The sequence below is a fragment of the Taudactylus pleione genome, unplaced genomic scaffold, assembly GCF_031769625.1.
Source record: "Taudactylus pleione unplaced genomic scaffold, aTauple2 ptg000103l, whole genome shotgun sequence".
In the NCBI taxonomy this organism is placed as follows: Eukaryota; Metazoa; Chordata; class Amphibia; order Anura; family Myobatrachidae; genus Taudactylus; species Taudactylus pleione.
In genome coordinates, this window is record NW_028284505.1 from 684,866 (window position 1) to 829,044 (window position 144,179).

General features: G+C 45.7%; 1 protein-coding gene and 1 long non-coding RNA gene across 3 annotated transcripts; one reads left to right on the plus strand and one right to left on the minus strand.

Annotated features, from left to right (window-relative positions):
- Positions 1 to 6,173: 6,173 nt before the first annotated feature.
- LHX8 (LIM homeobox 8) lies at positions 6,174 to 25,540 on the minus strand. 2 transcript variants are annotated; one of them, XM_088470781.1, is made up of 9 exons: positions 25,282 to 25,540; positions 20,498 to 20,575; positions 17,696 to 17,863; positions 13,848 to 13,969; positions 13,481 to 13,701; positions 13,278 to 13,381; positions 11,141 to 11,236; positions 9,621 to 9,804; positions 6,174 to 6,796 (listed from the first exon to the last, which is right to left on the minus strand). In XM_088470781.1, exons 1-9 carry the CDS (start codon positions 25,354 to 25,356, stop codon positions 6,720 to 6,722), a joined length of 1,125 nt encoding a protein of 374 aa, XP_088326907.1. In that variant the 5' UTR covers positions 25,357 to 25,540; the 3' UTR covers positions 6,174 to 6,719. The 2 variants fall into 2 exon arrangements, with proteins under 2 accessions (XP_088326907.1, XP_088326906.1); XM_088470780.1 differs by lacking the exon at positions 25,282 to 25,540 and adding an exon at positions 20,656 to 20,743.
- Positions 25,541 to 26,049: 509 nt separating this feature from the next.
- On the plus strand, positions 26,050 to 52,758 carry LOC148525589 (uncharacterized). The gene is made up of 3 exons (XR_015878263.1): positions 26,050 to 26,284; positions 40,171 to 40,229; positions 52,397 to 52,758. It is a non-coding gene; the product is annotated as an uncharacterized LOC148525589 (long non-coding RNA).
- Positions 52,759 to 144,179: the final 91,421 nt, after the last annotated feature.

Sequence of the window (144,179 nt, forward strand, 5' to 3'; positions counted from 1 at the left end):
TCAGCTAAAGAGTTTGCTTCAGATACATTCCCAGATTGAAAACCAGTAACCATCCGATTCATCCATGGCGCTGGCCAGAATTGGCCGCAGTGATACTCCTGACAAGGTAAATAAAGATTTTAGAACAGCCTCCTTCTTCCTATCCATAGAATCTTTTAAAGTTACAGACTGAGTAGTGGGGATAACAGTATTCCTGACCAACCTAGCAATAGGGGCATCCACCATGAGTGGTATCCTCTTCTGAAAAAGGATAAAGACACTTAAATTTTTTCAGAATACGGAATTTTGAATCCTGTTTTAACCAGGCTTCTTTTAATATTTCCTCGAAATGAGAAAATTCAGGGAAAACCGAAACAGGTTTTTTTGCTTACGTTTAAAAGAAACTGGACTAGTCTCTGGAATAGCTGCCTCCTGAAACTGCAGAGTTTCCCTGATCGCATCGATCAACATAGAAACCCCTGAATCTGACTGGGAGTCACCTTCCCAGTTTGAGGTGTCCTCCCAGTCATAAGCCAATTCCCCTTCTTGCTGTGAAGTAGCTGAAGTCTCTTCTCCAGGAAAATCTACAGAGCAATGTGACCGCATCTGAACGGCTGTAACCCCTACAGACGGTGCCAATTTATTTAGAGACGCTGCCACCTGAGCGAGCAATCGTCCCATATTTTGGGCCCATCTGGGCTCTATTGAGGGATCAGCCAGAGGAGGAGCTTGAGCACAGGGTAGCAATTTTCCTGAAAGTGATGTAATTCACCTACGGCATCCACCAAAGATCTGGCCCAATCAGGCACCACCAGCTGTTCAGGCAAACATCCTGGTGATGGATTTCCCTGTGAACAATCAGCACAGAGCGACCCTGAGTCCGTACCTTTTGACAATTCTCTCTCACACTTTGTACAAGTATAAACAATGATTTGTTTCTTAGAACCCTTGTCTGGCTTATCCATACTGAGAAAGACAGACAAGACTACTCCAAACAGATCGCTACCTAAATTCCCATAGAAAAGGTGTAGCCCTGAATGAATAGAAAAGACAGAGGTAAATGTAGACTCCCATTCACCCATTTGTTTTTAAATGCAAGTAGTTTACTCACTCTGACACATAGACTCCGGTGCTTGCCAATGACGCCACCCACCACGCGGCGCTTTATCGCTGCAGCCTGGAAACTACTTGTGGCCCCCGCCTGATGACATCACCGCTGTGCACCTGCACGTGTCAGCGGCGTCCTGGAACCAGCCAAGCCCCTCCCTCCTTTAAAAGCCGCAGCATGTTGCAGTTTCTGTAACCCTCAAACCGAATGGTTTGCGCTGAAGATTGAAGCAGTATTGTGCTGAACAGCCCATGGAGGTGCGAGACAACCTGGCTCTACAGGAGTTAAGTGTAATAACAAGTCCCTGCCGATCTGCTCAAAAGCAGCGCCGGGAAGCGCTAGAACGGCAACAAGATTTATACACATTGTAACAAATCTTATCTTTTTGCCTGCAGCCCCCTCAGAAGTGTGCCTGGCATGGAGAGAGACCCAGGGATAGGTTAGTCTGGTGACTCTCTCAGGGGCTGTCTTTATGGAGGATACAGGTTCACACAAACACTCTAATCCAGGAGGTTCTCAAACTCGGTCCTCAGGACCCCACAGAGGTCACATTTTCCAGGTCACCCAGCAGGTGCACAGGTGTACTCATTACTGGACGGACATTTTAAAAGATTCACAGGTGGAGCTAATTATTTCACATGCAATTCTGTGAGCAGGCATGGAAAACATGCACTGTTTGGGGTCCTGAGGACAGAGTTTGAGAACCTGTGCTCTAATCTATATAACTCCCACTCTGTTGGTGCTTGTCACCCGTCTCCAAGAACTAAGCACCCAAATCCAAAACATACAAAATAAAGAAATAAATCTGAACTAAAAGCTAGGACCTATCTAGATAGTGCCTTACTCCAAAGGCACTACAAACAAGACTGAGCTTACGGTAGAAAGGGTGGGGTTATAAAAAGGGGGTGGGAGCCAGTTTTCAACTTTTCTAGCTAGTGTCCGACTCCACTATACATAACCCAGATGTAAGGCATCCTCAAGATGGATGAAAAAAGGAAAAAAACAAAATCCAGAGTAGAACTTGTGTAGCTACTGCATAGATATTTACGAATATGGAATTTGGATTGTGACCTAGAAAGTGCCCAAATAGGCTTGGTGAAGGGGTTAAAATAACATTTCTACAGAGCCGTAATACTAATCAATTTTTTGTATAGGACGTACATAATCTGCATATTCCTCACCAACAGTCTCACCCCAGAGCAAACATTTATACACAATGGCACAATAAAAAGGGAGAATTATATGCAGGGCACATCTTTCTAGCATCCACTGAGTGATAAATAAGCCTATGCATAGCACATTATACAAAAAACATTTATTCAATGAACACTAAGCTATTATTTTGGGATAAAGAAGGCTTCTAACGAGAGTTCTTCCTTATTTAGGTAGAGTTAATTTATCCTTAACAGTTTGGCCACTGAGGGTGCTGTCAAATTGTGGTCTATGGCACACAGTACAATGGTCACTGAGGGTGCTGTCACATTGTGGTCTATGGCACACAGTACAATGGTCACTGAGGGTGCTGTCACATTGTGGTCTATGGCACACAGTACAATGGTCACTGAGGGTGCTGTCACATTGTGGTCTATGGCACACAGTACAATGGTAATTTCTACAAATGTTACAAAGCTGCTCACTTTGCAGATTGCAGTCAGCTGTTGGGTATTATAATTTATTTATATGGCGCCACAAGTGTTCCGCAGCGCCTTACAAAGTAAATAAACAAATAGGTGACTAGTGACTTACAGAATACAATACAATACAGGACAAGGACATGAATACACATTGCTACATTAGCAACATAACACCCACATAAGCAGCTGAGCATAAGCAACCAAGTGTAGGTGCCCTAGGTGGGGGAGTAAGAAGTAGATGAAAGTAAAGTAGGGAGAAGCACAAGAGGGTAGAGGGCCCTGCTCCTAAGAGCTTACATTCTAAGAGGGAGGGGCAGACAAACAGGGGTGAGACAGATTGGTTAGACGGGAAGGAAGGAGCATGTAGCAGCGAGTTAGGATAGCTGGAAGGCTTTGATGAAGTAGTGGGTCTTGAGAGCCCGTTTGAATGATTGTATAGAGGTGGAGAGAGGGAGAGAGTTCCAGAGGTGGGGAACAGTGCAGGCAAAATCTTGGAGGTGGGAGTGGGAGGAAGTAATCAGTTGGCATGAGAGGCAGCATGCATTAATTGAAGGAAGAGGGCGGACAGGAGAGTGAAGGGAGATGAGATAAGAGATATAAATGGGAGAAGATTGGGTGAGGACTGTAAGAGAGCGTGAGAACCTTAAATTGGGTTCTGAAAGGGAAGAGGAGCCAGTGGAGTGCTTGTAGGAGAGTGGAGGCAGATGTAGAGCGTTTGGAGAAGATGAGCCGAGCAGCAGCATTGAGGACAGACTGGAGAGGAGAGAGATAGGAATTGGGGAGGTCAGACAGGAGGTTACAGTAGTCCAATCAGGAGATGACCAGTAAGTGTATGAGGGTTTTAGTAGCACCCTGGGTGAGATAGGGTCTGATCTTGGAAATATTTTTGAGATGGAAATGACAGGACTGCGAGAGGTTCTGGATATGAGATTTGAAGGAGAGTGAGGAGTCCAGGATAACTTCAAGACAGCGCACTTTGGGGCTAGATGAGATCATTGTGCCACCAATTGATAAAGAAATCATGGGAAGTGGGATTATGTGGGAAGATGATCAGCTCAGTCTTAGACATACTAAGTTTAAGAAATCGCTGGGACATCCAGGAAGATATAGCAGAGAGAAAGTTGGAGATACAAGTCAGAAGATAGAGGGAGAGATCAGGGGAGGAAAGGTAGATTTGAGTATCAGCATACAGATGATAATGGAGGTCAAAAGAGCTGATGAGCTCACCTAGAGGGGACGTAGAAAGAGAATAGGAGAGATCCAAAGACAGAACCTTGGGGAACACCTACTGTAAGAGACTGCAGGGGGGGGGGGGGGGGGGGAAACAGTCAGGTAGGAGGGCAGCCAGGAGAGAGTGGTGTCACGTAGACCAAGGGAGTGAAGGATTAGCAGCAGGAGAGGATGGTCCACAGCGTCGAAAGCAACAGAGAGGTCAAGGAGAATGAGCAGAGAGTAGTGGCCCTTGGATTTGGCAGCAAGGAGGTCGTTGCATACTTTCGTGAGGGCCGTTTCAGTGGAGTGGAGAGAACGGAAGCCAGACTGAGAAGGGTCAAGGAGGGAGTGGGAGAAAAGAAAAGTGGTTGTAAACAATACGCTTAAGGAGTTTGGAGGCAAAAGGGAGGAGAGAGATGGGTCGGTAGTTGGAGAGAATGTTAGGATCAAGTGTAGGTTTTTTTTAAGAATGGGGGAGACAAGGGCATGCTTGAATGCAGAAGGGACAGTGCCTGATGATAGGGAGAGGTTATGGAGGTCGGCAAGATGGGAGCAGGCAGAACGAGGGAGGTAGCAGAGGAGACAGGAGGGCATAGGATCAAGGGGGGAGGTGGACCGGATGAGGGCCATGACTTCCTCTCCAGATACAGGGGAGAAGGATGATTGAGTTGGTAAAGTGGATGGGGAGGGGTGATCCAGAGAAAGGAGGAGGTGGAGAGCTTGGGGACTGGTTGGATAGGATGTCCTGACGTATGGAATCAATTTTATATGTAAAGTAGGTAGTAAAGTCAAGGACAGAGAGCAAGGCGAGAAGAGAAGGGGGAGAGAAGAGGAGGGGGTGGGCAGAGGAGGGAGTTGAAAGTGGTGAAGAGAAACTGGATTAGAGGACTAAGAGGAGATTAGGTTCTTAAAATATGACCATTTAGAGGGAAAGGGCAGCACTATAGGATGAGAGCATAAATTTGAAATGGAGAAAATCCCTAAATGATTATAATAGACAAGAAGCAATGTCCATAGGATGTACACCCGGGGCCTGGCTAAAAGGTGAAAACTAGAATATTGACAAACAGTGTTCTGCAATGGGAGCAAAATTGCATTTGTGTTCAACAAAAAATAATTCTGTCTGCAGGTAGCAAACAAATACCGGGAAAGTTTAAATTGAACATTGTGATTTAGAGTTTAACTACTGTAGTATTCGCTCAGGGCCTGAGTCAGAGATGTGCGCTAAGGCAGTCCCTGCTGGTCTGTGTACACAGACGCAGTGCGAAAATATGCAAAATGTTGCAGACGCCGGGAGATGTATTGAGCCGCCCACCGGCGTTCTTTGCCACCACTCCCCATTAGCTCCCACAAATGTGATCTCAGAGCCCACGTGGCAGCTAGTCCATCATTTAACAGTGTAATCTCACAAGTGGGGACCCTTCAGATTGCTGCTCTGGCAAAAAAAAATTGCATATCCTGATGAGACCGGAAGCCACTAGAAAGGCTGCCCACCACCACAAAGAAGAAGAAGAAAATAATAAATAAATAACCACCTCAGCTCACCCCCACAGTGTACTATGCAGTGGGAAATAGTGTAGATTAATACTTTGCAGATAAATTAAATAGAAAAATGACCTGAATAGTACAACACAGCTTTTGCTGTCACTTTGTGCAGGACGGAGCCCGATTAAAACCCAGTAGGGCCCTTGGCCAAGATACTGCTGTGGGCTACTTTCTGCATTTTTATTTGGCAAAATAAAACATAGAACCTACATAGAAATGGAAATGCCATATTATTAAGCTTGGCCCCATTGTGCAACCTCACACTACACATTACAGTCCCTGTCCGAAGATTTTGGGGATACCTCTTTAGATGCCAAGTCTATAGAAGTGTAGTGCAACTCTTTCCTCCATCACCCACTCCAGCATGAATATATAGGATTGTACTGTGTGCTGCATTTTACCACCCCTTTGGGTATTCGCTAAGCTCATTGAAGCTGTATCCTGCTTTACTGGGCAGCTACGCAACAGTTGCTACGTTTACAAACAAATGCATCTTGGGATTTAGCGGCTTGTTCGGTTATCCAACCATTCTGGTTTTGGGAAAGCCCCAAATCAGAAATACCGGATTTAACCGAGGACTTGCACCATATGAAACGTAGACGATATCCCATTTTGTATGAAAAGAGAAAAGTTAAAGAACAGAGCCTGGTTTCTGAATAGGAGAAATAAATAATTCCAGCCTGTACAAGGTGAGGTGTTTAGCAGGATGTAATCAAAACTTTATTCAGTTTGCTCAAAAAAGGAAAAAATTAAATTTTCAACTGCATTTGCCAGTTCACGGATAAAAAAACAAAATAAAAAAAAAATAAAAATTAAAGAACTGTTAAAGCAAAAAAACAAAATAAAAAAAATACATATGCACTTTTATAATAATAATTTACAGATACAAACGAATGAAAAATACAATTTCACAAAAAAATTGTAAACTTTTTTTTGCACACTTGTCAGTCCATTTTTTTGGCAAAGTGCTCTCCTGATGACAAATAAATTAACAAACAACTAAGTTTGGACTAATTCCAGACAGTACAAAAGACGGGCGAGTCAGAATTAGTTGGACACAATAATACTTACATTATGGGGGGCAGTGACACAGCCATCAGATGGTGTGTGTACAGAGACCCTTTTACCGAGTGACATCCGTATAGAAAGGAGTTATAAAAATAACTAACCATCTTCATTATATTTTATACACAATAAATGACTCAGTTTTACCCAAACATTTACATTCTTGGTGAAAAAAGTTATGCATGACTTATAGGTAGCTGCGCCATGGAGTGCGGCAGCAGAGACTGGAGTCCGAGCGCAGCCGGAGAATGAGCTGGGGAGAGAGGAAGGGGAAAAAAGGAGGCCATTAGTTCCTATAGCTAATAGAATCCCTAGATAAAATGAGATCAACTTCATCTGGTTCTATGAGAAAAACATAATCGATCCAAAAGGCAGGTTTTGTATATATAATCAATACCCCTTTCACACAGAAAGTCAAATTGCCGGGAAAAGCACTTTTACCCGGTAATTTGCAGATCACCAGGGTTGCATAAATTTGGATTTAAAAAAAAATAATAATAAAAAAAAGGATTTTTGATTTTTATTACTTTTTTTTTTTTTTTTTAAATAAAAGTTTTAAATTTTTAACAGTTTACTAATAAAAAAAAAAAAAAAACACCTTATAGAGAAAATCCTATTTAATTCCAAAAAAAAAAAAAATCTGGATTCAAAATCAAATAAATCAGTTTTTTTTTTTTAAATCCAATTTTCTGCAACCCTGCCTTCACCACAGGTTTTTTTTTTTTTGTGTGAATCTGCAAATTACCAGAAAAGTGCTTTATCCGACAATTTGATTTTCTGTGTGAATCGGCAAACTCACTCGGCACTGAAATGCCGGGTTAAAAACTGGTATTTCAGTGTGAAAGTGGTATAACTCAATGTTTGATCCATCCACTAGTAAAAATTCTCTATTTCCAGAGAGAAAAAATTTTTTGTGGGGGCAGGATCTCAGCAGTATTGCATATTTTAAAGCAGCAATCCATCATGCTAGCCTTATATTGGAATGCCGCTTTAGCCAAGCGGCAATCTCGCTGAAGTTCCGTGAAATCAGAACCCTTCACATAACCCCTTGTATGTGCTATACAATCCTGAAATCAATCTAAAGCATATGTTCTCAAACTTGGTCCTCAGGACCCCAAACAAATTACGTTGTCCAGGTCACCCAGCAGGAGCACAGGTGTATTCGTTACTCACTGACACATTTTTAAAGATCCACAGATGGAGCTAATTATTTCACTTGTGATGGTGTGAGGAGACCTGGAAAACATGCACTGTTTGGGGTCCCGAGGACAGAGTTTGAGAACCTATGATCTAAAGTTTGTGTGCTTGATGTCCTAGGCGCAAATATACAGAGATTACAGGTAAGTTTATACATATTAGCATTTCTATCTATTTCACAGCATGCCCAACTGACATGCAATGCTTTACAGTTGTATCTTTTTGCTCAAAATTTGCAACGCTTTTGGGATTAACGGTGTGAGGCTCACTAAAACAATTTTTGATTAGACCATTTTATTTCCTTAAAGTTCACCCACAAGAACTCTTAAAACTGCAGGAATTACACAACCCCTAAAATGGGCATACCCAATCAGCCTCATTTACCATCTTTGCTAAATCGAAGTCACTTCAATGAAGCCACATGGATCGAACTGATGGTCCCAGGGCCACAGCCTTGTTACCACCACGGCCCTATTACTTGCGGGTGACAAACTTTCAGTTAAGTTCATTCGGATTTGAAGCCCCTTAAATAGACTTGTCAGCAGGTTTACTTGCTTTGAATTTACAATCTGCCACCAATTCCCAGCCAACATAGGCCCTGATTCAGAGCCGGACGCAAGTGGCTGCTCGTTCGCTCCGAGCGATGTTTGCCCAACTGCGCATGCGTACGGATCGTTATACGCATGCGCGAACCACTCAGTGCGGCCGAAATTCATGTGCTCGCAAAATAGCGAATGCCTGCTATTTTGAGTGACAGAAAGAGGCGTATGTGGGTGGTAACAGGGGAAGGTGCTTAAAAACGGGGAGTGGAGATCCGATCGCAGGCGTGCTTAAAGGTCAAAACGGGCGTTTTATGGGTGTGCATATTTAAAACAGCAGCGTCATTGACCACGTCACTGGGTTCTTTTATAGCTAGAACTGCTCGCAAAATTGTGGTAGCAAACACCAACCACAAGAATAGCGAGCAGTTCATACGCTGGTCGATGTACTCGATTAATCTAATAAATAGCGGACATGACGTAGGATGCGAGCGGCCAGGGGGCATATTTTTCCAAAAAACGAACGCAAGTTTTGTTCGCTCGTTCAGACCTAGAGGCGTGAACAGACCGCAAACAGCGAACGGTTCATTTGAATAGCCACCCCTTGTTTTAGAACGAACGACCGCAAATAGCGAGTGGCTCTTATATTGTAAAACAAAACATTTTTTATAAGACAAGTTTATAAGACAAGTCTCCTCATCCAGGCAGAAATGGGGTGCCATAGTACGGTTTGCCAACAGCCAAAAAATGACATATTGTACGCCCAAATGCATACTGATACATAGGATAAGACGCTCAGTTTCAATTGGAAGCATTTACAGACTCCCCATAAAGAGTCACATGATTGCCAGGAATAATGCGACAACTGCCAACCATACATCATTTAGGCCCTCTCACAATGGGTATTAACCAGCTCCCGGGTAGCCGGACAGTTGACAATTTTCCATTCAAATGGTGAAAAAAAAATAAAAAAAAATCTCAAAAACGCAAAAACTGTCCCTATGGACTTCCCATTTATTTTTTTTTAGCAGCCATCTATATAGCGCACACATATTCCACAACGCTTCACAGAGAATATTTCGGTCATTCACATCAGTCCCTCTCCCACTGGAGCTTACAATCTAGATTAACCATCACATGGACACACACGGGTCAATTTTGTGTCATAATTCAATTAGCCTACCAGTACGTTTATTGGATTGTAGGAGGAAACTGGAGCAATCGGGAGGAAACCCTCACAAACGCCACACAGATCAATAAATTGTGAGAATTGAACCCAAGACTTCAGTGCTGTGACAGCAATGCTGCCCACTGTGCCGCCGCGATGCCCTGCCAACTTACCGTCCATGTAACTGTGCAGAGCAGTTAGCATGGGCCCATCTTGAGGTACATATGCAGAGTAGGTCATTTCCTCCATCATTGGCGGAGAAAGCCTTGAGGACTGTATGGCTGTAACGGGCGCGGTTGAGGAATGCGTCGGACTAACGTGCTTCTTGTGGCGCGCTCTGCAGTTCTGGAACCAGACCTGGTAGATGGAACATTGATTAAGTGACAAGTCACAGCTGGAAACGTATTATAAAACTGTTTATTTGGTGTGTATTTTATATGTTTCGATATTCTGGTAGATATTGGCTTGTGTGCAATGCGGTTGGTAAGATCAAGATTATACTGACCGCGTATCGAAATATTTTGCTTTGCCTCCTCAAAGTAATTTTGTTTTCAAGATTCAGGGGCCCGAATGGCACCTTCAGGTTTGTGTATACTCCTTTATGGTGTTGGGGGGGCACTAGTAGATCCTGTACTTATCGAATAAGCTTATTCGTTCTTTACACCGATGTAAAACCATTTATATGAAGCATATTACCTGTATTGCCTGCCATGTTTATATTTATTGTTCTTTTGTTTTTCTTTGGTTATATGCTAAAAGAGCATTAATAAAATGTTTTGAATTAAACTCTGCTCGGCAGCAAGGCGGCTCAGCCAAAGACGGGAGGACTTGGACATGGCAGAAAAGGATCACTCCAACCATAACTGGAAATTGTCTCAGAGGTCCCGGCAACAGAGTATTTCCTCAAACTATTGTCCACAATAAAAAAACAAATTCTATCAGGACCATACAAGATGGATCACTTATTAAATGTAGGGCAGGTAACAAAGACCAGTCTGATATCACAGATTAGTGCTAGCAAGAGTCAAGTCAATAACTCTGGATGAGGGAGAGACATTGACAGAAATATAGAAACACGCAACCTAGGAATTATATTCTAGGTAGACAGTTATTCGAAAATTGGAGGGGTCCATCACATGCTGGGAAAATGTAAGTGTGTTTAAAGCATTTTCCATTATGGTTTTGCCAATCCATTTGTTCTGATAGCACTTTCCACGAAGAAGTATACGGAACACTGTATTCTAAAAACTACATTTTAAACATGTTAACATTTTAGAAAGTTAATACTAACATTTGAAGGGAGAAATACAGTTAGCAGAACGTCAAAGTGCAGCTAGCAACATCGCACCGCAAAGTAGTGCATGGGCAAAGTAACGATGAGGCATCTACCGTAATGTTCAGTGGCACAAGTAATTACCATTTAATTATTTAAAAAAATAAAATAAAAATGAATAAAATGTAGACAAAAGTCATATAGACAAGGAGAGTCAAGCTAAATTTTTTGAATTTTTAGCAGCATTGTTATGCCACACCCAAAAAATACCACAATGCATAATTAAAGTTGAACCTAAATCGCAAAAATAAATACAAAAATTCTTCCCCATCACCACTGCACCTGGCGATAAATCTGCCACTTGTACTGTGAGAACTCAACAGTTTGCCACTAAACATTATTTGAAGTAGCGCTGCTTACCTGTATCACACGCCGGCTGAGACCCGTCCTTTCCGACAATTTCTGTAGAGTTTGTGCATCTGGGTTGTTGTCTTGCGCAAATTGTGCTTGCATAACCTGGAGAAGTGCAGAGAAAGGCATGCCTGGCGTGAGGATTGATGTAGCACAACTAAAGCGGGTGCTGTGTTTTCGGACAGTGGGCAGCAAGTACCAGTGGGGGAGGGGGTTTATTAGAGAAAAAAAAAAAATTGCAGCTTTTATCAACATGAGATGACCCAAAATAAAAAGTCTACTTAAAAAAAATAAAAATTATAAAATAAATTATAAAATGTATAAATATATACACATACACACACTGCATTTGTGTGTGTATGTATGCGCGTGTGTGTATATCTATCTATCTGGATTAATGGGGGATGAGGGTCGCCAGGGGCGGTTGTTCCTGGACCCCCATACGTAAAGGGCTCCCACACCCATCGGGGTTAAAGTGGGCCGAAGGAGACAACCAGTTCCGCCCCCTCTGGCCCACCTCAACCCAGCGCTGCAGGAAGGCTCCATTTGCCAGGCACCCGCTGAGATTTTGTAACCAGCGGGCGCCCGACTCCCTCCCCGCAGCTCACTCGTGAGGTCCGGCTTCCGGCTCCTGCAGTGCACTGTGGGAGAGATATCATGACGTCTCCCCCATAGTGCAGAGGAGCAGCCAAGCGGACTGGAAGGCAGCGTATGCGGGAGCGGGGTGTGGATATATATTATATATATATATATATATATTTTTTTTATTTTTTTTTTATTTCATTCTAGAACAATTATACAGGAATCGCCTACTGGATGGCCTGTTGCCCAATATTACAGAAAACCCCTGGATCATTAGAAGAAAAATAAAAAGAATTAAAACAAACGAGAACAGAACATTGGCCGCACTCCAATAGAAACTCCCATAAATCATAACTTCACAAAAATTAAAATAAATAAATAAAATAAAAACCAACACAAGGGGGACCCTGTTGAAATTGCATGCGGGAGCCAAATTCATGGTCTAGGAAGTCAATGGAAGACTTCAAAAGATCTTTATTCAGAGAAAGAGAATTTGGGCCTAACTTCCAGACAGGAGAGATGTACGAAACAATCTGACATTATTTCCACAGATCTCACCTTACTCCTCTATCGCATATAGGCAGCATTTGTTTTTGACTAGCCAACCTTAAATCCTGCTGTGAAAATTGCCAAAAACTGCAAAAAACTTGGTGGTTTGTAATAGTACTGTTCTGCAATAAGGTCCTTCCCAAGAGTAGCAACAGATCCACTTGTTTGGCAAACTGGCCAACTGACCAGACAAGATGTGCGGCATGGACCCTCCCCACAATCAGCATCAGGAGGAGACTAGTAGAGAAGCTCCAGGGAGACAATTATAGCTCATCCCCAACTAGTCTTCCATATAACAGCTCGTCTATTGTCATTTACCTATTCCATGCACCCAGTGCTGACCGGACAACAGACAGCGACTCCCTGATCCAGCCTGCATGGCAGCAGATTTATCAGGTCTACAGGACCTATGGCTGCTCCATAAGGTGTGGTCACATAGCATTATTATAGTGTCCCATAATGGTAGGAGAGCTGCACGGAGACCTGCCAAAACCATCGCCAAACAGACTAAGCATGGAGAGGAGCGATGTAAAGACATAACATACACCAGCCCAAAACAGTCAGAGAAATATAAAGATTCTTTGTAGCTGAGGGAGATTGCCAACAATTCTTGTCTGCAGTCGCCCATTAAATTTGACCAACCATTGAGTCTGTTGTTTTGGATAATAACTTAAGGTCTGCCTAACCTGTCCCGATTGGCCTGTATCCACAACATGGGTTCAGATCGGAAACTTATACATGAAAATAGCTCCACATTTCAATGGGAAAAAAAAAAAAAAAACACACTACAGACACGTAGCCCAGGTATGGAGAAAGCATTAATATATTATATATAAAATATTTGCACCGGAGTTACATTTTTGTTTTTTCAGAGCTTCGCTGTCACACAATGACTGATGCCTTTAAAACTTTCCTGCAATGATCACAAAATTTATAAACTTCTACATCTGCCAGCTCAAACCAAGGCACATTGACAGAAATCCGCTGGTCAGACGGGCTCGGAACAAGGACTTACTTGGAGCTGGTCTGCAGTGAAGCTAGTTCGAGCCCTTTTAGCTGGTTTAGGCTGATTAATATCTTGCTCAGTCAACAAAGCCCCTTCCACACTAACACGGTTCCCTGAAAGGAAAGAGGAGGGGGGTGAATAGCATCTGTAATTTACATTTTTGTTGCATGGCATAATGAGATTCTCCAGCGCGGCAGTGTGGAAGCACGCACCATTTTCCACTGCTCGCTTCAGGTTATCCAGCATGCAGTCGTAATGCACACGGCAGAGCACCTTCTCCTCCACCAGAGCAAATTCTTCTCCCGTGGAGAGCTGCCTCTTGCAGGAATAGCAGGCAAAGCACGCCAGGTGATAGACGTTGCCTTTCGCTCGCCTCACCCAGTCCGTGGAGTGGATGTGCCGGCCGCAGCGCGAGCACCGGGTTCCGTATCGCCTAGATAGACGGCAAGCAGCACAATTTGATCTGGGTCAGCGCTGGTACAAAACACTGGTTGGGAATATACATATATTCAAATTTTTTTTTCCCCCCTTTCGAAAAAACGGACAGGGGGCTATAGTGAATACATACATGAGTAGTACCTAAAATAATCGAGCTTGCAGAAAATGTCTTTGTCTTTGATGTAGCAGCTGGTATGCCTTCCCAGCGAAGTCCGGCACACGCTACAGGACAGGCAGCGGACGTGCCAACAGAGATCGTTCACCTACGGAAAATAAAAGGCGACAGTTACCCAACGCCTCTGATTTAGAGAAACCCAACATATAGTGTTTCCTAAGGTACGAGGCACAGCAGTTTTTTCTACTTAGAGCATCTTACTGCCAAGTGTTAGACATAATCCAGGACTGCACGTGAGTGGCATTAAATACATTATGGCTTAGTTATGCAAAATAAAAATACGTGCACAAAATTTGATCGGAGATGCAAATTAGAATCAATACACTTTATTATAAAGTCTCCAGAGGGGAAATTGCTGCTGGGAATTTAATCAGTACAAGGTTTGTAGGACAAACTGCATTATCAGTTTGTAAGAGTTAAGCCTAAAGGCGTGTGTGGTGGTATTAATAGGCCTTATTCTGGCCAGAGAATTGCTTTACAGAAGATGGCAGTTTTGTATGGCAAATGCTATTTAGGTTTTTAATGGGACAGTAGCGTGGCCAGTAAACTGCGGGGTAAGAAAGTAACAGACCCATCAAACTGCATCTTGCAAGGACCCTAAGAGAAGCATCATGTATTTTGGTCTGTAAAGATCATTAACATGTTATGTTTCAGAAACAAAAAAAAAAAAAAAATCAAATAACTATAAAAAACAAAAAATAGTTCTTTTTTTGGAGGTTAAGAGGATAGAAGATACCCGAATTATGAAAGGGAACTAGAGACTGAAACCCACAACTTCAATTAACCCACAGATCCCTAGATGTCTGTGGGAAAACTGCAGGGTGTGGGAAACCTGTATTTAATTTACAAAAGACCTTTAAGTGAATAAACTGCAAACTTTTTCCAGAGATAGTGCCATATCTTCCCAAATATTCGAATTATTTTTGGCGGTTATACAATTTGAAGGGGTAGGGGCAATGTACATAGGTTGAATCCTGCAGCATATTTATAGCAGAGGAGCAGCATCAAACTTAAGACAATTCTTGTACAAGCCGACAATTCAACTAAACCCCAAAATAAAAGTATAAAGTTGGAAGTTAGTCGCAAAAGTCCCCATTAAAACTAAACTCATTTACGTTCTCCACTAATCAGAACAAAATATTTTCATATTGTTAAACGCATGGCAAAGAAAACAAAATTAAAAACAAAAAAAAACCACCACAACCAAAATCATCACAAATGCACTCAGCAGTCTACACATGCAAGAGATAAACCTGCGGCTCTGATGCACACCGGAGGACAACACTCTAATGGGGAAAAATTTGAGATACTGGAAGACAAGCAATGTTCTTCTCCTAGTACTATACTGCAGTATTTTAGACCCGGCTTGAAGCCTCCAGTGGAAGCGGTTTGTTTATACGTAGCTGGAATGTAGCTATTTGGAGGCCAAAAAAAAAAAAAAAAAGAAGCAGATTCTAAAATTATTTGCAGTCTCTTTATCGAAGTGTGCGGTAAGTAACATTGGCGAGGACCTGTCCTTGTACCTAGTCAGTCGCCTAGCTAATACGAGACATGAAATGCCAGCAGGTTCCACTGTGCTGTAGAATTGGAGAAAGTGTAAAATATTCTAGGCACCAGAAAAATTAATGACTCCTGAATTTCATACGGATTTAGGGCAAGTTGGACGCAACATCTGCAGAATAAGCCATGAACTCTCCTGGGACCAATGATTGTCGGTGCCACAAGCGGTTTTCCAACATATAAATCCTGTTCTTGCTACAATTTACAAGTGATAGAAGTAGACCGTATTCCAAAGCATAAAGAAAATGCCTCATTCTGGGGGCGCCTCGTCTAAGCAGAGGAAGGACTAAAACTTTGTCAAGTTATCAGTAATGTTAGGAATTACAAATTGCTAACCATCAGGTGTGGACAGACATGCACTTTTTAGGCGGTTGTGTAGAATTTACCAGCAGTAACAAAATATATGTCCGTTCTGTTATATATTTGAACTCACAGTATCTATTACATCTTAATTACCAACAAATGATCCATTTGCAATTTGGATTACTCACAATAGCAAAAAAATAAATAAAAAAAAAAGGCATTTTATGCTTTTCACATGGTCAGCCAAACTATAAAAATAATGTAATATAAAATTACAGTTTTAGAACATAATAGAAATTATTTTATTTTCTCTTTGTGCTTTTCAGGCATAATGTCATATGTAGAGTGGATTAAAGGCATTTGGATGTGAATGAGCCCCATAATGCACAGGCATAATCTGCAAAACTACCCCAAACACAATATGTGCACATAGAAACATAACTAGAGCAGGGGAAGCACATGCCGATTATATCGTAGTATTTCTACACACGTGTTGGAGAACAGCTGCCAAAATCACACACGTAACCCTGTGCTTGGACAGATTAACCATTGATTGGATGGAAAGAGTTTGCACAGGGGGCACTATCACATGCACATACTTCAGTGAATTTTTTTCTTGGGAGCCAATTAACCTACCAGTAACTTTTTGGATTGTGGGAGGAAACCGGAGTACCCATGACCTCAGTGCCGTGAGGCTGTAATGCTAACCATTACACCCTTACAAAATTTAAATTCTGAAAAGATTACAAAAGTTGTACACCCATCTCACCAAATGAGGTTAAAACAAAAATATGCAAAAAAAAAATAAAAAATTATATATATATATATATATATATATATATATATATATATATATATATATATATATATATATATATATATATATATATATATATATATATATATATATATATATATATATATATATATATATATATATATTTTTTTTTTTTTATTTTTTTTTTCAAAAACAGACAAAGCAGCGATGATTCCAATTATTTGCACTCAGCCAGTAAAACCTTTTTACACAGAACGTGACGTCAGTTGTTTTTAGACGTACTCGCCACGGGATTTCCTATCAAATTTATATGTACACACAATTTTTTATTTTTTTTTGCAGGTGACCATCACACTGGTATATTGTGGCTTAGAGGGCTCATTTCAGTTAGGGCGTTATCTGGTTTGTATGCTTTTCGTGTGGGTTTCCTCATTAGTCCAAAAACTTGCAGGTAGGTTGACTATCTTTAGACGAAACAAATTGTAAAAAAAAAAAAAAAAATATGAAAAGGCCGTAGACTGCGCAATGGGGAAAATTAGACTCTAAACTCCTCAGCAACGGGCCCAGTCGCAAATGAGTGATCCATCTCCGATAGTACGGCTCTGCCGCATATTTTGGTGCTACATCATTTTGAAACTAAATGTTAAATAAAAGGCACTTCAGACATTCCATTTTGCTTTAATTACATTTACAAACTAAAAATTGAGCTCCAGAACAAGGTGACGCTGTTGCAGGGAAAAGGGGTATAGTAGGTAAAAATAAATAAATAAAATATGTAAACATGCCTATTTACTAAGCAGTGTTAGGAGACAGAGTGAAAAGTGATAAGGTGCCAGCCAATCAGCTCCTAACTGTCATTTTCAAACACAGCCTGTGAGATGGCAGTTAGGAGCGGATTGGCTGGCACCTTATTACTTTTCACTCTGTCTCCTAACACTGCTTAGTAAATAGACCCCTAAACCATGAACAATTAAGAAGGGCACAGAATAGATGGACAGAGTAGAACGCAGATAGCAGATTCTTACATGTAACATGATCAGAGACCATTCCAACACCCAGTCTCCCAGTTCCACCAGCACCACAGTTTCACCAACAACCAATGAGAGTAACCCCTGAATTCACCAGGCAAGTGTCTGATCACCTTGCATACGACACCCATCTAGTATGCCTCACCTTCAGCAGGTACTTGTCTACAATCTCCAAGCCGCAGCTGGTGCAGATGCTTTTCCCTTGCGGGAGGCCGGCGGTTGGCATGGAGTGAGGAGAGGATGATGACACTGGGGACAGGGGAGCCGAAGAGCACGAGTCCTCATCCAGCGCAGCCCCAGGACTTCCTTGGAGCTAGGGCGACAAGCCGCACAGAGAGGTCATTATCCCGTAAGAGGTTAAAAAATAAACAGTACCCTGACCTCAGAGCTCAACCTCTGCAGGCTGCTGTGCTCAACATCACCCAACTAATATGGAGGTACCCCCAGTGTAACACATTTCTATCCTCCCTTCCTAATGCACATTTATTTTCTTTCTATTTAGAATCCAAATAATGATATTTTGCTCTATACTGGTATCGAGACAAGAGCAGATTTGAATGAGCATAAGAGGACAAAAGGAAAACCTTGTACATCGAGAGGTTTTACGGGTTTCTATCAAGATAAAAGGACATTATATGCCGAAAATTGGCTAAAGAACATATCTATATCATTAATTCAAGCATACGCCACTTTATGGGGCGACCAGCAATACTGCAGTAGGGCTGACATTCCTAACTTCTCACTACAGCCGCCCCCCTTACCTGAACCGATCTTCCTGGCAAAGTGCTACTATTCAATATTAAATAAAGACCTCCAAGGCCCAGGTCATACATGCTTCATTTTGCTCCAAAACAGAAAACCCATCCATGTTGCCTGCGCTACTTACTGGGTACCGATACTCGCTACACACTGTATGCCCACTCTGCGTTACATCAATGCCTGCTCACGTACGGACCAACCCTAGATTACTATCCCTGCACGTCAGACATCACTGGCTTACTTATTAGTGTTACACAATAGGAGCATTGGCTCCAACTGAGTCATGACTGGTATGTTTATCTCCGTACTGTACCCGCAACAAGCACCCCACCAGGGACATGCAGACAGGGTAGGCAGAGCTTCCCCTGTCACACTCCAGAGTTTTGATCTAAAACTGTTTTTATACATGTGTGCCTCCCCAGCCATTGCCCTCACTGCACGACACCTCACAATCCCATTACTGGCCAGATATATTGTGTATAAGAGCCCCATAGACAGCAAACCCAGCAAGCTTAAAAAAATAACCCTACACGAACCCCAGTGTACCACCTGCATGCTCTAAAGTATGGTATAACAATTTACATACAGTAGGCCCATGTAATATATACCATAGGCTCGTGTAATATAGATCATAGATCAGTGTAACAAAATGTAACAGTCCCTGGATGTACAGAGTATGCAACTTCATATTATAGGAGGGGTCCATCACTAGAACACTGTACCTTTAGGTAGTGACAAATCCAGATAACCCACTAGGGTCACATAGCCAGTAGGGTCACTACTGAACCCCACATGTCACCTTACTGCGATACAGGGGGATAAAGTGCTCACAGGAAGCCAATCACTGGGCGTCTCACTAACATAAATACACTCATTTCTCACCCATTAGAAAACAAAATGTCTCTCCATGCTGCACCCCAAGCATCTCTCTACCCCCAGAACAGTGCACCCCACGCATCTCTCTACCCCCAGAACAGTGCACCCCACAAAAATATCTATATCTATCTAGTGTGTGGGGTGTATCCCAATCTAATAGGCCCACCTCACACACATACCTGTCCCCACCCCCCAGTGTGCATCCCCGCCACATACCTGTCCCCGTCCCTCAGTGTGCACCCCCGCCACATACCGGTCCCCATCCCTCAGTGTGCACCCCCGCCACATACCGGTCCCCATCCCTCAGTGTGCACCCCCGCCACATACCGGTCCCCATCCCTCAGTGTGCACCCCCGCCACATACATGTCCCCGTCCCTCAGTGTGCACCCCCGCCACATACATGTCCCCGTCCCTCAGTGTGCACCCCCGCCACATACATGTCCCCGTCCCTCAGTGTGCACCCCCGCCACATACATGTCCCCGTCCCTCAGTGTGCACCCCCACGTGTCCCCTTCCCTCAGTGTGCACCCCCGCCACATACCTGTCCCCGTCCCTCAGTGTGAACCCCCGCCACATACATGTCCCCGTCCCTCAGTGCGCACCCCCGCCACATAACAGTCCCCGTCCCTCAGTGCGCACCCCCGCCACATAACGGGCCCAGTCCCTCAGTGCGCACCCCCGCCACATACCTGTCCCCGTCCCTCAGTGCGCACCCCCGCCACATAACGGGCCCAGTCCCTCAGTGCGCACCCCCGCCACATACCTGTCCCCGTCCCTCAGTGTGCACCCCCGCCACATACCTGTCCCCGTCCCTCAGTGTGCACCTCCGCCACATACCTGTCCCCATCCCTCAGTGTGCATCCCCGCCACATACATGTCCCCGTCCCTCAGTGTGCACCCACGCCACATACATGTCCCCGTCCCTCCGTGTGCACCCCCTGCCACATACATGTCCCCGTCCCTCAGTGTGCACCCCCGCCACATACATGTCCCCGTCCCTCAGTGTGCACCCCCGCCACATACATGTCCCCATCCCTCAGTGTGCACCCCCGCCACATACATGTCCCCGTCCCTCCGTGTGCACCCCCTGCCACATACATGTCCCCGTCCCTCAGTGTGCATCCCCTGCCACATACATGTCCCCGTCCCTCAGTGTGCACCCCCTGCCACATACATGTCCCCGTCCCTCAGTGTGCACCCCCACGTGTCCCCTTCCCTCAGTGTGCACCCCCGCCACATAACAGTCCCCACCCCTCAGTGTGCACCCCCGCCACATAACGGTCCCCACCCCTCAGTGTGCACCCCACTTACCAGGCTCCCCTCGCTCTTCCGTCCCCTGCCCATACTCAGCGCTGCTCCCCCGCAGTCCTCGGACATAAGGGCCCTAAACTGTGAGAGAAGGAGGAGAGAGTGAGCCGGAGCCTTTGGCTGCCCCCGTCATCCCCGCCGTCCCCTGCCCTGTGTAATACCCCTGGCGTGCTGCGTCCCAGCGGGAGGGCGCCCTTGGCAGCTGCCTGGCGGGAGGGCGCACTCATCACACGCAGCATGGCCGGGCTCAGCTGCACAATGCAAATTAGCCCGAGCAGCCCCTCCCCCTCCCGCATTACACAGCGCCCAGCGCACCTGCGGGATAATTATTACACCCGGCGGCCCCCAGCCTGCTGCAACCGGGGACACCTGACATGTCCAAAGTGTTACACTATATGCATACACAGTGATACAATATTACCTTACTATACACACACTAGTGTTACACTATATACACACACACTGATACAATATTACCTTACTATACACACACTAGTGTTACACTATATACACACACACTGATACAATATTACCTTACTATACACACACTAGTGTTACACTATATACACACACACTAGTGTTACACTATATACACACACAGTGATACAATATTACCTTACTATACACACACTAGTGTTACACTATATACACACACACTGATACAATATTACCTTACTATACACACACTAGTGTTACACTATATACACACACACACTGATACAATATTACCTTACTATACACACACTAGTGTTACACTATATACACACACACACTGATACAATATTACCTTACTATACACACACTAGTGTTACACTATATACACACACACTGATACAATATTACCTTACTATACACACACTAGTGTTACACTATATACACACACACTGATACAATATTACCTTACTATACACACACTAGTGTTACACTATATACACACACACACTGATACAATATTACCTTACTATACACACACTAGTGTTACACTATATACACACACACACTGATACAATATTACCTTACTATACACACACTAGTGTTACACTATATACACACACACACTGATACAATATTACCTTACTATACACAGTAGTGTTACACTATATATACACACACACTGACAATATTACATACTATATACACACACACAATTACCTTACTATACGCACACACTAGTGTTACACTATATACACACACACACTGACAATATTACACTACACTCCTGACATCCAAAGTGTTACACTATATACACACACACACACACGTGTTACACCATATACACACTGACAATATTACCTTAATATATACACACACTGACATATCCAAAGTATTACACTATACACACACTAGTGTTACACTATATACACACACACACTGATACAATATTACCTTACTATACACAGTAGTGTTACACTATATATACACACACACACTGACATATCCAAAGTATTACACTATACACACACTGACACATCTAGTGTTACACTATACACACACTGACAAGATTACACTACACACACCTGATATATCTAATGTTACACTATATACACACACACCTGACATATCCAAAGTGTCAGTGTGTATAGTGTAACACTAGATATATCAGGTGTGTGCAGTGTAATATTGTGTCAGTGTGTGTGTACAGTGTAACACTTTGGATATGTGAGGTGTGTATAGTGTAATATTGTCAGTGTGTGTATATAGTGTAACACTAGTGTTTGCGTATAGTAAGGTGTATACACACACACTGACAATATTACACACCTGACATATCCAATGTAACACTATATACACGCTGACATATCCAGCGTTACACTATATACATTGACACATTACACTATCAAAATTTTATACTACACACATAACATATCCAGTGTTACACTATACATACACACCTGTGACCTGACATCTAGTGTTATATTATAAACATACTGACAAAATGACACTATACACACCTGATATATCTACTGTTACACTATACACACACACACCTGACATATCTAGTGTTATACTACACACACACCGAAACATACTATACACACTTACAAAGTTATACAGACATATACTGACAATGACGCAATGTCACACATACTGACCATGTAACATCGATAATGGCAATGTAACATTGACAAAGTTACAACACCCCCCGTGTCATATCCGTATTATACTATACAACACACTGATAGTGTTACACTATCACATACACACACAGATCAGAGAATCACCAGTATTATGTAGATTAAGGTTTTTCAAATGTCCTTAAAGCCCCTGAACAGGCCAGTCTTTAAGGATACCCATGTTTGAGCGCAGGTTGCAATTAGTATTTCAATCAATTTGTTTTAGCCATCTGTACAGTTATATTATACACAGACACACTGTTACACTATCCACACCCTGCACTTCTCAACGCATATCCAGTGATCTACTATATAATACACACACTGACACTACATACCGCATATGCTAGTATTTACTATACACACAAACGTTACACACTCATGCACAATGCTATACTGTACAATAATACACACAACGCAGCGTTACACTACACACGTTGTACATATTAATGGATCGTGTTATATCACACAAATGTTTTGTTATACGCACGTACAAAACTTTAGTTATATTTTATGTACAATTCTACAAACTGTATATATATATATATATATATATATATATATATATATATATACACATATACACACACACACATAAAATACACAATGTTATTCTAAACATATAATACGCACACAAACGTCACACTATACACACGCTGCACATATTAGTGTATACTACACCGCTAAAACCAGTTTTATACTGTACACAAACTGACAATGTTATATAATACACAAATGTTATACAATACGAATACTGCACATGCCAGCGGATACCCAATATTACCTTACACAGTAACTGAAACAATTATACCACACGCACACACAACATTATGCTATACACAAAAATATAAACGGATACCTAATTGTTATATTATGCACGTACTCACAATGATAATCCGTACACATTATTCTACACAAAATTACATTCTACACAGGTGACATATTGAACACACAGTGGCATATCATACACAATGCACGAACTGATATAAAACTTTTATGCACAATACCACAGTTATTGTGACGGCTTTTCTCACTGTTCAACACAAGAGGCCTGAAAATGCTACAATATATACATTAACTAATACACAAAAACACACATTTACACGACATACGTATCAACTGGTACATAACTTACTACCACAAACATTAACGGATAGTATATATGCGATTCAAAAAAAATAAAAAAATAAAAATAAAATTATATATATATACACACACACACACACACACACACACACACACACACACACACGATACATATATAGATATTTGTATTTAAAAAAAAATAATATATTATTATATTACACACACAAATTCTTTGCTGTAGATACCCATTAACTAATGAAACGATCATATACACAATACATACACAACACGTACACATTTATTATACATACAAATAGTAATACATCGCAGCAAATATTACATACACCCTCAAATATTCACCGAGACCCAAAAGGTAGCACATGTATTGTCTGCTACACAGTGCCCCCAGCACACTACACACGTATTATCTGCCCTGTACACTGCACACCGTTATTGTGACAGCAATTCCCACTGTACAACACAAGAGGTCTGCAAATAAATGGTTTTGTGGTGGACAAATATTGTCTGTTCACATGTAATTATGCGCCACTAAAAAAAAAAATGATATTAATAAATTATATATATACACACACACACACACACACACACACACACACACCCTGTCAAACTGAAACAGCCACAAATGAGGAAATTAGTTACACTTCTCTTTTATTAACCCTTGTAACAATATCAGTAGTGATACAATATTACCAGATTTGTAAACTAGCGAGTGCATTGTGTGTATGTGTTTAGTGCAAATATATTTCATCTGTATAACTAATGCGTCCAATAGATACAGGTTGTGTGATAATATAATAAACCACATGTGCAGCTTACTTCCAGCTAATGGAATAGTGTAACACAAAATATTACTTCCAGCTAATGGAATAGTGTAACACAAAATATTACTTCCAGCTAATGGAATAGTGTAACACGAAATATTACTTCCAGCTAATGGAATAGCGTAACACAAAATATTACTTCCAACTAATGGAATAGTGTAACACAAAATATTACTTCCAACTAATGGAATAGCGTAACACAAAATATTACTTCCAACTAATGGAATAGCGTAACACAAAATATTACTTCCAACTAATGGAATAGTGTAACACAAAATATTACTTCCAACTAATGGAATAGTGTAACACACAAAGTTACTTGTACTATCAAATCCAGGATGTTTAATACATTGAGGATGAATGAAATGATTGATATATCACACAAACACAGTATTAAGGCTTTTTTTACACTGTTCCAAACGCTAAGCCATGACTTTATGAGGCCACTAAAGTAACTGATAGTATAGAGGTGCTGACAGCTCGGGGGGTCCCCAGTCTGGGGGCAGTGTCAGGGGAAGAATTGGGAGAGGAGCCCGGGTGTATCTGGGACGCGCAGGTTGGGAATAGGCGCATTTAGCTGGAGGTACCGATATTAGCATTATAATATGTAGACATTTAGGTATATATTTTATTTTTAAATTAATATACATGTTACAGATCAACCCCCCCCCCCCTTACCCTGTGTGTGCTCTAGGTCTATAACATTACTGTACTGCACATGTAGGACTCCCAGCCCAGTCCCTACCTTGTCAGATGGCACCGCAGGATAGTCCTTCTTTTCCAGTTTACAAAGAAACATCTGATCACTCTTCCAATACATGGCACAGCCAGACCTGGTCACATCCCAACTCCAGAAGGGCCACAGCTCCAGTGACCAGGGGGAACCAGGGCCCTGCTCACCCCCAGCACCTCACACACTGGCAGCCTGCTCCTCTGCTGCCAGCCCTCCCAGAATAAAAGTTTTTGTTTGCAAGTGGGAGGACCCAGAGCCCAGGAGAAATGTTTTGCTTGGTGCATGGCCGCACCCCCAGTTCCAGAGCCCCCTCCCAGCACTGAAGAGGTCCTAATCAGGACAGGGGCAATAGCACCAGGATTGCTCCATAGGGGGGAAAGGGAGGAATTCCAGGCACACATGAAACAACTACCTTTGTCTATTACAGGGTCAGCAGCTGCTATAGAACTACACCTCCCAGCAGGCTCTAAGGCCCTACAAGTTGGAAAGCTAAATTGCATATATGTGCAAGTCTCTCCCCTCCTCTAAACTCCCCAGGAGCTAGGATACAGCACCCAGTAGGACGCAGGGTTGGCTCCTGTACCTATAGCGGGGGCTTATTGCCTCTGTTCCCCTGCAGAGACACCCCCCTCCTCCTCCCTGCACTGCTATCACTCTGCCAGCTCTGCAAACTGCTTATGAAAAACCTTTCTCATTAGGATAAAATGCAACATGTGAGTGACCCCAGATCATATGTGTGCCTGGTGATGACTTAGCTGGAAATCAGGCCTGCACCAAACAGTATGTTGCTAATTAGCATTAGTCTTCAAGCCTGACACAGGGTAAAAGCTAAATAATTGTGGCTGGTGTGCTGAGTTCTGTCTGGGACCATGGACTGAGAGCTCCTGCTCTGCTCTTCCTGTAGTACAGGGGGGGGGGGGGTCACTCTGTGATTATCCCCTGTGGTCCTCTCTCAGAAGCCACCCACCCATCCATCCAGGACAAGTCACACCATAGAGTGCAAGCTCTGCGGCAGGTGAGGAGGCAGGAGTCCAGGGTTAGGGATATTCTACACTTCTAGATATGACCAGTAATACGGAGTCCCCCAGTGTCACATTGTATCACAGCATTATACTGTTCTATATCCACTGCAGAACAGAATACACCAGAGCCCGGGGTCAGCCCCATGATGTCCGGGTGCCCTGTAGTTACACAATGTACACAGATGTGTCTGACTGTTTAGCATCGATGCTTTGTGTATACTTCAATATTTACTATAGGGTCAATGTAATATATTGCTGTGGAAGGTAATGTGCATGAAATGATGTATATTATTACTTTGTAAAATATACACTTCGACTATACACATAATTTAATATATATACACATAGGTATACGGCTGTGTGTATGTATAATATTCACACACACATATATATATAATATGTGTGTGTGTGTGCGCATATACACTGTACACGTGTATGTCAGTCTATATGCATGTATGTTGAATAAATGCATAAATCTACATGTTTACGTGTGTGTCTATGTATGTGTGTGTGTGTATGTATATGTGTATATATGTGTGTCTATGTATGTGTGTGTGTGTGTGTATGTATATGTGTATATATGTGTGTATGTATATATATATATATATATATATATATATAAACCAACGGTCAGGCACTCCCCACAATGAAGAAAAGCTGTGGTCGGTCCTCGCACATATAGATATAGACAAGCAAGGGTGTGGGTGTGTGTATGTATATATAATATATATTGAAAATGTATCTATGTGTGTGTATATATTACACTTCCCAGCTGGTGTGGCACTCCTGGCTGGTAGACACATTACACTGGTAGACATATATGCTGCACCAGTTGGGAAGTATATTGCATGTTTATGTATATGTGAAGGCACCCGGCCATTAACTTTTTACAGGGAGAGACATACATACATATTTATATATTATTATTCTGCATGTAGAATGCAGACAGGGGAAGCATTGGGAGACGTATAATCTCCTCCATGGCACCCAGTCTTCCCTGTGAGGCCCCCATTAGGGTGAGTATGAGGGTGAGCTGAGTGAGTGCAGTCAGGGAAGCAGTAATCTCCCCGCTGTATAATCTGCTAATAGGAGAGATTGGGAATCTGTACCCCGAATCAGGCAGAGCCCCTGTATTTTCCCTGCACTGTGCGGAGCTCTGGTCACTGCGCTGCGCTCTGCGGGGCTCTGGTCAGAATGCGCTGCGCTCTGCGGGGCTCTGGTCACTGCGCTGCGCTCTGCGGGGCTCTGGTCACAATGCGATGCGCTCTGCGGAGCTCTGGTCACTGCGCTGCGCTCTGCGGGGCTCTGGTCACAATGCGCTGCGCTCTGCGGGGCTCTGGTCACTGCGCTGCGCTCTGCGGGGCTCTGGTCACAATGCGCTGCTCTCTGCGGGGCTCTGGTCACAATGCGCTGCTCTCTGCGGGGCTCTGGTCACAATGCGCTGCGCTCTGCGGGGCTCTGGTCACAATGCGCTGCGCTCTGCGGGGCTCTGGTCACAATGCGCTGCGCTCTGCGGGGCTCTGGTCACAATGCGCTGCTGGCTTTATGCACTCTGGATATTTAAATTAAATAAATCTGAATTAGCAAATGATTACTGAGGTCACATACACGGAGCACAGGGATTAAACACAGGCTTGGCAGATTCCGGGGTGCAGCAATAATTGGGGGAGTGCTGTAGGATTACTGCTCCTCAAGTGTCCTACACTGGGTATGATCTGATGCAGGGGAACCTCCGAGGTCTGACAAGTGCTGATAACAGCACATTTATTTATATATGTAATAATATAATATAATATTATATATATGTATATGATCCAGTTTACAGTGTAGAAATATTATTATCTGCAGGAATCTCCAATCTGATTTATTCAGAGATTAAACATAATTTTGGAGGAAGAGAGCAGTTCCAGGTAATCTATTGGGTGTTTAAATCGTAGTTTGGATAATAGAGTTTTATAAATAAAATCAGTTGCAAAACCAGACGTGATACACAATCACAGTTCTGTTGGATAACTGAAATAAATATTTTTCAAATAAAACTGCAATTAGCTTAATATTTACATTTTCAATTCCACGTGTTCCTTAATATCTCCATGAATTATATAAACACACACACACTATATATATATATATATATATATATATATATATATATATATATATATATATATACATACATACATACATACATACATACATATATGCAAGGGGTTGTCACTTCCCCTCCGCACATAGCTAATTAATGGGGATTTCTTATTGGAATGGCCCAGTGTGAATGAATTAGTAGCCATACAATGTGATGACACGTGTAGGGGGACGGGGGATACATTACAGTGTGCAGATAATGATGTAACAAGCCTGTCACCTGTCATTACTATGGATGGCAGGACCTGGGCTTCTCAATACAAAGATATTTAACCATTCACATGCCACTGCCTGAGGCCCTGGCTGACTAGTAACCCACACTGTATATAGACGCACATTTACTACCCATATACATATACATATATATATATATAATTATTACACACACACGCGCGTAGCCCATGCAGTATATGTAAAGATGTGTATTTGTTAAAATGTATAGGCATGAATGTATGTATGTATGTATGTGTGTGTGTGTATGTGTATATACAATATACATATATATATATATATGTATATATATGTGTGTGTGTGTGTATATTTATATATATATATATATATGTGTGTATGTATGTGTGTGTGTGTATATATAATATACCGTATATTAGGAACACCGCATATACCACAATTACAAAATATGTATGTAACTTTCTATAGTAGCGGAACAGTATTATAACCTAATAACTATGTCTTGTGGTTATTCCTTATAAAACACACACGATACAGAGAGCAGGGGCAGATACATGAGAGGGGCAGATACATGGCAGGGGCAGATACATGAGAGGAGCAGATACAGAGGGCAGAAGCAGATACATGGCAGGGGCAGATACAGAGGGAAGGGGCAGATACAGAGAGCAGGGGCAGATACAGAGGGCAGGGGCAGATACAGAGGGCAGGGGCAGATACAGAGGGCAGGGGCAGATACAGAGAGCAGGAGTAGATACATGAGAGGGGCAGATACAGAGGGCAGGGGCAGATACAGAGGGCAGGGGCAGATACATGTCAGGGGCGGGTGAACATTACAATGTAAGTCAGTGGGTGACAGGGACATTCTGTTGCTGGCAGCTCTGTCTTATCACTACAGCACAGGTGTAATGAGACCTCACCTTACCCCCCCTCACCCCCTCTCTATTGTGTATCAGCTGCTTCAGGTGTCAGGGAGCTGTGTCTGGAGGGGGAGATCTCCTGTCCTAAGAGTAGAATGGCTTCTGGTTGTCTGGGTATGCTGGGACTTTTAGTTTACCCAACATTTACGAGGCTACAGCTCACCTGAACCTGACCTGTAAGTGTGTGACTGGCGGCTGGACGGTGTGTACCTGTGAGTGTGTGACTGGCGGCTGGACGGTGTGTACCTGTGAGTGTGTGACTGGCGGCTGGACGGTGTGTACCTGTGAGTGTGTGACTGGCGGCTGGACGGTGTGTACCTGTGAGTGTGTGACTGGCGGCTGGACGGTGTGTACGTGTGAGTGCGTGACTGGCGGCTGTACAGTACATGGACATTACTCAGTGATATTAGAGTGGCAGTTGCACTAAGCAGTCAGGGCCTGATTCAGAGCCGCTCGTAAGCGGTCGCTCGTTTGCTCCGAGAGATGTTCGCACAACTGCGCATGCGTTGTAATAATACGCATGCGCGAACCAGTCATTGCGGTCGGAAATTGTGTGCTCGCAAAATATGCCTGCTAATTTGAGTGACAGAATGAGGCGTTTGTGGGTGGTAACAGGGGAAGGTGCTTGAAAACGGGGATTGGAGATCCGAACGCAGGCGTGCCAAATGGTTAAAACGGGCGTTTTAAGGGTGTGGATAATTAACAAACCAGCATCATCGACCACGTCACTTGGTTGTCTTTTAGCCTGAACTGCTCGCTTAATTGCGGTAGGAAAATCCAACCACAAGCACTGCGAGCAGTTCAGACGCCTTTCGATGTACTTGATTAATCTAATAAATAGCGGAGATGACGTAGGATGCGAGCGGCCAGGGGGCGTTTTTTAAAAAATAGCGAGCGCATGTTTCGTTCGCTCATTCAGACATAGAGGCGTCAACAGACCGAAAAGAGCGAGCGCTCTATTTAAATATCCGGCCCCTTTTTCTGAACGAGCGAGCGCAATTAGCGTCCGGCTCTGAATCAGGCCCTCAGTCTGGTCTGTGACTCTAGGGTCTGTCTGGTAAGCTGGCTTCCCCTGAGACCATTGTCCATGGGAAGGGGAGAAACATATGTAATAAACATGAACAATTCCCCCCCATGCTCTTATTGCTAGATACACACAGATTTGAGTATATTATTTTTCATGCCAATTTTGTACACATATATGAATATATAATGCTGGCACCATGGGCCTGATCCAGAGATGTATGTTCATTCCAGGATGAACGTATATCTCCGATGTTTTGGGGTCTGTCCCTGCGCAGGACCCGTTCTGCGCATGTGCCGAATGAGTCCTGCGATCTTGTTTGCAGACCCCCCAAGCCGCAGCATGATCGTCATGCCACAGCAATTGGGGAGCGGAGCAGGGGCTTACCTGGGCACCGTTCCTTGAAATGGAGGCATGTCACCTTCATTTTGCTGGAGGAACGAGGCCAGGGTCTGCGGTGGACACAGATTGATGGCCTCCTGTGTTGCCAGGCACCGTCCCAGGCCGCGGGAAGCTTTAGCTCCCACAGCCTGGCCAAAGGGACAACAATCGAGACTGATGGTCACGACTCACGATTGTTTCCGATGATGATCCCAGGCTGCGACCACGGTGCTTGTGTGCGGCTTACGTGCACTTGTGCACGGCTCTGCAGATTCGTCCATCTCTGAATCGGGCCCAATGTACAATGGTGGTAAATCCAAGCACTCTCATATTTATTTTCTGATATATAAAATCTGTTTTTACACTGAAGTAAAATAAAGTGTGATATTCTGGAATAGCTCCGCGCATGCAGTGTTACATGCTGCGAATTTCCAGGTGTTCATTCTGGAATCCATTGCAAATAAATATTATTTTATTTCCCTGGTAACGGTAAAGCAGATTCACCAATTACCAGATGTCCAATGAGACATCACAAGCGTTCAGCCTGACCTGTTCTGTATCCTATCACAGTAGAGGTTGGGTAAAGCAGAAGTGAGAGGTGCAAACGGCATTACAGGGAAAGAACAAAGGAAATCTGCTTCTTACATGCTGCTATCACTGATTACAGTACATGGGCAGCTTTGGCTGGTAGGACATGCTGTGACTTCTAGTTTCACACTTGGGTTACGTCCATACTCTCCCGGGACTGCCGGGAGCCTCCTGAAAATCGTGTGCCGCTCTTGCCCCCCGCAAGAGTAGGCAAGTCCAGCCCCTGTGCCCCTCTGCGGCCGCACGTGAAAGTGGGCAGTTCGGGGTTGCCGGTGAATCGCATCATCATAGAGCCACCCCCTGCTTTATAATGGCGGTAATATCGGCATTATAAACCAGGGGCGGGCTGCAATAACGTGATCATGCCCCCGCACCGCCCACTTCAGCTGCCCCCACACCTCCTTCTGCACCGACCTGGTAGCCCCCTCCCGGGGCCAACTATGGTTATGTCACAACGGGGCTAACTCTACATCCTTTCAGCACTCATCCTAACCCACCACATGCTCTTTCCTTCCTATCTTCACGCCTGTCTGTCTGCCCGTCCCCTTCTGTGTCACTCCCGTCTGTCTGCCCCCTCCCCTTAGAATGTAAGCTCTCATGAGCAGGGCCCTCTTCCCTCATGTGCTTCTCTTTACATTTTCTTCTACTCTCTACTCCCCATTAGGGCACCTAACACGGGACCGCCAACTCCCGGCAGCTTATTGTGAGTGCTTTAATCACTATTTCAGCAATGTATATAAGTTGTGTCCTTGTCCTGCACTGTAATGTACTGTAAGTTACTTGTTTCTTGTTCACCTATTAGTTCTATGTACTATGTAAGGCGCTGCGGAACACTTGTGGCGCCATATAAATAAAGGATAATAATAATAATAATAAATACCTACCTCTAGGGCATAACAGACCAGAATATAGATATATTTATTATTTTACTGTGCCATGGAGCGCAGCTAACTTCCCTTATGCTGCCCATCCACTAGGCGATTATACCTAGCGATGGAGCGATCACGACGGTCGTTATCGCTCCCTCGCTTGGTAATCGCCCGCAAATCGGGCAGAAAAGGTTAAAAATGACCAGCGATGCGCCCGCTGGTCATTTTTAACATCAATCATCGCCCGAACATGATGGTTAACCTGACGACCGCCGTCAGGTTGCCATGTTCGGGGATGATTGATCTGCCTACACTGAACGTCTGAACGTTCAGTGTATGCAGTTCACCCCGCGAGAGATGACGGCGTCGTAATCGTGCCGTCGTCACCCGCATCGTTAAATGGATGGGCAGCATAACTCAGACAGACAGACATGCCAACAGACAGACCCGCAAACAGACAGACCCGCAGCAGCGTTTTTAAATCATGGGTGGAATATTTTGCATATGATGCAGTAATTTACAAGGAATATTTAATCAGTCCCTGCCCCAGTGGAGGTTACAATATATGTTGCCTACCACATGGACACATAAATACACTAGGATTAGTTTTGACACACAAACATAAGGAGAACATACAAACTCCACACATTGGTGAGAATGGAACCCAAGACGTCGGTACTGTGAGACAGCAAGCTAACCATTGCGCTGGAACAACTGGCACAGACCCACACAAACACCGGGAGACATACAAACTCCACACAGATAGGGATGTGGCCATAATCAAACCCATGTCCTGAGGCAGCGGCGTTACCACTCCGGAATGCATCACATTCTGGAAGTTGGTAGATTTGGCAGCATCGCATCCCCCATAGAAACCTATGGGGGATGTGTCTGCCCGCGGGAATGGAGGGATCTCTGATACCTGCTGCGGTCCCTCCTTTATACATCTGGGGGAAACTTAATATTTGTGGTTAACCCCTGAAAACTGGTGTTTTTGGGGATATAGCTGCAAATATAGAATGAAAAATGGGCCCCTATATCTTTGTAAGACCACTTCGCTATATGGCTAATACAGCCGTTACTATGCTGTCTCTCGAGAGGTCAGGCCATCACTGCATGTGATCATACGTCCGTCCAGCAGAGGGCCGCCGGCCGCCTGGTCGCACGGTTGCTTAGCATGACCAACAGGTCTCTGAACCAGTCCGAATTGGGCACCCTGAATTGTTTCTACCCATGAAAATAGCGTTCAGGCCTCTCAGTAGTATGGAGTCTCATCTTAGAAGGAAAAACGTCCCATCTGCTAGTAGCGAGCATCTTGTCTTGGAGTGTCCAGGTGGCAGGGTGAAGTTGCTGGCACTGATTGGTATATACAAAGAGATGGGCCACAGCGTTGCTGTAGGTTTAGGGGTCTATTTACTAAGCAGTGTTAGGAGACAGAGTGAAAAGTGATAAGGTGCCAGCCAATCAGCTCCTAACTGCCATCTCACAGGCTGTGTTTGAAAAATGACAGTTGGAAGCTGATTGGCTGGCACCTTATCACTTTCTTATCACTTTTCACTCTGTCTCCTAACACTGCTTAGTAAATAGACCCCTTAATCTGCAAAGCGCCTTTGTTACACTCTGTACACTCTCCTTAACAGCCACTAGTACACAATGAATGCACATATCGTTATTCATTTCTATGTCCGAGCGTTAAATAAGCTGCTCTGTGGGTTTGCAATGCATGCAGTGATAACAGTATAGGTGTTTGCCAGTGTAAGGGACAGGGTTACTTAAGACCCCCATGGGAAACTACATGGTTGGCACTGTGAATGTTGATGTGTGTATATGTGTCCTTATTACCCTTCATTTTTGCACCATGTGGCGCCATACACATGGTATATCTAGATGCTGCACCACGGTAGTTCCTTTCGGAGTTTTACCTAAATCTTGCACAGCAGAACATCTGTTTTCTTTGTGCCGTAGCTGCATACAAACACAATTGTAGTGTACTGGGCACTGAGGATTTGTACTTATGTGGCAATCGTGGCGGTGTAAATTCGCACATCGAGCGCCAGGCTGCATGGTGGGACGCGTGGCGGGAAGCATACCCGCGGTCTCTTGCTTTTTCCTCCCGTTAAGCATCCATGTCACATACTAATGTGTCATGCAAAGACGCTAGTGGCGTTCAGGGTGCTCGCAGGTTGTGCTTTTGTCGCAGTGCAAAACAGACGCAAACCTATGGCGTGGTTTAGCCACATTTTTCATGGTGCACCAAGTGGGGCTATTTGGTCCAATTTGAGGATAGGTTAGTGAGGACACACCAGTGGCATAGAGTTACTACTGGTAATATAGCGCCATTTTCCCGGTTATTTCTGTAGTGCACACATTCAGATCTCAGGAAACTTGACGCTTACGCCACGTTCCCAGTGATACCTGCGGCGCTGACGCCATTGTAAGTATTTTGAATGGGCGCAGGGTGTGCGATGTGGGGCACCCGTGTACCGATAAACATGCACATGAATGAGCGGTATTGCGTTTCATTACATACCGGATAGGACACGCCGCCACCTATGTACTATGGCTGTGTCGTGGCGACAGCTTAATATTTATAAAACTTGGAAGTTTCTTGTGAAAGGGTCACCAAGAAATCTGACTTTTCCCCAAGACGTTCTGGGAGTTTTCACCTGGTAATGGATAAATGCAATTACAAGCTGAGGAGCCATCAATCATAAAGAACAAAGAGGCAGAAAGCAGGAGAGAGCGCGTCCTGAATGGCCGTCCGGCTGCGGGGAAGCGACCTGTGGAGAGGGCAGACGTCTTACACTGATGATGGCGAGATCAAGCTTCAGATCCACATTGTAATCCCAGGAGCACATGATCCCACGGATGGACACATACGCCCAGGTTCTGAGGGATTGAGTTGTTGGCACTTGGGGACACGGTGACAGATTCACATGTGTGTCACACGTGCAGCAGCTCATGGTTTTTACATTTACAATATCTATTTGTGTACTGTATGGGTCAGGGTTAGAGATGGATGCATGTGGAAGGTGCTTCCGAATTGTGCGCCTGCGATAAAATTTGCTTATTCGATGGAGTTGTAGGCATCTTGTGGTGCACCCACAACCCCATACGTTTGCCTGGTCTCATACCCATCATCATATGCTTGATGCAAAAGGTACGCCTGGAAACCGGCATGTCCGCGGTACCGTCCGGCTCTGCATAGCCCGCAGTTCTGTCAATGCTCCCACACCTGGGTCTTCCGGCATTCACTGGGCCCTGGGAGATAATCTCTTCTCCAAGTGCCACTGTCCCCGTCCAATCAGTTTGTTTTTAGGCGTAACCCGGGTCATGAAGACCCGGGTCATCACTTTCACTCTTGAGCCGGGATCGTTGACCCAGGTTGCAAGTCCCGAGAAAAACCACTACCACTACCAGCAGGGTCGTGGACCATTTGGCTGGCTGGACAGTTTACCTTAACACTTAAATAAAGAGCCTGATTCTGAGATGGGAGCAAACACTTTTATTTTGTTTGCATACAGGATAAATACCGGCTGCTTTTGCATGTAGCCCACTAATTGCTGGATAACATTATTTTTACACTGCAGTTTAGATCTCAGATTAGACACGCCCAGGGGCTTATCTATAATGGGTGCAGGGTGTGCGGTGCACCCATACTTTCCCGCGTCGGGTCTCCCAGTGCTGTCAAATGCCAGAAAATGGCCATTTCCCCGGCGATCTGAGCATGCGCAATAGACCCTGGGCACACTCTAGTTGATTCTGCGGTGGGTGACCAGCTGCATCAGTCGGCTGCCGGCCACCGGAGTGAGAGGAGGGGGCCCATGTCGGGACATGCACACGGACCTCCTCCTCTCTGAAGACGCCCTGGACACGCCCCTACCAAATTTAAGGGCTCAATCCAATTCACTCCACAAGCGGGGTGGGCAATGTGCTGTTTTGACGGCATGTAAGCAACAGCATCGTAACTTGCCCGCCTTGCGGCCCTATATTGCCCTAAATTGGTGAATGTTTGTATACCGCTCTAAGGGGCTGCAAACAGAAATCCTGAAATCCTGCGGCTCTGTAAGTGTTGCGTATAGCCGCACTCGCTGGCACTTGTGACTAAAGCGCAGGCAATTGGATAAATTGCAGACACCTGGGAGGTGAGGCTGGGGTGCGAGGCACAGGTCTGTATCAGCCCCAAAAAGTATATACTTTTATAACAAATGCACAGCAGTAAATGGTAAAATGTGTCCGGTTACCAAGTAATAATCCCTCATTCATAAAGGGGATAAAGTTGTCAACTGATCTGGGGGGGGGGACAGATCACCTGGGCCCGGGCTTCCTGAAGGGCAGCCACAGCAGTCTCCTATGCCTGTGAGGGGGAGTGAGCACGCTGATCGCGCCCCCCCCTGGCTTTGAGCAGGGTTGAGGGGGCTCAGAGCGCCCCCCTCCCCAGCGCGTAGCGGTGCTGCAAAGTTTTTTTATTTTCCGGGAAGGGGGCGTGGCCACGCCTCCTGCGATTAGGTCATGCCCCCTGTTACCTGGGCCTTGACAGTGACGGATCCATGATGAGGTGGGCGATTGTGATGTTCCCCCCCCCCAGCATGTATATATAATATATATATATATTTATATTATATTTATTTTTTCTTTGTGTAAGTGGCACTATAGGGGCATTATCATATGGGCACTACTACTGGGGCATTACTATGGGTGCATTACTATATGGAAACTACCACAAGTGCATTACTATGGGGGCATTACCATATAGGCACTACTACATGGGCATTACTATGGGGGAATTACTACAGGGGCATTACCTCAGGGGGTATTACTATGGGGGAATTGCCAGGGAGGAGGGTGCCAAATTACTGTCTTGCCCCGGGTGACAAAAATCCTAGTTTCGGCCCTGGTTCTAGGATCAAATTGCTCCTTGTTTGCTCCTGTTTTTGACTTGCCCCTAAGTCTGAATCTGGACCACGGTCACGCAGCATCCCCCCCCCCACACCCAGGTATCTCCTGCTGTACTCCGCCACACCTTACAGTCTGCCCCACAAAGTGCTCTCCATCCTGCTACCTCTGACACCCCCCCTCAGTCAGCCAAAGACAACAATCTGAGGGTCACTAGTGCATTGTTACATCCCTGACACACTGACAGCTTCTCTCTGCTGTTAGTGTTACTCTTCAGGCTGGGAGATGACACAAGGGAGCAGCTGTTCCCTACTCTAGCAGAGGAATCTGTGCACCTTCTCCAGAGATCCATTCATGCGGTAAAGTCACATACAGGAGCTCCAGCTAAATACACCATGACGGATGGCACCACACTCCAGCAAATGGTCACATTACTGATTGTCTCTTCTCTAGCCTTGTTACCGCACTACAAACGCACATTTTTTATGGTTTTTTTACATTTTTTTAAAGCATTTGCAATGTACAGAATCTAAAATCAATAGCATTATATTACAGGGGTCCCTCCAGCTGCTATGGAACTACACACCCCAGCATGCCCTGATAGCCAAACTGTGGCAGGACATGCTGGGATGTGTAGTTCCACAATAAGGACATTAGAAATGACTAATATATCATTATTCACAAAAGAGACCTGTAATCATACATGCCTACTTCCCGGGGAGGCTCCCGATTTTTCGGGTAACCCCCTGCACCTCTGAAAGAGTAGGTAAATCTCCCACATCCCGCAGGATGGGGAGATTTTCCGAGACGTTTGCAGGTCCGTATGGAGGGGCGTGGCTAAATGACATAAATTGCATCATTTAACCCCACCCACTCCTCACGGACCCGCAAATCGCGGGTGGTTCCTGTAAAGGGGGTGGGGCTATTGTCTGGCCCTGCCCCCCAAAGATGAATAAAGCAGGTCCTCTCTGGCTGCTCCAGGAATGGTGCCCTGCAAAGTCGGTAAGTATGTCATTTTATTGTAATTTTGTACATTTAATTGTAAATCTTCAAGTTATTAAGTTAGGCATCCCAGACCAATTGTCACCGCTCTGTGACGTTTTCAATCAAATCCAACCAGTGGAAGGCCCAGAACAGGCTCCCTGGGTCAAAGTCCTTCCCAACGTACACCAACGGGAGGTCCGACCGGGACCCTAAACCCACCCTAAAACCTGGCCAGGATCTAACTGGACCACCTCACGTTGGTTTCATCCCAATCATTGCAGGGGTGTCTGAATGCATAACCGGACAAACAAACAGATAATATACATACAGAAATGATAGATATAATATTATTTTCTTTCCCCCAATACTGATTGTGAAGGAAGAATGAAATATAAATAAATATAAAAGTAAGTTTAAAAAAAATCCAAAAAGAGTAATAAATGCAAATTGAATTAATAAAAGATATATTTAATAATATTAGATTTTTTTTTTAAAAATCAATAATTACATTAACAATACTGGATAAGGTTACGAAAAATCCACTCCTGTTTCAGATTACGCCTTCGGATCATGGCGATAGTTACAGAACCCATGAGGTAAAAAAGGAAATTTAGAAGTAATATTTTGATACATATGAAAATTAACACAATTCTTTTCTATGCTTATGGAACTGTTCTGCATTATTACGAATGCAGAAAAATAATGCAACAAAAAACGTGATAATGCATATAATCTGCGAACAAAATTAATAATGCCATTAAAAAAAATGCGGAAAAGTCTTCAAATGGCATATTATCGTGAAAACCGCATTGATACATATGCCCCTAAATACAGAATATCAGGTTGACATTCTATTTAAAACAGAATCTATAGGAATACATATATTCATACAAACTCGGCACTCACTTGGTTTTCAACCTGCAACTCCTTTGAATACAGGGGATGTTGGTTCCAAAATATTGCAATAATTTGGTGGCCAGCTTAACAAATTATTGCAATATTTTGGAACCAACATTCCCTGTATTCAAAGGAGTTGCAGTTTGAAAACCAAGTGAGTGCCGAGTTTGTATGATATTTTTTATGTAGATGGTGTGGTCACATACCAAGGGTACCCCAGATGGTTGAGTGCCGTGGATTAAGCCTGTTTGATATATATATTCACAATTGGGTGCATAAATGTTGGGACATTGACAGAATTTTCATATTTTGGCCTCTATTCACCACCACAATGGCTTTGAAATGAAACAAACAAGATGTGCTTTACCTGCAGACTTTCAGATTTAATTTGAGGGTAATTACATCCAAATCAGGTTAACGGTGTAGGAATTACAACGGTTTCTATATGTGCCTCCCACTTTTTAAGGGGACAAAAGTAATGGGACAAACTAAACAATCCTAAATCTAACTTTCACTTTTTAATACTTTGTTGCAAATCCTTTGCAGGCAATTACAGCCTGAAGTCTGGAACGCATAGACATCACCAGACGCTGGGTTTCATCCCTGGTGATGCTCTGCCAGGCCTCTACTGCCAATGTCTTCAGTTCCTGCTTGTTCTTGGGGCATTTTCCCTTCAGTTTTGTCTTCATCAAGTGAAATGCATGCTCAATCGGATTCAGGTCAGGGGATTGACTTGGCCATTGCATAACATTCCAGTTTTTAGCCTTAAAAAACTCTATGGTTGCTTTTGCAGTATGCTTCGGGTCATTGTCCATCTGCACTGTGAAGCACCGTCCAATGAGTTCTGAAGCATCTGACTGAATATACCTGACTATATATAATCTATAATATATGTGTGTGTGTGTGTGTGTGTGTATATATATATATTACACACACTTGTTATTATTATTTTTTTTAATATATTTTTTATTTGCATACTTTCCTCACAGCAGGGTTCTCCTGATTGGTACTGGCACCCCTCCCACCTGAGTGAGCACTATATTTCTAGGTAAGTCCTGGATAAATTGACATAATGTTTTCGTATTAGGGATGTTAGGGACCCATGCATTTTTGGCCAAACGTGCTAAGAACCTCACTTATACTCCATATTAATTGTAGAGTTTAGCAAAATTATTTTGACCATCATTGTTGGTAGTGCTTAGAGGGTGCACTTGCATTATACTTACCACATATGAATGAGGCCTACCTCTGCCGGACTGGCTTCATCTCATAACCATTGACACTGCTGGGTTTTACTAAGCGACAGAAGAAGCAGATTTATTGCAGAGATTTCTGTACTTGTGCAGACCTGCTCCTGGCTCGGGGTATAGTGAGCTTGCACTGGGTAATAGTCCTTATTAGATAGCTGCCTCACATGATATAGCATCATACTTGCCTACTTTTAATTTTTCCTCTCGGGGAGAAGCACTGGGAGGAGAAGCAGGTGGGTGGTGACGAGGGGCGGGGCCTGAAATTTTGCATCATTAAGCACTGCCCCCTCGCAGTAAATTACCATGAAAAGCACATATTTAAATAGGGGGCTTGGCTAAATGACACAATTCTTGTGGAATAACGTCATTAAGCTCCGATCTCTGTGAAAATTCTCCTCATTCTGTCAACTTCACTAGGAAGTGGGCAGGAATGCGGGACAAGTGCCTACTCTACCAGAGGTGCAGGGAGAAATACTGAGAGCCTCCCGCGACTTCCGGAAGAGTAGGCATGTATTTATAGCACCCAATGGTCTCCGGCCACAGCTGGACCATCTCCCTTATCACAGGTCCACAGATTAATATGCTTAGCCACCACACCACACCAGCTTAGGCTAGATATGACTGTTATTGGAGCTGTTTTGGGAAACCTTAGCCTAAGGTGGTGGTAGTCAAAACCCACCGATATGCCGCCCCGAAGGCTTAGGGGTGGAATATCGGTGGGTTATGACTACCACCCGTTTACGTACAGGTCAAATAGATCCACCGAGGATGCTGCTCTTATTGTTCTTCATAAGGTTATGTGTCAATTAGAGAACAGGGACTCCTATGTAAGATTGCTGTTTGTGGATTACAGTTCCACTTTTAACCCCGTTGTGCCAGTGTTGCTAATTGCCAAGCTCCGAAAGATTGGTTATGATGGGCCCACATGTAATTGGTTGTTAGATTTTCTGACTAACCATCCACAGTTAGTCAGGATGGGTACTATTCTCTCATCTGAACTTGTACTGAACATAGGAGTCCCTCTAGGGTGTGTCTTAAGCCCCTTTTTATAGTCATTATATACTTCTGATTGTACTTCAAATACGGAGTCCAATTTTAATGTAAAATTTGCGGATGAAGCTACGCTTGCGGGGCTGATTAGTTATGCTAGGTACACACTAAACGATGTGTACCCAGCACAATGTCTCATGCAGCGGGTCCTGGCGGGGGTGCTAGCATCAGTAAGTGTGTACACACTTGCTGATGCTGGGCATGGTCCCTGCTGACGATATCGTCGTTAGACCTGCTTGCAGGTCCGATGGGTGATGTCGTTGATGACGTGCGGGAGCTCGCACTATTAGTGACATAGCAGGTACACAATGCCCAATGTGGGCGATATGTCATCCGATCCGCCGAATCGGATCACGTATTGTCTAGTGCAGAGGTTCCCATACGTGATCCTCAAGGCTCCCCAACAGTGCAGGTACTAGAGAGATCCATGGCTGTGCACAGGTGACTTAATTAGTACCTCAGTCAATTTGATTAAACCACCTGTGGTCAACTATGGGCATCTCTAAAAGCCTGAACTGTTTGGGAGCCTTGAGGACCACGTTCGGGAACCTCTGGTCTACTGTGTACCCGGCTTAAGGGAGAGGAGGACCGTTATAGGGAGGAGGTGAAGCAATTTGTTAAGTGGCGTGAGAATAACAATTTGTTGTTAAATAGTAAGAAAACTAAGGAGGTAGTGATAGGTTTTAGAAGATTGAGGAAGACCACCCCACAACCATTGTTTTAAAATAGCGAGGAGGTACAGATGGTCAGTGGTATTAAGTTTTTGAGAATTAATTTTACTGAGGATTTATCGTGGACATCTCAGCTGTGGTTGGAAAGCTTGCGAAGACTTTGAGTAGCGGGTTTATCGAAGCACACGCTTGTGAGCTACTACCGCTGCGTAATTGAGAGTCTTTTGTCTTATGCTATTACGGTGTGGTATGGGAATTTTAAGTGTTCCGATCGCGGCTCTCTAGATAGAGTAGTTAGAGCCGCTGAGAGAATCATCGGCCAATCTCTGCCTAAGCTTGATGATCTCTTATTTAGGAGGAGTATAGCAAAGGCCATTAAGCTCATCTCTGATCTTATTCATCCATGTTACTCGCTTTTCGCTTTCTTGCCCTCCAAGAAACGTTACTGGTGTTTTGGATGCCGAACCAGCGGGTTGCGGAACAGTTTCTTTCCCTCCTTAATTGTTAGCCTGAATCTTTAATACATTGGGGTCTATTTACTAAGCAGTGTTAGGAGACAGAGTGATAAGAAAGTGATAAGGTACCAGCCAATCAGCTCCCAACTGTCATTTTTCAAACACAGCCTGTGAGATGACAGTTGGGAGCTGATTGGCTGGCACCTTATCACTTTCTCATCACTTTTCACTCTGGGCCTGATTCAGAGCCGCTCGTAAGCGGCCGCTCGTTCGCTTCGAGCGATGTTCGCACATCTGCGCATGTGTATGGGTTGTAATGCGCATGCACCAACCAGTCAGTGCGGTCAGAAAACGTGTGTTCGCAAAATTGCGAGTGCCTGCTAATTTGAGTGACAGGATGAGGCGTTTGTGGGTGGTAACAGGGGAAGGTGCTTGAAAACGGGGAGTGGAGATCCGAACACAGGCGTGCCAAACGGTCAAAACAGGCATTTTAAGGGTGTGCATAATTAACAAAGCAGCGTCATCGGCCACGTCACTTGGTTGTCTCTTAGCCTGAACTGTTTGCATGATTGCGGTAGGAAAATCCAACCGCAAGCACTGCGAGCAGTTCATACGCCTTTCGATGTACTCGATTAATCAAATACATAGCGGAGATGACGTATGATGCGAGCGGCCAGGGGGTGTCTTTACAAAATATCGAGCGCATGTTTCGCTCGCTCAGACATAGAGGCGTGAACAGACCGCAAAGAGCAAGCGCTCAATTTAAATAGCCGGCCCCTTTTTCTGAACGAGCGACCACAAATTGCGTCCGGCTCTGAATCAGGCCCTCTGTCTCCTAACACTGCTTAGTAACTAGACCCCTGAGTATCTTAAAATTTTGCTGGAGTTGTGAGTGCAGTGCATTGTAATTTCACTTCTGCATTTTTTTTGTAGTGACCATAAACCATTTGACTTATTTTATTAATAATGTCTGATGCAACCGAACCATTTGTTTTCTTCTGTGCATGCATCTAAGTCCCAGATTCAGTGCGCACAGCATTCGCGAGTTGCGATTGAGATGCCCCTTCTCAGGATATGTTCCTGGGGTGGTGACAGGAAGGTGGCTATACAGGCGCACGGAGATGGTTCATCGTATGGGGCGTGTTATACGAGTGTCGCTAATAGTGGCTGCGGGCTCAGATGCATAATTGCTGCCAGTGGAGGACATGGGGATAACGCAGGTTTGACGATGCGATCGATGGTGGTGTCAAGATGTACTAAGCGGTATTACAGCGTCTATAGATGCACAAAGTGGGCGTCCCAGTCCCTGCACATTCATACGTATGAATGTACACCAGCGAAGGGAATTGTAGCAGCATTTGCATAAAGTCGCAAGCGTGCAACCGACAAAGGACGCAGACACAGGTGCCGATGCTGCGTCCGTCTCGCAGTCAGCCCCGATGTCCTCAAACACATGAAAAATATAAGATTTTTTTCCCCACAATTTCTGATCCTTTGTCACCATTAGAAAAGCTCAGCTCCTGGTGTCTTCTCCCTACAGGATCGACGGGTGCTGAGAGCTAGTCCTTTACACAGGGTTCTGACCACACAACCTGACAAGTATTTAGTTTGGCGTTACTATTCTACTTGTTTAAAGATGTACAGGATCAACAGCCAGATCTTCTGACCTGGTTTACTCAGGAATTAACACGCTCATTCACATTGTACAAAATAAAGGAAGACAAAATAGTACAAATAAACTTATGTTACACTGAGCTGTGTGTTCACTGATCTGTCATTACACTGACAGCGGCTCTGTGCGAGGATAGTGCATTAATGTTGTGTTCAAATCTACCTGAGTGCATGAACGAAGATACCATAACGCAGAAGAAGATCCAAGATCACCAGGAAAATGCTTGGGTGATGATTTACTTGTATTTAAATTTATTAATTTGGTTTAATAAAGGAGTGAGTTTCATACTGCAATCTTCCCACAGCAGTGTGCTGCTTGGGGACCCTGCTCCTTCCACTATATAACTCTCAGCCTGTGGCTTCCTGCTGTCTCTATTCCCCTCCTCCCATCATGTCACTGCCCCTGTCATATGCAGCCCTGTCCTCACTAACACATCACTCATCTCCTGATATACTCTGTGCTGCTTGGGGACCCTGCTCCTTCCACTATATAACTCTCAGCCTGTGGCTTCCTGCTGTCTCTATTCCCCTCCTCCCATCATGTCACTGCCCCTGTCATATGCAGCCCTGTCCTCACTAACACATCACTCATCTCCTGATATACTCTGTGCTGCTGAGGATCCTGCTCCTTCCACTATATAACTCTCAGCCTGTGGCTTCCTGCTGTCTTTATTCCCCTCCTCACATCATGTCACTGCCCCTGTCACATGCACACCTGTCTTCTATAACGCATCACTCATCTCCTGATATACTCTGTGCTGCTGGGGACCCTGCTCCTCCCACTATATAACTCTCTGGGGCATATTCATCAAAACATAATTATTACATGTGATAATTATGGTTTGAACTCACTGCGAGTTCAAACACAGTTTAGGAGCTTCTTCAAGCTGCGGACTTCATTGTCCCCCCACCACCACCCCAGCGGATGTACGATCTGGGTCCGCCCCCTGTGGGTGTACAATCCGGACACTCCCCCCTCGGGTGTACAATCCATTCCGCCCCCTCCCCTCAGGTGTTCGACCCCCCCCCTTCCCCGCGGATTTGCAACCCCCCCCTCCCCAATGTGTCTTACTGTAATACCCCGCTGTGCAAGGTATTACGTTTGGCAGGGTATTACATTTGACAGTTGGAGCGCGTGGCAGTTGGACGGGGCAGTTGGAGCGTGTGGCAGTTGGACGGGGCAGTTGGAGTGCCACTGGGGGAGAGATTGAGCTGTGCTGGTTGGAGCTGCTGGCACCGCCATGCTGAAGAGGCAGATTGGCTCTGTCAGGGGGGAAGCTACTAGTGACCATCCCCATATTCTTGCCTGAGCCTGGAGTGTGCGACACCCATTCAAGGTGGTGCTGTGTTAGGGCTGCCCAGATTACTGAGATACTGTCCAGTGCTGAACTGGCTCAGCTGGAACAGACAGCAGGAGAGAAGGTCAGTAACGGGACTGAGAATCACCTCACGCCTGCAGAGCTCCTACACAGGATCCCCTCATACAGGATCCCCTCACCAGTTTTATCAGCAATTGTTGTATTCTTTAATGACCGGGAAATCTTGCAGCAGTTTAAAACCTATTTATTTATGAGACATTACACTGAGCCAGGGCAAATACTAAAGAAATGAATACCCAGCGGTTACTGAAAACACCACACTGTGCTCAAAAGATCCGTGAGAGAGGTAAAGAGTAAAATACCATACAGTTACAGTTACAGATCCTTCTCCTCCTCGATTCCAGTTGTATGTAGTAAGCCAAGCATAGAACCATCATCCCTTCATGAAACCATTAGGATACAAAGGCCCTCATTCAGAGCCGCTCGCTATTTGCGGTCGTTCGTTCAAAAGCAAGGGGTGGCTATTCAAATGATCCGTTCGCTCATTGCGGTCTGTTCACGCCTCTAAGTCTGAACGAGCGAGCAAAACTTGCGGTTGTAATTTTGAAAAATACGCCCCCTTGCCGCTCGCACCATATGTCATGTCTGCTATTTATTAGATTAATCGAGTACATCGAATAGCGTATGAACTGCTCGCTATTCTTGTGGTTGGTTTTTCCTACCACTATATTGCGAGCAGTTCTGACTATAAAACAACCAGGTGACGTGGTCAATGACGCTGCTTTTTTAATTATGCACACCCATAAAACGCCCGTTTTGACCTTTAAGCATGCCTGCGTTCTGATCTCCACTCCCCGTTTTCAAGCACCTTCCCCTGTTACCACCCACATACGCCTCCTCCTGTCACTCAAAGTAGCAGGCATTCGCTATTTATCGAACAAACGATTTTCGGCCGCACTGACTGGTTCGCGCATGCGTATTACAATCCGTACGCATGCGCAATTGTGCGAACATCGCTCAGTGCAACTGCAAACGAGCGGCCGCTTACGTGCGGCTCTGAATCAGGGCCAAAATCCCTTTAAAGGTGCGTACACACATAAGGATTCTTTGAACGATTTAACTATAACGACGTCGGTATCGTTAAATCGTTTATAAAATCGTTCATCTTTTTAAGGTAAATGAACGAAAATCGTTCATGCGCGCTCCCGTTTGTAGTTTGTAGTTTATCGTCCATTGCACAGAATGAATGATGAACGATGTCCATTCACTGTATGCATGATTAAAAAATCATTAATCGTTCATGAAAATCGTTCATTCATTTAGTAACCAACGATTTTTATAAACTATTTTCGTTCACTTTTTCAAGGGAAAATCTGAACGAAAATCTATTGTTACTAACATAACATCGTTACGTGTGTATGCACCTTTACTGTTTTATTGAGACTTCACCAAGGATACTGAGTACTCCCTTTTATTAACCCCTCACCCCAATTGCTGTACCAATTCCATGTGACTGGCATCAGTACCCCGTGGAGTATACTATTCTTCAATCCATTAACGTGCACCAACCTCAGCTGCAACATTAATAGTTAAATTCCCGGGCTAGATTAAACCATATACTGTATCTAGATTTGTTATCTGAAATGATAATTAGCGAGTACTGTATATGGTAAACTGGTTAACTGATATTCATGTACACCGATAAATGTCGCCTGATAGATGTTCAGTTGTATGTGTTTTATCTTGTTATATGGTACTATGGACCTCATTCAGAGCCGCTCGCAAAAAGCGAGCGCTCGCTCTGAATGAGGGAGGACGCTTTTCTTTTGAAAGGCGGCCTCCTGGCCGCTCGCTAAGCTGTGGGTTACCACCCACAGCTTTAGCGAGTGACTAGGTGATGGTCGCGATGGTCGAGACCATCGCGACCATCGGGGCTTGCGACGAGACCCTTGCGGTAGGGTCTCGTCTACCGCAAGCCCCAGGTAGCTTCCTGCTCTAACAGAGCAGGAAGCTCCCTACTGACCTCACTGGTGATGTCAGTAGGGCCGCCTACAAACGGCAGACGTTTCTTCAGGAACGCCTCCGTTTGTCCGGCCACCCCCCCACCCCGCCTACAAAACTGGCCAAGCTGTCGATCAACATCGACAGCCGCCCATTTTGTAGCGAGCCCCGGAGCGAGTGCATTTGTCACTCGCTCCGGGGCCTGCGCACGTGCGGGGGGGGGGGGGGGATCTGAATAGATCTCTGTGCTGTGTGGCTGCCATGTAAACAGCAGCCTGTGAAGGTTATCGGGGGCTGAACGCCACCTGTAAGTGGCGTTCAGTATCATCATCTAGTTCCGAAAAAAATGTTTTTTCGGAACTTGATGAATAGCCCTGACACTTATTTTTCACAAAAGTATTTGAAAATTTTAATTTCCACACGCTTTTGTGAAAAAAAAAGTGATAATGAATAGGCCCTCAGTCTGTGGCCTCCTGCTGCCTCCATTCACCTCCTCACATGTCACTGCCCCTGTCACATGCAGCCCTGTCCTCACTAACATATCACTAATTTCCTGATATACTCTGTACTGCTGCTGATACCTGTCCCTGTCCTCACCTGTCTTTTCATCCGCTGTACCGCTCTGCAAATCCCTATACTTGCTCCCCATTTCTGCCAGAATCCAGTTTGTTTCTCCTCGCCTACCTAAATACTAGCCTATCCTACCCCCACCTACCTATAGCCTATCCTACCCACACCCGTATAGCCTATCCTACCCACATCTTATAGCCTATCCTCCCCACACCTACCAACAATCTATAGCCAACCCTACCCACATCCTATAGCCTAACTAACCTACCTACAATCTATATCCTATCCTCCCCACACCTTATTAAAAACTATAGCCTATCCTACCAACATCTATCTACATCCTATAGCCTACGATACCCCCATTAATCTACAACCTATAGCCTTTCCTACCCTTACCACCTACAATCTATAGGCCTCCCTCCCAACCTACTTATAGCCTATCCTACCCCATCTATGTACATCCTATAGCCAATCCTACCCACAATTACATCTAACCTATGCTATCCCCACCTACCTACAACCTTAGACTATGCTTCCCTTACATACCTATATCATATAGCCTATCCTACCCACACTTACCTACTGCCTATCCTATGCTTCCCTCACCTACCTACAGTTAACAGCCTATCCAACCTCCCACCTATTTACATCCTATAGCCTGTCCTACCACCACCTACCTACATTCTGTAACCTAGCCTACCCTTGCCTACCTACAGCCTGTCCTACCATCACCTACCTACAATTTGTAGCCTACCTCACCTACCTACTTCCTAAAACTTATTCTACTCCATCGTATAGCCTGTTCTAGCCCCACCTACCTACAACCTATAGCCTCTACTACCCCTGCCTAAATACAACCTACAGTCCATCCTATGTTCATCTACCTGCAATTTACAGCCTGTTCTACCCCTACCTACATCCTATAACATATTAGTCTTCATTCTAGCACCTATCACAAACCTTGCAGTTCCTCTTTCCTGCCTGGGGTTTCGCTCTGGTGCATCTAGCACACTCCGCTAATGTAACAAACTGCTTATATACAAACCAAAGTGTGCAAGAGGCACCAGAGCATAGAGCGACACCCAAGGCAGAAAAGAGGAACTGCAAGGTTTGTGATAGGTGCAGGGTGCTAGAATGAAAATGACATATCCTTCCCCTACATACCACATATAGCTTATCCTACCCCCATTAACCTATAATCTATCTTGCCTACAATCTAGTCTGTCCTACTCCCATCTACCTATACCTATCCTATCCCCACTTACAACCATTAGCATATTATGGCCCAACCAACCTATAACCTATCATACCTCAACCTACCTACAACCGGTCCTACTCACATCTACCTATAGTCTATCCAACTCACATCGACCTATACCCTATTCTACTACCACCTACTTGCAACCTATAGTCTATCACGCCCATAACTACCTACAACCTGCAGTATATCCTAACCCCATCTACCTACAACCTATAGCCTATCCTACCCACATCTACCTATATCCTATTCTACCCCCCACTTACATATAGCCTAACCTACTTCCTACTCACCTACAACCTATAGCCTATCCTACCCCCACCTAACTACAACCTATAGTCTATCCCACACACATCTTCCTTCAACCTAGTCTTTCCTAACCCCACTTACCTACAACCTATAGCTTATCCTATCCCTACCTACAACCTATACCTTATCCTCCCCAATTTTACCTACAACCAATAGCCTACACAATGCACACCTACCTACACCCATAGCCTATCCTACTCCTACTTACTTATAGTCTATTGCCTATCCTAACACACCTAGCTAGAACCTATCCTACCTCCACCTACCTTCAACCTACTGTCTTTCCTACCCTCATCCACTCCCTCTAGGTGTTATACCATTACAGTTCCAATCTTCAATCATGAACCTTACTAACTCCTATTGATCTGTCATCCCTCTGTAGAATGTAAGCTCTTAGGAGTCAGGACGTTATCTACACTCTATATGACATCTGATCTTTTTTTGTAAACATCATATTGACTTTAAATATAATTGTATTATGTATGATGTGTTATTCTGACTGAATGGATCTGTGGTTACAAATGAACAAAGTTGAGGATAAATCGCCCATTATAGAAATGCTCATTGATAGGTCATCAATAGTAGCAGCACCTAGGAATATGTCACCAATGGCAGTAGTGTCCAGCAGTGCCAACTGCAATAGTGTAAACTAATATGCCATCCATAGTAGTAGCATCTTGTAATGCCAGTAGCAGAAAAGGTTGGTAATATGTGCCCCTGTAATAACTATACACCCATTAACAGGGCATCTTAACAGCATTGTAGGCCGTGGGCAAATAAATGCACTTGGGCCCCTACGCACCCAATCACGGGAATAAATATGTAAATGGTCAAAAAAATTAAACCTTTAAATTAATTGGTACTTTCAACAAAAGGAACGTTTAACATAAAAATCATGATATAAAACAAATATTACGGACTCCACCTCCCTCTTCTCTTCTCCAGCTCGCAGTGCAGTTCATGCTTTGCACTGGAGCTGCGATTAAAGTATGAGGGGGCCTCTGAGAGTGGTGGCCCAGGAAAACGAGCCCTCTTAATCTGGGTCTGTGGCTGCAGGCTGGGAGACAGGTAGAGAATGCTGCCTGGGCGCTCTAATTGGGAATTGCATACAATCTATCAGAGTAGCCGGGGAGCATCTTTCTCTGCCTGCCTCTCAGCCAGCTGCCCTATGCATGGACCGAGTGGCCGCACACTCCATGTAGGCCAACCTACCCCTACTGGAAGGCCCCTAGAATCGTGGTGCCTTAGGCAGCTGCCCAGTGTGCCTATACATTAAGATGGTCCTTCCCATTAATAATAATTATAATAAAATAATAATAAGCCAGCAGTATACATCCCCAATAATATATCAGCTGTAATTGTAGTCTATAAGTAATTATCAGTGATAAGCCACCAATGCAGGAAGGTGAACAACAGCTTTAACAACCAATATGGGTTATTACTTATTATCAATATTGATTATGGCTCTGTGACTGATAACACTTTGGCCAGTTGATTTAGGTTGAAGCCAGGAATAATTTTGCTCTGGCCGTCAAGGTGAAGGGACTGCTCAATAGATAGGACGTAACTTCCTAATGTCCTTGGTGGGACCTAGCCCTACTGAACTCTGGGGGTCATTCAGACCCACTCGCGAGCGGCAGTCCGCTCGCAAGTGGGTCAATGTTCCCCACTGCGCATGCACACGACGGAGGGAGCTCCGTCGTGCGCATGCACGAGACCCGGCGAGCGAAGGACTTTCCATCGCTCCGGGTCTCGCACCAAAGGGGGCGTGCTGTTGATGTTGATTGACAGCACGCCCCCTTTGGTGGGCGTTCTGGGGGCGTGCCTGCCAGACGGAGGTGTTCACTAGTGATGTCAGTGGGAGTGATTTTGGCTCTGATAGAGCCAAAATCACTCCTGGCCTTGCGGTTGAGAAACCCGACCACAGGGTTTCACTCGCAAGTCCGATGGTCGCAATGGTCAAGACCATCGCGACCATCTTGTTGGACGCTCGTATATACTGTGGGTGGTGACCCACAGCTATACGAGCGTCCAGGAGGACGCTCCATTTTAATGGAGGTGGGCCCTGATTCAGTGCGAGCGCTCTGGTGAGAGTGTCCGGCTCTGAATCAGGGCCTCTATTCCTATACCCAGCCACCTCCTGCCTTTGGGTCAGCAGTCCTTTTATGTGTTTAATTACAATATTTTAGCTTTGTTGAAGTGTGCGTGCTGTTCTAAATAGACAGTTGCATTTTATGATCAAGCACCAGGAAACAAGAGTGGGTTTTCGGTGGGTGTTGAAAACACGACGATGGTATCGACCAGGATGCAGGAAGTGGAAGTCAGGATAGGACTTCGGGATTCATGTCTCTGCCAGGCCCTTTATGTGAAGCACCAATTTCCATCTATTTCAAGATCTCAATCAAAAAAGCATGAATTGTACTGTGCACTTAGTAAAGTTAATTGATCGCAGCTTGAGAGGTGTTGACGAATATTTTCCTTGTGCTGTTTCAAGATTTTTCCCCTCACAAGGAGAAGAAAATTACAAACAATAGGCCATTGGTGAAAGCTTAGCAAAGGATATCAGCCATTTGGAAACGTTCTTCAAAGACAAAAACTTCACGGATTTGATGCTCTTGAAACATGGCGCTTTCTTTGATTTTTGATTTTTTTTTTTCTTAGTTAACACATTTCCCCTGTAAACTTGGAAGCTGCACAATGGATATGGACCGGATGAAAATCGGATGCAAGTTTGCTTTTATCCCACACAAGCATCCGAAAAAAAGGAAAACTTCTAACGAACAACGAAACCTCTACAGCGCCAAAGATCACAGAAGTAATTGCATGTACTACACATGGTTTCTTGGTGGTCAGATAAGTGCGGTAATGTGTAATGATATTTGGATTTTGTGGTTCCATTTGGATTACAGACTTTTGTTTTTATATATAGGGTAACCACACACATAATAAATAAAACTGACTCAATTATTGGTGAAATATGTATGTGATACATTGATATATTTTGCTTCAATTTATTTCTCTCCCTGATGTGGGATTTGGGCAGCAGCCATTATGTGAGACAACGCGTCTTAACTGACGCTAATTGCACCGGGGGAGATGAGCGAATTCTCCTGCAGTTTGGATCTGGGAATGATTCTAGGAAATAATTCTATTTTCAGCAAATCTTTTCACAATTTTGTTTACTAGTTCAAACAAAAAAAAAAAAGTGTTTAGATGTTTTATGGTATTTTAAAGTTGTCTATGAAAGAGGACGTCTTTGGCATTTTGGCATTTTTATTATAAAACCTGTTCTAGTTAAATTATATTTAGTAAATAATTGTGTTCGAAAATATAATTTATAAGATTTTTTTTTTTTTATATCCCTGATTTCTAGAGTGGTTTGTCCGGCTTCATATCACAGAACTTTGTAAATGATTGAATTTTGTTACGTTGATAATATATTTATTCTTTCTCTATTTGAGCGAGCAATAGAAATATGAAAATATAATGAAGAGCGCACGTGTTGCGCTATGCTCTATCGCAGTCAGAGGAAATTCTTCCGGACAAATCAAAAGTGCAAAAAATGTACACATCGAGGGACTGTTAGAAGCACAATGAGGGTAAATCTCCAAAAAACACACAGCTAACGTATGTCCACATGTATGCAAAGACCCTTACTGTATACATCTCAGTGCATACTTGCCTACTTTTGAAAAGCTTTTCAGGGAGATTGTGAAAGCAGTGCCTATGAGCGTGGCGGGAAAAGTGGGCGTGTACTGGTACATCTGAGGGGCGTGTCATACATGTGATGGGCGTGTACTGGTACATCTGAGGGGCGTGTCATACATGTGATGGGCGTGTACTGGTACATCTGAGGGGCGTGTCATACATATGATGGGCGTGTACTGGTACATCTGAGGGGCATGTCATACATGTGATGGGCGTGTACTGGTACATCTGAGGGGCGTGTCATACATGTGATGGGCATGTACTGGTACATCTGAGGGGCATGTCATACATGTGATGGGCGTGTACTGGTACATCTGAGAGGCGTGTCATACATGTGATGGGCGTGTACTGGTACATCTGAGGTGCATCCAAATGAAAACGAGCCCAAAAGCAAGTTGTTGTCATTACCATGTAAACCTGCACCTGAACTGTGCAATAATCTATACGTGTAAAATGTGTGTGACTCTGCATAGACGCATGTACAGTATGTGCAGCGAATATTCATGCAGGATATACAAGACAGAGTATATATAATGCGCTACTCACATTCCTTGACAGTGAACAGGATTCCATCTGCTAAATAGAGGGATGTAGTGCATGGGATGCCAGATGCCGGCCACCAAAATGCCGACACTGGAATCCCGCCGTCCGGCAAAATGCCGAAGCCGATATCCCGAAGGAGATCAGGATACCGGCGTCGACACCCCGAACGCCGGAATCCCGAACGGCTGGACCCCAGTAAGTATTGCAGCTTCCCCGGGGATGGGGGGGGGTTAGGTTTGAGCACCACGGGGTGAGATTAGGGTTAGGCACCCCCCAGTGATGGTTAGGGTTAGGCTACGGGGATGGGGATACCCGCATATATTATATATCCCCCGGATGTACCATGGAGGGAAAACCTGCATATATAATGTATCCCCCAGATGTACCATGGAGGGATACCTGCATATATAATATATCCCCCGGATGTACCATGGAGGGATACCCGCATATATAATGTATCCCCCAGATGTACCATGGAGGGGTACCCGCATATATAATGTATCCCCCGGATGTACCATGGAGGGATACCCGCATATATAATGTATCCCCCGGATGTACCATGGAGGGATCCCCGCATATATAATGTATCCCCCGGATGTACCATGGAGGGATACCCCCAGGGCCGGATTAATAATGGGGCTGATGGAGCTACAGCTCCAGGCCCACCATCTGAATAGGCCCACGGCCTTTTGATGTGTGTGCTGCTGTAGAAAGGAATTTTTATATCCTTCTACAGCAGCCTGAGGGCCGACCATGCCCTCCCCCCAGCCGCACATAACACCCCCCCACCCCGTCGCCGCCGAGGCTGTGACACCGGACCGCCGGTGCATAAACATAAAGGCAGCACAATGGAGGGCTGGGCTTGTCTTGCCCTCCCAGCGCTGCTTACAGAGAAGTGGCAGCGGAGGAGCCTCCGCGTCATGTGACGTCACAGCGTGTGACGTTACATAGGTGCCGCCCGCCGCCACCACCGCACCGTGTCCTCCTCATGCAGCCCGTCCTAGGCTGTGCACCGACCACCACCTCAGTCACAGGCTCACAGCTCCTTCATGAAGGCTGGAGACTCCGTGACAGCAGCAACTGTCTGTAAGATGTGATCTTTTGAGTCCCCCAAAAAGTGAGTTGCTGTTCAGTCCTTCTGGCCAGGCTGCTGCTGTGTAGTAGGATATGTATTGATATACTGTAAATGCATATCAATCATATAAATATCTATACATAATATTAAATTATGAAATATTTAAAAATTATATATAAGTTTATAAATATATATAATATGTGTATATATGGTAAATAAAAAGACCATGTATACAAACTGTGTGCATATATATATAATATATTAGGGGTGAGCGGGTTCAGATTTCTGAAATCCGAACCCCCCCGAGCCCCCCCGATCCGAGTCCGATCCGAATCAGGCTCGACTTTTCCCGTCTGACTCGGATCTGAAATCGAGGCAAAACGTCATCATCCCGCCTTCCGAGTCTCGCGGGTTTTGGATCCTATATAAGGTACCCGCGTCGGCGCCATTTTCTCACTCGGCTGTGGACAGTGAAGAGGGAGGGTGGGAGTTAGGGCTGTGTAGTGTAGTGTTGTGCTGTGCTGCGCTGCGCTGCGCTGCGCTGCTGTTGTCCACTACTTCAAAGTCCATAGGGGCTGGCTGTGTTGTGCTGTGCTGCTGTTGTTAATAGGGGCTGTGTCCACTACTTCAAAGTCCATAGGGGCTGGCTGGACTGTGTTGTGCAGTCAGTTCTCCATAGGGGCTGTGTCCACTCCAAAGTCCTGTGCAGTGTCCCAGTCCTAAAGGGGTGCTGTAGTGTTGTCCAGGGGGTGCTCTGTCCATCAGGGGTGCTCCCCCCAAGTGCTAAAAAAATAATATATTTTCTGTGTTTGTGAATTGTGTGCGCAGTAGCCGCACGTGCATCAACAAAGTAGTGCCAAGCGTGCGCCTGTGTCATAAGTAAAGGGCCGGCTGGCTTGACCGTTAAAGGGTGCTGTAACCCCCGAAAGTACACTCCAGTCCAAACCAAAAAAAAAATTATTTTCTGTGTTTGTGAATTGTGTGCGCAGTAGCCGCACGTGCATCAACAAAGTAGTGCCTAGCGTGCGCCTGTGTCATAAGTAAAGGGCCGGCTGGCTTGACCGTTAAGGGTGCTGTAACCCCCGAAAGTACACTCCAGTCCAAACCAAAAAAAAAATAATTTTTTGTGAATTGTGTGCGCAGTAGCCGCACGTGCATCAACAAAGTAGTGCCAAGCGTGCGCCTGTGTCATAAGTAAAGGGCCGGCTGGCTTGACCGTTAAAGGGTTCTGTAACCCCCAAAGTACACTCCAAACCAAAAAAATATATATTTTCTGTGTTTGTGACTTGTGTGCACTGTGGCTGCACGTGCATCAACAAAGGAGCAGCGCCAAGCGTGAGCCTGTGTCCCATAAGTAAAGAGCCGGCTGGCTCATTTCTTAAAGGGTGGTGTAACCCACAAAGTGCACTACTCTCCAGCAAAAATAAAAAAATATTTTCTGTGTTTGTGTGCGCTTTAGCCGCACGTATATTATATATCAATATAACATAAATGGAGGACCAAACTTTCTCCGATAAAAATAAAATAGGGAAAGATCAAGAACCACTTCCTCCTAGTGCTGTTGCTGCTGCTGGGAGTTGTTCATCATCCCAGAGAGGAAGTAGGAACATCACTACTTTTACTAAACAATTGACCCTCCAACAGTCCCTAGCGATGAGGATGAAGTACGACAGCAGTCATCCTGAAGCAAAACGTATAACTGAGGCCTTGACTGCTATGTTGGTGTTAGACGTGCGTCCGGTATCCGCCATTAGTGCAGTGGGATTTAGACAATTGATGGAGGTAGTGTGTCCTCGGTTCCAAATCCCGTCTAGATTCCACCTGCATCCTCAAAGCAGCAGCGACAAGCGTGCGTCTGTCTGTTAAAGGGTGGTGACACCCTCAAAGTGTGCTACACAAACAATAAAAATATTCTTCTTCTTTTTTCTGTCTTTGTGAATTGTGTGGGCTGTAGCCGCACTTGCATCCTCAAAGCAGCAGCGACAAGCGTGCGTCTGTCTGTTAAAGGGTGGTGACACCCTCAAAGTGTGCTACACAAACAATAAAAATATTCTTCTTCTTTTTTCTGTCTTTGTGAATTGTGTGGGCTGTAGCCGCACTTGCATCCTCAAAGCAGCAGCGACAAGCGTGCGTCTGTCTGTTAAAGGATTACATCGGTGACAGCATCCAAGTAGGCATGTCAGACAGTCCGTACCTGTACTGGCAGGAAAAAGAAGCAATTTGGAGGTCCCTGTACAAACTGGCTCTATTTTACCTGAGTTGCCCCCCCTCCAGTGTGTACTCCGAAAGAGTGTTTAGTGCAGCCGGGAACCTTGTCAGCGAAAGGCGTAGGAGGTTGCTTCCACAAAATGTGGAGAAGATGATGTTCATAAAATGAATTTTCAACTCTTCCAGGGAGACCAGCCTCCAGAACGTACAGAGGGACCTGTGGTTCCAGCAGGGACGAATTAATACTCTGTGAGGATGAGGATGTACACACTGAAGAGGGTGAGGAATCGGTGGATGAGGAGGATGAGGATGACATCTTGCCTCCGTAGAGCCAGTTTGTGCAGGGACAGATTAATTGCCAGCTTGTTTTGTGGGGGCCCAAACGAACCAATTATTTCAGCCACAGTTGTGTGGCAGACCCTGGCGCTGAAATGATTGGTTTGTTAAAGTGTGCATGTCCTGTTTATACAACATAAGGGTGGGTGGGAGGGCCCAAGGACAATTCCATCTTGCACCTCTTTTTTTTCTTTGCATTATGTACAGTTTGGGGCCTAGTTTTTCTAACTGCCATCCTGTCTGCCACTGCAGTGTCACTCCTAGATGGGTCACGTGTTTGTGCCGCCCACTCGTGTCGCTTAGCATAGTCATCCAGCTACCTCGGTGCAACCTTTTGGACATAAAAACACTATTGTGAGGTGTGAGGTGTTCAGAATAGACTGGAAATGAGTGGAAATTAAGGTTATTGAGGTTAATAATAGCATAGGAGCAGAAAAACCTACAAATTCTGTGATTTTAGCTGTTTTTATGCTTTTTTTAAAAAAAATACAGATCAAAAACACAAAACCCAGAACCCAAAACACGGAAGGGTGGTTTTGGCAAAACCAATCCAGATCCAAAACACGAAGAAAGATCCAGATCCAAAACCAAAACACGAAAAGTGGCCGGTGCACACCCCTAATATATATATATATATATATATATATATATATATATATATATATATACACACACACTGTATATACAGTATAATATACAAACATATACACTATATATGTAGGGGTGAGCGGGTTCGGATTTCTGAAATCCGAACCCCCCCGAGCCCCCCCGATCCGAGGCAGATCCGAGTCAGGCTCGACTTTTCCCGCCTGACTCGGATCTGAAATCGAGGCAAAACATCATCATCCCGCCTTCCGAGTCTCGCGGGTTTTGGATCCTATATAAGGTACCCGCGTCGGCGCCATTTTCTCACTCGGCTGTGGACAGTGAAGAGGGAGGGTGGGAGTTAGGGCTGTGTAGTGTAGTGTAGTGTAGTGCTGCTGTTGTCCACTACTTCAAAGTCCATAGGGGCTGGCTGTGTTGTGCTGTGCTGCTGTTGTTAATAGGGGCTGTGTCCACTACTTCAAAGTCCATAGGGGCTGGCTGGACTGTGTTGTGCAGTCAGTTCTCCATAGGGGCTGTGTCCACTCCAAAGTCCTGTGCAGTGTCCCAGTCCTAAAGGAGTGCTGTAGTGTTGTCCAGGGGGTGCTCTGTCCATCAGGGGTGCTCCCCCCAAGTGCTAAAAAAATAATATATTTTCTGTGTTTGTGAATTGTGTGCGCAGTAGCCGCACGTGCATCAACAAAGTAGTGCCAAGCGTGCGCCTGTGTCATAAGTAAAGGGCCGGCTGGCTTGACCGTTAAAGGGTGCTGTAACCCCCGAAAGTACACTCCAGTCCAAACCAAAAAAAAATTATTTTCTGTGTTTGTGAATTGTGTGCGCAGTAGCCGCACGTGCATCAACAAAGTAGTGCCAAGCGTGCGCCTGTGTCATAAGTAAAGGGCCGGTTGGCTTGACCGTTAAGGGTGCTGTAACCCCCGAAAGTACACTCCAGTCCAAACCAAAAAAAAAATTATTTTCTGTGTTTGTGAATTGTGTGCGCAGTAGCCGCACGTGCATCAACAAAGTAGTGCCAAGCGTGCGCCTGTGTCATAAGTAAAGGGCCGGCTGGCTTGACCGTTAAGGGTGCTGTAACCCCCGAAAGTACACTCCAGTCCAAACCAAAAAAAAAATTATTTTCTGTGTTTGTGAATTGTGTGCGCAGTAGCCGCACGTGCATCAACAAAGTAGTGCCAAGCGTGCACCTGTGTCATAAGTAAAGGGCCGGCTGGCTTGACCGTTAAAGGGTGCTGTAACCCCCGAAAGTACACTCCAGTCCAAACCAAAAAAAAATTATTTTCTGTGTTTGTGAATTGTGTGCGCAGTAGCCGCACGTGCATCAACAAAGTAGTGCCAAGCGTGCGCCTGTGTCATAAGTAAAGGGCCGGCTGGCTTGACCGTTAAAGGGTGCTGTAACCCCCGAAAGTACACTCCAGTCCAAACCAAAAAAAAATTATTTTCTGTGTTTGTGAATTGTGTGCGCAGTAGCCGCACGTGCATCAACAAAGTAGTGCCAAGCGTGCGCCTGTGTCATAAGTAAAGGGCCGGCTGGCTTGACCGTTAAGGGTGCTGTAACCCCCGAAAGTACACTCCAGTCCAAACCAAAAAAAAATTATTTTCTGTGTTTGTGAATTGTGTGCGCAGTAGCCGCATGTGCATCAACAAAGTAGTGCCAAGCGTGCGCCTGTGTCATAAGTAAAGGGCCGGCTGGCTTGACCGTTAAAGGGTGCTGTAACCCCCGAAAGTACACTCCAGTCCAAACCAAAAAAAAATTATTTTCTGTGTTTGTGAATTGTGTGCGCAGTAGCCGCACGTGCATCAACAAAGTAGTGCCAAGCGTGCGCCTGTGTCATAAGTAAAGGGCCGGCTGGCTTGACCGTTAAGGGTGCTGTAACCCCCGAAAGTACACTCCAGTCCAAACCAAAAAAAAATTATTTTCTGTGTTTGTGAATTGTGTGCGCAGTAGCCGCATGTGCATCAACAAAGTAGTGCCAAGCGTGCGCCTGTGTCATAAGTAAAGGGCCGGCTGGCTTGACCGTTAAAGGGTGCTGTAACCCCCGAAAGTACACTCCAGTCCAAACCAAAAAAAAATTATTTTCTGTGTTTGTGAATTGTGTGCGCAGTAGCCGCACGTGCATCAACAAAGTAGTGCCAAGCGTGCGCCTGTGTCATAAGTAAAGGGCCGGCTGGCTTGACCGTTAAAGGGTGCTGTAACCCCCGAAAGTACACTCCAGTCCAAACCAAAAAAAAATTATTTTCTGTGTTTGTGAATTGTGTGCGCAGTAGCCGCACGTGCATCAACAAAGTAGTGCCAAGCGTGCGCCTGTGTCATAAGTAAAGGGCCGGCTGGCTTGACCGTTAAGGGTGCTGTAACCCCCGAAAGTACACTCCAGTCCAAACCAAAAAAAAATTATTTTCTGTGTTTGTGAATTGTGTGCGCAGTAGCCGCACGTGCATCAACAAAGTAGTGCCAAGCGTGCGCCTGTGTCATAAGTAAAGGGCCGGCTGGCTTGACCGTTAAAGGGTGCTGTAACCCCCGAAAGTACACTCCAGTCCAAACCAAAAAAAAATTATTTTCTGTGTTTGTGAATTGTGTGCGCAGTAGCCGCACGTGCATCAACAAAGTAGTGCCAAGCGTGCGCCTGTGTCATAAGTAAAGGGCCGGCTGGCTTGACCGTTAAAGGGTGCTGTAACCCACAAAGTACACTCCAGTCCAAACCAAAAAAAAAATTCTTTTCTGTGTTTAGCCGCACGTATATATCAAATCGATATAACATAAATGGAGGACCAAACTTTCTCCGATAAAAATAAAATAGAGAAAGATCAAGAACCACTTCCTCCTAGTGCTGAAGCTGCTGCCACTAGTCATGACATAGACGATAACATGCCATCAACGTCGTCTGCCAAGGCCGATGCCCAATGTCATAGTAGAGGGCACATACAATCCCAAATGGCAAAGTTCAGGAAAATGACCTTGAAAAAGACATTTAAATCAGCTGAAGAGAAACGTAAACTTGCCAATATGCCATTTACGACACGGAGTGGCAAGGAACGGCTAAGGTCGATCCCTAGTATGTTCATGACTAGTGGTTCAGCTTCACATGACGATGGAAGCCCTCCTCCCACTAAAAAAATCAAAAGAGTTAAGCTGGCAAAAGCACAGCGAAGAACTGTGCTTTCTAAGAAGATATCACAAATCCCCAAGGAGAGTCCAAGTGTGGTGGTGGTTGCGATGCCTGACCTTCCCAGCACTGGACGGGAAGAGGTGGCTCTTTCCACCATTTGCACGCCCCCTGCAAGTGCTGAAAGGAGCACCCACAGTCCACTTGCTGATATGCAAATTGAAGATGTCACTGTTGAAGTACAACAGGATGAGGATACTGGTGTAGCTGGCGCTGAGGAGGAAGTTGGCGAGGAGGATTCTGATGGTGATGTGGTTTGTTTAAATCAGGCTCCGGGGGAGACAGTTGTTGTCCGTGGGATGAAAAAGCCCATCACGGTCATGCCTGGGCAGAAGACCAAACATTCCACCTCTTTGGTCTGGCAATATTTCTATCCAAATCCGGACAACAACTGTCTTGCCATATGTACCATATGTAAAGGTGAAATAAGTAGGGGTAGGGACGTCAACCACCTAGGAACATCCTCCCTTATACGGCACCTGCAGCGCGTTCATAAAAAGTTACTGTCAAGTTCAGAAACTTTGGCTAAGACCGTAAGCAGTCCAGGGACACCTAAATCCCGTTGTCCTGTTGTATCCAAGCGCCTGCAAACCACACCGTCAACTCCCTCCTCGTCAATTTCCTCCTTAGTCAGGATCGGAAGTAGTCCTGCAGGCCATGTCACTGGCATGACTGACTCTCCTATCCGGGATTCCTCTGGAGGATCCTGCATTGCTACGCCTACTGCTGCCGCTGCTGCTGTTGCTGCTGCTGGGAGTCGTTCATCATCCCAGAGAGGAAGTAGGAACACCACTACTTTTACTAAACAATTGACCCTCCAACAGTCCTTAGCGAGGAGGATGAAGTACGACAGCAGTCATCCTGAAGCAAAACGTATAACTGAGGCCTTGACTGCTATGTTGGTGTTAGACGTGCGTCCGGTATCCGCCATTAGTGCAGTGGGATTTAGACAATTGATGGAGGTAGTGTGTCCCCGGTTCCAAATCCCGTCTAGATTCCACTTCACTAGGCAGGCGATACCGAGACTGTACAGAAACGTCAGAAAAAGTGTCCTCAGTGTCCTGAAAAATGCCGTTGTACACAATGTCCACTTAACCACGGACATGTGGACAAGTGGAACAGGGCAGACTAAGGACTATATGACTGTGACAGCCCACTGGGTAGATGTATCACCTTACGCAGCAACTACAGCAGCGTCACCAGTAGCAGCATCTCAGAAACGCCAGCTCGTTACAAGGCAGGCTACGCTGTGTATCACCGGTTTCAGTAAGAGGCACACCGCCGACAACCTCTTAGAGAAACTGAGGGAAATCATCGCCCAGTGGCTTACCCCACTTAGACTCTCCTGGGGATTTGTGATATCTGACAACGCCACCAATATTGTGCGGGCATTACATCTGGGCAAATTCCAGCACGTCCCATGTTTTGCTCACACAATAAACTTGGTGGTGCAGAATTTTCTGAAAAGCGACAGGGGCGTGCAGGAGACGCTTTGGGTGGCCCGAAAAATTTCTGGCCACTTTCGCCATTCAGCGACTGCGTGCCGAAGACTGGAGCGCCAGCAAACACTCTTGAACCTGCCCCGCCATCACCTGAAGCAAGAGGTTGTGACGCGGTGGAACTCAACCCTCTATATGCTTCAGAGGATGGAGGAGCAGCAAAAGGCCATACAAGCCTATACATCCACCTATGACATAGGCAAAGGAGGGGGTATGCACCTGACTCAAGCGCAGTGGAGAATGATTTCCGTGTTGTGCAAGGTTCTCCAGCCCTTCGAACTTGCCACACGTGAAGTCAGTTCAGACACTGCCAGCTTGAGTCAGGTCATTCCCCTCATCAGGCTTTTGCAGAAGCAGCTGGAGAAAGTGAAGGAGGAGCGAAGACGGAGCGATTCCGCTCGGCATGTGGGACTTGTGGATGAAGCCCTTCATTCGCTTTGCCAGGATTCCAGGGTGGTCAATCTGTTGAAATCAGACCACTACGTTTTGGCCACCGTGCTCGATCCTAGGTTTAAAGCCTATGTGGTGTCTCTCTTTCCGGCCGACACAAGCCTGCAGAGGTGCAAAGACCTGCTGGTGAACACACTGTCAGCTGAAGCGGAACGTGACACGTCAACGGCTCCTTCTTCATTTTCTCCTGCAACTGGGGCTGCCAGGAAAAAACTTAGGTATCCTAAGCAACCCGCTGGCGGTGATGCAGGGCAGGCAGGACCAAGTTTGGACATCTGGTCCGGACTGAAGGACCTGGCAACAATTTCTGACATGTCTACTGTCACTGCATATGATACTGTCACCATTGACAGAATGGTGGAGGATTACATCGGTGACAGCATCCAAGTAGGCATGGCAGACAGTCCATACCTGTACTGGCAGGAAAAAGAGGCAATTTGGAGGCCCCTGTACAAACTGGCTCTATTTTACCTGAGTTGCCCCCCCTCCAGTGTGTACTCCGAAAGAGTGTTTAGTGCAGCCGGGAACCTTGTCAGCGAAAGGCGTAGGAGGTTGCTTCCACAGAATGTGGAGAAGATGATGTTCATCAAAATGAATTATCAGCTCTTCCAGGGAGACCAGCCTCCAGAAGGTACAGAGGGACCTGTGGTGGTGGATTCAAGTGGGGACGAGTTAATACTTTGTGAGGATGAGGATGTACACACTGAAGAGGGTGAGGAATCGGTGGATGAGGAGGATGAGGATGACATCTTGCCTCCATAGAGCCAGTTTGTGCAGGGACACATTAATTGCCAGCTTGTTTTGTGGGGGCCCAAACGAACCAATCATTTCAGCCACAGTTGTGTGGCAGACCCTGGCGCTGAAATGATTGGTTTGTTAAAGTGTGCATGTCCTGTTTATACAACATAAGGGTGGGTGGGAGGGCCCAAGGACAATTCCTTCTTGCACCTCTTTTTTTTCTTTGCATTATGTACAGTTTGGGGCCTAGTTTTTCAAACTGCCATCCTGTCTGCCACTGCAGTTTCACGCCTAGATGGGTCACGTGTTTGTGCCGCCCACTCGTGTCGCTTAGCATAGTCATCCAGCTACCTCGGTGCAACCTTTTGGACATAAAAACACTATTGTGAGGTGTGAGTTGTTCAGAATAGACTGGAAATGAGTGGAAATTAAGGTTATTGAGGTTAATAATAGCATAGGAGCAGAAAAACCTACAAATTCTGTGATTTTAGCTGTTTTTATGCTTTTTTTCAAAAAAATACAGATCCAAAACACAAAACCCAGAACCCAAAACACGGAAGGGTGGTTTTGGCAAAACCAATCCAGATCCAAAACACGAAGAAAGATCCAGATACAAAACCAAAACACAAAACACGAAAAGTGGCCGGTGCACACCCCTATATATATGTATATATATTATATACTGTGTGTGTATATATATATATATATATATATATATACATATATAATACAAACTGCGTGTGTGTGTGTGTGTATATATGTGTGTATATATGTGTGTGTGTGTGTATATATATATATATATATATATATATATATATATAGAGGTTGGGTACATCAGTGTTTTTCACTTCTTCACACATGGCAGGTAGTTGCGGGCATCTGGGGTTGAGCCATTTGGGACAGCACACTGTTTTTCCTGTGTTTCACATGCAGTATTAGCTTTCCCGCTAGGCTGTTTTAGTGGGGCGCTGCGCCCTGCCCTATTTCTGAAGGGCAGAAAGCACCCTGCCCCCCAGCGCAGTGCCCCGCTGAGACAGCCTGCGGGTTCTGTCTCCACCCACAGGTCACAGTGTCCCACGGGTGGTCAATACGGCGGCGAAGCGGTCACCACCGGTGAATGGATGCCGGGAGCATGCGCTTGGGGGCTGCCCGGCATGTCTGTAAGTGCCGGGCATGCCCCCAGAAGTCACGAAAAGGGGACGCGTCATAAAGACACGCCCCCTTTTCTTTGGAGACGCCGCCTATTCTGTTGCGCGCGCGCCGAAGGCCTAGCTCTAGGTTCGGTGCCCTGCCTGCTGCCGGACCTAGAGTGAACACGAAGTATTTAATTTATATATACATACATACATACATGTGGATATAATGCATTGGGTTTTAGAACCAATAATTATAATTTCTTATCGACGCTTACTACGGCAATGAGAAATTATGTACAGCCAGTATGAGTCATATGTAGGGACAGGGGTTCTAAGAGGAGCCATCCCTGAAATGTGTAAAAGTAAAGTGGTTGCTTAAGCGATCTCTTTACTTTCAATTTCTGGAGGTGGACTCGCTACTCCACATGTGTGTTCTGTTGACCGCGCATGCATGAGTGGAGAATGCTTGAGAGGGATCCTAGAGGTCTCTCTCTCTGTACTTTTTGTGGACTGTAGCATATAGGGCGGAATTCAATTGATTCCAGCCCCCAATGCGCCCGACGGAGCTATTCAATTCTTGCTCCTGTCGGGCGCGATCAGTTGCCAGCGCTACATTTCAGCTCGCAGCACCAGGGGGGTGAGAGCTGAAATGTGCGAAAAGTAACGTGTTTGGGTGCCCAAACATCACTTTTCGCGAACGGCAACAATTGAATGGCGGCCCGCAATCTCCTGTCACTTTAGACGGGAGATCCGGACCGCGTAATCAATTGAATTCCGCCCATAGGCTGCATTAGCTAACTCCATCTTCAGAAGGTATTTATGTAGCTTGGTAACTTTGACAATAAAGCAGCCCCCATAGTATCTTATCAAGGCTTTTGTGATCTTAAATGGGAGACTGTAACAGATATCTCTTATACCTGCTCTAGATCCCTGTAGATACAATTGAGAGATATTTAATATTTGCGGGTACCCTCTTCTGCTCTTTTTGTTTTATATAAAATAACAGATGGTGCATGCTTCATGTGAATGAAGATGGTAAGGATATTGAAGTGTTTGTAGGTAGATGGTAGATATGTCATCCATGGTGCTAGACCAGTGGTTCTCAAACTCGGTCCTCAGGACACCACACAGGTCACGTTTTCCAGGTCACCCAGCAGGTGCACAGGTGTAGTCATTACTCACTGACACATTTTAAAAGATCCACAGATGGAGCTAATTATTTCACTTTTGATTCTGTGAGGAGACATGGAAAACATGCACTGTTTAGGGTCCTGAGGACTGTTTGAGAACCTGTGCGCTAGACGAACGCTATGGCACAAGTCAAACACCTCACTACTAGTCACAACTCCGCAGTAATGAACACACCCCCTGCGGTGACACACAACAGGCCCTTCATAAATTTCAGCTCCAGGCCCACGTGGACCTTAATCTGGCACTGGATACCCCCATATATTATGTATCCCCCGGATGTACCATGGAGGGATACCCCCATATATTATGTATCCCCCGGATGTACCATGGAGGGATACCCCCATATATTATGTATCCCCCGGATGTACCATGGAGGGAATACAAATATCTCCAATAGCTGCTGTGCTCCCTCCATGTCTGACAGTAGCCCACATAGTTTTCTACCGGGGATACAATGCTGTCAGCAGGGCCGGACTATAGACAGGGGGCCCCCAGACGACCGCCCCCTATGTCACACACTGTCCCCGGTCACATACCCCAGATGAACCGTTTTTTTTTCTCTTTTAGGAGCTGACTGACGTGGCCCATGATTAAGCCCCGCCCCTCCTGTCATTTGGCTCCGCCCCCTTCAAAGACCCGCAAATCACGCAGATCAAACTTCTGATGTGCTGCTGCCTCTGAAACCAGAAGTAAGCAGATGTATGTATGTGTATGTATGTATGTATGTATGTGTGTGTATGTATGTATGTATGTGTGTGTATGTATGTATATATATATGTATGTATGTATGTATATATATGTATGTATGTATGTATGTGTGTGTATGTATGTATATATATATGTATGTATATATATGTATGTGTATGTATGTGTGTGTGTATGTGTGTGTATGTGTGTGTATACAATATATATGTATGTATGTATGTGTGTGTATGTGTATGTATGTGTGTATGTGTGTGTGTATGTGTATGTGTGTGTATGTGTGTGTATGTATGTATGTATATATATATGTATGTATGTATGTATGTGTATGTGTGTGTATACAATATATATGTATAATTGGATATGTATGTATGTATAAATCTATATCTGGCATGAAGCCAGAATCTACAGCGCTTAGTGCCGCTGAGCCACAGTCAGAGAGGAGGGGGTCCAAACGGAGGCTGCACGCGGGCCCCCTCCTCTCTTAAAACGCCCCTGAGTACATGGCTTACAGTGGGTATCCATGTACAATATGTGTCTGGCATTGGAGAGGGTATGACTGGCAAAAGCAATTTACGTGCTGGGTTGCATGCATAATAGATCCCGCTGCGCATACACCCCCGTTTCCTGCCCTATCTTTGCGCTTGCTGTCCCAGAGTGGAGGACTAGTAAGCTGGAGCGTGCAGGGTGTCTGGATATATATGGGGGGAGATGTACTAAGCTCCGGAACATGATAAACTACCAGCCACTCAGCTCCTAACTGTCATGTTATAGGCTGTGTTTGAAAAATGACAGTTAGGAGCTGATCGGTTAGAAGTTTATCACCCTGCACTTTATCACTTTCCAGAGCTTAGTACATCTGCCCCATAGTGTGGTGCCCTCTTGCCGTACTTACCGTGCACCTAGGCAGCGAATGTGAGAATTCATCATCATTGTGCACAAGACTGGCGATGGTGGGCATTTGCTGGGTCATCGGCTTTAGGAGGAACATTGCTGATCAGATGTTGGGGCTCTGCATTGTATACAGGGCATCATATTGTATGGGCGTGCATGCTATACTGCCAGTGTGAATGAAGCCTGCAAGGTACAGTATACCTGTCACACGATCATGGGTACTGCACAGATAGGTGCATATTAGTTTGGGTTGCTGGGTGGCACAGTGTCCTCTTCGCTGCCTCACAGTTCTGAGGTCCTTATGAAGAAATAAAATAAAATATTGACTGTAAAGCGATGCATAATGTGTAGGCGCTGTATAAATTACTCTTAATATAAAGTACTGTACTTGGTGCTGTGCTGTGTTTGATGATCGCTCTGTTACGGGATGCAATCGGGAAGCCGGCTGACATTTTACCGACAGCCTGCTTCCCAACTGGTATATCCCGGTGAGGGTGAAATGCCCGGCGTCTAGATGTAGACGCCGCTCATTTCCCGACACCGGGAGACCGGCGCCTGGCATCTGATCGAAGGGATGCCAGGCGCCGCGAGCGGGGGGAGGGTTAGGTTTAGGGCTCCCAGGGGGGACTTAGGGTCAGGCACCCCCCCGGGAGGGTTAGGGTTAGGCTAGGGGGAGGGAGGGTTAGGCACCCCCGGGGGGAGGTTAGGGTTAGGCACCCCCCTGGGGGATTTAGGATTAGGCAACGGGGAAGGGGGGCGTTAGGGTTAGGCACTTAGAGGGGGGATTAGGGTTAGGCACCCCTAAGGGACAGTTAGGGTTAGGGGGGTAGGTTAGGTTAGTTAGTACTTACCTAGGGACGATCAGGATTTCCAGCGCTGTCGGGCTGCCGCTGCCGGGAATTGAACCGGCCAGTGGTATTTCATACCGATTCTGTTACTGGTCTTACACTGATTTTACTGGGTATGCAAAAATAACACCCACTTTTTTGCCCATTGCTTTTTGTTCTTAGAGCTTTATTTCATGTTCTAAACATAACATTCAAAAGGGAGAGAACAGCCAATTACCATGGACTCCCTGTGCTCTGTGTTACCAGTGTATACTGCTCATCTGGATATCCAGCCAGTGGGACATCACTTTGGGGTCTATTTACTAAGCCTTGGATGGAGATAAAGTCCCAGCCAAACAGCTCCTGTCATGTTTCAAACACACCCCGTGACGTGGCAGTTATTAGCTAATTGTTTGGGACCTTAGCTCCGTTTACTTTTTATCCATCCAAGGCTTAGTAAATAGACCCATAATTACATATCTCTGGTGACAACTGAGCTGGGATGTGTCACTAGGTTCATTTACCAAAATCTGTCTTTCAGCTCCAAATGGCACCAGTGACATCCTTACTCGGTTGCCCAATAGAGTTCAAAGCCTACTAGGGTCTCATCCTGGCATGTGACATGCGTGTAACATGTCCTCTACATGCTCTTTCATCCAAGCTGGCAATCATCAGCTCCTGCTTATCCCGGCGTCTCCTGTTGTGAATCGGTCGTGGGGGGACAGAACAGTCTTCAGCCAATTAGATCATCATATTGCTTACAGCAGCACAGACTATTTCAGGAGACACGTGTGGCAATCTTGTGGGAGGCAGTGACCTGTCCACTTGTGTGATTTCCTGCATGGGACAGGGACGCAGTCATGATGTATGTTTCACATTATTGGACATGACAGATGTAGCTGTTGTTATCCCAAAAGGAGTTCAGCTTATCTTAAACCAGCTTAATTACGCCGAGGAGTTCTGCTAAGCGTGTGCTTTCAGAAATAATAACTATCCCGGGGCGGGATGAGCTATTAATGTGGGATAACTCTGGCTCCACCTCTATGTCCGTCCTGTATACAGCACTTTGCATTCAGCAAGTCGTTCCTGCGATGTTTTCTTTAATGACAGACAATGCTGTCTGCAGAGAAAATATCACTTAGAGAGGATTAAGTCACGGTGATTTCCATGGCTTCAGGAACGCTCCAGCTTCTCTGCCTTTCCCAGTTACAAAGTGCTCTTTGATGACTTAATACCCTTTCAAATGGAAGATCATGCGTGTGTCGGGGGACATGATTACAACTTGTATGTTTGCTTGTGTCCATGATACCCCTGCTGAGGGCCGACTGTGTCTCTGGAGCCTCGTGTGGGAATTATGATGTTTTCCTTTCCATAGTGCCGCTTACTAAAGGGTGTTGGTTTGTCCTTGCGTACAAGTGGGAACATCAGATGGACACTTGGTTTGACAGATTTGTGTTATGCTTGGATCGGCCTCAGCCGGTGCGCTAATTGTGCCCTTCGCACTCGTGGGGGCTGCAGTGTGTCATTGTTTGTGTTAGTGCTCAGGCTCCGGGATCAGACACCTGGAGAGAGGGAGCTAGATTGCTCAGTCTGCTCGCAGCTGCCTGTCACCAGGATTCTTCTGCATCTCCATCCATACTTGGCGTTTGCAGACCAGGCCCGCCAGACTCCCAGCCGGCTTTCTCATTTCACCTTCCTTAAACATTGTTTCCACTGCTTCATTCCTTATCCCTTGAATCCATCTGCATGACTGTGATGAATCAGAGCAGGGCTGTGTGTATTCTCAACAGGCGATCTGCGGTGTTACCAGCTCTGACCACCGCAGCGCAGGCTAACTGATAACCACAGTCTCTAGGGGCTGTCAAGATCCTGAAAACATCGACTCCTTAACTGAGTCCAGGGACGGACTGGGGCTGCTCAGCGGTAGGGATGGCCATCAGCCATTGAGGATTATCATCGATGGTTTATGGCCGATGTCGAATGCTTTTCCAATCGATGAGGGAGAACCAGATGGTCTCCCTCCATCGATGGAAGAACATAACCGAATAGTTTTTTCTTTTTACATGATGTCAGGGCATGGAGCATAGCTCCGCCCCCCCTAGCACCCACGAAGTCAGTCAGTCATAGAACAAGGATAACCATCTTTTGGAGAAACCATCGATGGTCATCCATTGCATAGTTGGTTGCCATTGATGGCCTTTAGCTATTTTGCCATCGATGGTAACCATACCGAAGGCCATCCCTACTCAGCAGCCCTGGCAGTCCCACTAATGTGCGTGCCCGGAAAAGGAGAATGGCCTTGAAGCAAAAGGGGTGTGGCCACACGTAACGGGGGAGTGCCGTGATTCACAAGGGTATGGCCTTGATGCACGCCCCTGTCTTTCAGTGTCCCGGCCAAGCAGAGTGCCGGGAGGCAGAGTTGCTCGGCCAGGGTAGGCAGCCGGACCGGGCCATCTGGCACTTGCGTCTATAGTCACTCAGAATGGCCACGGTAACTTAGGCCCTGAGGCTTTGTTCTCTGCGTGCACGATGGCAGATGCTGGCTAGTACACGCCCAGGAAACCCCCCCGACACGCCCGAGTTTTGCCCAGAACTCCCCATAACCCACAAAATGGTCTCTTCCCATAAATCAATTACAAGTAAATCCTCAGAGCGAGCGCAATTCATTCACCACACGTGAGCAATGTGGCTGTGACACATGCGCAGACCACTGATTGTAAGCTCCACTGGAACAGGGACTGATGTGAACGACTGACATATTCTCTGTAACTGCTGCATGATAGGAGCGAGCTACACTAGCGCAATCAGGGGGGGTTTCTGAGTACCCAGAACCCCCCCCTGACAGACTGGAGAGCAGGCACCATCTCCTTAAGCCCCATCTTCTCGTGGCAAAATGCCACAATTTGCGGGTCAATTGGGAGGAGGAGGAGCCAATACGACGTGATTCCATTACAATCGCATCATTTGGCTCCGTCACCTCCTAGTGACCTGCGATTCGTGGCAATTTGTTGCTAGGGGGAGGGGCCTGCCATGTCCCACCCTCATCACAGGTCTACAACCTGCAGCTGCTGCAAGGTAAGTGTATGTGTGACATATGTATGTGTGTGTTTGTGTATATATATTTATATATGTGTGTTTATAATTCTATATGTGTGTGTATGTATTATATAAATATATATATATATATATATATATATAAAACTGAATAAAGGGGGCACCACATAGTGCATGAAAAGTATAACATTTTTATTTTAGCAATCACATCAGGCAGTGAGAAATAGCATGCGTACCAACAATGGCGGTTATTCCACTGCAGGTGAACAACTATAATGGATTTCCCCAGCAAAGCACCAAGGGGGTCATTCAGACCCGGTCGCAAGCATTGATAGCTCGCAACCGGGTCGATGTTCCCCCACTGGGCATGCGCACGTCGGAGCCGGCTCCGACGTGCGCATGCGCGAGACCCGGCTAGCGACGGGCGCTCCGTCGCTAGGGACTCGCACCAAAGGGGGCGAGCTGTCGATGGTGAGTGACAGCTCGCCCCGTTTGGGAGGTGGGCAGGGGGCGTGGCCGGCCAAACGGAGGCGTTCCCGAAGGAACGCCTGCCGTTTGGGGGCGGTCCCACTGACATCAGCAGTGATGTCAGTGGGGAGCTTTCTGCTCGATCAGAGCAGGAATCTCCCTGGGGCTTGCGATTGCCGAGACCCAACCTTAGGGTCTCGTCGCAAGCCCCGATGGTCGCGATGGTCTTGACCATCGTGACCATCACCCTGGTCGGTCGCTAGAGCTGTGGGTGGTAACCCACAGCTTAGCGATCGACCAAGAGACGGCACTACAAGATGCAAGCGGCTGCCCTTATTCAGAGCGACCGCTTGCATCTAACCACCGCCTCTGAATGAGGTCCCAAGTTCCTCCACAGAGTCTCAGAGACCAGGAACGTCACCACGCCAAGCCACGACCTTATGCGTTTCGTAACATGGACTTCGTCAGAGGGCTGGCATGGCGTCATCCAGAGACCTTATTTATAGGTCACAGATACATGTACCGTCCAATCACAAATTTACTAATTCATCTGTGTGAACTAATCAGATGCTAGTCTGTTATATCACAATTACATGAAATCACATGAATAAAGAAGCATTAGTAATAAAACAATGTGCTACATACACATATATAGAAAGCATAAAAACAGAAGGAATGGCAGCATTACATGGAGTTTTATCAGCATATTACACAAGGTACAGTGACTTTCATCATGCTACAATAGAATAGTATTCCTTATCATAAAATTACTGAATATTTTTAATATGGAGTTTTATACAGAATCCTTCGCTAATTAAGGACATGACAACATACAACATTAGCAACACTCACACGTGTCACCAAATTGCTGGAGACAAAGCAGCGAGGATGTAGTAAAAAACGGGGTAATCTCATAACCTTCGTTTTAACCCATTTGTGTATAACGTATACAGAGTAACAATCCAAGATGCTTCTCTCCTGCCCAGCCGATTAAGGCCCGTATTTAATTGCAGGCGAAAAGTCACGGACTTTTCGCCTGCTGGACTTTCCGTCCTCATCGCGTGTTTTTGGCGAAAACACTTTCCGTGCGGGCAGCCGCTTTTCGCCCTATTAATTTCGAAAAGGATGCGAAAACGCATCCTGGCGAATCTCAAACAAGCGAAAAGTGCGGTCAGATTTGGGGAAATCAGCCTGACACCCCCCAAAAGATGCACTGACATGGGGGATCACTAAGGATAACCCTGAATAGCCCAGCTGGAGGTATTTGGGGTAGTTAAATGCTGTCAATTGCTGCTATTTAGCATTTTTGCACAAGTGGTGAAGAATAGCATTAAACATTTTTTTTGGGCAAAAATAAGTAGTCCCAGCAAATTTGGGGTACATGAAAATGGTTACAAGCATGTTTAAAAATTGCTAAAGTGAGGTTTTAAAAAACGCACCTTCAGCAACCACCTGCAATCAAAAAAACACCTGGGGCATACTTGGGGGACCCCCTGGAGTCTATTTCGCTAGTTTTTAACTTTGTCCCCGAACTTTATTTTTTTTTTGCACCGAAAACTAAAGTACTTTTTGGGGGTGATCTAAAGTAATGGTTTATCTTTTCTTTGACGCAGTTTACCTTTGGGGGACTGTCATGTTCCTGCAAATTCGCACCCCAAACCCTCAATTCTGCACTTTTTTCCGCCTCCATTCACAGGCGAATCTTTTCCGTTAGTTACAAGGCACAGACTGTTCGCACCGGCTAAAAGTCTTTGCAATTGAATACGGGGACAAGTTTCCGCCTGGCGAAATGACGTCATCGGCGGAAGCTTTTCGCCGAGGACGGCTGTTCGCCTGCAATTGAATACGGCCCTAAGTCCATCACCTTTTTATCAACAGGTATATGTGCAAGACCCATACCTTTCAGAGTTGTGGGATTACGAGAATGACATTGTTTATAATGTCGGGGAACGCTGTGATTTTCTACCATATTTTTTGTTTCTTAAGTGTTCCAAAATTTGAAGTTCTAAGGCTCTTTTTGTTTTTCCCACATTTCTCTTACCGCAATCACATTCTAACAGCTATATTACATGGGTTGTATTACAATTAATTAACCCCTTTATTTTAAATTATTTTTCAGGGGTTTTTTCACTACTAAAGGATTTAGGGGCCTATTCATCAGACGATAAATGGCTAAACACTACTTTCCGCATGTTTTAGTTACCGAGCTATTCATCATCGGGGGTCCGATAGGACCCCCTGATATTCAGTTTTCAGAGTTTGCTCACGATAACAAGCACCATCTTCAGGCGGCACTTGCTCTCGTAGCCCTGCTCCTTCCTATGGGAAGAAGTTCCCGGGATGTGAAGAGTGATCCGAGCAGATCCCTCCGCTGCCATCTCACGGACTCCCCGGCGGCTGTGCGCATGAATTACCTCAGGTCAAGCATGCGTAGTCGGGACGTCGGGGAGGAGGTAAGTAACGGACCCCTGATGATACTAACCGAGGGGACAGCTGCTTTTCGGAGCAGCTATCCCCTCACCAGAGCAACGATGAATTGCTCCGGTGTAATCAATCCCCCGCTGCGAGTTCAATACTTAATCATAGGAGGCCATAAGTCACGCATTCGCGCAGCCGCCGGGGAAGTAGTAAGGCGGCGGTGGAGGGATCCGCTGGGATCCCTCTTCGCATCCCCAGAACTCCTTCCCATAGGAAGGAGCAGGGACCCGTGAACAAGCGCCGTCTGAAAATGGCGCTTGTTCTCGGAAGCAAACTCCAAAAACTGTCAGTTTTCAGGGGGTTTGCTGAATATCAGGGGGTCCTTTTCGGACCCGTGATGATGATTGGCTGGGTAACTAACATATGCGGAAACTGTCGTTTCCACATGGTTACCAGGCCATTTAGTGTTGATGAATAGGCCCCTATATCTGGTTTTGTAGCGACATGTTCAGATAAAAGTGGTTCCATCTGAATAATATGTCAGCACGGCATTAAAGTTTTCTGTAATTCATTATTAGAACAATTATATTGGGTTACAAACGGACAATAGATGTTATTTAGCTTTATCTTTTTCTATTAAATTTGGTGTTTTACATTTAATTCAATTGTTTCTGTCTAATTGGCTTTATCAATAGCTGCATTAATTAATATAAAGCAATCTCCTTTTTCAAGAAATTCCTTTTTGCAAGTTTCTGCTTGTTCTTCAAACTTTGTCACTGAAGTGCAATTCCGCCTGAGCCTGACTAATTAGGAAAACGGCCGCTTTGTCTTCTACTTTTTATGATGACAGCTATCAAAATCCAAATAATTATTGCTGTCAACCTCCTTAAAAACAGTGTAAGTCTCTATATTCTTATTATCCTCCTGACAATTCTTTGCACTGAATCTAAAAATGTAATGTCGTCTTCTTGGAAGTTAAATGTAAATGATAAGTTACCGTCATTTATATTCAAATATTTGATAAATGTTTCAAACTCGTTTTTTGTGCCGCGCGATCAATATGTCGTCTATGTAGCGCTTAAAAAGCACAACATTTGCTGCATATAGGGGGTCATTCAGACCGGTTCAAGAGCTAAGGACGCTCGCAAACGGGTCGATGTTGCCCCACTGCGCATGCGCACGACGGAGGGAGCTCCGTCGTGCGCATGCGCGAGACCCGGATAGCGACGGGCTCTCCGTCGCTCCGGGTCTCGCACCTAAAGGGGCGTGCTGTCGATGTTGATTGACAGCACGCCCCTTTTGGTGGGCGTGACTGCCAGACGGAGGCGTTCCCATGGGAACGCCTACCGTCTGAGTCCGGCCCCACTGACATCAGTAATGATGTCAGTGGGAGTGATTTTGGCTCTGATAGAGCCAAAATCACTCCTGGGCTTGCGGAAGCGAGACCCTACCGCAGGATCTCGTCGCAAGCCCGATGGTCGCGATGGTCTTTGATCATCACGACCATCTTTTTTCCGCTCGCATAAGCTGTGGGTGGTCACCCACAGCTCTGCGAGCGGCCTAGGAGGCCGCTCCAAATTTAGCTGGGACGGCCCTGATTCAGAGCGAGCGCTCTGGTCAGAGCGTTCAGCTCTGAATCAGGCCCATAGTGCTGTTTGGTTTTTCGTTGACATCATTCGTGCTGTTAATGACAATAAAGTATTATTATTATTATAGGGGTTATTATTTAGTACATATTTTCTCTCCCACTCCCCCGTATATAAATTTGCGAGGCTGGGTGCGCAAATTGTCCCCATCGCAACTCCACAGATTTGAAAAATTCTTTCAAGAAAGTTAAATAATTATGTTCTAACACAAATCTAGATTATCGGTCAAGAAATCAGACAGAAACAATTTAATTAGATATAAAACACCGAATTTAATAGAAAAAGATAAGGTAAAATAACATCTATTGACCGTTTGTAACCCAAAATAATTGTTCTAATAATGAAATACAGAAAACGTTAATGCGGTGCTGACATATTATACAGATGGTCCCACTTTTATCTGATCATGTTTCGGCAAAACCAGATTTAGGGCCTGACTCAGCAGCGCACGCTAGATGTTCGGGAATCTGCGCATGACCCGTTCTGAGTATGAGCAGAAAGGGTCTGCGATCCCGCTCACAGACTGGCAGCTGACATGTCAGTGATTGACAGCCTGCCGGCATTTGTGGACGGGGAGGGGGCGGCAATGCCTTCCGTTCCCCCGAAACCGAGGAGAGCCGACGTTGTCGGGGAGGGGGGGGAGGGGAGAAGCCAGGATCTACGTCGGCTGATGGAGATTTCTTGTCTTCTTCATCTCAACTGCACCCATAGGTCACCTTAGCCGGCCGATGTTCCTCAAAGTATCCGATGCTGCGTTGGACAACACAGCTCGGATACGTAATGCAGCAGGAGGCGTGATGCCACGTGCCGCATCACCATATCAGCACAGATGGAATCGCTAAGGTGCTTGTGAGCACTGCACACTACAGTATATGCTTGTGAGTACTACACACTACAGTATATGCCTGTGAGCACTACACACTACAGTATATGCTTGTGAGCACTACACACTACAGTCTATGCTTGTGAGCACTACACACTACAGTATATGCTTGTGAGCACTACACACTACAGTATATGCTTGTGAGCACTACACACTACAGTATATGCTTGTGAGCACTACACACTACAGTATATGCTTGTGAGCACTACACACTACAGTATATGCTTGTGAGCACTACACACTACAGTATATGCCTGTGAGCACTACACACTACAGTATATGCCTGTGAGCACTACACACTACAGTATATGCTTGTGAGCACTACACACTACAGTCTATGCTTGTGAGCACTACACACTACAGTATATGTTTGTGAGCACTACACACTACAGTATATGCTTGTGAGCACTACACACTACAGTATATGCTTGTGAGCACTACACACTACAGTATATGCTTGTGAGCACTACACGCTACAGTATATGCTTGTGAGCACTACACGCTACAGTATATGTTTGTGAGCACTACACGCTACAGTATATGCTTGTGAGCACTACACGCTACAGTATATGCGTGTGAGCACTACACGCTACAGTATATGCTTGTGAGCACTACACGCTACAGTATATGCTTGTGAGCACTACACGCTACAGTATATGCGTGTGAGCACTACACGCTACAGTATATGCCTGTGAGCACTGCACGCTACAGTCTATGCGTGTGAGCACTACACACTACAGTCTATGCTTGTGTGCACTACACGCTACAGTATATGCTTGTGAGCACTACACGCTACAGTATATGCCTGTGAGCACTACACGCTACAGTATATGCTTGTGAGCACTACACGCTACAGTATATGCTTGTGAGCACTGCACACTAAAGTATATGCTTGTGAGCACTGCACACTACAGTATATGCGTGTGAGCACTGCACACTACAGTATATGCCTGTGAGCACTGCACACTACAGTATATGCCTGTGAGCACTACACACTACAGTATATGCCTGTGAGCACTACACACTACAGTATATGCCTGTGAGCATTACACGCTACAGTATATGCCTGTGAGCATTACACGCTACAGTATATGCCTGTGAGCACTACACGCTACAGTATATTCTTGTGAGCATTACACGCTACAGTATATGCTTGTGAGCACTACACGCTACAGTATATGCTTGTGAGCACTACACGCTACAGTATATGCTTGTGAGCACTACACGCTACAGTATATGCTTGTGAGCACTACACGCTACAGTATATGCCTGTGAGCACTGCACGCTACAGTATATGCGTGTGAGCACTACACGCTACAGTATATGCTTGTGAGCACTACACGCTACAGTATATGCTTGTGAGCACTGCACGCTACAGTATATGCTTGTGAGCACTGCACGCTACAGTATATGCTTGTGAGCACTGCACGCTACAGTATATGCTTGTGAGCACTGCACGCTACAGTATATGCTTGTGAGCACTGCACGCTACAGTATATGCTTGTGAGCACTGCACGCTACAGTATATGCTTGTGAGCACTGCACGCTACAGTATATGCGTGTGAGCACTGCACGCTACAGTATATGCGTGTGAGCACTGCACGCTACAGTATATGCGTGTGAGCACTGCACGCTACAGTATATGCTTGTGAGCACTACACACTACAGTATATGCCTGTGAGCACTACACACTACAGTATATGCCTGTGAGCACTACACACTACAGTATATGCCTGTGAGCTCTACACACTACAGTATATGCCTGTGAGCACTACACACTACAGTATATGCTTGTGAGCACTACACACTACAGTATATGCCTGTGAGCACTACACACTACAGTATATGCTTGTGAGCACTACACACTACAGTATATGCTTGTGAGCACTACACACTACAGTATATGCTTGTGAGCACTACACACTACAGTATATGCTTGTGAGCACTACACACTACAGTATATGCTTGTGAGCACTGCACACTACAGTACATGCTTGTGAGCACTGCACACTACAGTATATGCCTGTGAGCACTGCACACTACAGTATATGCCTGTGAGCACTACACACTACAGTATATGCCTGTGAGCACTACACACTACAGTATATGCCTGTGAGCACTACACACTACAGTATATGCTTGTGAGCAGCTTAGCTATCTCGTCTAAAGCTGAATCAGGCCCTAAAGCCTTTAGCAGTGAAAAATAACCTGAAAAAGAATTTAAAATAAAGGGGTTAATTAATTGTAATACAACCAAGGGCCGGCTCTAGGGGTGTTCGACCATTGCGGTCTCACAGGGGCGCCACCCATAGAGGGCGCACCCCTCCCCAACATCCTGATTTCAGCAGGACAGTACTGTCCCGCTGTTCCACCCGTGGGCCGAAGTGGCCCGCAGGTGGTCAAATCGGGAGGTTGGGGACCCCCACCGCCGCAGCTGTGCGGTGGTGTCGGACCCCCAGAGTGTGAATGGATGCAGTGCGCGCATGCGCGCAGCATCCATTCACTGACGGGAGAGGGCTGGGGGAAGCACAGCCAGTGACGGAGGGCTAGGCTTTACCCCCAACCTGACATTATTTGGAGGCGTGCCATGCGGGCACGCCTCCTAATAACGTCACTTAGGGGGCGTGACCTATGGTAATCAGGCCACGCCCCCAATTTCGGACGCGCTTGGCTTCGCTGCGCGAGGTGACAGGGTGCATCCTAATGGGCCGGTACAGGGTGCTCAGACCCCTGGAGCCGACCCTGATACAACCCATCTAATATACCTGTTAGAATGTGGATGCGGTAAGAGATATGTGGGAAAACAAAACGAGCGTATACGTATATATATATATATATATATATATATATATTATATATATATACATACATACATACACACAGTATATATGTGTGTCAGTGTAAACCCCCCTGTAAAAATCCTGCCTTTGCCCCTGGCACTAAATAAATAAATATCTTGAATTAAATAAATGATTTTTCTATCATTTATTTTAAGCTTGCAATGAACCCAATGATATGACTGGCGGAACTTTGGCCCTCATTCAGAGCCGTTCGCTATTTGCGGTCGTTCGTTTAAAAACAAGGGGTGGCTATTCAAATGATCCGTACGCACATTGCAGTCTGTTCACACCTCTAAGTCTGAACGAGCGAGCAAAACATACGCTCGTTTATTTGTTAAAAACGCCCCCTGGCCGCACGCATCCTACGTCATGTCCGCTATTTATTAGATTAATCGAGTACATCGACCAGCGTATGAACTGCTCGCTATTCTTGTGGTTGGTGTTTGCTACCACAAATTTGCGAGCAGTTCTGGCTATAAAATAACCCAGTGACGTGGTCAATGACGCTGCTGTTTTAAATATACACACCCATAAAACGCCCGTTTTGACCTTTAAGCACGCCTGCGTTCGGATCTCCACTCCCCATTTTCAAGCACCTTCCCCTGTTACCACCCACATACGCCTCATTCTGTCACTCAAAATAGCAGGCACTCGCTATATAGCGTACAAAGGATTTTCGGCCGCACTGACTGGTTCGCGCATGCGTACTAAAAAGCGTACGCATGCGCAGATGTGCAAACATCGCTCGGAACGAGCGTACTGCCGCTAACGAGCGGCTCTGAATGAGGGCCTTTGTCCCTAAATCTGCTTTACTCAACAGTATGTGTATCCTAAAAGCAAGTTACTGTATGTACCCTGCCAGCAGCTTGTCACATGGGTGGCCAGGTATTTGCTTTTAGAGATTACAAGGGGGTATATATACTAAAGTGTAGGGTTTATAGAAGTGGAGATGTTCCCCATAGCAACCAATCAGATTCTACTTATCATTTATCTAGCACCATCTAGAAGATAATAGCTAGAATCTGATTGGTTGCTATGGGTAACATCTCCACTCCTAAAAACTCGCACTTTAGTAAATGTACCTCTTGGAGCCCTTTGATCATATGCAAGCTATGATGATACAGGTAATATGCTATGATTGCCAGAGCAAATATTTACATTTCTGTCCTGCATCCTGTATAAGCTGCTTAATAACCTACACTAATAACCTACACTAATACCCTACACTAATACCCTACACTAATACCCTACACTAATAACCTACACTAATACCCTACACTAATACCCTACACTAATACCCTACACGAATACCCTACACGAATACCCTACACGAATACCCTACACGAATACCCTACACGAATACCCTACACGAATACCCTACACGAATACCCTACACGAATACCCTACACGAATACCCTACACGAATACCCTACACGAATACCCTACACGAATACCCTACACGAATACCCTACACGAATACCCTACACGAATACCCTACACGAATACCCTACACGAATACCCTACACTAATACCCTACACTAATAACCTTCACTAATATCCTTCACTAATAACCTACACTAATATTATAACCTACACTAATAACGTACACTAATACCTACACTAATAACCTACACTAATACCTACACTAATAACCTACACTAATACCCTACACTAATACCCTACACTAATACCCTACACTAATAACCTACACTAATAACCTACACTAATATCCTACACTAATATCCTACACTAATATCCTACACTAATAACCTACACAAATAACCTACACTAATAACCTACACTAATAACCTACACTAATATAATAACCTACACTAATAACGTACACTAATACCTACACTAATAACCTACACTAATATCTACACTAATATCCTACACTAATATCCTACACTAATAACCTACACTAATATCTACACTAATATCTACACTAATATCCTACACTAATATCCTACACTAATAACCTACACTAATATAATAACCTACACTAATAACTTACACTAATACCTACACTAATAACCTACACTAATATCTACACTAATATCCTACACTAATAACCTACACTAATAACCTACACTAATATCCTACACTAATAACCTACACTAATACCTACACTAATACCTACACTAATACCTACACTAATACCTACACTAATATCCTACACTAATATCCTACACTAATACCCTACACTAATATCCTACACTAATACCCTACACTAATAACGTACACTAATATCCTACACTAATAACCTACACTAATATAATAACCTACACTAATAACTTACACTAATACCTACACTAATACCTACACCAATACCCTACACTAATACCCTACACTAATACCCTACACTAATATCCTACACTAATACCCTACACTAATATCCTACACTAATATCCTACACTAATATCCTACACTAATACCTACACTAATACCCTACACTAAACTCAAGTAATTTTCCCATTCGCACCCGAACAATGGCAATATACAAATAATTACACACTACCCTAAACAGTCCAAACCCCCAGCCACCAACTCCAGTGTTATTTCCATATTATCTACTAACACCCATTTGACAAATACTATATTTCCGCTATAAATCTCTGATGCCCTGCACCGATGGCCCTTTCTCCAATATATCTATATATACAGGGTGGTCCATAAGTGTGGAAACTCCCTTTATAAAAAGGAAATGAGTACGGCAATATTAATCCAGTGTCTAGAAAACTGGGAGAAAACAGTTTAGGGTATGTCACCAGTATGGTGGCCATTTTGAAATCGGCCATCTTGGATGCCGGCCATCTTTAATTGGGAAGGCAGTCGTGACATATCAAACAGATGCAGAATTTCATAAGAAAAACAATGGTATTCTTTGTTTTAAAGTATCATTATTAATTCTCGAGTTTTAACTGAGTTTTCTTATGCAGGCAGTGGCATTAATGACAATGGCACTAATGGGGGGTATCCACTTAGCGATTTAAACAAGCGATTGCACGATAACGATGTAATTATCGTGCAATCGCTTGCAAATCGCGCATGCGTCGTGCATGCATCGGACATGTTTTGGACGGAAGCGACACGCGATGCGCGTGCCTGCGGGTCGCTTCCGACATCCGACATCGCTCGTACATGCAGGTCAACCTGATGATCTCGTCAGGTTCAGCATGTGCGGGGATGAGGGATGTGCCGGGACTGAACAAGTGAACGTTCAGTCTAGGCACATCACTAGCTATACAAACGACAGCACGATTGCAATGTCGCAATCGTGCTCTCGTTTGTACATCGCTAAGTGGATACCCCCCATAACACAAACAAAAAGTGTTGAGATTGTCTTGATATCTGGAGAATGAAGCACACAAATTATTTCCACCAACGTCACCCAAATAGACCGCCCATTACTCACAGTGCAGTTGCCAACATTTCCCGTTTTGCTTTTGCCAAGCGTTCGGCTATGGAAACTGTGCAGGGAGCAATGTTCTAGGCCTGATTCTGAGTGGGATGGATTTGCAGTCGTTTCGCCGTCCTTGCGGCTGCCGCAGCCTGCTCGCTACCTCGTGCTCATGCAAGCATCCGCCTGTCGGTGCTGAATAATCGTCCGTCTTCATGTTAGATTACCGCTGTTTGTTAAATATTGAAAGGATGACATAACCGTTAGCAAGTGCTAAAGGAGTTATGTATTGTTGATAAATGGAACCCTTAGAATCAGGGTTTCTGTCTGAGCTCTGAAGCAGAGGCCCTATATGTATATAACTGTGTCTCCCCTGGCAACCAGAGTAAAGGGTCATTCCATATCAAATCATCACAAAAACAGTAACTTTTCATCCCGACCGTCTCAGATTTTCATGAAATTTGGTAGGATGGTAGACGGCATAAAGTAACTTTCATATATAAAATTTTAGCCCTCAGTGATACACAGTGTTCATGTTACATTGTTCCAAACATGACAAAAAGGTCAGCTAAAACGAATCATAACTTTGGCCCTCATTCAGAGCCGTACGCTCTGAGCAGAGCGCACGCTCTGAATGAGGACCGCCCTCCATAATTCTGGAGCGTCCTCCTGGACGCTCGTATAGCTGTGGGTCACCACCCACAGCCTATACGAGCGTGCAGTTTGATGGCCGCGATGGTCGTGACCATCGCGACCATCGAAACTGCGAGCCGGAGCCTGCGGTTGAGGTTTTCAACCGCAAGCCCCGGAGTGATTTTGGCTCTATCAGAGCCAAAATCACTCCCACTGACATCACTAGTGATGTCAGTGGGCCGGCTTCTGACGGTAGGCGTTCCCCTGGGAACGCCCCCGTCAGGGAGGCACGCCCCCGGCACGCCCACCAAAGGGGGCGTGCTGTCAATCAACATCGACAGCACGCCCCCTTTGATCAGACACAACGAGCGAAGGACTTTCCTTCGCTCGTCGCGTCTGGCGCCTGCGCACGACGGAGCTCCCGCCGTCGTGCGCATGCGCAGTGCACAACATCGACCCACTTGCGAGCGGACAGCTGCTTGCGAGTGGGTCTGAATCAGGCCCTTTGCTTCTAAATGTGGTAGAGCTTTCATGTTGGCCTTGTTTATAAGGTAAGGGACCATAGTTTTCATTAAAAATTGTTTTATATTTAAATATTGACTTTTACATTTCAAGGTCACATGATGTGACCTTTGACCTTGAATATCTAAAAAAGTGTATTTTCATTTTTTTGTACATAAAATATGTTATACACTTAAATACAATCTCTCTTTGGTATAAGTTTCATTTTGGGAAGCCTTTGGGAACAGGAGTAAAAAAAAAAATGTAAATACTCCAGTTGAACCCTTCTTGCACTAACCATGCAACAGGCAAGTTCAGACTGGTCTTGTAGTGTCTCTCTGTGTGTTTTAGGGATGGCCGTTGGTGATTTTCCATTGATGGTCACCATCGATGGCACCATCGATGATAACCATTGATGGTACAATATCAATTTATGGTGAACCATCCATGGTTTGCACCACTCGATGGGCACCGCTGCCAGGTGTCAGGCAAGCAGACAGCCAGGGGACAGGGCTAAGTTCTGTCTCATGAACAGAAAAAAAAAAATACATCGGGTTTCACTTTGCCATCGATAGCAGAAAATAGTTGGCTCTCCGCCATCGATGACAAGACCGTCGGTAGTAAACCATCGATATTTGTAAACTATTGATGGTTGATGGCCATACCTACTGTGTTCTTCTCAGTCTGGCTGCAGCTTCTGCATTGAGAACTTGTGTTAGAAGGGACTAAGGACCTCATTCAGAGGCGGTCGTTAGATGCAAACGGTCGCACAGAATCAGGGCGGCAGCTTGAATCCTGAACGGCCGCCTCCTTGTCGATCATTAAGCTGTGGGTTACCACCCACAGCTTAATGACCGACCAGGTTGATGGTCATGATGGTGATCACCATCGCAAACCATCGGGGCTTGCGACCAGACCCTAAGGTTGGGTCTGGGCACTCGTAAGCCCCAGGGAGCTTTCTGCTCTGATGGAGCAGGAAGCTCCCCACTGACATCACTGATGATGTCAGTGTGGCTGCCCACAAAACGGTAGGCGTTCGTAAAGGAATGCCTCCGTTTTGGAAACCACCTCCCCCGGCCCACCTACCAAACGGGGGCAGCTGTCGATCAACATCGACAGCCGCCCCTTTGGTAACGAGAAACTCTGTCTCTCCGGGGCTTGTGCACACGCAGTGCGGTCGCTGCGCGTGCGCAGGCCACAACATCGAGTAGGTTACAAGCGCATTGGCGCTCGCGACCGACTCTGAATGAGGTCCTAAGAGACTGATTCAGCAAGGAGCGCTATTCTGCTTATATGCAAGCAATGCAGTTGCTAATATCAGCGGTGATATGCAAATATTTGCATTCGCATTGCAATCACAACCCAGCATAAGTACGCCCACTTCCCCTTACTCACATCTGTATACTTGGGCAACATAGCTAAACAATCGGTAACATTGAGTAACATCAGACCCATATGCACAGGTAAGACCTCACTCAGGAATTGTTAACTTTAGTACACGCTATGAGGCCTCAGGCAGTGGCGATACCAGATGCCCATAATCTTGCCCATGCAATGCCATCCCAATGCACTGGCATGCCTGCATTTGCCCCCCCATCACCGCCTACAAACGGCACTTCCTATCATTTACTCTGCCATGGGTCTGCGTATCCTCTGTGATCGCAGTCCCGATCGCGCGTCTGGCATGGGCACTGTGATGCATGCGCAGTACACAACAATCGCCCGATTGCGTGCGCATAAGCATTGCGATCCTTCCTGAATCAGGCCCTAAGACAATTTACCTAATACAGTATATCAGTGAATAGTGGTAGTTTGATCAAGAGCGTGACAAACGGATTAAGACTCAGGGCCTGATTCAGAGCTGAACGCTCTGACCAGAGCGCTCGCTCTGAATCAGGGCCCTCCTACCTTTTTTTGGAGCGTCCTCATGGACGCTAGCATAGCTGTGGGTTACCACCCACAGCTATAGCGAGCGTCCATGATGATGGTCGCGATGGTCTTGACCATCGCGACTATCGGGCTTGCGACGGAGACCCTGCAGTAGGGTCTCGCTGCCGCAAGCCCTGGAGTGATTTTGGCTCTATCAGGGCCAAAATCACTCCCACTGACATCACTAGTGATGTCAGTGGGGCCGGCTTCAGACGGTAGGCGTTCCCATGGGAACACCTCCGTCTGGCAGGCACGCCCACCAAAGGGGGCGTGCTGACAATCAACATCGACAGCATGCCCCCTTTGTTGCGAGACCCGGAGCGATGGTGAGCCCGTCGCTCACCGGGTCTCGCGCATGCGCACGACGGAGCTCCCTCCGTCGTGCGCATGCGCAGTGGGGAACATCGACCCGCTTGCGAGCGTCCTGACGCTCGCGAGCGGGTCTGAATGACCCCCTCAGTGCAGCAACCAATTTTATATTAAAGGACACAGCAGCAGTAAAAAACAATTATCAGGCCCAGGTTCCTCAGCTGGAATATGGACTATATCCTTTTTTATAACTTTTGCAATTTTTACAGCTTTCCTTTTTGCAATAGTTTTCTTCTTTCATTCTTATCCTCTTGATAGGTGATGCTCAGCTCCCACACTGCGCAAACTTCCTACCCCATCTGTGTCACCCCCGTCTGTCTGTCCCTCCCCTTTATAATGTAAGCTCTTATGAGCAGGGCCCTCTACCCTCTTGTGCTTCTCCTTACTTTACCTTCATCTACTTCTTACTCCCCACTAGGGCACCTAACACTTGGTTGCTTTGCTTTGTTGCTTATCTGGGTGTTTATGGTCGCTAATGTAGCAATGTATATTATTCACGTGCCTTGTCCTGTATTGTATTGTACTGTAAGTCACTGGTCAACCTATTTGTATTTGTACTTTGTAAGGCGCTGCGGAACACTTGTGGCGCCATATAAATAAATGATGATGATGATAATAATGACTGCAAAGTTAATTCAGCGCTGCGTGTTGGCAGTACTATGTCACTTTCCTCATGAATTGATGGGCTTGGTCCTTCCTCAGTAGTTAAAGAATCCCTTTTAATTTGTTTCCTACAGTTATCATAAATCATTTGATCAGTATAGACATGTGGCTGTATTTCAATCATCTGTGGTAGCACCTTCCTTAATTGTTTTCTACTGCTGCTATGTCCTATAATATGAAATGGGATGCAGCACTGAGTCCTAATGTACTTCTTATTCATTTGTCACGTTCTTGAACAAACTCCAGCTATTCAATGATCAACTGTATTAGATAAACCAGAGGTCCCAAACGTGGTCCTCAAGGCTCCACAACAGTTCAGGTTTTAGAGCTATCCATGGTTGAGCACAGATGGTTAAATCAAACTGACTGAGGCACTAAATAATTCACCTGTGGTCAAGCATGGATATCCATAAATCCTGGACTGTTAAGGTGCCCTGAGAACTGGGTTTGGGAACCTCTGAGATAAACTGTCTTAGTCCCTTGCATCATAGTTGCCTACTCCCCCAAAATGGCTAGGAGCCTCACGAAAATCATGCATCCCCCCCCTCAAAAAAAGCAGGCAAGTCTCCCTGACAGCTGCCTACCCACCCCCCAGACCCCCTTACATCAGCCACACAAACCCTGTGGGGGGAGGGCTATGACTCATATACCATGGCCCTGCACCCTGCAATGGCAGTAATCTCGACATTGTGTAGCGTTGGCAGGGCCAAAATAATGCCCTGCAGCGCTTCTCATGCTGGGTAATATCCCTAGCCATGCCTCCCATGCCGTGCCACCCAACTATGCCGACCTGGCTGCCCCCTCAAAAAATACACTTTTTAAGATATTCAAGGTCAAAGGTCACGTTATGTGACCTTGAAATGTAAAAGTCAATATTTAAATATAAAACTATATTTTATGAAAACTATGGTCCCTTAGCTTCAAAACAAGACCAACATGAAAATTCTACCAAAATTAGAAGAAAATTTAGGATTTGTTTTAGTTGACCTTGCAAGCATAAATTTAAATTTTTTTGTCACGTTTGCAACCCTGTAACATGAGTCACTGAGGACTAACATTTCATATATGAAAGTTACTTTATGCTGTCTATCATCCTACCAAATTTCATGAAAATCTGAGATGGTCGGGTTGGAAGCTGTGATGATTTGGCATGGAATGACCCTAAAGCTGGGGTGGGGAACCTTTTTCTGCCGAGTGCCATTTTGATATATATAACATCATTCGCGGGCTCGGTGTAGGCCACGCCCCTTCCATGTGCGTCACACATTGGGGCGGGGCCACAATCACCTGTGATTACAGCAATGCCTGGAGCATCCTGAAGATGCTCCGGGGAACTGCAAGGGCAGCGGTGTGACCATCTGAAGCGTCCTAAGGATGCTCCTGGCGACACTGCTGCATAGATTCTGGCTTCAGGGTTCCATTCTAGGCACACTGCTAGCCAGATGAGGCTAACAGAAAAAAGCTTAGAGGGCCAGACCAAATGATTCCGTGGGCCTTATACGCCCGCCGGGCCTGAGGTTCCCCATCCCTGCCCTAAAGCATATACACACACGTCCTGATGCAGAAGGGTGACAGGAAGCTGGAAAAGTGCTACCTTCCATGATTACTATCTTTGTAGGGACCCTGTAGACGAGACACACCAGTACTCCCAACTCTCCCCCTTAGCCCAAATGTCCCTTATTTTTCCACACTCATCCTGACCCTTCTCCTTAGGTTTCCTAGTAACAGTTTATATTTTGGGCAGTGAAATGCCTGTGGTAAGTTCAAACAGCCCGGCAGCACAATGCCCCCTTCTCATCGCTGTACATTAAACTGGCAATAGTGCCTAAGGGAAGGATGACTTATTGGAATCATAGCTCGCATAATAAGTTCTTGCTTTCTGATTGGCTCTTTTCTATTCTAGAAAAGGTGTGCAATATTGTGTCACCCCATACTGTATCCAACTGTGAAACATTTATATTAACAAAAAAAAAAAAAGGAAACTTGCAGAAACACGCTCATCTCTAGATATAACCTAAGCGATGAAACGTACCATTTAGCATGGTCAGGAAAAAGCAGAAAAAGCGTTGCTGTGATCATCTTCGATCAGCTTTGTGTCCGAATAAAAATAAGCGACAGTATTGGAATATTTTTTGTGTTCCCGTAATAACATAATATAGTTCTTTTTATAACTAGTACTTAACTCCTTATTTCAAATTGTGAGCCAAGAGCAGCCAGAAAAGGTTTTGTCAGCATCTGTAACTGTTTGAGTTATACGTATGTTGCATTGTATCACTTCCAGAGTTTGTAGGTTAATGTTTACAACCATATAAAGAACTGTTTGGGCTGTGCCTATGATGACATCCTAAATCGAGTTATCCGTGCTTCTATCCCATGGCTGTGGCTTCCTCAGGAGCTGAGATTAAGAGGACGATAAGTGTTCTGGAACGTGTAACAACAACAACAAGAAAGTAAAATGCTACTTAGAGAATTTATTTTCTTTTTTAATTACTTTTTTTTTTAAATATTTTTGTCTGATAATTTCTACAGAAGCAGAATCACTTTTTCACAGTGTATTTAAATTTAACTAGTAATGCAATTTGCCAGTTTCATAACTTTTATATAGATTATACAAATTAGCACTCTCTCCACCCAAAAAAATGTGTTTATTATTATTATAGTGTAGGCTCAGCTTTATATTATTGTACACAGTGGTGGTTATGTGTTCTGTACAAATTAAATATTTTTTTCATTAAGTAGTATTATTTAGGATGTTATTGCCATTATTTTTATTATTAGTATTAATAAGTATATGATATATATTTAAATTATCAGTAATATCAATAATTCATATATTATTATTGATACTGATATTAATAGTAGTAATAATCATTTTCACAGCCTTATGAAAAAAAACAACACAATTTAAGATGTCGAAAAGGACACAACCTAAATGGCTCTTTACTCGGTTAGAAATATCAAACTATAAGTAGTACAACTCAAACACAGATGATGACAATACCCCTCTTCTAGTCCATCTTAATTCACAATTTAAAATACAGATATTATTATAGTATTATTATTATTATTATTTTTTTTTTAAATCAGTTATGGGATATTATTTGAACTATTTATTAGTAATATAATGAGTAATATTAATAATGAGGATACTGATAGTAGTAGTAATATTACTAGTAATAATATTAAAAATAAAAATCATAATTATATATTCATATAAAATGTATTATTACTTGTTAGCATTAATTTTGCTCTTTATGTTATTTACAACTCTTTAATAATATAAATGCATATGTAAAGTAAGCATGTTTACTTGTTTTTTCATGGTCATCGATATTTTTAAATTTTTAATTTAGGATCTTTCTTTTAAAATAAATAAATAAAAAAAAACATGAAACTTCCCCTGGGACTGTAATGGGTTTAGTCTGTGGGATTTCCTCCCCAGTGACATTATCAGGAGAAATTAGCTTGTATCATTACGAGTGGTCAATGAGGTTTGACAGGCCACTTTTCTCCCTACGTTGCCTATACAAAGAGGTTGCACGCGATTTTTTGGAACAGGAAAGTGTTGTCTAGACTAGAAGCTTTGAAGTCCTCTTTAGCTCCATCCTCAATGCAAAATGACTTGCTCACTTTGTACTTCCCTCCGTTCGCTGGTGAAGCTGTTGCTGCACTTATTATAAGTATTTACTGTACAGCTCAGCACTTGGGGAAAGGAAACTGCTGTATGGACCTGGAATTTTCTATGTAATGAGCTCCATTCCAAACATGGGTGGCCTACACTTGAGGATTGACTCAATCAGAATGGAATTATGCAGACTGTTAGGGGCAGGGTTGCAGAACATTTCTTCTACTGATACATGGAAATTTCAGGTCTGTCAGCAACAAGTAAAGTAACAGATTTTCAGTCATGATGAGAAATTTCAGGTTCGCTCACTGGATCAAAGATTCTGCAGAAGGTCTCATTCCATCATCGTCTATGGTAGAAAAAGTGTAGCTATCCAACAGTTGTGGAACTAGAAGTCCCATAATACCCTGCTAGCCTCTAGACTACGTGTTGGCTAAACATGACCTGTAATGCAAAAGCTCATAAAAATCTGAAACCTGAAATACGTTTTGGGCCTCATTCTATGTCGGACGCGAAGCCTATGTCCTTGCATATAGTCGTTGTTTTCAACTGCACTTGTCTAAGTTGCAAAAAAAGTTGCACAGCTCATGCGTCACACAGCGTGTGTTCAAAGCTGCAGGATGCACTGAGCCAGAAATGCAATTAAAATGCATCGGGTGTTCCTGGACGGTGTCAATTAAGTTGCGCAGGGATGGTCCGTGTTATGGGCGTGTTACAGTATTGTCGCGGGCGCATTGCAGAAGCGGTTTGGACTCGGGCACTTAATGGCTCACATTGGAGACCATACTCTGACAGTCAGTCAGTGCTGCCACATGCAACGCAGAGCGGCTCCCAAGACCCCTCATCAGCGTCATATGACACATGTCCGTGATGCTGAGGGGACTCGGGAGCAGCTCTGTCGAGACGTCAGGTGAGTAATCAGCAGTGGGGATGGTGCAGTAGGCTCTGTGTGGCTTGGAGGAGCCCCCCTCAACTTAGTTGCCCTGGGATGTTGCAAGTTTTCGATGGTACTTCCAATTGTCGAGTCTAAAGATGCACAAAGTGCGAATGTAGCTTCTAAAAAATGGGTGTTTCAGTCCTTGCACAGTCAGACGCACGGCTGTACACCAGTGAAGGGCTTATACGGGTATTAACATAAAGTCGCAGATGCAACTGCAACAGTAAAGCTCATGGATGAAGTTAAATGTTTTCAGTTTTGCATCAGAGAAATATCGGATATACCCGAGAATCCAGCATCGGGATTATTACTGTACATCGCAATGACAATATCGTGGTAGGCATGTGTCAGGAAAATACATAGGTAAAACTTTGCTGCAAACCAAGGCTTTTCTAATACCTCTGTTCTGATTAGGCAGTTGCTGGAGTGAGACGTTACGCAATTGCACGCCAGCCGCTGCCCGGTCAGGATTCTGCTTACAGCGACGCTTAGGGCTCCCATGAATGTTACCCTGAAAACTCGGACAACTTATGTATATGACTTAAGTTAGCTCAGGCCAAAACATCTATGTAATGCTTCTTTCTAGGTGCCAAATGGGGCTAAACAGTCCTAGGAATCCATTCCTGCTTATCAATGATACATTTTATTCATCAGATGTTTAAATTATGGAAGAATGTCAGTAAAATATTTGTACACAATCCGGCCGTATACTGCATGCAAGGAATTAAATGCCGATTTTTGCAACTCTGCGGACGCACTACCCTTATCCATCTACTTGCGGATGTCACTGTCGTCACTATCAGTGCACACGTACACCAGCCCTGTACCTCTGCGTCCACAGACACGCCCATGATGCACCCTCAGAACGGAATCGGTATGTAATACCGGCGGCCGCTTGGCCGGCAGTTCGATTCCCAGCAGCGTTAGGCCGACAGGGGAACAGATCCCGGCAGCGGCAGCCTGACAGCGCTGGAAATCCCGATCGTCCCCAGGTAAGTATGAACTAACCTAACCTGCCCCCCTAACCCTAACCCTCCCTTAGGGGTGCCTAACCCTAACCTTCCCCCCCAAGTGCCTAACCCTAATCCCCCCTCTAAGTGCCTAAACCTAACCCCCCCCCTCCCCACTGCCTAACCTAAGTCCCCCGGGGGGGTGCCTAACCCTAACCTCCCCCCCGGGGGTGTCTAACCCTAACCCTGCCTCCCCCTAACCTCCTGGAGGGTGTCTACCCCTAAGTCCCCCCCGGGAGCCCTAAACCTAACCCTCCCCCCCCCCCCCCGCAGCTGTCCGCTCGTGTCACCTGGCATCCCTTCGATCGGGATGCTGGGCGCCGGACTCCTGGCGTCGGTGAAATGAGCGGCGTCTACATCTAGACGCCGGTCATTTCACCCTCGCCGGGATATTAAAGTCGGTAAGCCGGCTTCCCGATTGCATCCCCTCAGAACACCTATCCTAAATGCAGATGCCCTGTTGCCACCCTCTCAGAATCACCCTTAGGTGCCCAGTCACGTAGCACAGTGCTAAATATCACAAGATTCTCAATATACAGTTCTGTGCTGCAGCCCATTAGAGGTTTAACCCCTCCCCCCCAAAAACTCTAAATATACTATATGATAAAATTAGTCTGTGACACTTTCGGGAAGCGGATGCCACATATTTCTTTAAAGCGCCATTTAAAGGGCAGCCAGTTGGACAGTTTTGCCATAATGTAGTAATCTTATTTCCCAATTAATGACAGTTCCCCCTTACTTATTTTATTCCATAATGTAATAAAGTAATTTGCGTGAATAAATATAAAAAAAAATATAAAAAAATTGTTTAGTTCCAAAATGGTTTAGCATGTTCTGCTTGGGTAAAAGGATTCCGCGAAAATGTCCGAAGTTGGAACATAATTAATTTTACTACGGCTTATTTAAAATTGTAAATATATTTCTAAAAATGATAAATAAAAATACAATTTAGCCCCTCAACAGACAACAGTGATGGCAACAAGCAAAAGAAAAATATACTAAGCAAGCTACTAAACAGGAGCATTACAACAGCCCGGTCATATCATACTCATAGACATATGTATTTATCTACCGAAGAAAACAACAAAGCTCTATTATATTTAATTTACACAACTTTATTAAAATTGCTTCTTCGTGATTAACCCCCCCCCCTCTCTCCCATTAATACCCAAACAGATTTGGTTGGAAGCCTTTATTTAAATATCTAATCATTATAATAGTTGCATTTCGGGGAATGCAACAAAGATCTGGCGGAGGTCTATCCACGGGACAGCTTTGAAGAAAGATGAATCCGATTGAAATTCTGCAATGCTGTAGTAATTTTATTGGGGCCTACAGTGAGAGGAAATACTGGATGCTGCGCTCACTTCTCTGCCTCATCTGGCAGTGATTTGTCACTCACCGTGTTTCAGGCTCGCTGCCAGGGCATCTGCTGCCGAATGAAGGGAGACGGGGGAATACAATGATTATCGGGAAGAGTCAAGGAAATTTAGTGAATGAAATAAGCTAAGGACGGCTGAAACTAAGGTTACTGTACAGGGAACATCCACAAACAACACAGAGGGGGGGCGCTGTCCTGGGGGAATTTATTCAGATGCCAATTGATATTTGAAGGCTATTTTAAAGCTATTTAAATTATTGGACCACCAGGAAATGCGGCGTATTTTATAGACACTTTTTTTTTTTTTTGTAGAAATTATCACACGTACATTTTACTGATGTAAACTCCGCAACGCTATAATGTATGTAAATAAATGGATGGCAAAGAGGGAAAAAAAAAAAATTCCCCCCCAGCAATTTTCATACTTCCGAAATAACCTCATAATAAGGTTATACCAAGCGTATTAGAGAACGTATGGGAGCCTAGAAGATTCTTTATTTCATGCTGTGAGATCCTTTTAAGTACTGCATGAATTTAAAGTATTTAAATTGCAAATGATCCCTAATTGTCGAGGAAAATTAAACTTTATTTTTTTCTTCTTTCCGTGTGCGTGTGTGTGGCATGTGAGGGGAAAGAGTACAAATCTCCTTCTTTTTTTTCTCCGTGAGCTCATATTTCAGTTAAAACAACGAAAAACTAAAAAAAAAAAAAAAAAAAATACAAACCACAAAAACAAAGACATTAATTGTAAAACATAATAAAAAAATACACTTGATTAAATTATGCTCTGCACTTACTGTCAGCTTACATTATAAAATATGTATACAACATGTTCGCAAATACTGAAAAAGCAAAAATGCAAGATCAACAATTCCCAACAGCAATTTTTGAAGGGCCGATTGTGAGAAGTACAGGAGGTGTGGCCAGTGCTGTGTGGGTGTGACCAGTGCTGTGTGGGTGTGACCAGTGCTGTGTGGGTGTGGCCTGTGCCATGTGTCAGCCCCAATGCCTTCCTAAATACGTGAAAATAAAAAAATTGCACCATTATGTGAGGAAAAATAGAAATGCAGTTTTAATGCCTATGATTTATAGGCCAACTGTCTGGCATGATGATGGACCTAGCTTTATGTGGAAGCCTGGGGCTGTAGTCCTGCCCAATGATGGTGGTGCAGCCACTATGGGATTGAGACGGATACTCGCGGCAGTTTAATTTTGAAAAAAAATAGTGTATATTGAACAAATTTAAGAAATGTTTTTAATAACTCACATAATGGTGTAATTGATGATATTCCTTCGCTTCCATTTTGGTTTTGAGAGTTGGAGACACATTGGGGTCTTTTCATGTAATAAATGAAGGGGCTACCGATAATTACCACTATGGCCCGTATTCAATTAGTTTCGCACCCGCGATACTTCTTCGCATGCTGGACATTTTGCCTATATTGCGTATTTTAGCTGCAGAGACTTATCGTGCGCGCCCCTGCTATTCGTCATATTCAATTGCAAAACACGCGAAAACGCAACCCGGCGAATGCAAACCCGGCGAAAAGTGCTGTTAGAATTGGGGAAATCAGCCTGACACCCCCTAAAAGATGCACTAACATTGGGGATCAATGTACATGCCCCCGATTAGCCCTAATAAAGCTATTTGGGGTACTTAAGGTGTATCAATGTCTTCTAATTAGCGTCTTTGCACTAGTGGTGATGAATAGCATTAAGCAGTTTTTTGTTTTTTTTTAAATAAGTAGTTCTGTCAAATTTGGGGTATTTGAAAATGGGTGCAAGCATGGTTTAAAGTCGTTTAAAAAAACGTGAAAACACACCTGAAGCAAGCACCTGCAATCCAAAAAAACACCTCACTTATACTTGCAGACCCCCAAAAGTCTATATCGCTACTTTTTAAGTTTGTACCCCCACTTTGCACTTTTTCACCCCCTTTTTCAAAGTCGTTTTTTGGGGTGTTCCTCTTTTTTTTTTTAGTTTTTTTTATGCAGTTATCCTTTGGGGACTCTCCCAAGAGTGCAGAGAGTTTTTCCCACCTTTGCACCCCAAAATAGTGATTTTGCACTTTTTTCGACACCTATTCATAGGCAAATCTTTTTCGCCTATTACACTGCATTGCGTTTTCGCGTATGCGGAAAGAGTTTGCAATTGAATACGGAGATAAGTTTCCGCCTGGCAAAAAGTCGCAATCGGCGATACTTTTTGGCGGATTCCAACTTTTCGAGGCTACTTGAATACGGGCCTATATATTGCATCATGACGATAGGATATATAGCAGTGCTATCTAGCCATTTATGTAAAGTTACCTTTCTGTGAGGTGATGCAGAAACCGAGTCCTCTGTGATCCTTCTTCAGCTGTGGTCCTCCGTGGTCTTGGTGAGCTGGACCTGTGTGCACCACTAGTACCGTCCACCAGGGGAGCAGCGAGGGGATCAGGCAGAGCAGTGGGGGATACGCGGGGGTAGAGCAAGTCGGCCGTAGGAGGGTAGGGGCAGAGGGCAGTCAGGATGGAGGTGACCCGGGTCACCTAACTATAACTATGGTGGTGGGGGGTGCTGGGACAAGGGAGGGGGGGGGGCATGGGGAAATCGGGCGCCAGGCAGTTAGGATGAGGTGATCCAACACATGCATATGCCTGGTCACTTTGCTAATAATATAGTAGGGGCGGTGTAGATATTGGGATTGGGCAGCTGGCAGCCAGAATTCAGAGGAGACCCGGCATATGAATATGCCATGGTCTCCTCTGATTGGCTGCTGTCCGCGAAGGGGGCGGAGAGACCTGGGAGAAGGCAGGGAGAAGGCATACTACTGTATGGGGAAGCAATCCAGCCATGGAGCGGGGAGAAGTTATGCACCTCTCCACGGTAACCCCCTTCATGAATAGGTCGAAGCAGTGAAACGCACTGTTTTCAGTAAAATAGGGCTTTTCTCTACTTCATGAATAGACCCCAATGTCCACCGTGACAGGCGTAAAAAAAACTGCTCACTCTCCTGAAAGCTAAAGAATCCGTATCTGCAAGTTTGTGTTCCTCTGATTTGATATGGATGTGATGTCAGACCTCCCACCATGGCTGCACATTGGGCATAACACAGTTTCATTGTCGTTCTCTTTACATTTCTTATTACATGGAGATTCATTATGCAATTTATCAGTTACTGACATTTTCTCTTTGGTGGTGGCATTCCTAAATTATTATAAATTACAACTAAGGGGGTCTATTTATGTAGCAGTATAAAGTCCTTTATCAGTGATGACGGGGCTTTACACTGCTTCACCCTATTTATAGGAGGGGTTACCGCGGAGAAACCTCAGATCTCCCCAGCGGTGCCCGGGTGCCCCTGATTGTTGTACATACGCTTCCTGATACAATGGTAAGAGGAGAGCGACTCAGAGAAGCACAGAAAGGCGTACGGAGGCATGTTAGGGGAGAAGAGCTGTCTCCCTGCCTTCCCTCTGTTCTCCCCGCCCCTTCACTGACAGCAGCCAATCAGAGGAGCCCTGGGCATATGCTGGGTCACCTCCTTCATACTGCCCGCTGCCCCGGTGTGCCCCCTCACTCTGCCCTTACCCCCGTCGCCGCTATAGTAAGGTGACCTGACATATGCATATACCGGGTCACCTCCTCCTTACTGCCCTGTGAAGGAAGGTCATCTGATGGGATCGGTAGGAAATACTGGCGGCTGACAGGAGAAGCCCGACAGAAGGAGATCCCGACGCCGGCTGGTAAGTATCCTAACACTCCCCTTCCCCCCCCTAACCCTCCCTTAGAGGTGCCTAACCCTAAAACTCCCAGGGTGGTGCCTAACCCTAAGTCCCCCCGGGGTTGCCTAAACCTAACCCTCCCGGGGGGATGTATTTAGGAAGCCAGTGGTCAAAATGCCAACCTCCGGCTTCCCGACTGTGAAATCCCAGCATGGGACTAATGATAGGTGTCTAAACACTGAATAGGGGAAGGGGGGGGTTAGGGTCAGGCACCACCGGGGGGAGGTTAAGTTTAGGCGCCCCTGGGGGGAGGTTAGGGTTAGGCACCAGGGGGGAGGTTAGGGTTAGGCACCCCTAAGGGAGGGTTATGGAGGGGAGAGGGGTAGGGATAGCCTACTTACCTCCCCTGTCGGGATCTTCAGCTGACGGCCTACCGGCGTCGGTATTTCATCCGCCGGGTTTAGATGCGGTGGTGATTCATACCGATTCCCTCCCGGGGGGTGCTTAATCCTAATCTCCCCCCCACCAAAACCTAACCCCGCTACACTCCCTAAACCCAACCCTACCCCCCGTGGCTAATGCTAAAGATGCCCTGGACTTTCCTCGTTCGTGCTGGTGTCCTTCGGCATTCCGGCATTGAGATTAAGATAGGCATCGGTATTTTGATGCCTATCCCACGTCAGGCTTCTCTTGTCGGGATATAGACCGGCGACATTTAGTCCGCCGGTCTATAAACTGAATCCCCATTCGGTGACTTGTCGACGGAGTCATGGGCACCCAAGGCTTATTGATGCACATTGAGAGTGAGGACTAGACCTTCTGGTACAATCTCATATCTTATATCTATCTTCTATCTATCTATCTAATATCTATCTATCTATCTATCTATCTATCCCATATCTATCTATCTCATATCTATCTATCTATCTCATCTCTATCTATCTATCTATCTATCTATCTATCTATCTATCTATCTATCTATCATCTATCTATCCCATATCTATCTATCTATCTATCTATCTATCTATCTATCTATCTATCTCATATCTATCCGATATCTATCTATCCCATATCTATCTATTCCATATCTATCTATCTATCTATCTATCTATCTATCTATCTATCCCATATCTATCTATCTCATTATCTATCTATCTATCTATCTATCTATCTATCTATCTATCTATCTATCCCATATCTATCTATCTATCTATCTCATATCTATCCGATATCTATCTATCCCATATCTATCTATTCCATATCTATCTCATATCTATCCAATATCTATCTATCCAATATCTATCTATTCCATATCTATCTATCTATCTATCTATCTTATATCTATCTATTTATCTATCTATCTATCTATCTATCTGATATCTATCAATCTATCTATCTATCTAGATGAATGCATATAATAGTCTTTACCTTCATTTCATTTTAGTACAGTTCCCTTTCTGTCCTCTCCTCTCCAAGCTTTCCAGCTATACTTACTGTGCGCTTATCCTCTCATAGTAATGCTGCTTATGACATCATTGAGGGTGTGATATGACATCACTGGGGCTTTCCCAGGTCTGGAAATCTCCGAACACATGACAGAGGGCACAAACCCATCCTAGCCTTTGTATATATCTATTATATACAGTTTCCTGCCCTAGGCATAATTTCTGAAGCTACAGCACCTGGCATTATACATATAAAGTAGGGGTGTGCACCGGACACTTTTCGTGTTTTGTGTTTTGGTTTTGGATCTGGATCTTTCTTCGTGTTTTGGATCTGGATTGGTTTTGCCAAAACCACCCTTCCGTGTTTTGGGTTCTGGGTTTTGTGTTTTGGATCTGGATTTTTTCTTAAAAAATAAAAAAAACCCGCTAAAATCACATAAATGGGCCTTTTTTTGTTCCTACGCTATTAATAACCCCAATAACATTAATTTCCACTCATTTCCACTCTATTCTGAACACCTCACACCTCACAATATTGTTTTTAGGCCAAAAGGTTGTACCGAGGAAGCTGGATGACTATGCTAAGCGACACAAGGGGGCGGCACAAACACGTGGCCCATCTAGGAGTGGCACTGCAGTGGCAGACAGGAAGCCAATCAGCGTTATGGTGCCCATTTGCATGTAGCACGAACCCGGGAGATCCGTGCTACATGCATCTGTGTGATTGGCACAGAGCAATGACAGGTCCGTGAGACCCGTCTGTGCTGCTGTGGTAAAAAAAAAAAACCTGTGTAAAAAAAGAAAAAAATGGCGTGCACCCCCCCAAAAAAGAGCAACCAGCCCCGGGCATTAGTAACCCAGTGCTGGGTGTGCTTAAATACAGGGGACAAACGACGTAGGGGTCCCCTGTACTTAAGCACAACCAGCACCGGGCTAGTCAGAACCAGCGCTGGTTGCCAAAATACGGGGGACAAACGACGTAGGGGTCCCCTGTATTCTGCGCAACCAGCTCTGGGCTCTGATCCGGTCCTGGTTCTGGAAATATAGGGGACAAAAAATGAGTAGGGTTCCCCTGTATGTTCCAGAACCAGCACTGGACTTTTTCTAGCGGGGGGCTGATGCCACAGCCAGGGGAGCCCTTTCACCGGGCCCCCCAGCCGCAGCATCAACCCTGACCGCTAGTCAGCCCAGGCCGGGGATCCCTGGAGAGCTGGGGACCCCCCCAATAAAGGGGTCACCCTCTCCAGGGCACCCCAGGCCCAGGCTGATAGCCCGGGGCTATCCCCGCCACCCCTGGTGGCGGTGGGTGGCGGGTTGATTGTGTGGTGTGGTGTAAATAAAGAATATCAAACATTGTCTTTACAAGTAGAACTGCAAGTCCCAGCTAGCCTGCCCCGCATGCTGGTACTTGGAGAACCACAAGTACCAGCATGCAGGGCATTAAGGGCCCACTAGTACCTGTAGTTCACCTGTAAAAAAAATGTTTAAAAAAACACAGGACACACACACCGTGACAGTATAAGTTTATTAAACATACATACACACACACACACACACACACACATGTACACATACTCACCTATGTAACCCTGTAGCATCGGTCCACTTGTCCGGTAAAGTATCCCTAGGGGACCTGTGAAAAAAAACATACTCACCATCTCCTATGCGAGGTTCTGTCCTCTTCGTTCCAAAGTAGGCATCCCCGGACTTGGCAAAAAAAAAAAACGAAAACGCGATCCACGAACTTAGTACCGTTCTATAGAACGGTACTTCCCGAATGAGAGCTTAGCGGCGGGGTATCACCATGGAAACCCCGCTGCTAAGCGTTCATTGGCTGAGAGAGGTCATCTCCCGTCTCTCAGCCAATGAACGGCTCCCTCCATTGTAGTCAATGGTGGGAACCGCAGGGTAAACTTTAATAACCTTGCGGCTCCCAGCATTGACTACAATGGAGGGAGCCGTTCATTGGCTGAGAGACGGGAGATGACCTCTCTCAGCCAATGAACGCTTAGCAGCGGGGTTTCCATGGTGATACCCCGCCGCTAAGCTCTCATTCGGGAAGTACCGTTCTATAGAACGGTACTAAGTTCGTGGATCGCGTTTTCGTTTTTTTTTTTTGCCAAGTCCGGGGATGCCTACTTTGGAACGAAGAGGACAGAACCTCGCATAGGAGATGGTGAGTATGTTTTTTTTCACAGGTCCCCTAGGGATACTTTACCGGACAAGTGGACCGATGCTACAGGGTTACATAGGTGAGTATGTGTACATGTGTGTGTGTGTATGTATGTTTAATAAACTTATACTGTCACGGTGTGTGTGTCCTGTGTTTTTTTTAAACATTTTTTTACAGGTGAACTACAGGTACTAGTGGGCCCTTAATGCCCTGCATGCTGGTACTTGTGGTTCTCCAAGTACCAGCATGCGGGGCAGGCTTGCTGGGACTTGCAGTTCTACTTGTAAAGACAATGTTTGATATTCTTTATTTACACCACACCACACAATCAACCCGCCACCCACCGCCACCAGGGGTGGCGGGGATAGCCCCGGGCTATCAGCCTGGGCCTGGGGTGCCCTGGAGAGGGTGACCCCTTTATTGGGGGGGTCCCCAGCTCTCCAGGGATCCCCGGCCTGGGCTGACTAGCGGTCAGGGCTGATGCTGCGGCTGGGGGGCCCGGTGAAAGGGCTCCCCTGGCTGTGGCATCAGCCCCCCGCTAGAAAAAGTCCAGTGCTGGTTCTGGAACATACAGGGGAACCCTACTCATTTTTTTCCCCTGTATTTCCAGAACCAGGACCGGATCAGAGCCCAGAGCTGGTTGCGCAGAATACGGGGGACCCCTACGTCGTTTGTCCCCCGTATTTTGGCAACCAGCTCTGGTTCTGACTAGCCCGGTGCTGGTTGTGTTTAAGTACAGGGGACCCCTATGTCGTTTGTCCCCTGTATTTAAGCACACCCAGCACTGGGTCACTAATGCCCGGGGCTGGTTGCTCTTTTTTTGGGGGGGGGGCACGCCATTTTTTTCTCTTTTTACACAGGTTTTTTTTTTTTTATTTACCACAGCAGCACAGACGGGTCTCACGGACCCGTTAGTGCTCTGTGTCAATGACACAGATGCAAGTAGCACGGATCTCCTGGTCCGTGCGTGCATCTGTGTCATTGAAATACACAGCAGCACAGACGGGTCTCACTGACCCATCTGTGCTCTGTGTCACTGTCAATCACACAGATGCATGTAGCACGGATCTCACGAGTCCGTGCTACATGCAAATGAGCACCATAATGCTGATTGGCTGAGAGCCGTGACAGACGGCTCTGTCAGCCAATCAGCACTTTGCCCATTAAAGGCAAAGGCATTTTTTTTTAAATGGCCGCTCGAGGCAAAACCTCGAGATCCGACAGCAGATCTCGAGGTTTTGCCTCGGGAGAGGGATCCGGGGCAGACAGGGAGATCCGAGCTTGGGCTCGGATCGCCCCGGATCCCCGAAGTTCGGGTGGGTTCGGTTCTCAGGGAACCGAACCCGCTCATCCCTAATATAAAGTAATAAAATATTTTTACCTTACCTAAGAATTCCTCATTTTTTATCGTAGTATTTCTCTATTGTCTTTGCTGGGACATGTCACGTCTAAAGGGGTAACTAGTGCGCACTCAGCTGAATATTGCTGAGATCTGTAGCGTTCTTTCAGCTGGGAAATACTAGCTGCGGGTTTGGCAGATACTTCAGAAAAATACCCCAGGATTAGTCAATGTGTTTTTTTTTCTGCACATTAAAATAATCCATGATTTGAGAAGTGAACATCACAACATTTTTATTGCGCTCTGTCATCGTACGACTCAGGGAAAATTAGTCTTTAAAAGGAAACTTTTCCTTGTCAGGCCTGAGGGCACTGTACTCATTTACTTCTGATTCAGTGACCTCCCCATAACTTGTCACATTATGCCCAGGGCCAGCTGAACACCATGTGCAAGGGGAGAAGTGCTTTTAATAAATAGGATATGCTTTCACTTTATGTCTATCATTTCATTACATTGAATATAGTTTTAAAATGTATTTAGGAGGTGGCTGAATATCGGTGCTACAATGTTACAGCAATATTGTTATTTATATAGAACATGTGTATTAGGTTCTACCCTTATGGTGAGACAACGTTTCAATACTGTATCATTAGACAAGTATTATTATTATTATTATTCATTTTTAGTTATGGGTGCCACAATGTGTCTGCAGCTCCATACAATGAAAACAAAATTACATAAATATTGCAAAAATACTAAGGATACTCATACCAAAAATAAACCAAAGACAGTCTGCATGTGGTAGGGGGAAGGAGTGGTAGATGGTAGGATCACGCTCGATGACCTAATGGGCTGGTCAGGCCGTTTGAAGGCCTGGTCGACCAGCTCCACCACCTAGTATGCGGAGATGGGGTGTTCCGTGAGGCCACACCCCTATGACCCGCAACATGTCCCAATGATGCGTGACCACTCTCGTGATGCATGGTCACACCGTGTGATGCATGGCCATTCCCCTTTTCCCATGTGCACGCACAAATAGTGCTGGGGCCAGCTCCCAGTCCATCAAAGGGTAGGATAGAGAAGACTCATCGTGGCTTGAGAAGCAGGCAATGATGGGTCACACAATGGGGTAGTAGAGAGCGAATGGCAATCAATAAGTCTGTACCCACTAAGTGGGTGAACAGACGGGATCAGAGTCATCGGAGGGAAGAATGAAGATATGGGAGCAGAGAAGCACTGGTTAAAGGAATAGTGGTAGGAGGAGAGAACGTGGGAAGAAGGTCCTGTCTGTGAGGGCTTACTTGCAGTCTACAAGGGAAGGGGTAGTCAGGAGGGTTGACTGGGAGGGAGGGTAGGTGGACAGTTAGAGGTGCTGAATAAAGAGTTATGGTGGCTAATAGGCTTATATGAATATGTTGGAGTCTGGCCCAAAGTCTGAAAGCAGTAGGCTCTATTCTGTCTGTCCATACTGTCAGGTGCTGTCTTTCCTGCTTAAAGATCCTTATTTTTGCGATCTGGGCTTGGGTCACCTCAAACAGGCCATTTACAGGAACTCTTAAACATATAGTACCACCTCCAGGAACACCTGAAATATGCCACCTCTAGAGAGTCCTGAAACATACTTCCTCCAGGAGCTCTTGAAACATAAAACCTCCAGGAACTCCTGAAACATACCACCACCAGGAACTCCTAAACATACCACCTCCAGGAACACCTGAAACATGCCATCTCCAGGAAGTCCTGAAACATACAGTACTACCTCCAGGAGCTCCTGAAACATGCCATCACCAGGAACTCATAAACATACCACCTCCAGGAAGTCCTGAGATAGGCCACATCCAGGAAGTCCTGAAACAGGCCACCTTCAGGAACTTTGAGGCATGTTTTACTTAGATTTTTCTGCCCTGCATAATGAAGAAACTAGAAACCATAGAGAAGACCCAGAGTCAGGAAAAGCAGGACTCATATTTTACTTGACATTAGTCACTCTCTGCAATTAATAACATATTTGCCTTATACCATGAATATGTACTATATAGTAGAGATGAGCGGGTCCAGTTCCCTGAGAACTGGACCCACCTGAACTTTGCGGTCCGGGCCGGGATACGTGTCCGGCTCAGGCTTTCCCACCTGACTCGAATCCCAAAACGAGGCAAAACTTCATCATCCCACTGTCGGATTCTCACGGGTTTTGGATACTATAGGTACCCGGTCATCGGCGCCATTTCACTCTGGCTGTCGAGAGTGAAGTGAACAGACCCTGCTGTGTCTGTCCAGGGGTGCTGTGTATGTCCAGGGCAGGGGCTGCTGTGTCCATCAGGGGTTGCTGTGTCCATCCAGGGGCAGTCTCTGCTGTGTCCATCTAGGGGCTGCTGTGTCCATCCAGGGGCAGGGGCTGCTGTATCCATCCAGGGGCAGTTCCTGCTGTATCCATTCCATATACATATTTTTTTTCATGAACGTGCATATATGTTCAGTAGTTACATTGGAGGTATCTGTATTACCATCATTAGCAAAGCAGTATTCCACCCATTGGGACCAAATATGGCCAAACTTAGCCGGAGCCAAGCATTTAGTACAATTAAAAGTGAGTCTCCCCTCAAATTGACATAGAACATTCAGGGGGGAGATAGGGTTTCATGTAATAAAAATTATTGAATCTATTGGAAGTGAGCTGAGTTAGCAGATTCGCGGTGACTACCCGAAACCTCACGCCACTCCTCGTCCTGTAACTGACCCATGTTATCGTCCTCCTAGCAACTTTTAAGGTGATACAAGGTGTCCTTATGCTGCGCACTCAGGAAATATGAAAAAAAAGAGACAAGTCCCCAGGGTTAAAAAAACTTTTTAACATGGGAATCTCTGCAGCTCGGGACCATCTGGAAATTGTGTGTGTAAAGCATGTCTAAAGGTGCCCACACACATAGCGATATTTTACCCGATCTGGCCGATTCCGACGCATTGGAACGACAGATCGTGTAAAATATGCCAAAATCGTGAGGAAATCGTGAGTTCCCACTCACGATCACGATGCGATGGGCGTCCCCGCAGGTCGCACATCGCATCTTCAGATCTGCCGTGCTGTAGGGCAGATCTGACAATCTCAAGTCAGGATGCACTGGAGCAGTTAGGAGGCACGATAGATTGTGTGTCACATAACATTGGCAGCTATTTCATACCAAATCGTGTGCAGGACTGCCAGGGAGCTCCCGGGGAGACTTCAGGGGGAAATCGTCGTGTACATATCGTGTACATTGGCTGATCGGAAACACATCGTGTGTGTGGTCACCTTAAGCTGTAGGTAACGGTAAAAATATCAGACATATGGAACTCAAAGTGAAGTTTAGTAAAAAGCTTAAGGACTCCCCCAGCATACAACTGCCCTATGGAGACCACTCCACACTGGCCCTAGACCACGCTAGCAAGTATGGACACAATTGCTGGCCACCAAACTAATCCCCACAGAGGGAGAGCAAGGTCTAAAGCCAAGGTTTCCAGCTATTTATTGACTAGGTACCAAATTGGTGGGTGCATTGTGTAGATATTTCAATGACTGGAACAATATTATTATTATTATAATTTGTTGCACGAATGTTAAATAGCATAGAGCTAGGGTCCATACAATTAGCAACATCCCAGATATCTAGTGGTCTCTGCACTACATTAAGTTTCATGCAGTGTACAAAGAGTTACAATTACTCTGGACTGGGATTAATGTAGATTTAGGAGCTTGGAGTAGGTTACACTGATTTCAGAGGGCAGTCTTCCGGAGAGCGTCTCTCAGACATTGCACATCAACAGCTAACGGGGGAATTGTGGCTGATGCCGAAAAATATCTCGGAAGCGTCTCGGAGTAAACGCCAGTTTATTTTTACGCTCACTTTCTTAGAGGAAGAAACCTCTCCCGTCACTGCGTCTTCTCACTGCTTGTTTGCGAAGTGGATGGTTTAGCAAAAGGTTTCTATTCTTCATAAAGATATTTTCTCATTTCCCCATTTGCACTTACAAGTATATGAGCCTAATCAGCTGCAGAGTGGTAAACTCCTAAATAGAGAAACAAAGAATTCAGTAACCACACTTTGGATCTCATGTGCGATACAAAAAACCAACTAAATAATTGAATACATCATAACAGTTGTCCAAGTGGAAAAAGTAAGGGTATGGAAATATCGGGATCAGTATGATTCACCACTGGTCGACAGTGAAGATCCTGACAGGGGAGTATTTTTTCTATTTACTAACCTAACCACCCCCCTAAACCTAACCTTGCCTTAGGGGTGCCTATCCCTACCCCCCCCCCCCCAAGTGCCTAACCCTAACCCCCTTCTAAGTGCCTAAACTTAACCCCCCTTCCCCGCAGCCTAACCCTAAGTCTCCCGGGGGGCAAACGCAGCATTTCTAGAGGGGGGTTTCCAAATGCTTGATTTTAGAGCGAATGTGGCTGGTCCATGAAGAGGGCAGAATTAGTACTAATCCAGTTTTATTATGCGTCATACAAAGTGTATTGTGTATCATAATTCCAGCATATACAGGACCAGCGATCACAATAAGCCATTAGATGTGGCAGTAGGGCCGTCCTGCCTGAGCAGAATGTTTTTAATTCAGATGTGTCACCTTTCCAGACTATTGGAGCAAGTGTGGGAGCCTGGAGGAGCAGCAGAAGAACCTAACACTGTTCTGGACTAGGGATGAGCGGGTTCGGTTCCCTGAGAACCGAACCCACCCGAACTTCGGGGATCCGGGGCGATCCGAGCCCAAGCTCGGATCTCCCTGTCTGCCCCGGATCCCTCTCCCGAGGCAAAACCTCGAGATCTGCTGTCGGATCTCGAGGTTTTGCCTCGAGCGGCCATTTTAAAAAAAATGCCTTTGCCTTTAATGGGCAAAGTGCTGATTGGCTGACAGAGCCGTCTGTCACGGCTCTCAGCCAATCAGCATTATGGTGCTCATTTGCATGTAGCACGGACTCGTGAGATCCGTGCTACATGCATCTGTGTGATTGACAGTGACACAGAGCACAGATGGGTCAGTGAGACCCGTCTGTGCTGCTGTGTATTTCAATGACACAGATGCACGCACGGACCAGGAGATCCGTGCTACTTGCATCTGTGTCATTGACACAGAGCACTAACGGGTCCGTGAGACCCGTCTGTGCTGCTGTGGTAAATAAAAAAAAAAAAACCTGTGTAAAAAGAGAAAAAAATGGCGTGCCCCCCCCAAAAAAAAGAGCAACCAGCCCCGGGCATTAGTGACCCAGTGCTGGGTGTGCTTAAATACAGGGGACAAACGACATAGGGGTCCCCTGTACTTAAACACAACCAGCACCGGGCTAGTCAGAACCAGAGCTGGTTGCCAAAATACGGGGGACAAACGACGTAGGGGTCCCCCGTATTCTGCGCAACCAGCTCTGGGCTCTGATCCGGTCCTGGTTCTGGAAATACAGGGGAAAAAAATGAGTAGGGTTCCCCTGTATGTTCCAGAACCAGCACTGGACTTTTTCTAGCGGGGGGCTGATGCCACAGCCAGGGGAGCCCTTTCACCGGGCCCCCCAGCCGCAGCATCAGCCCTGACCGCTAGTCAGCCCAGGCCGGGGATCCCTGGAGAGCTGGGGACCCCCCCAATAAAGGGGTCACCCTCTCCAGGGCTCCCCAGGCCCATGCTGATAGCCCGGGGCTATCCCCGCCACCCCTGGTGGCGGTGGGTGGCGGGTTGATTGTGTGGTGTGGTGTAAATAAAGAATATCAAACATTGTCTTTACAAGTAGAACTGCAAGTCCCAGCAAGCCTGCCCCGCATGCTGGTACTTGGAGAACCACAAGTACCAGCATGCAGGGCATTAAGGGCCCACTAGTACCTGTAGTTCACCTGTAAAAAAATGTTTAAAAAAAACACAGGACACACACACCGTGACAGTATAAGTTTATTAAACATACATACACACACACACATGTACACATACTCACCTATGTAACCCTGTAGCATCGGTCCACTTGTCCGGTAAAGTATCCATAGGGGACCTGTGAAAAAAAACATACTCACCATCTCCTATGCGAGGTTCTGTCCTCTTCGTTCCAAAGTAGGCATCCCCGGACTTGGCAAAAAAAAAAAAACGAAAACGCGATCCACGCACTTAGTACCGTTCTATAGAACGGTACTTCCCGAATGAGAGCTTAGCGGCGGGGTATCACCATGGAAACCCCGCTGCTAAGCGTTCATTGGCTGAGAGAGGCCATCTCCCGTCTCTCTCAGCCAATGAACGGCTCCCTCCATTGTAGTCAATGCTGGGAGCCGCAAGGTTATTAAAGTTTACCCTGCGGTTCCCACCATTGACTACAATGGAGGGAGCCGTTCATTGGCTGAGAGACGGGAGATGACCTCTCTCAGCCAATGAACGCTTAGCAGCGGGGTTTCCATGGTGATACCCCGCCGCTAAGTTCTCATTCGGGAAGTACCGTTCTTTAGAACGGTACTAAGTTCGTGGATCGCGTTTTCGTTTTTTTTTTTGCCAAGTCCGGGGATGCCTACTTTGGAACGAAGAGGACAGAACCTCGCATAGGAGATGGTGAGTATGTTTTTTTTCACAGGTCCCCTATGGATACTTTACCGGACAAGTGGACCGATGCTACAGGGTTACATAGGTGAGTATGTGTACATGTGTGTGTGTGTGTGTGTATGTATGTTTAATAAACTTATACTGTCACGGTGTGTGTGTCCTGTGTTTTTTTTAAACATTTTTTTACAGGTGAACTACAGGTACTAGTGGGCCCTTAATGCCCTGCATGCTGGTACTTGTGGTTCTCCAAGTACCAGCATGCGGGGCAGGCTTGCTGGGACTTGCAGTTCTACTTGTAAAGACAATGTTTGATATTCTTTATTTACACCACACCACACAATCAACCCGCCACCCACCGCCACCAGGGGTGGCGGGGATAGCCCCGGGCTATCAGCCTGGGCCTGGGGTGCCCTGGAGAGGGTGACCCCTTTATTGGGGGGGTCCCCAGCTCTCCAGGGATCCCCGGCCTGGGCTGACTAGCGGTCAGGGTTGATGCTGCGGCTGGGGGGCCCGGTGAAAGGGCTCCCCTGGCTGTGGCATCAGCCCCCCGCTAGAAAAAGTCCAGTGCTGGTTCTGGAACATACAGGGGAACCCTACTCATTTTTTGTCCCCTATATTTCCAGAACCAGGACCGGATCAGAGCCCAGAGCTGGTTGCGCAGAATACAGGGGACCCCTACGTCGTTTGTCCCCCGTATTTTGGCAACCAGCGCTGGTTCTGACTAGCCCGGTGCTGGTTGTGCTTAAGTACAGGGGACCCCTACGTCGTTTGTCCCCTGTATTTAAGCACACCCAGCACTGGGTTACTAATGCCCGGGGCTGGTTGCTCTTTTTTGGGGGGGTGCACGCCATTTTTTTCTTTTTTTACACAGGTTTTTTTTTTTTTTTTTACCACAGCAGCACAGACGGGTCTCACGGACCTGTCATTGCTCTGTGCCAATCACACAGATGCATGTAGCACGGATCTCCCGGGTTCGTGCTACATGCAAATGGGCACCATAACGCTGATTGGCTTCCTGTCTGCCACTGCAGTGCCACTCCTAGATGGGCCACGTGTTTGTGCCGCCCCCTTGTGTCGCTTAGCATAGTCATCCAGCTTCCTCGGTACAACCTTTTGGCCTAAAAACAATATTGTGAGGTGTGAGGTGTTCAGAATAGAGTGGAAATGAGTGGAAATTAATGTTATTGGGGTTATTAATAGCGTAGGAACAAAAAAAGGCCCATTTATGTGATTTTAGCGTTTTTTTTTTATTTTTTAAGAAAAAATCCAGATCCAAAACACAAAACCCAGAACCCAAAACACGGAAGGGTGGTTTTGGCAAAACCAATCCAGATCCAAAACACGAAGAAAGATCCAGATCCAAAACCAAAACACAAAACACGAAAAGTGTCCGGTGCACACCCCTATTCTGGACATATATGTACATATTGGGCTCTATAGCAGTGCATCCCTAACAGTGCATGTTTTCCAGATCTCCTAGTTGGTGCACAGGTTATTTATTACTGTCTGATACATGTTAAAAGATCCACAGGTGGTGCTAATTATTTCATTTGTGATACTGAGAAGAAAATGCAACACTAGCAAAATTCTATTATATTACTCTTTCTACTGTGGTCATGTGTGTGCTGGGGAGGGGGGTCTCCAGGCAGATGGAAACCCCCCCTGCGTTTGCCTATGGGTGCCTAACCCTAACCTCCCCTTCCCCTAGCCTAACCCTAACCTCCCAGGGGGGTGCCTAACCCTAAGTCCCCCCGGGAGCACCTAACCTAACCCTCCCCCCACCGCAGCTGTCTGCGCCCGGCTTATCTTCGATCGGTCCGCTGGGTGTTGGGCTCCCGGCGTAGGTCTAATGACAGGCATCAGGAATTTGACGCCTCCCCTCCCCTCACACCTCCCCTCCCCTCACAGGAGCACTCCTTTCCTCACACCTCCCCTCCCCTCACTGCAGCACTCCTCTCCTCACACCTCACCTCCCCTCACACCTCACAGCAGCACTCCTCTCTTCACACCTCACCTCCCCTCACAGCAGCACTCCTCTCCTCACACCTCCCCTCCCCTCACAGCAGCACTCCTCTCCTCACACCTCCCCTCCCCTCACAGCAGCACTCCTCTCCTCACACCTCCCCTCCCCTCACAGCAGCACTCCTCTCCTCACACTCACCTTCCCTCACAGCAGCACTCCTCTCCTCACACGTCCCGCCCCTCACAGCAGCACTCCTCTCCTCACACCTCCCCTCACAGCAGCACTCCTCTCCTCACACCTCCCCTCCCCTCACAGCAGCACTCCTCTCCTCACACTCACCTTCCCTCACAGCAGCACTCCTCTCCTCACACCTCCCGCCCCTCACAGCAGCACTCCTCTCCTCACACCTCCCCTCACAGCAGCACTCCTCTCCTCACACCTCCCCTCCCCTCACAGCAGCACTCCTCTCACTTCACCTCCCCTCACTGCAGCACTCCTCTCCTCACACTCACCTCCCCTCACAGCAGCACTCCTCTCCTCACACCTCCCCTCCCCTCACTGCAGCACTCCTCTCCTCACACCTCACCTCCCCTCACAGCTCACCTCCCCTCACACCTCCACTCCCCTCACAGCAGCACTCCACTACTCACACCTCCCCTCACAGCAGCACTCCTCTCCTCACACCTCCCCTCCCCTCACAGCAGCACCCCTCTCCTCACACCTCCCCTCCCCTCACTGCTCACCTCCCCTCACAGCAGCACTCCTCTCCTCACACCTCCCCTCCCCTCACAGCAGCACTCCTCTACTCACACCTCCCCTCACAGCAGCACTCCTCTCCTCACACCTCCCCTCCCCTCACAGCAGCACTCCTCTCCTCACAGCAGCACTCCTCTCCTCACACCTCCCCTCCCCTCACAGCAGCACTCCTCTCCTCACACCTCCCCTCCCCTCACAGCAGCACTCCTCTCCTCACACCTCCCCTCCCCTCACAGCAGCACTCCTCTCCTCACACCTCCCCTCCCCTCACAGCAGCACTCCTCTCCTCACACCTCCCCTCACAGCAGCACTCCTCTCCTCACACCTCCCCTCCCCTCACTGCAGCACTCCTCTCCTCACACCTCCCCTCCCCTCACAGCAGCACTCCTCTCCTCACACCTCACCTCCCCTCACAGCAGCACTCCTCTCACCTCCCCTCCCCTCACTGCAGCACTCCTCTCCTCACACTCACATCCCCTCACAGCAGCACTCACCTCATACCTCACCTCCCCTCACTGCAGCACTCCTCTCCTCACACCTCTCCTCCCCTCACAGCAGCACTCCTGTCCTCACACCTCACCTCCCCTCACAGCAGCACTCCTCTCCTCACACCTCACCTCCCCTCACAGCATCACTCCTCTCCTCACACCTCACCTCCCCTCACAGCAGCACTCCTCTCTTCACACCTCCCCTCACAGCAGCACTCCTCACCTCACACCTCCCCTCCCCTCACAGCAGCACTCCTCTCCTCACAGCAAAAGGTTAGGCTGCAGTTTGGGTTAAACTGCAATTAAAATTAGGCTGAAATTAGGGTTAGGGCTAGCCTGCAATAAGGGTTAGGGTGCCATTAGGGTTAAACTGTGATAGGGTTATGCTGTAATTAGAGTTAGAGTTAAACTGCAATTAAGCTTAGGGTTAGGGACAGTGGTGTCTGCTTTCCTAACCAGTGGCAACTGGTTAGGGATGAGCTGCAATTAGGTTTAGGGTTATACTACAATTAGGGTTAGAGTTAGGCTGTAATTAGGGTTAGGTTGCAATTACAGTTAGGCTGCAATTAGGGTTAAGATGGCCACACATCTAAAGATTATCTGTCCAACCAGCCAACTAGTTGATTGGTTGGAATGAAAATCTGGTAATGTATGAGAGTAAATGATGATCAGCAATTTGCTCCTAAATGCCAGAAAACAGATGAAAATGGTCATCAGACAAGTTTGTTAAATGTTTGATCTAAACAATTTGTTCAAACAACAGTTTTTGTCCATTTTCCGGCGTTTGGGAGCAAATTGCTGTAATTTGCTTTCATACCTTACCAGATTTTCATTCCAACCAATCAACTAGTTGGCTGGTTGGACAGATAATCTTTAGATGTGTGGCCAGCTTTAGGCTGCAATTAGAGTTAAGCTGGCCACACACTAGACCAACTTACATACAACCAGCCAACTTGTTGATTGGTTGGAATGAAAATCTGGTAAGGAATGGGAGTAAATGATGATCAGCAATTTGCTCCTAAATGCCAGAAAACAGATGAAAATGGTCGTTCAGTCAGATTTGTTAAATATTTGATCTAAACAATTTGTTCAAACAACAGTTTTGGTCCATTTTCCAGCGTTTGGGAGCAAATTGCTGATTGGTTGGAATGAAAATCTGGTAAGGTATACAATCAACTAGTTGGCTGGTTGGACAGATAATCTTTAGATGTGTGGCCAGCTTTAGGCTGCGATTAGTGTTAGGCAGCAATTAGGGTTAGGCTGCAATTAGACTTAGGCTGCAATTAGAGTTAGGCTGCAATTAGTGTTAGGCTGCAATTAGTGTTAGGCTGCAATTAGGGTTAGGGTTAGGCTGTAATTAGAGTTAGGCTGCAATTAGGGTTAATCTGCAATTAGCATTAGGGTCAGGCTGTAATTAGGGTTAGGCTGCAATTAGAGTTAGGCTGCAATTAGAGTTAGGCTGTAATTAGGGTTAGGCTGCAATTAGAGTTAGGCTGTAATTAGAGTTAGGCTGCAATTAGAGTTAGGCTGTAATTAGAGTTAGGCTGCAATTAGGGTTAATCTGCAATTAGCATTAGGGTCAGGCTGTAATTAGGGTTAGGCTGCAATTAGAGTTAGGCTGTAATTAGGGTTAGGCTGCAATTAGAGTTAGGCTGTAATTAGAGTTAGGCTGCAATTAGGGTTAGGTTGCAATTAGGGTTAGGCTGCAATTAGAGTTAGGCTGCAATTAGGGTTAGGTTGCAATTAGAGTTAGGCTGCAATTAGGGTTAGGTTGCAATTAGAGTTAGGCTGTAATTAGAGTTAGGCTGCAATTAGGGTTAGGTTGCAATTAGAGTTAGGCTGCAATTAGGGTTAGGTTGCAATTAGAGTTAGGCTGTAATTAGAGTTAGGCTGCAATTAGGGTTAGGTTGCAATTAGAGTTAGGCTGCAATTAGGGTTAGGTTGCAATTAGGGTTAGGCTGCAATTAGAGTTAGGCTGTAATTAGGGTTAGGCTGCAATTAGAGTTAGGCTGTAATTAGGGTTAGGCTGCAATTAGAGTTAGGCTGCAATTAGGGTTAGGCTGCAATTAGAGTTAGGCTGCAATTAGGGTTAGGTTGCAATTAGAGTTAGGCTGCAATTAGGGTTAGGCTGCAATTAGAGTTAGGCTGTCATTAGGGTTAGTCTGCATTTATAGTTAGGCTGCAATTAGAGTTAGGCTGCAATTAGAGTTAGGCTGCAATTAGGGTTAGGCTGCAATTAGAGTTAGGCTGCAATTAGAGTTAGGCTGCAATTAGGGTTAGGCTGCAATTAGGGTTAGGGTGCAATTAGAGTTAGGGTGCAATTAGAGTTAGGCTGCAATTAGAGTTAGGCTGCAATTAGGGTTAGGCTGCAATTAGAGTTAGGCTGCAATTAGGGTTAGGCTGCAATTAGGGTTAGGTTGCAATTAGGGTTAGGCTGCAATTAGGGTTAGGTTGCAATTAGGGCTAGACTGTCATTAGGGTTAGGCTGTAATTAGAGTTAGGCTGCAATTAGAGTTAGGCTGCAATTAGGGTTAGGCTGCAATTAGGGTTAGGCTGTCATTAGGGTTAGGCTGCAATTAGGGTTAGGCTGCAATTAGAGTTAGGCTGTCATTAGGGTTAGGCTGCAATTAGGGTTAGGCTGCAATTAGGGTTAGGCTGCAATTAGGGTTAGGCTGCAATTAGGGTTAGGTTGCAATTAGGGCTAGACAGTCATTAGGGTTAGGCTGTAATTAGAGTTAGGCTGCAATTAGAGTTAGGCTGCAATTAGGGTTAGGCTGCAATTAGAGTTAGGCTGTCATTAGGGTTAGGCTGCAATTAGGGTTAGGCTGCAATTAGGGTTAGGCTGCAATTAGGGTTAGGCTGCAATTAGGGTTAGGTTGCAATTAGGGCTAGACAGTCATTAGGGTTAGGCTGTAATTAGAGTTAGGCTGCAATTAGAGTTAGGCTGCAATTAGGGTTAGGCTGCAATTAGGGTTAGGCTGTCATTAGGGTTAGGCTGCAATTAGGGTTAGGCTGCAATTAGAGTTAGGCTGTCATTAGGGTTAGGCTGCAATTAGAGTTAGGCTGTAATTAGGGTTAGGCTGCAATTAGAGTTAGGCTGCAATTAGGGTTAGGCTGCAATTAGAGTTAGGCTGCAAATAGGGTTAGGCTGCAATTAGGGTTAGGCTGCAATTAGAGTTAGGCTGTCATTAGGGTTAGGCTGCAATTAGAGTTAGGCTGTAATTAGGGTTAGGCTGCAATTAGAGTTAGGATGCAATTAGGGTTAGGCTGCAATTAGGGTTAGGGTTCGGCTGCAATTAGTGTTAGGCTGCAATTAGAGTTAGGGTTCGGCTGCAATTAGAGTTAGGCTGCAATTAGAGTTAGGGTTCGGCTGCAATTAGTGTTAGGCTGTAATTAGAGTTAGGCTGCAATTAGGGTTAGGCTGCAATTAAGGTTGAGGTTAGGCTGTAATTAGGGTTAGGCTAAACCTAATATATGAGTGCCGACATCTTCAATATTTTGTCAGTGTCGAAATTTTGAATTCAATTAGGTGAGAGATTTCAAAAGTCGAAAAACTCTCACACTTCACCTTCATGCGTGCACCCAGGATAAGGGCAATTAAATTAGAAATGCGAATTTGTACTACTCGCAGTGAGAGTGTGCGAATTTTGTCAAAACAGTAAAAAGCAAAAATAGCATGAAAAAGTGGAGAGACCTTTCTGGACCCCAAAAAGTGAAAACTACTTTAGCAGAATCATGTAGAAGACTGTTAGTGGCCAGAAGGAAAGTATTGTAAACTTTTAAAAGGTTTCAAAGGGCTGATCTGTGCATTGTTTAAAAAAAGCAAAAATAAATGTAAAAAGCTGTAGAATTTTGTTTTATTACAGAGGAATTAAACGGAAAATGCAAAAAATTTGAGAAAAAGTTGCTTTTGGGGTAATTTGAGGCTACTTTATAAAATTTTTTAAAAATTATAAAAACAACTATTTTTAGTTGAAATAAATACCTTCATTAAATTTGGGGTGCATTATTTAGCAAAAAAAAAAAGCTTATTTTGGGGTCATTTGAGGCCATTTATTTTTTTTTCACCTCAAAAATGACATATAATTATTGGACCAATTAAGCTAATTAAAAAATTCCAAATGCCTAATTAGTCATGAAGGGGGGGGGTTGTCCAAAGGGTTCTGGAGTGAGTCCTGACATTTTTACCTTAAAAATACAGATTTTCCCTACCTTTGCACCTGCTCAAGGGGGGTGCGAACAAAAACAGGCAAATTAATATCCCTTTTACACAAGAGCAAAAACTTGGGTTTTTGCTGGGTCTACCTAGGTCACAGCTCAGTGTAAAAGGGTCCCTAAAAAATAACCCGGGTCAAGTGACCCGGCAATCCAACCCAGGTAGCTACCAGGGTCAGACCTAGAATGGACCTGGATAATGGTGCAGTGTAAACAGCACAACCCGGGTTATCTGACCTGGGTCATGCCTAAAATGAGCTGATTGGTGGTTGTGGAGCAGTCACCGCCCACATTTTATGACCTCACAAGGTTAGCAGGGCAGACCCAGGTTCAGTGTGAACGGAGCTGACCCGAGAATAACCCAGATCTATGGTGCTGTGTAAACGACGTCTGACCTGGGTTGGAACCATATCTGAAAACCCAGGTCGGACATGGGTTTTTGGTGGAAAAGAGGTATTACTGTGAAAAAGAAATGCAAGTTTGGAATTGAATTGCAAATTTAATTTGCTGTGATATCACCTTACGGGACCAAACTCGCACCTAATTGAATTCCCCCATGACATACTCTTGTATAGGATAATCCAAAAATCCTGATAACGCCGTCAGAGCAAAGATAGTGACTTGGAAATGACATCATTAAACAAACGGCACAGCTACTTCATCAAGGGTTATTTGCATAATAGAAACTCACCAATTCTTCATAAATATTGCAACATGCATTTGTTTAAATAAATAAAACCCTGACCAACCTTCTGGTGGGAAAAGGCTGGAGCCAACCTCGCAAACGTTCCCATCCAAAAAACTAACAATGTAACTGATACTTATGTCACAAGCGAAGGTGGGAAAACTGCTGCATGTCATTTTATTTATTGGCCGCGCGATGCCGAAATGCTCTGCATAGTAAAAATGATCTATACAGCATCCACAGCTATCGGCTGCCTGCACCAATCATGCTATAAACTACATATATTATACTGTCTGCACCCATGCAATATACTTACCAATGTTGGCGTCTGTGGCCTCCTGAGAGCAAAGTTCCAGCAAAACAGCTGCGCATCTGCAATAGAGAATCACTGTGAAAATGGTGTTAGAGAGGAGCGCCCTGCACAGCTTCCGTTCCTGGCGCTATGTCCCGCTGCGGCTCTCCTCCGTGAACTGCTCTCCATCATGCTACACCTTGTGACTTTCTCCTATCGCGTCCTGCATGGGTGGATGCGCCCCTGTAGTACTCCACACGGGATGCAATCGGGAAGCCAGCTGACGTAAGCCCGACAGCCGGCTCCCCGACTGCTTTTTCCCGGCGAGGGTTAAATGACAGGCGTCTAAATCTGTAATTTTTTTCGACGCCGGGCGCCGCGAGCGGACAGCCGCTGGGTGGGTTAGGTTTAGGGTTCCAGGGGGACTTAAGGCTAGGTACCCCCCCGGGAGGGTTAGGCTAGAGGGAGGGTGGGTTAGGGTTAGGCACCCCTGGGGGGAGGTTAGGGTTAGGCAGCGGGGAAGGGGGGTTAGGTTTAGGCACTTAGAGGAGGTTTTAGGGTTAGGCACAGGGGGGGGGGTTAGGGTTAGTCACCCCTAAGGAGGGTTAGGGTTAGGGGGGTTAGGTTAGTAAGTACTTACCTAGGGACGATCGGGATTTCCAGCGCTGGCGGCCTGCCGCTACCGGGATCTCTCCAGCTGTCTGCTCACGCTGCCGGGATTCGAACTCACGGCCATGCGGCCGGCGGTATTTCAGACCACTTCTCTCCACACTGTCTGAAGCCACAAGATTCCCAGACATCACTGTGTCACCACCGCTTAGCATAGCAAGCATCCTGCTGGAAAGCACTCCCAGTGTATACTTCACCTGGTGCACCAGAACGCCCAGCAAACCACGTACGCTCCAGGATGCAACTGACAATATCTCTGAAGCCTCTACCTACTAATCTACCTACTAATTAACCCTGTGTCATATGCTGTTTCTTCTTGTTTAATAAACTGTCTCCTCGGTTAAGCCAATCTGAGTGTGGACACACGTACATTTGTGCACCTGCTTTGCACTTACCATTCAACACATTAGTCAAACTTTGCCAATAAATGGCGCCAGTGCCAGGGTCATCAGACTGATTTTATGTTGGTGGGCCAATATAAAATTGTTCCGATAATATATTCAGATAAAATATCCCTGCTCACACATTAGAAATTTGATTTAATGCTTATCTGATGCAATAACTGGATACAGGCAAAGGTTGATGTTACCCCGCTTCCACCACCTGCCCTTCAAGGGGATCACCAACCAGGCAGTCCTGAATATCCGGTAATGCGCAGTACTTGAAAAGCTGACACGTTTCATCCAAATATGGACTTGATCAAAGGGTACATGGTCCTCCACAAGTAAGAGTCCTACTAACTTTGTATAAGGCCAGTACCTACACTAATTGGTTACTAGAAGGTACTGCGCATTTGGGACCTCAATCAGAGCCGCTCGCAAAAAGCGAGCACTCGTTCTGAATGAGGGCAGCCGCTTTTGTTTTGAAAGGCGGCCTCCTGGCCGCTCGCTAAGCTGTGGGTTACCACCCACAGCTTTAGCGAGTGACTAGGTGATAGCGATCATCGGGGCTTGCGACGAGACCCTTGCAGTAGGGTCTCATCTACCGCAAGCACCAGGTACCTTCCTGCTCTAACAAAGCAGGAGGCTCCCTACTGACATCACTGGTGATGTCAGTAGGGCCGCCTACAAACAGCAGGCGTTCCTTCAGGAACGCCTCCGTTTGTCCGCCCACCCCACCTACAAAACGGGGCGAGCTGTCGATCAACTTGACAGCCGCCCCTTTTGTAGTGAGCCCAGGAGCTAGTGCATTTGCCACTCGCTCCGGGGCTTGCGCACGCGCGTGCACAGGCCCTCACCATCGACCCGCTTACGAGCGCATATCACTTGCGAGGGGGTCTGAATGAGGTCCTTGGTCACTTCTCAATTTTAGTTTTCCAGATTTTTCAGCACATTTGACAAGTGGTGTCCTTCACGTCAAGCAGCCTGCTTAACAGAGCACATATATTGGTTAGTAGGACGGAGTGCATTTCATATGCATGGAGGTAATTAAATACCCGAGTCTGTGGGTGTCGGCCTCTGGACGAGAAGGGGCTAGTTATTTAGTAAGTTAGTGTTGTGGGCGAGGTTAGGTTTGGTTAGCCTATAGGATTGGCAGGGGGTGGGGTTATGTTTGGTTAGCCAATAGGATTAGCAGGGGTTGGGTTTAGGTTTGTTTAGCCTATAGGATTGGCAGGGGTGGGGTTAGGTTTGGTTAGCTTATAGGATTGGCAGGGGGTGGGGTTAGGTTTGGTTAGCCAATAGGATTGGCAGGGGGTGGGGTTAGGTTTGGTTAGCCTATAGGATTGGCAGGGGGTGGGGTTAGGTTTGGTTAGCCAATAGGATTGGCAGGGGGTGGGTTTTTCAGTGTTATTTCAGAGTTGCTGCTTGGCAGCCGTTTCATAGAAATGTTTCTGGTCGGCTGTTTTCCGCCCTCCCTCCCTTATTCATTGAGTTATTTGGTGTCGGCTATTCTTGTGGCGGGAAAGAACGGTAGCAGTGGCCATCTGTCTTTGGAGCTTGAGATGCTCTCCCTTCCAATACATGGCTTAGGCTGATTCTACCCTACTGGGGTCAGCGACAACCACCTAACCAGGTGGGCCTCACGTCGTGTCATTGGGGTGGGAGGTGGATGCCTTGGGCGTGGTAATGGGCTGGCTGCTCGCCTCCCATTTAGTAGATCGATGTGAGTATGCAGTTGGTGATCTTGCATTGTGGGGCCGTTCTCTCTGCGCCACCATACTTTGTCTGTCTTTCTTTCATATTCTATTAGTTAGTTCAGTTATACATTAAATAGTTTAATTAGTTTAATAATAAATAAAGCTGACCTTCCTTTCCCCTTATACAAGTCTCTGTGTCGTTATTTCATTATGATTATGGTTGATGGTTTACGCTGCACTGTTAGGAGGGAGCGCTCACCAGGCGATGGGGAGTTTATTATATTTATATGAATATTTTTTAGTTTTAAGTGCTGATATTGCATCTTTGTCATATATAAACATAAATATATAGTTACCTCTGCAGCTTGAGTTAGGTTAGGGGTAGATAGGGGACAGGATGTATAATTCGTTGGGGGGGGTGGGAGTGCCAATCTTATCCTTGTTTCAGAAATCCATGGCCCTGTGCAATCCCCAACTTACCCACTGCCAGAACTGAAATGTGGACTTGTTTCCTGATAACACTGCGTAGAGGCTGCCAATATTGTGCATGCCAGGACCTATATTTACACAGCTTTTAAAGAATAATAAAAAAAAATAATAACTTCAGACCGCAGTCAACAGAACTGCTGAGAACGGCTGTACAGGTAACACTACCTATTCACACGTTCAGTGTACATAGGGAAGATAATCTCTTCCACGGTCAGGAGATGTATAGAATTGTTGACAGCTGAAAGTAATCTTAGAAATACATTATTTCCCTAACTCTATAAAGCCAAACTCTTTCCAAGACTGAGCTGTGTTTATTTTTGTCTTGCCGCTAACAATGGGTTCGGTGGTTAGTTCTGCGCTGTGATAACAGACTTCTGTGGACGGAAGAGACACACAGTACTCGCAGAATCAATACCTCGCTACACCCATTTATCATCCTGACACAGTATAATATGAGAAATGTGTCTTTTCCAGGGTCCTTGGTAAGAGGCGCTTGGTATAAAGGCCTCAGGAGCTCATGAGTCAAACGACTTTCACACACGGGCTTTCCAGCTAAGTAACATTTAATAACAAGACGTTGTGACGTGACGTTTTGATGGCCCTGTCGAAACAGTTTTCTTTCCCGACTGAAGACGCATCAATCACTTGGGTTTTGTGTAGCTTGATGCTTGTTTTATTTTCTTAGATCCACCTTGTGTGTTACCACATTCCAGGGATGATACTGGGCAGAGAGATAGATGAATGTAGTTGCCGCAACTTAGTCTTTTTTTTTTTTTCTCCATTTGTCAAATTATTCCCTGGTCGAGAATTTAAATGTATCCATCATTCTCCCGTTTGTATCTTTTTTTTTTTTTAAACAGCAAATCTGGACTTGTCAAATTCAATGCTCCGAATCCAGTGAGCCTCGAGCTCCATAGTGGGATGTCGCGGGTCACCAAAACCGCTCCTGCGATATGCGCAATTCAATTTTAAGTGGCGATTCACGGGCATCGCGGTGAAATCGTATGATAATTCTACAGTGCGTGACCTGAGTGAAGTGCATGAAAAAGTCGGGAAATCATCCTGAACCCTCCGAAAAGTGGCGAATAACACACAGTAGCAAGACAGTGTAGATGGCTGTTACTTATTGGATGTTCTAAAAAAGGTGTAAAATTATATATATATATATCAAGTTTATAATGATGGAAGAAGAGCCAGCAAGTGTATTTCAGGAAATGAAAGTGTCTTTGGTGGACATTAGTGGGTCTATTTCTGCGTCGCGAGCTGCTGCGACCGCTTAAGCTTTTTTTGCCCAAGTTGCGTCTGCAACTTTACTCTAATGCAGGGGTGGGGAACCTTTTTTCTGTCGAGGCCCATTTGATATATATAACATTATTCGCGGGCTCAGTGAAGTCCATGCCCCCTTCTTGTGACATCACACGAGGGCGGGGCCACAATCGCCGGTGATTACAGCACTGCCTGGAGCATTCTGAGGACTCATAGCGTGCGTGGGTAATGTACATTCTCCCTATGTCATGGCTAGTTGTGTAGCTTTGGTGGCTTTTTGCTGTTCCTCCTTCCGCTGAAGTATATAAAGGCTAAAGTTCCACCTTGTTACTACCTCTTGCTTCAGGTGGTGGCAGGGCAAATTGAACTTTTCTTGCAGATTCTGCAATCTTCTACATGAAGCTGCTGAATGCCGAAAATGTCCAAAAATTTTTCGGGCCAAAGATAGCATCTCCTACACCACCAAATTGATTGTGTGAGCAAAACATGGGGTGTGTTCAAATTTACCCAACTGTAACACTCTCACAATACTTGTGGCGTTATCAGAAATCACAAATCCTGAGGACAGTCCAAGCAGGGTAAGCCATTTTGCAATGATATCCCTGAGTTTTTCGAAGAAGTTGACACCGGTATAGTGAATACTTAGTGAAGCCGGTGATACAGAGAGTATCCTGCCTGGGAATGAGCTGGCGTTTTGTGCTACCTACTGCTGCTGCAGGCAATACACCCAGCCAGTGGGCTGTCATAGTCATGTCATTTTTAGTTTGCCCAGTACAGCTTGTTTACATATCTGTGGTTAAGGGGACAGTAGGTACAATGGTATTCTGTAGGCCAATAATTAAGTTTGTTTAATGTCCTGGTACAGGCGAGGAATTGCTTTCCAGTAAAAATGGAATTGAGATAGAAATTGGTGGTAGGGTCACAGGAGCTCAATTAACTGTCTAAAACACAATGCATTAATGGTGAATTTTGGACGCAGAACTAATACTAACATAGCCATCATTGGTGTCAGTGATCTTCTGAGTAACTGGGTAACAGCTGTCATACTTGCCTCCTCTGGCAAAGGATTATTTAACAGTCAATAGTTTTTTTTTTAATCTACTAGTAGTAATCTTCTTTGTTCCCTTCTGGGATGAAGATCCACTCCCAGCAGCAGCAGGCTAGGGCTCAAGGATTTTTCTGAGGAATCCTGGATAGGGGAGAACTCAGCCTTAGCAAATTGGATGCAGGACTAGCTCCGATCATTGCTGAGGATATTGATGATGAAGGTGTTGGCAGTCGAGATTGCAGGTGTGAGGATCTAGCTGAGAGACGGGAGCTAGCTGATGCTGGACTACTTGTTGTTAGTTTTTTAGCATAAGTTTTTGATTTTGCCAAAAACCTTTCATGAACACGCTGCAAATCTTGTAACAGGGAGGAGGTTCTTAGATGGTCCCTACCTCTACTTACTGTGGCTTTACAAATGCTACAGATGGCAATACAATTGTTGTCAGGATTTGGGTAAAAATCTGCAGTCAACTTTCCCTTTATTAGATGTGTTTTATTCTTTAGCAATGTTAAATATTGTTTTGATTTCGGATACCCTGACTGCTTCCACTGAGCACCAGCTTTAGAAGATGATGCTGAAGGGCTTGAGCACTGGCTTTAGAAGATGATGCTGAAGGACTAGTATCATCCTCATGACTGGTGGCAGCAGTTGCAGTGCTAGTACTTGGTTGCTGCTCCTACTGTTCTATCAATTGATCTTCCTGATCCATATCAACACCCTGCACAGATATTATTAACACAGTGACCCTGAAGCTACTGTGCGTTAGTCTTGTATCATGGGTCTGCCTGGCATTTGCTAGTCTAAAAGACACAAATTATTGTGAACAAGGAAAATACGATTTGAATGTTTTTATAACTTTGCACAAACTGTCTGTGATACACTGCTCAGATAACACGGTGACCCTGAAGCTACTGTGCATTAGTAGGGCCTGTCTAGGGTTCACTAGTCTGAAGGACACAAATTATTTTAAACAAGAAAAGTATTTTTTTTTTACATTTTGTTCAAACTGTCTGCGACACACACCGCAAATAACACGGTGACCCTAAAGCTACTGTGCCTTATTCTTGTATGATGGGCCTGCCTGGCATTCATTAGTCTAAACAAAAAGACACAGACATTTAAAATAATAAAGTGGTTTTCTAGTTTTTTTTAAAGCACAAACAATGGATTTTTTTTTCTATTTTTTGTTTTTTACAGGTGACCAACAGTGACCAGGCAATGTGACACAAAGTGCCCACTGCCCCTGTTTGAACTGCAACACAGCTCCCTCCCTGATAGGTCTATAGCAGTGTACCCCTAACAGTGCATGTTTTCCAGATTTCCTAGTTGGTGTACAGGTGTAGTTATTACTGGCTGAAACATGTTGAAAGATCCACGGATGGTGCTATTTATTTAATTTGTGATACTGAGAAGAACAAGCAGCGCTAGTAAAATTCTACTATATTACTATTTCTAGTGTGGTCATGGTGTGGGCTGGGGAGGGGGGTTTCCAGGCAACCGGAACCCCCCCTCCCTGCATTTTACTCACGCTAAAAGAAAAATGCCCACACTGGCGGTTGCGTCCTGTAGCGACACCTAGCGTGGTACACAGTGTATGGCTGCTATCTCTTCAGTCTATAAACTTGTTTGGAACTTTGTGGTTGTAGGGGAGCTAACAGCTACAGAATGACAGTGTCAGGCATTTCTCTATAAGCTGCACTTATCCTATAATGAATGACACTTTCCTTCTTGTTATAATGTTATTTGTGGGGGTGAGTCGGGGGAGGGAAGTTGTGCTTCTCGTATTCGGTTTGTCAGGCGCGCAATTCGTTTTCTGCTTGCTAAATATAGAGATCCCCACAACTAGCCCAGTGACCCTTTACCTCCTCATCATTTATTTATTATTACCAGTTATTATTTCTATAGCGACACCCATATTCTGAGGCACTTTACAGAGAATCTTTGACCATTTCCATTTGTCCCTGCACCAATGGAGCTTACACTCTATGGGCTTGATACAGAGTTGTATTCAAACGCTGATCGCTGGCATACAACTCTGATTGCTGGTGATCTACGCATGTGCTGGGTCTCCTTCTGTGACCCCTAAACAGCAGCATGATTGGCGGTGTCGGGGACGATGAATTAACGACCAGCATTCCCGAAAACGAGGGAGCGTCATCCCCGTTTTCTGAGAGTGCCGAGACCACTGTCTTCTGACACAGATTACCGGCCTTGTCTACGGAGCTGCGATGGCTATTCTAAGTATCCTTAAGTCTTCAGACGCGGCACTGGAACCTGCGGTGCTGTCAGGGAGCGTCTTTTGTTCTCAGACGCTGCCTGCGGCATTATATTATGTCAGCTTCTCTGCTGCATCCAAAGATGTATACGCGCGTCATCGAGACTGTGGTGGGAGAGGCTGGGGGCTTCCCAGCAGCTCCGGGAGTGCTGGACAAGCCCCCTCTCGGTGCGCGCAAGGGGTCAGGCAGTGCTGTTGCTGATTTCACTTGGGGGAGCGTGTTTCTTTTTATTATTATGTATTGATTGATTTATTAAATAAAGTTACCACAAAACGGGTTTTAAACTCAATGCACATCGCCCGCAACTTCACTTCTCATCCTCCAAATCGCCGGCTATTACACCCGACGATCTGGAGGCCAAAATCGCCAAAGTCTCTGACTCACAGGTCGCCACAAAATCACATTCTGTTACACTCCGGTAACTGCGCTTACAAAATAACATTTTCATTGTGACAATCCGTTAAGAGTCCTTTAAAAATGTGAATGAGCAACTTTTATTTGTTATGTCTTTTTTGCTTCAACCGAGAAACAATTATACAGATGACTGAGAGGCAAATCGGTATCATAATCTGGCATTACGAAATATTTATCTGCCTTTTATTCGGGAGAATGAGATAACATCCATTTTGAATGAAGTGACAGGACGGGGTGATATGTATGGGAGGCCGTGAATGGCAGGAGAATGTGACTGTTTGTTTAGACCTGGTAAAAGCTGTGAAACAGACAGCAGGGAAGTGTTGACAGTAATCCGGGGAATTATGTTCACAGTTAGGATAACAGGAAGGTGCTGAGACATACCTGGCAGGTTACCTGTGCCTCTAACCTGAAACAGCTTCTAACAGTTTTCCTCAGTTCAACGCCAATGTTTAGAGAAGAATAACAGAGCGCGGAGCCTTTGTGGCGAGGCTTCCAGGTAGAACCTAAATGACATCAGCGCTTGTGCCCCAACTGACAATCACCGCGTCCCCTTCCGCTGAAAGCAGTCTCTCCAGTCAGTGATTTTGTGAAATGTGCAGAGCGTGAAAGGCGATTCCAGGTAAGGTGTACTGTGGGCAGCACTTGGCCAGAATAGGACAGGAGCTTCGCAGCTGCATCTGGGCAGAGAGATGTTTATTTCACACACCGCCATGCGCGCTGCCAGCGGTAACCGATAATTTGCCCCAGCGTCTTATAAATCTTGTGCTTATTTTATGTCGGATGCAAAATTCTTGCAGAACAAACATGAAATCAATAAACTCGTTTCCCACCCCCTCGCCCCCATGTCACTTTGCCGGCTTTCACATATTGTAGGAAATACAAATATTCAGTTGTGCATTACAGACATCTAGGGGCTGATTCGCGGCGGCTTATCCGTATGTCGCAGTTGTGTCTAATGCTAATGCCGCAGTTGATTTTCTATAAACCAAGTCTTTCAGTATCTTTAGACGCCACCATTGGTTGCAAGATTTAGAGGCCCATTTATCAAAACTTACTTGAGGTAAAGTCCCTGAAAACAACCGTTTTCGGGGGTTTACCTCAAATACTAAGTATCCCCCGAATGTATTAAGGAGGGACCACAGCAGGTATCTCTGATACCTGCTGCGATCCCTCCATTGCTGCTGGCAGCCGCCTCCCCCATAGGTTTCTATGGGGGATACGATGCTGCCAAATTTACCAATATCCGGAATGCGATGCATTCCACATATTGGCCCCAGCAGCTAACGCCATCTGAAGATGACATTAGCCACTGTAGCCTATGGGCTATACTGTGCACTATTTGCCGGAGGAGGGATTCGCCGGAACCCTCTCTGGCTATGGTGGATGTGCATGTGCAGTCCACGGGACCGCGTATGCGCACCACCCCCTGTAGTGGCTGGCCGCTCTCCTGGAGACATCACATGGACGGAATCCTTTCAGAGCCCATGTCCCAGATGATACATCCGGCCGCTTTTTGCAATGCGATCAGGGGCGTTACTGGCATGTCCTGATCGCGTTGCAAAAGCGATCCTTGATAAATGGGCCCCAGAAACTTACATCAGCCCTATGGCCGGTGCAGTTTTACCCTCTGAGTATGGCGTCCTGTGTAAGCCTTTCAGTGTCAACTTAGCCACCCCCGTTACCTCCCAGATACGCCCACTAAAATCCACAGACACCACATCCGATTCTGAACTGTGCAACTGAGCGGTAACGATCGTGATGCACGCGCTGATTGACTGGGACATAGGCTTGCAACATAAGCCAACTATGTGCGGCACTGACACTGTGGCACCTACCTCCAGATCAGGCCATCATTCTGGAAATGGTCAGATCCCGGTGTTTCATACACGTATGTACAGGGCGGCTCTACACACAGACAAGCACATAAAATAGTTCTTCTTTCTGCATGTGGGATATTAAAGGAGCTGAAACCGACCCCGCTTTTATACTGGTGGAACATTTTAGGGGGTCGGGCAATGGTAACCCATTCCCCCGGATGCTTGGCACAACACAACTGCTGCTTCATACACAGTGAAGCCCTGTTTGCGGCTTCACAGCTCATGTTTAGAACAGTGACGCTGGGAATTTAGATGCAGAGAGACCGGCATTACTGTCCCACAGTGACTCTAGCGCCCATTGCTATTACACTCCCAGGCACACCCAAACCATGGCTGTGTCTCTTTATGTGGTTGGCCATGCCAATTTCACCAAAAATCAAGGTGTAGAGAACAATGATTAAACTCCAAAATATATTTATTTTAGGAGCTGAGGACCTGATTCAGATCCGCTCGCTAGGCTGCGTTCGCACATAGCCACATTTGCAATCTGTGCATGAGACGTAGTGCGCGTACGAGTACTAGTACATGTGATCGGGAAGTGTTTGCTCGCAGCACATAGCCACCTCGCTAGAATGAGTCACAGGACGAGCCATTTGTGGGTGGTGACATGGGATTGTCGATGGAAATGGGGTTGTGGTGTTGCGAATGCAGGCATGTCTGAGTGTCTTAACACCGTTTCAGAGCTGTGCATAACTAAGACGCATCATCATAGTACACGTCACATGGCTGAATTACACACAGCAGCCCTCAGAGTGTTTGCGGTAGGGTACGGTCAGCCACAAGTGCTGCGTATTAGTCCGATGCTACTCGATGTTACAGATTGTTGAATACACTTCCTGGAGATGACGTATGTTACTAAGGGAAAGTGGGCATCTTAAGACAGGCTGGTGGGCATCTAGATACACACCGCGATCGCATGCCATGACATAGTGGGCGAGCTAATGCCATGACGTGCAATCGCGGGATTTGCATACTTTGCCTGGGTGCGAACGCATCTAGCGAGCGGGTCTGAATTGGGCCCTGAGTGACAACTCTAGAAGCCAGTATAACAAGCATTGCACATTTTGGGGCTGCTTCTGAGTCGGACATAGTTGTGGCCATCTTTGCCTCTTTTGCCACAGTTGTGTCTACATCTTTATGCCAATGCCGCACCAAAGCCCTTCTCCCTGGTGTACAGTGCAGCCGTACAACTGAATGTTCAAGAGCTGAGATGCCCACATTCTCTGTGACTATAGATGCGACATTACCGTCTGGTGCATCTTTACCTTTCATGTCATTAGATGTAGTTTATATGTGTCTTTATATATATTAACCTCTCTCACAGAGACACTGCTCAGAGAAAAGCAGCACATCACTGTCTCACTGACAGACATACACATCCCTGCCTCACTAACAAACATACACATCCCTGCCTCACTGACAGACATACACATCACTGCCTCACTGACAGACATACACATCACTGTCTCACTGACAGACATACACATCACTGCCTCACTGACATATTCACATCACTGCCTCACTGACATATTCACATGACTGCCTCACTGACAGACATACACATCACTGCCTCACTGACAGACATACACATCACTGCCTCACTGACAGTAATACACATCACACCCTCACTGACAGACATACACATCATTGTCTCACTGACAGACATACACATCCCTGTCTCACTGACAGACATACACATCACTGCCTCACTGACATATACACATCACTGCCTCACTGACATATTCACATCACTGCCTCACTGACAGACATACACATCCCTGCCTCACTGACAGACATACACATCCCTGCCTCACTGACAGTAATACACATCACACCCTCACTGACAGACATACACATCACTGTCTCACTTACAGACATACACATCACTGCCTCACTAACATACATACACATCCCTGCCTCACTGACAAACATACACATCCCTGCCTCACTGACAGACATACACATCACTGCCTCACTGACAGACATACACATCACTGTCTCACTGACAGACATACACATCACTGTCTCACTGACAGACATACACATCCCTGCCTCACTGACAGACATACACATCACTGCCTCACTGACAGACATACACATCACTGCCTCACTGACAGACATACACATCACTGCCTCACTGACAGGCATACACATCCCTGCCTCACTGACAGTAATACACATCACACCCTCACTGACAGACATACACATCACTGCCTCACTGACAGACATACACATCCCTGCCTCACTGACAGACATACACATCACTCACTGTCTCACTGACAGACATACACATCCTGCCTCACTGACAGACATACACATCACTGCCTCACTGACAGACATACACATCACTGTCTCACTGACATATACACATCACTGCCTCACTGACATACACACATCACTGACTCACTGACATATACACATCACTGACTCACTGACATATACACATCACTGCCTCACTGACAGACATACACATCACTGCCTCACTGACAGACATACACATCACTGCCTCACTGACATATACACATCACTGTCTCACTGACATATTCACATCACTGCCTCACTGACATACATACACATCACTGCCTCACTGACAGACATACACATCACTGCCTCACTGACAGTAATACACATCACACCCTCACTGACAGACATACACATCACTGCCTCACTGACATATTCACATCACTGCCTCACTGACATACATACACATCACTGCCTCACTGACAGACATACACATCACTGCCTCACTGACAGACATACACATCACTGTCTCACTGACAGACATACACATCACTGCCTCACTGACATATTCACATCACTGCCGCACTGACATACATACACATCCCTGCCTCACTGACATACACATCACTGCATCACTGACAGACATACACATCACTGCCTCACTGACATACACATCACTGTCTCAATGACAGACATACACATCACTGCCTCACTGACAGACATACACATCACTGCCTCACTGACATATACACATCACTGCCTCACTGACAGACATACACATCACTGTCTTACTGACAGACATACACATCACTGCCTCACTGACAGTAATACACATCACCGCCTCACTGATATATACACATCACTGCCTCACTGACATACACAACACTGTCTCACTGCCAGACACACACATCACTGTCTCACTGACAGACAAACACAGCACTGTCTAACTGACAGACATACACATCACTGCAGCCACAGCAGTCTTCTATGCCTGTGGGGGGGAGCGATCACACTGATCGCAACCCCTGTGGCTTTACGCCAGGCTGAGGGGCTCACTGCGCCCCCCTCCCCAGCATGCAGCGCAGCGAAAAAGTGTGTTTAAGTTTTCATCAAGGGGGTGTGGCCACACAATTAGGCCACGCCCCCTCAGGTATATTTGTCCCAGGTTTTTTACCTAAATGTTTTAAAAACCTCTCAAAGATGTTTGTAGTTGTTTAAACAGCTTGCCGAGAGCTTTTGGGCTTTAGCAAAAGCCGGTTAAGGGTTTCTGGAGTTATGGATAGAGAGTGAGGGTGGTACCCATCCATTAGACCCATTTTGGATCTTTAGGGCCTCTAGTCTAAGAGTAGGGCCAGTTCTAGAACAAGCAGAGCCCAGGGCAAAGAGCCCCTTTGGGGTCCCCCTTAAAAATAAAAATCTATACTGTTTTTTTGTGTGTACTAAATAAAAATACATCTTTCCTAAATGGTGGTTTCTCTGCAACGGGGAACCTCTGAAGAAAATATTCTTCCCTGGGCAGACCGTGTCTTCAGTCAGTCTTTACTATTCATGTAGGAGATCACATGTTCCAGAAGATGCCTATTTGTGTAGGAATATAATCAATGTCATCATCATACACCAGACATCCAATCAGACTCATGCCCCGTGTCACCTACTGCCCCCTGTCTCTCCAGTCTCCTGCCCAGTCTCTCCAGCCTCTTGCTCCGTGTCACTCCAGCCTGCTGCCCCATCACTCGAGTCTCCTGCCACTCTAGCCTCCTGCCCTCTGTCACTCGAGTCTCCTGCCACTCCAGCCTCCTTCCCTCTGTCACTCCAAGCACCTGTCTATCCAGCCTCCTGCCCCGTGTCATTCTAGCCTCCTGCCCCTAGCTTCCTTCCCTGTCACTGCAGCCTCCTTTCTATCCAGCCTCCTGTTCCCTGTTAGTCCAGCCTCCTGCCCCATCACTCCACCCTCCTGCCCAATCACTCTAGCCTCCTATATCTCCAAGCCTAATGTGTCACCTCAAGAGCTAACCCCCTCTCCGGTCCCCTCCAATTTACATTATACTTTTTTTTGACAGCCTGCTTCATGCTCCTTCATGTTATTTTTCCTCAGTGGCGTGGCGGAAAGATGTGGTGGTGAGACACCCATGGACAGAAGATGCATGTTGGAGGTCGCACCTCCATGGAAAGCCGCTGGGTCCTAGTGCCCAGTGGCTGTTGGCCAGCAGTAATTTAACAGACGGCGCTTGTAGGGTGCCTGCTGCTGCACCCCAAGGCCGTAGGGCTCTGCCTCGCCTGACTGCACGTCCCTGCTACACTGTGATCTTGGTCAGCTGCTGCATAGAGGATTGGGGGTGGGGGTAGCAGGGGGGTGAAACCAGGGGTGCGCGCTCATGGGGGGTTGGTGAACTAGTGGTGTGTGAAGTGGATTTGCAGGGACAGAGCCTTATTGCCATCTCTGTCCCTGCTTGAGAATCTTCGTGCATTCCTGTGATATTTCCTGAATTCGCAATGCAAATTTAAGTGAAAATATCACACTACAACCGCATTCGAAATGCGGATTGTAGTAAATAAGGGCCTCTGTGCTCTATTTATTAACATTATTTTTACTAAATAAAGTGAGGGTTTTCACACCCTTTTCACAATATTTTAGTATCACCTAAATTTACTAAAGGGCAATTGGAGGAGAATTCGTAAAATTCTACTCCAAGCCCTAATTAGCACATATTTTTAGTAATCATCGCATTTCCCATAATTGTAATGGGAAATGCGATCTGCCTGAAACTTACTAAAAATAAATTGTGAAAAAATACCGGGGAAAGCCCTGTGATAATAATGCCATCTGGAGGTGGCGTTATCCAGGGTCTCTACCGATTACCGGACTCCTGCTCCACTCTAGCAGGCAGAGCAGAGCCCGGAGCCGGTCCCAGTGATCAGCTGTGTGGTCTAAACACACCACAAGCTGATCACTGCGAAATAAAAAGAAAAGTAATAAAACTTACCTGAGTCCAGGGCCGGTGATCGGTGCTCCAGTCATGTCCTCCATGGCTCCGGTTAGCTGGTCTCCCATCCTGCACTTTGACCTGGTCAGCTGACCGGGTCACAGTTCAGGATGGGAGACCAGCTGACCGGAGCCATGGAGGATACCACCGTAGCACAGATCACTGGAGGTAAGTGAAATTAAGGGGGGGGGTCGCAATAGGGGGGGCAGTAGCCGCAGCCGGTCGGCGCATGCGTGGCACCTTGTCACTGTATTTTTTCTGAAAAATACAGTGATAAGGCTGTGAAGGGGATTCGCAGGGACAGAGCTTTATTGCAAGCTCTGTCCCTGCAAGGTATTTTTTAATAAATCCCTGTGATATTGCCTGAATTCATAATGCGAATTCAGGGCCTGATTCAGATCCGGTCGCAAGCGCTGTGCACTCACAACCGGGTCGATGGTGGCCCGGAGCGCATGCGCACGACGGAGCCGGCTCCGTCGTGCGCATGCGCGAGACCCGGATAGCGACGGGAAAGCCGTCGCTCCGGGTCTCGCACCAAAGGGGGCGTGCTGTCGATGTTGAGTGACAGCATGCCCCCTTTGGTGGGCGGGCCGGGGGAGTGGCTGCCCAAACAGAGGCGTTCCCACGTGAACGCCTCCGTCTGGGGCCGGCCCCACTGACATCACTGTTAGAGCCGAAATCTCTCTGGGGCTTGCGGCAACGAGACCCTACCATAAGGGTCTCATCGCAAGCCCGATGGTCGCGATGGTCTTGACCATCGCGACCATCTTCCTGGCCGCTCGCTATAGCTGTGGGTGGTCATCAATCATCTGGCAACATGCTGAACCTCACGTTATTGTCAGGTTGACCAGCATGTTTGCCCGATGATTGATGTAGAAAACGACCAGCGGGAGCGCGCATCGCTGGTCGTTTCTGACTATAAAGTGCCCGATTTGCAGACGATTTGCAAGCGATTGCACGATAACAACGTAGTTATCGTGCAATCGCCTGTCAAAATCGCCTACTGGATGGGCAGCATAAGGAAAGATTCATGTTCAGTTAGTGTGGGAGAGGCGGGGGGTGTTTATTCGGCAGTTTTATGTTATTTCTCATCTTAATAAAACTGGCTGAGGTCAGTTGTACCCGAAACCTTGGACTTGTGTAACCTCTCATCTGCTGTTCACTACCGTCTACCCCATGAGAATGCACCTGTCCCCTTAATCCTGTTACAATATATATATACAGTTTATATATATATATATATATATATATATATATATATATACTCTGTACATAGGTTCAGTCTCCACAAAATCTAGGTTACTGGAGCGCTGGCGTTACCATTGTGCAATCTCACTTTTGGCAGGCATTAACCAGCAAAACAACAGGATAGGTAACATGTCAAACACATTTGGAACTTTTTGTGGACATAAAGTGACAATCGTTAAATAAAAGCAATTGAACAGCGATAATTACATTGTCTATATTTACATTTTAATATACAAATCCTTGAAACCACACGTATTTACTCAATGCTGTTGATATTCCTAATGCAAACGATTAAAACCAAATAAATGATGACTCATATAACCAGGTACGTTGGCTCGTAAGCATACTGGCAGCTAATTTATTCTCCTGCTGTATAAAGATGGCGGATAACGTTTAAAGTCATTCAACGAACAAGTCATGTCATCACTGGATGCTTTATAAATGAAGTAGACCTCAGTTCACATTTGAATGTGTACCACTTGGTGCAGAGGGGATGTAGTCAATACACCGACGGCCGGGAAGCCGTCTGACTAAATCCCGGTATCGAAATCCCGACTTGGGACTAAAGATAGGTGTCAAAATCCTGGAAGGGTTAGGTTTAGGGTGCGGGAAGGGGGGGTTAGGTTTAGACACCCCCAGGAGGGCTTATGGTAAGGTACCACCTCGGGAATTCTAGGGTTAGGCACCACCAAGGGAGGGTTAGGGGGGGTTGGGAGAGCGGGAAGGTTAGCTTACCTACCTTAGCCATTGGGATTCTTTATGTTCGGCTTCCAGCATCTGTATTTCACCCGGCGGTTATTCAGCCACCGGGATTTCATACCCAACCCGGTGCAGAGCTAATCCCCTATTTCACGAAAATTGTGAGCAATGATCTACTGTATCTAGGTCAGGGGTGTATCTATAATGGGTGCAGTGTGTGCTGGGAACACGGGCACCTGGGTCCAGGGGGGCCCCACGCCACACACCCTGCACCCATAATAATACTTACTTCTTCGGTATCCCATGGTGGCGCGGGGGTCTGGCGCTGTAAAAATGACTGTAAAATGGCCGCCACGGCCATTTTCCTGTCGTTTGCGCATGCGTAGTACAGGGAAAATGGCAGCCGTGGCCATTTTCCCGGTGACCAGTGCATCCTCCTATAGACTCTGGGCGCACTCTAGTGCCCAGAGTCTATAAGTCCGGCGCTGGCCGTGCGCAGCTCAGTGCACTGCCGGCCCCCGGACAGAGAGGAGGGGGCCCGTGTCGGAGACTGAACGCGGGCCCCCTCCTATCTAGAAATGCCCCTGATCTAGAAGAAAGGCTAAAGTAAAAGAATGATTTATTTTGCCTCATCAAAGTGTGTGCATTGTACAGTACAAGTACGTAATATTCCTCAAGTGTTTATTATGGAACAATATACCAATCATGCTCCTTTTTTTTTTACCTGGCATTACTCTGGCACAGTGTAATCACCTGCCCTGTACACAGGTATAATATCTCAGCAAGTGTACCTGACTTGCTGTGCTTTGCTATTGTAGATTTTTGCCCCACATTAGAATGCTATGGTGCAAGTTGCCAGATGCAAGTTAATTTTGCAATCCAATTAGCAACTCGCATTGAACCAGTCAAAGTAAACTTGCGTATTTCCGTTCGCACCTCCCTGAGGGTGAGAGATAGAAGGGAAAATCTTTATTTTAAGGTTAAAATGTCGGGACACTGCGCAGAACCCCTTAGACACTCCCCCCAGTGACTAATTAGTCAATTTGAAGTTTTCAGTTAGCTTAATTAGTCAAATAATTGCTTGTAATTTTTTATGGTTTAAAAAAAAATGGCCTGAAATGACCCTAAATAAACATTTTTTTTGCTTTATTCACCCCAAATTAGTATTTTAAAAAATAATTGCCGTTTATATTTTTAAAAACATTTTTTAAAGTCACCTCATAGTACCCCAAATATATCTTTTTTTTAATGCTTTTCTTTTTGCATTTTATGGTTTCTTTTTGTATAAGTAAACAAAAAGTTTGCTTTTTATAATGTTTTTTAACTATTCTTAACAAGATGCACAAATCAGCCATTTACCACCGTTTAAATACTTCCAGTACTTTGACTACGCAGACCCATCGCAGAGTGATTGACAGGAAGTACCGTTTGGGGTGGTGACGGGAGGTGGTCAGCGAAACGCAGGCGTGCCAGTGCGTTTGAACTCCATTGCAGGGGTGTGCATAAATTAGCTGCTGTGACGCCATACGCAGCTTGTTTACTCACTGCGTGTGATGAGGTTAGCAATTCCTGAGTAAGGTCAGAGCCTGTGCAAGTGTGCGTGAGGCTGCGATGGTACTCCATTTTACCGATGGTTTTGCACTCTTGCTAAAAATGATGGATTTGTGTATGGTAAGGTGGGCGTCCTTATGTAGTGCATAGCGATCGCAGAGGATTAGCATATCTTCGTAGTGAGACTGCATAGCGTGCGCTGAAGTCAGCAATTCCTGAGTGAGGTCTGACCTGCCTTAACTGTGCGTTTGGGTCCGATGTTACTCGATGTTACCGATTGTTTCCCCGAGGGGAAGTGGGCGTCCCTATGGCCGCCGCCTGCATTAAGTACAACAAAGATGTCTCTGAGAGAGACATCCTTAATTTTGTGGTAGGCAGACTCAGTGACGCTCTCAAGATCCCGGCGCTCTAGGCAGTTGCCTAATGCTGCCTGATGGTAGAGCCGGCACTGCTTGGGGCGATCGCTGTTAGAATGCCAGTGGACAATTTTCTGAATAAGTCCCTTAGAGGGAGATCTGGGTCTATGATGTCCCAGCCTACAGTATTGTATAATATTAATAATAACACATGATCAGCCAAAAAGAAAATATAAAACACTTAAAAAAATAGAATAAACTAGAAATAAAATGAAATATAGTTTAAAAAGTGAAAAATATAATGTACAGTCATATGGTGTTATGCATTGGAGGGCGTGGTCGTGACATCACAGGGGGGCAAGGTTACACCACTCCCGCACTCCAATGCCCCAACAGTAGCCCAGGAAGGGTCATTTGAACTAGGGGTGTGCACCGGCCACTTTTCGTGTTTTGTGTTTTGGTTTTGGATCTGGATCTTTCTTCGTGGTTTGGATCTGGATTGGTTTTGCCAAAACCACCCTTCCGTGTTTTGGGTTCTGGGTTTTGTGTTTTGGATCTGTATTTTTTTTAAAAAAGCATAAAAACAGCTAAAATCACAGAATTTGTGTGTTTTTCTGCTCCTATGCTATTATTAACCTCAATAACCTTAATTTCCACTCATTTCCAGTCTATTCTGAACACCTCACAATAGTGTTTTTATATCCAAAAGGTTGCACCGAGGTAGCTGGATGACTATGCTAAGAGATACGAGTGGGCGGCACAAACACGTGGTCCATCTAGGAGTGACACTGCAGTGGCATACAGGATGGCAGTTTGAAAAACTAGGCCCCAAACAGTACATAATTCAAAGAAAAAAAAGAGGTGCAAGATGGAATTGTCCTTGGTCCCTCCCACCCACCCTTATGTTGTATAAACAGGATATGCACACTTTAACAAACCAATCATTTCAGCGCCAGGGTCTGCCACACGACTGTGGCTGAAATGATTGGTTCGTTTGGGCCCCCACAAAACAAGCTGGCAATGAATCTGTCCCTGCACAAACTGGCTCTACGGAGGCAAGATGTCATCCTCATCCTCCTCATCCACCGATTCCTCACCCTCTTCAGTGTTGTGTACATCCTCATCCTCACAGAGTATTAATTCGTCCCTGCTGGAATCCACAACCACAGGTCCCTCTGTACGTTCTGGAGGCTGGTCTTCCTGGAAGAGTTGATAATTCATTTTATGAACATCATCTTCTCCACATTTTGTGGAAGCAACCTCCTACGCCTTTCGCTGACAAGGTTCCCGGCTGCACTAAACACTCTTTCGGAGTACACACTGGAGGGGGGGGCAACTCAGATAAAATAGAGCCAGTTTGTACAGGGACCTCCAAATTGCTTCTTTTTCCTGCCAGTACAGGTACGGACTGTCTGACATGCCTACTTGGATGCTGTCACCGATGTAATCCTTTAACAGACAGACGCACGCTTGTCGCTGCTGCTTTAAGGATGCAGGTGCGGCTACAGCCCACACATTTCACATAGACAGAAAAAAAAAGAAGAATTTTTTTATTGTTTGTGGAGCGCACTTTGAGGGTTACACCACCCTTTAACAGACAGACGCACGCTTGTCGCTGCTGCTTTGAGGACAGTATCATATGCAGTGACAGTAGACTTGTCAGAAATTGTTGGCACGTCCTTCAGTCCGGACCAGATGTCCAAACCGGCCCTTGACTTATGACACAGGCGCACGCTTGGCACTACTTTGTTGATGCATGTGCGGCTACTGCGCACACAATTCACAAACACAGAAATATTTTTTTATTTGGTTTGGACTGGAGTGTACTTTGGGGGTTACAGCACCCTTTAATGGTCAAGCCAGCTGGCCCTTTACTTATGACACAGGCGCACGCTTGGCACTACTTTGTTGATTCACGTGCGGCTACTGCGCACACAATTCACAAACACAGAAAATATTTTGTTATTTGGTTTGGAGTGTACTTTGGGGGTTACAGCACCCTTTAACGGTCAAGCCAGCCGGCCCTTTACTTATGACACAGGCGCACGCTTGGCACTACTTTGTTGATGCACGTGCGGCTACTGCGCACACAATTCACAAACACAGAAAATATTTTTTTATTTGGTTTGGACTGGAGTGTACTTTGGGGGTTACAGCACCCTTTAACGGTCAAGCCAGCCGGCCCTTTACTTATGACACAGGCGCACGCTTGGCACTACTTTGTTGATGCACGTGCGGCTACTGCGCACACAATTCACAAACACAGAAAATATTTTGTTATTTGGTTTGGAGTGTACTTTGGGGGTTACAGCACCCTTTAACGGTCAAGCCAGCCGGCCCTTTACTTATGACACAGGCGCACGCTTGGCACTACTTTGTTGATGCACGTGCGGCTACTGCGCACACAATTCACAAACACAGAAAAAATATTATTTTTTTAGCACTTAGGGGTAGCACCCCTGATGGACAGAGCACCCCCTGGACAACACTACAGCACCCCTTTAGGACTGGGACACTGCACAGGACTTTGGAGTGGACACAGCCCCTATGGACAACTGACTGCACAACACAGTCCAGCCAGCCCCTATGGACTTTGAAGTAGTGGACACAGCCCCTATGGACAACAGCAGCACAGCGCAGCACAGCACAACACTACTCTGCACTACACTACACTACACTACACTACACTACACTACACTACACAGCCCTAACTCCCACCCTCCCTCTTCACTGTCCACAGCCGAGTGAGAAAATGGCGCCGACGTGGGTACCTTATATAGGATCCAAAACCCGCGAGACTCGGAAGGCGGGATGATGACGTTTTGCCTCGATTTCAGAATCCGAGTCAGGCGGGAAAAGTCGAGCCTGACTCGGATCTGCCTCGGATCGGAGGGGCTCGGGGGGGTTTGGATTTCAGAAATCCGAACCCGCTCACCCCTAATTTGAACCCATCCTCTCTCTCAGATACCATGAGGGGTCAGCTTTACCTACCAAGTCATGTCACTGTATTAAATTGGTTTGTTTCACGTGTCAGTGCTGAGTACTATGTTGATGCTTTATATATAAAATACGTACATAAAAAATTATGTATTATGTAAAACATTATGATGATAATAACAGTCATTGTACATATAATGTCTTACATTTTATGTTCACATGTATGTATGTATTTGTGAATGTTATTAGTAGTCTGGTGTTTTATGTACTTTGATCATTTCATTCTGTAACATATGACAGCGTGCAGGGAACAACTTCTGTTGCAAATTTTGGGGTCAACAGAGCTGACATTCAAAGAAAATGTTCATCCCCTAATTCAGATAATAAAAAACATGTTTTACATTTAGCGACATCAGAAATGCACTCTAGTCCTACTACGGCATCTCACAACGTTTAGGTAGCTGTAGGTATAAGACGCAGGAATGTGTCAAATATGCAAAATACGAAAAAAAAAAAAAGCCTCAATCTTAAAGCAAGAAGCTAATTTCTATGCTGCACATTATCCACATTTCCGAATGATTCCTCTAACCAATGGGCGTCCTTAGGGACTAATTCACTCTTGGACGGATGTGAAAATCCAGATTAATATTTACAAGTTCATGAACCGAAAACTTGTTAACCATCCTATTAGAGGAGCGCATTACTTTGTGCTCTTTCTACTCTTGCCCGAGGTACAGACGTTAAAACGGGGAAAACTTGACACTCAGAGCTAACAAAAAAAATAATGAATAAAATTGTGAACGATTACAGAATTTTGATTGACAGGTTAATAGGCATTTTGGCAGAGTCCCCCTGGTATACAGACTTTTTTTCCTGATATTTTTGTGGAACCATTTTAACTAGGGGTGAGCGGGTTCGGATTTCTGAAATCCGAACCCCCCCGAGCCCCCCCGATCCGAGTCCGATCCGAGTCAGGCTCGACTTTTCCCGCCTGACTCGGATCTGACATCGAGGCAAAACGTCATCATCCCGCCTTCCGAGTCTCGCGGGTTTTGGATCCTATATAAGGTACCCGCGTCGGCGCCATTTTCTCACTCGGCTGTGGACAGTGAAGAGGGAGGGTGGGAGTTAGTGCTGTGTAGTGTAGTGTAGTGTAGTGCTGCTGTTGTCCACTACTTCAAAGTCCATAGGGGCTGGCTGTGTTGTGCTGTGCTGCTGTTGTTAATAGGGGCTGTGTCCACTACTTCAAAGTCCATAGGGGCTGGCTGGACTGTGTTGTGCAGTCAGTTCTCCATAGGGGCTGTGTCCACTCCAAAGTCCTGTGCAGTGTCCCAGTCCTAAAGGGGTGCTGTAGTGTTGTCCAGGGGGTGCTCTGTCCATCAGGGGTGCTCCCCCCAAGTGCTAAAAAAATAATATATTTTCTGTGTTTGTGAATTGTGTGCGCAGTAGCCGCACGTGCATCAACAAAGTAGTGCCAAGCGTGCGCCTGTGTCATAAGTAAAGGGCCGGCTGGCTTGACCGTTAAAGGGTGCTGTAACCCCCGAAAGTACACTCCAGTCCAAACCAAAAAAAAATTATTTTCTGTGTTTGTGAATTGTGTGCGCAGTAGCCGCACGTGCATCAACAAAGTAGTGCCAAGCGTGCGCCTGTGTCATAAGTAAAGGGCCGGCTGGCTTGACCGTTAAGGGTGCTGTAACCCCCGAAAGTACACTCCAGTCCAAACCAAAAAAAAAATTATTTTCTGTGTTTGTGAATTGTGTGCGCAGTAGCCGCACGTGCATCAACAAAGTAGTGCCAAGCGTGCGCCTGTGTCATAAGTAAAGGGCCGGCTGGCTTGACCGTTAAGGGTGCTGTAACCCCTGAAAGTACACTCCAGTCCAAACCAAAAAAAAAATTATTTTCTGTGTTTGTGAATTGTGTGCGCAGTAGCCGCACGTGCATCAACAAAGTAGTGCCAAACGTGCGCCTGTGTCATAAGTAAAGGGCCGGCTGGCTTGACCGTTAAGGGTGCTGTAACCCCCGAAAGTACACTCCAGTCCAAACCAAAAAAAAAATTATTTTCTGTGTTTGTGAATTGTGTGCGCAGTAGCCGCACGTGCATCAACAAAGTAGTGCCAAACGTGCGCCTGTGTCATAAGTAAAGGGCCGGCTGGCTTGACCGTTAAGGGTGCTGTAACCCCCGAAAGTACACTCCAGTCCAAACCAAAAAAAAAATTATTTTCTGTGTTTGTGAATTGTGTGCGCAGTAGCCGCACGTGCATCAACAAAGTAGTGCCAAGCGTGCGCCTGTGTCATAAGTAAAGGGCCGGCTGGCTTGACCGTTAAGGGTGCTGTAACCCCCGAAAGTACACTCCAGTCCAAACCAAAAAAAAAATTATTTTCTGTGTTTGTGAATTGTGTGCGCAGTAGCCGCACGTGCATCAACAAAGTAGTGCCAAGCGTGCGCCTGTGTCATAAGTAAAGGGCCGGCTGGCTTGACCGTTAAGGGTGCTGTAACCCCCGAAAGTACACTCCAGTCCAAACCAAAAAAAAAATTATTTTCTGTGTTTGTGAATTGTGTGCGCAGTAGCCGCACGTGCATCAACAAAGTAGTGCCAAGCGTGCGCCTGTGTCATAAGTAAAGGGCCGGCTGGCTTGACCGTTAAGGGTGCTGTAACCCCCGAAAGTACACTCCAGTCCAAACCTAAAAAAAAATTATTTTCTGTGTTTGTGAATTGTGTGCGCAGTAGCCGCACGTGCATCAACAAAGTAGTGCCAAGCGTGCGCCTGTGTCATAAGTAAAGGGCCGGCTGGCTTGACCGTTAAAGGGTGCTGTAACCCCCGAAAGTACACTCCAGTCCAAACCAAAAAAAAATTATTTTCTGTGTTTGTGAATTGTGTGCGCAGTAGCCGCACGTGCATCAACAAAGTAGTGCCAAGCGTGCGCCTGTGTCATAAGTAAAGGGCCGGCTGGCTTGACCGTTAAAGGGTGCTGTAACCCCCGAAAGTACACTCCAGTCCAAACCAAAAAAAAATTATTTTCTGTGTTTGTGAATTGTGTGCGCAGTAGCCGCACGTGCATCAACAAAGTAGTGCCAAGCGTGCGCCTGTGTCATAAGTAAAGGGCCGGCTGGCTTGACCGTTAAAGGGTGCTGTAACCCCCAAAGTACACTCCAGTCCAAACCAAAAAAAAATTATTTTCTGTGTTTGTGAATTGTGTGCGCAGTAGCCGCACGTGCATCAACAAAGTAGTGCCAAGAGTGCGCCTGTGTCATAAGTAAAGGGCCGGCTGGCTTGACCGTTAAAGGGTGCTGTAACCCACAAAGTACACTCCAGTCCAAACCAAAAAAAAAATTATTTTCTGTGTTTAGCCGCACGTATATATCAAATCGATATAACATAAATGGAGGACCAAACTTTCTCCGATAAAAATAAAATAGAGAAAGATCAAGAACCACTTCCTCCTAGTGCTGAAGCTGCTGCCACTAGTCATGACATAGACGATAACATGCCATCAACGTCGTCTGCCAAGGCCGATGCCCAATGTCATAGTAGAGGGCACATACAATCCCAAATGGCAAAGTTCAGGAAAATGACCTTGAAAAAGACATTTAAATCAGCTGAAGAGAAACGTAAACTTGCCAATATGCCATTTACGACACGGAGTGGCAAGGAACGGCTAAGGTCGATCCCTAGTATGTTCATGACTAGTGGTTCAGCTTCACATGACGATGGAAGCACTCCTCCCACTAAAAAAATCAAAAGAGTTAAGCTGGCAAAAGCACAGCGAAGAACTGTGCTTTCTAAGAAGATATCACAAATCCCCAAGGAGAGTCCAAGTGTGGTGGTGGTTGCGATGCCTGACCTTCCCAGCACTGGACGGGAAGAGGTGGC

Excerpts from the sequence above, each read along its gene's own strand:
- LHX8 (XM_088470780.1), bottom strand. The coding sequence starts at position 20,733 with ATGCTGCGTGTGATGAGTGCGCCCTCCCGCCAGGCAGCTGCCAAGGGC. Across the intron at positions 11,237-13,277 it reads TCACTGCAGACCAGCTCCAA|GTTATGCAAGCACAATTTGC; the intron begins GTAAGTCCTTGT and ends GCACTTCTCCAG. Across the intron at positions 9,805-11,140 it reads TCAGCCGGCGTGTGATACAG|GTCTGGTTCCAGAACTGCAG; the intron begins GTAAGCAGCGCT and ends TCCATCTACCAG.